Genomic DNA, 142,125 nt, shown 5'->3' with positions numbered 1-142,125 from the left:
GGTATTCTTAGTAGTAGACGTAGGTGTCTAACACCGAACCACCCGTAAAGTTTTTTGTGTTCATTTTCTATCTCCATTCATATTTCCGCTAAAATTTCAACACCATCAAAATTACAAACCAAAACATCTCTCCTCTTGTGATTACTCATTAATTCTCCATGGCACTGTCGACTAAAGCTTTCTTTGCTTCCTCCATTCCTCCAATTGCTCCAAAAAGAATACCACAAAATCCCAATTCAAACTCCTTCAGCCTCACCTCTTTGCCTAGTGCTCACAAAGATTGGAGCATTGCCCATCAAGATAACACTATTTTGTGGTCTACTCCCATAGAACGTCAACGTGATAGGGTAAGTAATTTTGTGCTTCTTAATTAATTGCGTACCTCGCTAAAACTTGAAGTACTCAATTCCAATTTCCAAACCTCACTCTCTTAATTGGTGATCTCATCTGCAGGACGGTTTTAGCCTCCAACATGAACAGAAAATGGAAGAATGCGGGCATGTACTAAGGAAAGTACGAAATGATGATCCATTTGAAAGTTTAAACATGATTAATGCTGTTCAACGCCTGGGAATTGATTACTACTTCCAGCAAGAGATTGAAGCAATTTTACATAGCCAATATCTAAAATACATCTCTCATGGTGACTGCGGCCATGAGCTTCATGATGTTGCTCTACGCTTCCGACTCTTGAGACAACAAGGCTACTATGTGCCTGCCGGTCGGTATTAATCAATAACCTTTCTTTACCTCTTAAACCTTATTCTATACTAGAATTGATTATATCTATATGTTAATTAACGCCTTAATTATATATGGTTTGGAACAGATATATTTAATAACTTTAAGGACAAAGAGGGAAAGTTTAACAAAGAACTGGCTGAAGACATTAACGGATTGATGGCTTTGTATGAAGCTTCACAGCTAGGTATAGAAGGTGAAGACATACTTGAAGAAGCTGGAAACTTTAGCGAGCGGCTCCTGAATGCACGGGTGAGCCAACTTGATGATAACCAAGTCAGAGTTGTTGGGAGTACTTTGAGGCATCCTTATCACAAAAGCTTGGCGAGGTTCATGGTTAAAAACTTTATTGGAAATTTCCAAGACAGAAATGGATGGTTAAATGATTTACAGCAACTAGCAAAAATGGATTTCAATATGGTCCAATCCATGCACCAAAAGGAAATTGTTCAAATTTCCAAGTAAGTTTAATTAATTATTAATGATCACTTGTTTTAATTACTTAACTATATTTCATTGCCAAGATAATTTATTCTCACCTCTAACGTCAATTTTTGTCGTCATATATAGATGGTGGACAGATGTTGGTTTGTCTAAGGAGCTAAAGTTTGCCAGAGACCAACCACTCAAATGGTACACTGTTTCCATGGCCTGTCTTACAGATCCAGATATGTCAGACGAAAGGGTTGAGCTCACAAAACCCATTTCTCTTATCTACATAATAGACGACATTTTCGATGTTTATGGATCGCTTGAGGAACTCACTCTCTTCACAGAAGCTGTCAACAAGTATATATATATATATCACTGTAGTTAATTTTCTCTTCTCTTCCCCTATCAACCATTACTAATTAATAAGCTGCACACAGATGGGATTTTGCTGCTCTTGAGCAACTCCCCGAGTACATGAAGATATGCTTCAAGGCTCTTTACGACGTCACCAACGAAATTAGCTACAAGATATATCGGAAGCATGGATGGAACCCCATAGACTCTCTAAGAAAAACGGTATATATAATATTTCTTGTTTATATATATATATTTCTTCCAAATTAATTACCAACATCAAATTAATCTAGCAACTTTGTTTTTTGCAGTGGGCGGTTTTGTTCAATGCCTTTCTAGTGGAGGTAAAATGGTTTGCTACAGGGCGGTCGCCGAAGTCGGAAGAGTATTTGACGAATGCAGTTGTTAGTTCAGGGGTTCATGTGGTTCTAGTTCATATTTTCTTCCTTTTGAGTCACCATTAAAATAAGGAAACTGTACAACTTGTTGATAACATTCCGGGGATTATATCTTCTCCGGGCACGATTCTTCGGCTTTGGGATGACTTGGGAAGTGCCATGGTAAGTATAGGAAACATAAAGTTCGATCACATCCTGTTGATTAACTAAACCCTCAAACGAAACAGTTTTGGATTATTCAAAGACCAATTCGGAAGTCAACCTAGTTAATGTAACGAGTTCTTGCACATGTTTCTCATTAAATAATTTAATTAATATTTTAACATGTGTAATTGAAGGATGAGAGTCAAGACGGCCATGACGGATCATACATAGATTACTACATGCAGGAAAACGAAGGCTGCTCTATCAAAGAGTCACGAGAGAAAGTTGTGGGTATGATTTCAGATGCGTGGAAGCAACTTAACAAAGAGTGCTTCTCTCCAAATCCATTTCCAGCAACATTCACTAACGCTTCTCTTAGTCTTGCAAGATTGGTTCCATTGTTGTATAGTTATGACAATAACCATTGCCTTCCAAGCCTCGAGGAGCACATGAAATCCATGCTTTATGAAAGTTTCACTATGTAATGAGCTAATATCATGTAAAATTACTCAATAAACTTTGTGTTCAGAAGAAGCCTATAGATATCTTCTCAATTGCAATCAACATTCTTAGTCATGAATTTAAGATAACTAAAATAAATAACAAGAATTCATAGGTACGTGAATCACGTGTTGTAATTTTAATTAATGATTCAAATTGTAAAGGTTTTGAAATTATTATACGTATTATACGTAGTTGAAATTTTAAGATCTAATTAATTGTAAATTAAAATCAAGCGTCAAGATTAATTATACAAAATTTAGGGATTAATGCAAAATTGGTCCCTATAGTTGGCCTAATTTACAAATCACTCTATGTGGTTTAAAAAATAATTTATAGGTCCCAAAGGTAGGCCAAAATAACATTTTACTCCCTGAACTTATTTTCCGTTAAATGACTTAACAAAAACTGTTACATTGCCACATCACACCCAATAAAAATAAGACACGTATTCTTTTTTATTTATGCTTTTAAAAAATGACAAATAAGCTTTTACACGTCATTTTGAGGCTCCAACTCACACTCCACGTCAAATTAAATAAACATAATCATCTATATCTTATGTGCGGTTGTCATCTTCATCTTCCCCTATGATTCTTGTCGTTGTCTTCATCTTTTCTAATGATTCTTGCCGTCGTATTCAACTTCGTCTTCATGCCATCGTCTTCATCTTCCCCACCAATTCGTGCCGCCGTTTTCTTCATCTTCCCCAAAAACAACGACATAGAGAGAGAGGAATAGATTGTTTCCGATGCCAGGAAACAATTTTTCAAGATGCTTCAATGCTCAAAAACAAATCATAATTTTCATAGAAAGACTGCCCAAAATTGCACTAATCCAAAAACACAGATGCCCAAAAGTCTCAGAGTAACTCACAGATTGAAGATCACACCCATTAGAAGATGAAGACAACGGTAAGAATCATTGGGAAAGATGAAGACGACGGTGGCACAGGGGATATAGAGGGATTATGTTTATTTAATTTGACGTGGAGTGTGTGTTGGAGCCTCAAAATGACGTAAAAAAGCTAATTTGTCATTTTTTAAAAGTATAAATAAAAAGAACACGTATCTTATTTTTATTGGGTGTAATGTTGCAATGTAATGATTTCCATTAAGTCATTTAACGAAAAATGAGTTTAGAGAGTAAAATATTATTTTGGCCTACCCTAAGAATTTATAAATTATTTTTTAAATCACATAAAGTGATTTACAAACGGAAAATGTTAAAGGCACAACACTAACCCAACTTAGGACCAACTTTTCTCCTACGTGTCATTTAACAACAAAAGAAATTGAGAGAGAGGATTTTGGGATTCCGAAAATTTGGGAAAGAAGACAATTTGTTTGGTTTAAAATTCAAATTTTTGTACACGTAGGAGAGAAGTTGGCCATGAGTTGAATTTGTGTTGTGTCCGTATCAAACCTCTAAATAAATTAGGTCAATCACAAAGATCAATTTTACATTTATCCCCAAAATCTATTCCTAAGCTAATTATAACGTATACATGTTTGACGAGGTAGCGTTTGTCATCAACGTGTTCCTCAGACGTACGTGGGACAGGGGCCAGGGCCTAATTGACGACCTCTTGCCTGACTGAAGCCGACTTTCACGTGATCGATCGGGACCATCCATACGTGTAACCGTGTTTTACGTTGCACCGATTATGCATGCGTTGAAAGTTTCCTCCACTAATATTTATTGTGGAGTTCGTTACTGTAGACAAAGCTAAAGATTCCCATTGGTACCTACATGAAAGTACGAACAAACCTTAACCACATCTTCCTTAACTATCATACCTGCCCCCACCAGATTCATTTGGATTTTTTTTTTTTTTTTTTTTTTTTTTTTTTTTTTTTTTTTTTAACTTCGTTGAAAATCTTTGAATTTTTAGCTGATTTGATAAATTTTCTTAAACTTTAAAATCTTTCAATTTAGTCTCTTAACTTTTTAATTGCTTTCAATTTGGACCCCTCCATCCGATTTTAAACGATACATGACGTTTATACTCCTGATTTTTGTATAAAATTTCAACTTGCAAAACGTTTTTTTATTTTTTATTTTTTTTAAAAAATCAAGAATATTTTGGTCTTTTTTTTTTTGTATTTTTAACGGCTAAAATTGACGGAGGAGTCCAAATTGAGAGCAATTGAAAATTTAAGGGACTAAATTGAGAAATTTTGAAGTTTAGAGGGATATTTCAAAACGGGTAAAAGTTTATGGATCTTTAGTGAAGTTTCCCATTTAATTTTTTTTTACCAATTTTAGAAATCATTTTTTTTTTACCAGTTTTAAAAAGTTAAAGCATGAAATGAAAGAGGAGCCATTATATGGCAATGCTTGCACATATTTATGAATTTTGATAGATTTACCTTTTGTGATATATATATCATCATCATCAGAAATGCTACACATCTCAATTTTTTTTTTTTTTAAAGTTGGTTCTCAAATGATATGTCACCATCTCATGAGTTGATGACACACTTTTTAAAATAATAAATCTCATGAGATGGTGACATATCATTTATGAACTAATTTTTTGAAAAAAAATTTGAGATGTGTAACACTCCTCCATGATCATTCTATTTTGAATTGTTAGGAAGATTGGTGAGCCATAATATTGTATATTGAGACTCTACACAACTTAGAGCTTAATCCTATGAGTTTGGACTTAATAATATTATATTAACCACTCACACTTTTTACATATTTTTAATATGGGACTCTATCCTTTACACTACACATATAATACCTAACAATATTTAATGATAGATCTGAATAGAAATAGAAATATATATATATACACACGAGGACTCAACAAACACTCTATTATAGAAGAGAGAGAAACTAAAAGACAGCTATCTTTACACTAGTTGATTAAAGGACTAGCCTACAAGACTAAGGCTAGCTTGTAGCATTTTAACTTTTTTAGTTTTTTAACTATAAGGGCTAGGTTTTCGATCTTTGTTTAGCTGGTAGTATGCTTCCATCATGCTTTCTTGTAGGCTTTATCTATATAATTATTGCTAGCCGACAAATCTTTTGTTTGCTTTTTGACAATAGAATGCAAGCCGCCAAATTTTCTTTTATTTTTCTCAAACTTGCTTTTCACATTGGTTTACCAAGTCTTTTTTTGCATGATCTTCATCCTTTCATCATGTGATAAGGTTATTGTACTCTTCTTCCTCTAGTAAAAGTGAAGAGATAGGGCTTTCTTGTTATCATATTTTCAAGCAATTTTTCAGTTTGCTCGATGTAATATGAAATTCGGGTGCAATTAAGTGAGACTTCAATAACATATAATCTTTTATCATTAGTTATCATGAATCTATTGATGGGAGTGTCTAACTTCCTTTGCTTTGCCAAAGAGAAAAAGCTTTAAGCCCAATAATTCACTTCTTCAACATAAGCAAAGTTTAGAGAATTAATCATTCTTTCTTCAACAAATTTTTCTTCATCTTTGGCTTTTAAGTACCATATCTGATTAGGCTAGAAAAAAATTTTCTTTTATTCTCCAACCAAGTGAACTTCCCATTTAGAAGGTAAAGTATTTTTCCCATTTTAGATTCCTCGCTAAATAAGAAAGTAATGTTCTTATCATAGAAGGAAACTGTCACCATTGATATGCTGTCAATGCTTAGAAAATTACTTGATTAGCAATTTTCCATTCAATATCTTCAATAAAGCACTCTTCATTATTGATGAGAGTTGTCAACTTGGGAATTCCTTCGTGAAGATTAATGTTTGAATGGCTGCGAATTAAGATCGGTTAATCTCAACTCCGTTAATATTTGAAGGGATTAAGTAGACTTTACCCATAATTTAATTTAGGAAAATTTTGTTTTTCATCCCATCTTAGCTGTTTGAGAAGATTGATGGAATGATAAATTTCTCCACTTTTGCTGTTTGGCAGCTATTTTTTCTGCCAAACAACTCGTATGTTGTTTGAACTTCCCTTTTTGGTTTAAAATTTGGGATTTCCAAACAACACATATCTTGGAGGATTCTAGAATTGTCCAAATCTTTAATATCTGAATAGTCTTGTTTAGACGGTTCAAGAGCTGAATAACCATGGTTAGGTTTTCCTTGGGAGGATTTCGTCAATTCCATAGAGTTAAAGAAAACTTGTTTAGCTTCCTCCCACGTATTATATGCCTTGTAACAATCATCTTTTAAAACCACTAATTTGAGAATTGCATTGTCTTTATGATGTAAAGATTCCTAGTTAAAAACCTTCTATTAGGAGAATTCATGGAAATCTGCATAAAGATTAATATCTCTTAGCTGCTTGTTTAGCAGTTCTTCTCAATGATTTTTGCTCTTCTATAATATTTCTTTTATTGGTAAAAAAAAAATTAACTGCTTTACTATCTGTTATGATAATAAAGTTTTCAGAGGCTACGTACATAAATATGAAAACTTTTTATTGTTATTTTAATAGCTAAAAGTTGTTTTTCAAATATGATGTAATTAAGTTCTTTTGATTTAATTTTCAAAAATTATAACCACAAATTAATTTGTCATTTTGAAGCTTTTTAGGAATATACTCTTAAATGATTTTCTCAAAAAAGAGTTCCTACCCAAAAGACTCCCCCTTCTTTGGACGGAGAAGGGAGTTGGACTTCCAATTAAAACTTTTGACGAATTCAATTAGAGCTGTCTATAAATATTCTCACAAAGCATGATAACAGAAACACACTTTCGTATGAAAGTTCTCAATAACTATCAAACACAATAAATCAGAAGCAGAGCATAATTTGGGTCCACTATACTTACAAACTCCTGACTCCAAGTCTCATTTTCCAACGGTTCAAACAACTACATAAATGCTGAAACCTCTAAATTCTAACAAGGCTCTGAGAATTCACTACGAAGACCAGCTGAGCATCTCAACTCGAGTGACCATCTACTAATTCTGACAAAAAACAAAAAGCCAAGAATGAGCTAATGTAACAATGTGAGCCGAACAAATCTCCACAAAAGAATATTTTTTACAAAGAATTTATTCAAGGTCACATGACGGGGTGGTAATCACGGTTATGCCGCTAAGACATCAATTATGCTACGAAGATACATCAATTATGCCACAAAGACATCAAATATATGTCACAAAGATGTCAAATATACCATGAAGGCATCAATTATGCCAGGATGACATCAACTATCATAGGATTCCTCCAGGTAGTAATTTTGGTGTGGTGCATTTGATACCAAATTTAAGTAGTAGTGTGTTATATAATAAGCTTCTTGTGTTATTATTTGTTTTGCCTTATGTCAATACCACTATGACGACCTAGTAGTGGGGTAGATGAATTGGTCGACTTCTTGGACCTCCTTTCTTCTGTGTAGGCTTATTGAATCTCGGTCAGATGTTGCAATGAATCCATTCCTGCAGCCTTATAAATTTCTTTTATTTGCCACATTATGAAAACTCATATCGCTATCAAGAAGAAAACGGATGTGCTAACGTGCAACAGCTTTCTAAGGGAGAAATACTACTTGGTGAAATAGGTCTTTTTAGAATCAATTTCAAACCATCTGCTAGAGGTTGTAACAATCCGAACAATCCCATTACATCAGGACCTTTTCTTTTCCTCAATCACACAGTTGCTGTAGGACATTACTTACTATTCATCGATCCCAACTATCTTGACAAGATTCGGTATCATTTTTCTCTCTCTTTTTGGTTTCAAAATGCTGCACGTCTGGACAGTTTGACTGATTATTCTGGCTCCAAAACCCTTGAGAGGTCGTATCTTTTTGAAGTCAATGGGAATGTTTTGCAAAGGCTGCAGCACCTGCTACTGAGGCTTGCTGTTGGTATCCACAAAGATAAGACTGACTCTGTTCTTAAGATATACCATTTGATGTTTTACCGTTGGTTCATTCATGCCACCCCTATCCTTTTTAGTGCACGAACTCCACAGCCCAAGTACTATTGCGTAGTTTCAGTTTTCCTCAACCATTCGAAATTCGAATTGTGATGCTCATCTTTGCTGACTACATACTCGTGTCGTATCCTATCTTACTTTCAGGGTTTTTTTTTCTGCCTCTCTCTCCTAATATGTTCAGATTTAACTACATTTAAGATAGAGCATTCAGCTTCACTTGATAAACCTTTGTAGCAGAAAAGATAGTGCTTTGATCTCTACACAATAGAAACATGGAAAGAAAATTCTTTCTTCTAATTACATCTCATAAACACTAATACCCACAATCTAAAACTAATTCCCCTCTTAAGCAAACCCAATGAAAACAAGAACACCCACAAACCAAAAACCAAAAACACAAAATCCACATAAAAATCCAATCGTTTTTTTGGATGAATGAGTAAGTTTCATTACCAAAACATAACAGCACTATACACATAAAAATCCAATCTTTAAAGCAAAAGAAAAGAATACCGGAAAACAAGTCATGTTCAACACAACAAATCTATGCTCACAAAGAACATTACAGAAAATAGGGGAATTTGAAGCTTTTACCTTGAATTACGTTGGGTATGACTAGATTTGTGGGAGAAAAGTTTGATGGGAATGTCGCCAGAGGAAAGTAACTTGTTGCGTGATAGCTGCTGTTTATAACTTGAGTGAGAGCCTAAACGTAGGAAAAAGAGTAAAAGGAGTGAGCTTCAGTTAAAAGGCAGGGGATAGCTTACATAATGTCATTTGAGACACTAAGACTCTATAATTTTATATGAAGAAACTTTATGTCTCGGGTTGTGGCCATGAAGACTTATGACATCTTGATCATAAAAATAGACATAACATTATCACACGGTCACAACCAAAAAGGCTACGATAATACTATCACATGGTAAGCACTAAATTGAAGCCGATATTAATATCTTGTAATCCCACCTCAGCAATGTCATTGCCATCGGCTAAGATAAGACATTTGCAAAATTTCATAAGAAATAAATAGAAGAGTGAAAATGCAAGAGCAAAAGAGCAACTTAATTACTTGTCCAGAGGTAATTTTAGCCTGTACTGGAAATGCTTTCTCGAATTTCCCAGTTCTACAAGCTCCTTAGCTTCCTCAATCTTTGCCTTCTTGACCAACACATCCACTGCACGCTGTATTACCGCTGTGTCAATAATAAACTGGTGATTGATAACCTCCACACATAGCTCAATTGCCATATCGAAATCACCCTCTTCGCACAGACGTGGAATAAGGGCCGCATAAGTGACCCAATCAGGACTACATCCATTTTTTCTTAGCTCCCTATACCACCATTTCGCTTCCTCCAACTTTCCATCATTACAAAACCCTTTAATCAAAGCATTATAACTCATCACATCTGGGTTAATTGCTTTGCTCTGCATTTCATCAATCAAGTTAACTGCTTCTGATATTCTGCTGTCATGAACCATACCGCGCAACCTTGAATTATAACTTCTAATATCAGGAATAACATTCTTGCTCTCCATCATACACCATATCTTCTCTCCCTCCGAAAACCGACCATTGTTATAAAACCCATTGAGAAGCGTATTAAATGTTACCGAATCAGGCTCCAACCCATTCTTCTCCAACTCATCAAGCATCAAAAGCCCAGTATCCAACGAACCCATCTCACAAAATGCATTGATAACAGTATTATAAGAGACCAAATCAACTTCTATCGACACCCTTTGCGGTAGTCCCCGGAAAAGCTCCTCAACTTTATCGAATTTCTTGGAGTTCACACAAGCGGCCAAAAGGGCGTTGAAGGACTTCGATGTACGCGGACAATTCAGCTCAGGCATTTCTTCGAACACCTTGTGAGCATGGTCAAACATGCCCGCTTTACCAAACAAGGCGATAAGACGGATTGCAAATCCCTCGGAGGAGATGTCCGGGTATTTCTTCTGGGCTTCGAGGATTTCTTCTATCATAGAGAATTACTTGGCAGAAGCAAGGCGGCGAACCGTGGACTCGTAGATGCCGTGCGAGGCGCGGAAGCGGTGGGACGCGGAGGATTTCTTGAACTTCTCGACCACTTTTTCGAGTCTGCCTTCTTTGGAGCGAGCGCTTCGGGCCGAGGCTTTGACGGTGTTGGTTTGGGTTGTTGCACGGACAGAAGTACTGTTGAAGATGCCATGGAGACGACGGTGGAGAGAAGACATGGTTGTAGAGAAGGGTTTTACGACTAGGGTTTTAACATTCCAAACTTGAATGGAACGGTTGGCTTTAAGACAGGAAATGGAATACATTTGGGGATGGGGTAGGTTGAGTCCCCTATTGGGCGAGGTCATGCACATTATTGTTGCCACTTCTATTTCGATGGTGCTTGCAACCTGGCTTGTTTGGGAAAGCTACCCAACTCAATTTATTTTTTTTTATGTTTGGTAAAACACCTACTTTTTCCAACTCAACCCAACTAAAAAATATCATTAATAAAAATTTTAAAATTTATATATTTTTAGAGTTGGTAACCGAACTACCTTTGGAGTATAGGGGTGGCCGATGGACAAATTTTCAACCCAATTTGAAAAAAAATTTTGTCCGATGGCCGATCCACCCCCAAGCAATTTTCGCAAGTGGTTGAGCCACACCCAAATAGTTGTGGCTAATCCACCCCAAATATATATATATATTGTAATTATTTTCATTTTAGCTTATATTTTTTATAATTTTATTTTATATTATTCTTCGATAATATAAGAATACAAAAATCACACATCCAAACAGTATCCAAATACATTCGATAATAAATTTTCTTTATCTTTCTTTTTATCATTTAAATATTATTTATTTACATGTTCTTAATTATTTATTGTTTTAATTATTATTTATTCTCTTCCAAACCACTCTCAAATCTCAATCCCAGCTCTTCCTTTGTACTGGTCAGATCCATGGAGGAATCCATATCCCAAATACTTGTAGAGCTCGAAGAGATCTGCCACTCCGCTGTACCGGCCGGCATGGAGTATTTGCTGCATTTGACCTTTTGTGTTTTTATTTTTTATTTTTTATTTATTTTTTATTATTATTAAAAAGGGCAAGCGGGAAAGATTAACTATGATTATTCTACTTAAACTCAACCATCGTAACACTTATCGATTAGGAGCTGCAAAAGAGAGGCTTAGATTATAACACTCTAGTCTCATATTGAAAAGATGAAAAGTAGCCCACATAAAGTATGTGGTTTATAAAGATAATTATGAGTATTAAGTCACACATTACCTAATTACTAGATGGAATTGGACTTTCTAAAAAATTTTAAGAAAGCTTCAAATTAACTAATCATTTTAGACTGATAACGTAGATGTAATTAGCGCTTTCTCTTGTGTCGTTACATAGATGATGTGAATCATAAGCACTCTCTTAACTCCGTGTCCTTAGCTTAGCCATATTAGAGCATCAATGCGTACTAAGGTGACTTACATTAATTTTCGTTATGAGATCCCATACCATAATGTGCACCTGACCACTTAGAGGGTTTGTTTCGGCAATTGAGCCGCCATCCCCTTTTTTTTCTTTTTGTCTTTTTTTTTTTTTTTTTTTTTTTTTTCAATATATATAGGAAAGGAAAGGTTCTCTAGGCTGCTCATGCTTAAGTATTCGGATGAAAACACTCTTTCTAATTAAAGAGTTTTGTATCAATGTCGAAGAGGATAAAAAATTGGATGTAGAATTCATCCCATCTCCAAGTAAGTCTGGTAAATTCTATGCATTTATTTCGTAATAGAATTGAGTCTATTGAGATTGTCTCCATACCAAAAAAAATATTTAAGAAAAGAGGCTTTAAAGTATTCATTGCTAGTGCTCTAAATTCTAGGACGAAAACACTCTTTTTTTTAAAGAGTTTTGTATTAGCGTCGAAGAGGATAAAAAAATTGGAAGTAGAATTCATCTCATATCCAAGTATTCTGGGAAATTCTATGCATTTATTTATTAATTGAATCGAGATTCTCTCGATGCCTAACCATCTCTAGCTTCTATGGGCTAGAAGGTGCAGACAGGGGCGGTGTCACATAGTCAAAAACCCACATTGTTGGTGTTGTGCAAAAAATACACGATCACAATTACGGTTAAATAAGGCGAGAACAATCACACATAAGATAACACCAAAATTTAAGTGGTTCCCTCAATGTGAGGTACATTCACTGGCGGAAGCGATCATGAAGAAATTCACTATGAAAGATGAAGTACAAAAATATAGTGTAAAGAGAAAATCACTCAGACCTAAAACCCCAATACACTCAAATCTCACTATCACACAATAAAGATTATTTCCTAAAGAGAATACAAAAGACAGGAATACAAACTGTTCTTCTTTTGCTGAGATATGATGGTTATTGGTCTCTATTTCTTTTTCTCTCTCGCAGTAGCACCCTTTCTTTTTCTCTCTTATTTTGACTCCTCCAAAATCAAGAAGAAAACAGTCACGCTCTTTGTCTTCTCTCCTTTATTTTCTCTCATCTCTAACTCATGAAACCAAGAAGAAAATACAAGAGGTGCGGTGCACTAATCTGCTGCCCTTCAAACAGCAGCCCACAAATTCACTTGTGCGGCTCTATTGGTGTTTTTTGCACACCCTATTCACGTACAAAACTTTGGCTTTATACATGGGAAAAGTCGGTGCACTCCAATTCTCCTAATACAAGTCATTCTTGGATTCCATATAAGACAAAAACTATAAAGCCTTTTACAAGAAAGACTTGTACACCACGTGAGCCCCACACACCCTAACTAAGAGCATTCCCAGCAGACTCCCTATAAGAGAGTATGTTTCCTAAGTTTTAGGGAATATGTTCAAAAAATCACAAAAAATTTTTACAGCAGACCCCCTAAATGAACCCTAAACATTAGGATTGCTACAATGGAACCCAATATTTTGGGTTCCACAATTGCAATCCTTATGATTATTAAAATATAAAAAAATGATTCTCTCTCTTCTCTCGTCCACAATTCTCTCTCATCTTTCATCGCTCCTCTCATCTATATATACATATAATTAAAAAAACAAAAACAAATACTTTAATGATATAGGGAATGATTAAGAGAAACTATTGGGGTGTATTTTGACATAGAGAAGCAAAAAGTAGTTTGGATCCTTCAATGTAGGAAAAATGACGAAGAAGCTGCTGGTGTTAAAATGCTTTGATAGCATGTTGGAATAATGGAGAGATATAGAAGAGCGGAAGAATAATAGGAAAAGCAGAAGCACACAATGGACTACATTGTATTAAGTCTGATAATAATAATGAATATAGAGGCCTCTATTTATAAAGAGGCAAGTAACCTAATAGACTAATAAAAGGTAAATCTAGTAGACTAAGGAAAGGTAAACCTAGTAGACTAATAATATTTAAGGAAGTAAATAACAAGTAAATAACTTTAACATAATATTCTTAACATCCCCCCTCAAACTCACTGTGTAAACTTGAGTTTGGATAAATGAAAAAAGGAAAGAAAAATGAATTCGCCGAAAAAAGCTGCTTGTGCTAAAAGATTTACTGGAGTAACGCCATAAAAGTTGCTAGAGACCGATGGATTTTGCCTGAATTGAGCAATGCATTTAAGCTGGAACTTGATTCACTTGGTTGTAATTTGATTTGAAAACCATATACTAGTAATGAAGAAGCTCGCTTGGTCGGCTGAGAAAAGTAGGGCCGGTTAAAAGGGGCTTGTTTGGCCCGTAACCCTTGGACCGTCTCGCTTAGTCGGCTGAGCTAAACAAGGTTGGTTGAAGAGGCTAATCATGCTTGAAACCCTTGGATCGTTGAAAGGTCTGACCCAAAAAATAATAATAAAAAAAAAATTTCACTAGTAATGGATCGATGGCCTAGGAAAGGTTGCAGTGACCAGTGATGGCGGCATTTGACAAGACATAAGTGGGCCTATTGAAAGGGGCTTCTTTGGCCCAAAAACCCATGGAGCTAAGGAAATATTGGTCTGACCCGAGAGTGCCTACCCCAAAAAGAATGAATTGGATTGAACTATGCCAAAGAAAAATGCTATGGAACCGAATTAAACAATGCATGAACCAACTTGAATCGCATAAAACAAACGCCTAAATTTGGAGAAGAATCTTGTTTTCTGCCATACAGATATGCCAAAAGCAAAAATAGACCACAAATTTGAAATCAGGACGAAAAATTGAGTAGGAAACACTTGGTCAACTCTTTTCAGTGGTCAAAGTCAAAGTCAAAGGTCAAGGTCAACTCTAGCAAGTTGCTGATGTGGCAGGGTCCCTGACGTGGACGCTGTGATGACATGGCAGCGAGCTGACGTGGCAGATGGGTTGACATGGCAATGCTGATGACATGGCAGAGACTGATGACGTGGATGTAGGGCTGACGTGTCACTAGGGTAGATAGTGAAGCAGCGCCTGGCGCGTGTGGTGCACGCGCCTAACAGCGGCGGTACTGTAGTGCGTGAATCCCACGCGCAAAGGATTCCACCAGCGCGTGGGGGTGCGTCCGTGGTGGTATGACTGCGTTCTTGGTGGCGATGTGACCGTCGGTGCCGCATCTATGGAGCAGTTCAGAAATCGGATTGATCCACCTGACCTGGCGGCGCGTGGAGGCACTGCATCGGCGCGTGGACTGGGAGGCAGCACTTTATGGTGGCGCGTGTAGGCGCGTCAAAGTGTCTTTGGTGAAGATCTCGATAGATTTGGACTCGTCTGACCCTGATCTGTTGATTGGCGGTACCGTTGTTGTGATCAGAGCTTTGTAGAGGCCCGTAAAGGAACGAACAAATTCTTAGGCAAGTCTTGCCGGCGTAAAATTGACAGACTGAAGAAAGAATTGAGTAAGTCCTTTGCTATGAAGGACTTGGGACCCGCAAAGCAGATCCTTGGTATGAAGATTTCTCGTGATAGGAAGAAAGGAAAATTGTGGCTATCACAAGAGAGTTATATCGAGAAGGTATTGGACAGGTTCAACATGAGCAAGGCAAAACCGGTGAGCTCTAAACTTGCAGGGCATTTGAAGTTGAGTTCAAAGCAAAGTCCTACAAGTGAGAAAGAAAAAGATGAAATGAAGAAAGTGCCTTACGCATCAGCCGTGGGTAGCTTGATGTACGCCATAGTGTGTACGAGGCTTGACATCGTTTATGCAGTTGGAGTTGTCAGTCAGTTCCTTTCTAATCCTGGCAAAGAACATTGGGCAGCTGTGAAATGGATTATCAAGTATCTCAGAGGTACTTTGAGAGTATGTTTATGCTTTAGCAGTGGTCAACAGGTGCTTGATGGGTTTACAGATGCAGATATGGCTGGAGATATTAATTCTAGAAAATCTACTTCAGGGTACCTGATTACTTATTCAGGGGGAGCAGTGTCATGGTAGTCCAAATTGCAGAAGTGTATTGCTTTGTCTACCACAGAGGCAGAATACATAGCTATCACTGAAGCGGCCAAAGAATTGTTATGGATGAAAAAGTTCTTACAAGAATTGGGTCTACAGCAAGAGAGGTATGTGCTTTATTGTGACAGTCAGAGTGCCATCCATTTCAGTAAGAATTCAACTTTTTATTCAAGATCGAAACATATAGATGTTAAGTGTCATTGAATTCGTGATGCACTGGAGGATAAGCTGTTACAGCTTGAGAAAATTCATACTGATGATAATGCGTCAGATATGATGACAAAATCGTTACCTATACAAAAGCTTGAAATTTGCAGAAGCGCGGCAGGTTTGGTGGAGCCCCCCACATAATCGGGAGGGGGAGATTTGTTGGGAGTGGTCCCTCTTTATATGGGGACCATCCCACGTGGCAGCAACAAAGGGTTTTAAACCCTTTTGTGTGCTCTATATATATAACGTGAGACAAAAGAAAAAAAAAAAAAAAAGAGAGAGAAGAAAGAAAGAAGCGGTGCAGGAAACAGTGCGGCACAAGGAGAGAAAGAAAAAGAAGAAAAAAAAAGGTTAGGCCTTTTTTCACATCCGTCAGAGTTGGAAGGTCGTTTGTGGTTCGATCTTGATGCAATTTAATTTAGAGTGTTACTCCTGACGACGAGTGCTACATATTGACTGGTGTCGATCTTAGAATTCCTCTCCAATCGCTTGATTGCTAATACCTACTTGGTGAGATCTTTCTTTATTCTTGTTGGAATTCACTTTAGGGTGATGAATTTATGTTTAATCCAAGAATGCATGTATTATTGATGTAGTGATAACCTTTAGATATTTCTCTAGGGAAGACAATTGTAAACTCATTATTGTTGATAGTGGAAGATTTAACTGGACTAGGTCCCGTGATTTTTACCTACGCATTAGAGGGTTTTTCACGTAAAAATCTTGGTGTCTTGCTTGTGGGTTTGCTTGATTATTATTTTGCTATTGTGTTACTATTTAATTTGCATAAAGAGTGGTAAATTAATTTCGTTGAGCATCTAAAATTGGTGTTCACCCCTAACAAAGTACCTTCCTCCCTCCAAGGAAGATAAATTCTGAAACATAAAAATGTGGCAATAATTATGTTGAACATTTTGGAAGAAAAGAAACATGCCAAAGACTAAGCTCCATGTACTGGAATATAATTTCAATCTCAGATTATTATTGTACATAACGTACCACGCAAAAATAAAAATAATTTATTATTGAGCTACTCCCATCGATCATAACCAGATTTTAGTACTCTATCATTCATACCACTTAATCATGTAGTACTCTATAATCGATATCAATAATGAAGAAGAAATGAGAATCAATATATAAGAGATGTTGAATAAAAAAAAAAAAAAGAATCAAGATTGACAACAAACAGGGAAAAAACACTGTTCTCTCTCTTTATAAAACCTCTATCTCTAAAATACAGCGTATAGAGGTTGAATTATTTATAGCCTTGGGGCTAGGCTCTGGGCTCCTCTTTTAAAAAAAAAAATAATAATAAATAATAATAATAATAAATTGCGAAATTTTGAAAAATTGTTATGAATTTTAGGTATTTCTAAGAAATGGACCACTCTAAATTAATTTATACCTCTAAAATTTTTAATTTTTAGTTTTATCCCTCATCTAAAATTTTAATTCCGCCCTAACAGGGTATATATCTTAAAATAATACAAGATTTTTTTTTTTTTTTTGGTACATTCATTTAAAGGAAATTACGACATCCACAACCACGACTACAAAAAGAAAATAAAAGAAAGCCCTAAGTAGACCAAGTGGAGGGAGGTAAGTCCTTTTCACTAACAATCGGAGGGATATAGGTGAGAATGCTGCTAGAAAAAGATTTATGGAAGAATTTTAATTCTTAAAACTATTAGCAAGGTTTCCAAACACGTGTTGTTTGCTCGTGCATGTTTCACCATGCAAACGATTGAAGACCTTCCAACCAGTCAAAGATTGAAAAGATTAACACCTAATAAAATAGCGTGTTTAAGGTGTTGTATCATTTTCATTTAGGTGGGGCATGTCCGGCCAGGTACGACGTCGGCGAGTCAACAGGTTAATGACGTAACGTAATAGTACTATATAAACGTGGCCGAAGAGGCCGTAGGCCCATGGCAACCAATAATTCAAGCACCAGCTTTGACAGGTTGCTTCAATTATAGAGATTCATCGTCTGTAAAAGTCTTCGTCGCTTTTTGGGATGCTAGCTACAGACAATCTGAGATATGTTTGTGATTCACGCATGGGATTCTCTACGATTTGTTGAAATATGGAATTCATGTTGAATTTAAGCATCAAAATCTTTATAAAATATCACTTAAAATTGGCATGTCACATGTTATTGAAATAGACACAAAAAAAAAAAAAAAAAAAAAAAAAAACTTTTCTTTCAAAAAGATTCTCTTTATTTTTATAAAGACGTTTATTCTTCTAAAAATTAAAAGATAATTCTTTTTGCTAAAAAAATTAAAAAGGTAAAACTAGATCTTTAAGAAAAATAAAATGAGAGGTCATTAATTTGACATACTATAAGAGTTTATATATATATATATATATATATATATATATATATATATATATAACCTTAGGAGGTGGAATGTGGAACATGTTAAAAGGGATTTGAATGAAGCGGCGCATGGGTTGGCGAAGATAGCAGGGAATGTGGGTGTTTCTAATATCTGGATAGAGAAGATCTCCCAATGTATTTATGATGTCGTTATTTTAGAGCAATTTGCTCTTACTGTTTAGAGTTTTTTCGACTCTAGGCTTTTTCTGTTTAGAGAAGATCCCACTTCTTTTTGTATTTTTTCTTATTATTTTCTTTCACCGCATCTATTTATTATTATTATTTTTTTGTTATATTATTTCTTATTTCTTTGATATTTTATATGTTATACTTACTAATAGTAACGGACCAAAGTTGATTGATTTTAATTTGTTGTTGTTATGAGTTCTGTCGATTTTATTACACAACTAATTAAATTATATTTATAATTGTTTATCTTACCAGAAAAATAAAAAAATTTAGTTATATTATATATCTATTGAGAATAATATATTAACAAAATTTTAACATGAAAAATTGATTAGTAATCTAACATCTCAAATAATTAAAAGAATGATTTCTAAATTAATGTGTTTTAACATTTTAAAATTAAAAATACCTCATATTAATGAACTTTTTGCCTTATGTCTCGATTTTTATTGAGCCCCACCACCTGATTCACGCTGAAGATGCATGGCCAGTACTATTTGAATTATACGTGTTGCAAGTATTGACCAGATCCCCACCTCATCAATACTCTTCGGTAGGCCACTGTACGTACGTAGTATTATTTATGAACAGAATATTTGTTCAACTTTACTCCTTTGTCGTTGTTTTCATTTCTCTTTGAAAAAAAAGAAAGAGAAAACGATGAGATGGATAGAAAATTAAGCTGTTACCTGCGGCCATTCTTTTGGATTGTAAGTTAGTAACGTGTTTCTCAGACGTTGAACATTCCGACTTTCCTCACGACTACCAGTCCTTGATTTCCTCAAACCCTAATATGAAAGGAGGCCAGGACATATTTTACACATAGAATTAATGCTGCAATAAGGACATTTAAATGGTCGTAATTAAGGGACGGTTAGCTTGTTTCTATCTTTAGTGTTTTCTGTTCTGTTGTGCTTGTATTCTCTCTCAGTAGGTACTGCTTTTGGAGGTTTTTACTCAAACTCTCCCCCTCCATGTTTGTTTGTGTGTGCCGCTGATCTCCTCCGTGCTCGCTTCGCTGCTCATCGCTGGCTGTCGGGTCTTTTCACGCACCCCTCCCGCGCCAAGCTTTTTGTGCCACCTTCCACGGCGGTTTCCGGCCAGCTCGCAATCGGCCTCCTCCGGCTGCCGTGACCTGCTTTGAGTGTTTTTCGCGTTTATTTCCCTATATTGTTGTTTTTCTGTTTTGTATTTCCTTTGAGTTCCCCTGTATTTGGTTTTCTTTGCTGTAATTTCTTTTCCTGCATTAGTTTTATTGTTCCCTTTATTTCCCTGTATGGTTTTAATTATGCTTGTAATAAGGCTCTCTCCTCTTGCTTTGTTGCGCCCGGTTGCTGCCCATTTTTACTGGTCCAAACTCTTGGATTGTAGAAGTGAACTTTATCCTGGCTTTCGAGTCGAGGATGATGAGTATCGGCTTGGGAGTTTTGCTCTCAAGGCAGAGGAATAAGTATCGGCTTGGGGGTTTTGCTCTCAAGGCCGAGGAATAAGCGCTACCTATGCATTAGATGATGTTTGTTTGATGCAGATCTGAGTTTTAAACTTGATATTTAGTCATAGGTTAGCGGATGCTGTGTTTTGGTTGATTTGGTCTATTGTTGACGACTGTATCTTTAACTTCAGCTATGATTTACTTCAGAACTTTTTACTCTGTTTGTAAGAGCTTTAGGCTCGCAACTTTTATCAATTAATGAGTATGATATGTTTCAAAAAAAATAAAAAATAAATTAAGGGACGATTAATGTAGCTACAAAGTAATCAAAGGAGCTACAAAATTAGGGAATATGATCATCTCCAGTTCATTTTGGACTGGAGAATATTCAGTTCATGGTTAAGATTTATTCTTAAAAATCCTAAAGCCACAAATAGGACACATGTCTACTAACTAAAAATAATAATAAAATATTATTTTATATTTAAATAAAAATAAATAATAAAATATTAAGGCCACCCTCAATGGGGTGGCTGGACCACCCCAGTTTGGGGCTGGTTTGGCTTCGGCCACCCCCAAACCGCCAATCTGGGGTGGCTTCGGCCACCCCATGGCCCTTGGGGGTGGTTTGGCCACCCTCAAGGGCCAAATCTTAAAAAAAAAAAAAAAAAAAAATCGTTCGGCCCTTGGGGGGTTTGGGGTGGCCGAAGCCACCCCATGGCTCTTGAGGGTGGCCGGACCACCCCCAATGGCCAAATCTAAAAAAGAGATAATAATTTGTTTGGCCCTTTGGGGTGGTTAGACCGCCCCCGTTGGGCCTGGGGGTGGCTTCGGCCACCCCAAACCAGGCCAGCCGTCTGGGGTGGCTGAAGCCACCCCAGCCCCAAACTGGGGTGGTCCGGCCACCTCTTAATATTTTATTATTATTTTTAGTTAGTGAACAGATGTCTTATTTGTGACTTTAGGATTTTTAAGAATAAATTTTAGCTATGAACTGAATATTCTCCCGTTCATTTTGGATCGGAGAGAATCTTATTCCCAAAATTAGGCAAGCTATTAATGGCTATTGCTACACGTGGATGTCTATATATAACTCTCATACACAATCTTGTAGCCTTTTATTTCTTTAAGAAAGTGGGTTCAAGAACAGAATCAACGTGTTGACTAAGTAAGTCAACCTACCCACATTTGATAAGAAAAAAAAAATGTTTAAATTCAAAACAGGAGGATGACAACAACTTCATCTGTAAGTTATGTTTGGCAAGGGGAAGCCCCGCACTGTAGCTGGAACGGTAATGTTCCAGCTACAGTGCAATCTGATACCAACAGACGCTAATTTTGACTTTGTAATTTTTTTTTTTTTAAAAAAAAATTTGTTAAAGCAAAATATTAAAAAAAAAAAAAAAAAAGGAGGGCGGAGAACGATGGGGTGGCTCCAGCCACCCCCTTGGCCAAAATGGGGTGGCCGGACCACCCCATTTTTGGCCAAGGGGGTGGCTGGAGCCACCCCCAAGCCTATCTGGGGGTGGTTCGACCACCCCGGCCACCCCATTTTGGCCAAGGGGGTGGCTGGAGCCACCCCCAGACCGATCTGGGGGTGGTTCGACCACCCCCATGGCCAAGGGGGTGGTCCGGCCACCCCCTTGGCCAAAAAAAAAAAAAAAAAAAAAAAAGGGAAGGGGTGTATTTCGGGGTGGCTGGACCACCCCCAAAGGGCTGGGGTAGTTTCGGCCACCCCATACCGGTGGTCCGGCCACCCCCAAATACACCCCTTCCCTTTTCTTTTTTTTTTTTGGCCAAGGGGGTGGCCGGACCACCCCCTTGGCCATGGGGGTGGTCGAACCACCCCCAGATTGGGCTGGGGGTGGCTGGAGCCACCCCATCGTTCTCCTCCCTCCTTTTTTTTTTTTTTTTTTTTTTTTTTTTTTTTAATATTTTGCTTTAACAAAAAATTAAAAAAAAAAAAAATTACAAAGTCAAAATTAGCGTCTGTTGGTGTCAGATTGCACTGTAGTTGGAACAGTACCGTTCCAGCTACAGTGCGGGGCTTCTCCTTGCCAAACATAGCTATAGTGTTTATCAAGAGGCCCGGGTCACTGCCGGCACTGTAGTATTTTTTAAGAATATGTGTTTGATTAGTTTTAGTGAAAATATTTTATGGAAAAAAGTGAAAAAATATATTTTATATAAAAAAAATGTAAAAATTTTGTTTTGTAGTGATTTTTTATTCAAATAATAATAAAAAAAATTTTGATGTTGTATAAAAAGTAGGAATATTAGAATTAATTTTAGGGTGAAGATTTTTTTTTTTTTTTTGGAATTGAGGAAGAGGCCCGGTACAGTAGCAATCTGTTGCATTGGCACAAGGTTGGCTTAATGTCACGTGGTATTAAGTATATTCTGTCACAGGGGCGCTGGAATTTATTGCTAGGCCAATTATGCTAGCTACTGCTTAAGGTCCCTAATTAATAAAGAGTCCTCATTTTTTTATATATTAAATTTGTCAAAAAAAAAATAATAAAAGGTCTCAATAAAAATAAAATAAAATTAAGGATGTCTTATTTTTTATTTTTTATTTTTTATAACAATGATTTTTCTCTATTCATTTCATAAAAATAAAGCATTTTGTTCTAATAAAACAATATCATAATTACAATAAGAAATTTCTCCCATCCAAATTTGATCTATGTTTTGTTTAACTCTTTGAATGTTACAGTTCCAATCAATTTCTATATCTATAGCATATTCCGGCAAATCATGGCTCTAGCCAGTGCTCGTCCATCACAACTTTCTCAATTAGACAGTGATTTTTTTGGCTTTTTCATCTCCACTATAAGTGCATTGAGTTATTCCCATCAATCATAACCAGATTTTAGTACTTTATCATTGAAACTCCTTAATCATGTAGTACTAAAAAGATTTATCGAAGAATTTTAATTCTTAAAACTATTAGCTAGGTTTCACACACATGTTGTTTGCTCGTGCATGTTTCTCCATGAAAACGATTGAAGACCTTCCAACCAGTCAAAGATTGAAAAGATTAACGCCTAATAAAATAGCGTGTTTAAGGTGTTGTATCATTTTCCTTTGGGTGGGGCATGTCCAGGTGCTACGCCGGCGAGTCAACAGGTTGATGACGTAACGTAATAGTACTATATAAACGTGGCCGAAGAGGCCGTAGGCCCATGGCAACAAATAATTCAAGCTCCAGCTTTGACAGGTTGGTTTAATTATACAGATTCATCGTCCGTAAAAGTCTTCGTCGCTTTTTGAAATCTGAGATATGTTTGTGATTCACGCATGGGATGCTCTACGATTGTTGACATATGGAATTTAAGTGATGTACCATATTTAAAATTTAGAAAAATTATAAACTAGAGCATGACCCACTTCTTTTTGTATTTTTTCTTCTTATTTTCTTTAACGGCATCTTTTTTTTTTTGTTATATTATTCCTTATTTCTTTGATATTTTATATGTTATACTTACTAATAGTCACGGACCAAAGTTGATTAATTTTAATTTGTTGTTATTATGAGTTCAGCCGATTTTATTACACAACTAATTAAATTATATTTATAATTGTTTATCTTACCAGAAAAATAAAAAAAAATTAGTTATATTATATATCTATTGAGAATAATATATTAACAAAATTTTAACATGAAAAATTGATTAGTAATCTAACATCTCAAATAATTAAAAGAATGATTTCTAAATTAATGTGTTTTAATATTTTAAAATTAAAAATACCTCATATTAATGAACTTTTTGCCTTATGTCTCGATTTTTATTGAGCCCCACCACCTGATTCACGCTGAAGATGCATGGCCAGTACTAATTTGAATTATACGTGTTGCAAGTATTGGCCAGATCCCCACCTCATCTATACTCTTCCGTATGCCACTGTACGTACGTAGTATTATTGATGAACAGAATATTTGTTCAACTTTACTCCTTTGTCGTTGTTTTCATTTCTCTTTGAAAAAAAAAAGGGAAGAAAGCGATGAGATGGATAGAAAATTAAGCTGTTACCTGCGGCCATTCTTTTGGATTGTAAGTTTGTAACGTGTTTCTCAGACGTTGAACATTCCTACTTTCCTCACGACCACCAATCCTTAATTTCCTCAAACCCTAATATGAAAGGAGGTCAGGACATATTTTACACATAGAATTAATGCTGCAATAAGGACATTTAAATGGTCGTAATTAAGGGACGATTAATGTAGCTACAAAGTAATCAAAGGAGCTACAAAATTAGGGAATAGGATCATCTCCAATTCATTTTAGACTGGAGAATATTCAGTTCATGGTTAGGATTTATTCTTAGAAATCCTAAAGCCACAAATAGGACATATGTCTACTAACTAAAAATAATAATAAAATATTATTTTATATTTAAATAAAAATAAATAATAAAATATTAAGGCCACCCTCAATGGGGTGGCCGGACCACCCCAGTTTGGGGTTGGTTTGGCTTCGAATTCGTTTGGCCCTTGGGGGGTCTGGGGTGGCCGAAGCCACCCCATGGCCCTTGGGGGTGGCCGGGCCACCCCCAAGGGCCAAATCTCAAAAAAAAAAAAAATTCGTTTGGCCCTTGGGGGTGGCCGGACCACCACCCCCAATGGCCAAATCTAAAAAAAAAAAGATAATAATTTGTTTGGCGCTTTCGGGTGATCGGACCACCCCCGTTGGGCTTAGGGGTGGCTTCTGCCACCCCAGACCGGCCATCTGGGGTGACCGAAGCCACCCCAGCCCCAAACTGTGGTGGTCTGGCCACCTCCAACGGGGTGCCCAGCCACCTCTTAATATTTTATTATTTTTTGTATTTTTATTTAAATTTAAAATAATATTTTATTATTATTTTTAGTTAGGGGGCAGATGTCCTATTTATGGTTTTAGAATTTTTAAGAATAAATTTTAATCATGAACCGAATATTTTCTAGTTCAGACCGGAGAGAATATTATTCCCAAAATTAGGCAAGCTATTAGTGGCTATTGCTACGCGTGGATGTCTACATATAACTCTCATACACAATCTTGTCGCCTTTTATTTCTTTAAGAAAGTGGGTTCAAGAACAGAATCAACGTGTCGACAAGTAAGTCAACCTACCAACATTTGAAAAGAAAAAAAAAATGTTTAAATTCAAAACAGGAGGATGACAACAACTTGCCAAAAGGCCCGGGCCACTGCCGACACTGTAGTGTCTTTTTAGGAATATGTGTTTGATTAGTTTTAGTGAAAATATTTTGTGGAGAAAAGCAAAAAAAATATATTTTATATGAAAAAGTATAAAAAATTTGTTTTGTAGTGATTTTTTTATTTAAATAATAATAATTAAAAAAAAAATTGATATAGTATAAAAAGTAAAAATATTGAAATTAATTTTAAGGTAAAGATTTTTTTTTTTTTTTTGAAATTGAGGAAAAGGCCCGGTACAGTACCGGTCAGTTTCATTGGCACAAGGTTGGCTTAATGTCACATGGTAATAAGTATATTCTGTCACAGGGGCGCTGGAATTTATTTCTAGGCCAATTATGCTAGCTACTGCTTAAGGTCCCTAATTAATAAAGAGTCCTCATTTTTTTATATATTAAATTTGTCAAAAAAATAATAATAAAATTAAGGATGTCTTATTTTATTTATTTATTTATTTTTATAACAATGATTCTTCTCTATTCATTTCATAAAAATAAAGCATTTTGCTCTAATAAAACAATATCATAACTACAATAAGAAATTTCTCTCATCCAAATTTGATCTATGCTTTGTTTAACTCTTTGGATGTTACAGTTCCAATCAATTTCTATATCTATAGCATATTCCGGCAAACCACGGCTCTAGCCAGTGCCCGTCCATCACAACTTTCTCAATTAGACAGTGATTTTTTGGCTTTTCCATCTCCACTATAAGTGCATTACCAAACGCAATCCCCTTTGAGGTCTTTACCATCGGTAACAATTCTTTCATATGCATGATAATTTCTCCACTATCGGTCAATGATTTGCTCATAGGAAAGAACCAGAGAGAAAATAAAAGACAGATCAGAGATCTAATTAGATTGTTACTCTTAAAGTTTCGTACAAACAAATCCTTAGAAAACAACTAAAGGAAATTGAAAAAAAAAAAAAAAAAAAAAATTCCACTCTGTAGATCGCTGTTGAAATCAACCTTAGAGAGAGGACAAACAGGAACTGCTGCAAAGCCTGAGCATCAATAAACTCACCATTGTGTTATTCAAAAAATAAAAATAAAAAATTGGGGAAGAAGGTTCATTTTTATATGTTATATATGCTTGCTATGATCACGCATTGATTTTAGTTTGTGGTTATTACGATCGAGTTCCGATTACGCACGTGTCGTCAATTTTATAACACAACTAATTAAATCCCTACTTTACAAAAGTTTACCTTACCCTAAAGATAAAATAGATTATCATATTAACTTTTGCCTGCTAATTATGCCTCAATTTTTATTGAGGCACCACCTGATTCACGCTGAAAATGACCAGCACTAGCTAGTCTGAATGATAGGCGTTGGAATTATATATTATGGAAAAAGATAGATGAGAAATGAATGAGCAGGACTGTAACGTGTTTAATTTCTTCAGACGTCGTTGAATATTCCCACTATCAATGGTGGTCCTACGACCGTCCTTCATTTCCTCAAACCCTAATTCAAAGAAGGACATAATAATTTTCCACATGGGAGGCTGCAAATTAACATCTCTAGAGAAGGTGCAAAAGTTCTAATTAGTTTCTTTGAGATCAGGAGTTGTGGAAATTGAGTGGATGAGACCAACTGTACTACTGGCGAGGAAATTAACAAGGGGGGTATTAGTGGAGGACCAGTCTATTGGAAACTTGCAAGCAAGAAAAAAATGGTGGCCCATGGGATCGACGTTAGTCTGAGTACTATTGTCTACAATAATTGAATCAAGCACTCGATCGAGTGGCCGTCGATCGTCTTGAGTGCTTCACATCAGCTTGTGAAGTACGCCGGCCACAAGTGCTCTGAAAGTGACTAGGGCTTATCTAACGACCAAGTAATTTATTTATTTATTTATTTTTTTTCTTTAAGGGTTTCTTATAATAGACTTATTGAATTTTCGAAAAAAAAAAAAAAAAAAAAAAAAAAAAAATTTACTCTTTGAACTTTTAGTTTTATGCAATCTATCCCCTCCATTAGTTTTTGGCATTAACTCCTACCCGAACCTATGAAAAATACCAAAAAAAATTTAATTTGAAATTAAGTGTAAATTTAGAATTTTATAAAAGTTTTAAGGGTAGAAATGTCATTTCATCTCTTTTACTATTTGTTTTACTGCCTGAGGGGGTAGATTGCATCAAATTAGAAGTTTGATGAATAAAATTGAGAGTTTTACAACTTTGGGGAGGTATTCTCAAAACAAGTGAAAGTTCCAAGAGTCTTTGCATGTGAAGTTTTCCCTATAATTTATAAGTGAAACACTAAATCCGATCCTACTCAAAGTTATTAGGAAAAATTTTCACTAACTTTAGAAGTACGTATCACCGTTTTTGTAATCATATTCTTAAACTTTAATTTTTACAAAGTTTGTATCTCAAAAGAAATTTCTTTTAAAATTGGCCCTAATTCAGGAGCCCTTTTATAACCTAGCATAAACTCTTCTAAATCTATGATATTATCTAGGGAAAATTATACATAACTTTTTCAAACTAGCATCTCATTGTCAAAGTCCCCTTCAAACAATCAATTGTGTCAAGGTCACACTTAAACTACTAGAAAAATGTCAATGCCTTCCAAGGACAGACAAAAAAGACCATAAATTTATTTAATAAGACAAACATATTTCAATAAATTTGAAAAAAAAAAAGAACAAAAAAGTAAAAATAATAAAGAATAAAGAAGTGATAGTTCGAAAACCAACTCCCAAAAAAGGCTCGAGGGACCACCCCCAGGTGTTGGAGATATTGGTTCAGCCACCTCCTTGGGTGTTTTTTTTTTTTTTTTTTTTTTTTTTCTAACAATTTTTAATTTTTTAGATTTTTCTTTTACTAATGGTATTTTTGTCATTCGGGTGGGCATTACTTTTTATTTATTTATTTTGTAGTTTAGGGAAATATTGACCAAATTAATAGTTTATGAGGGACATTAATAATAAAGTGATACTTTGACGAGGGTATGCCTACTTTTTCCTATTATTTATAATACAATATCTTATGGCTAAAAGTTCATTCTCGCAGTGACCATCGACTTGTTACTGAACCCATTTGGACCGAAATTGGGTGGTTTTCGAATTTTGACCCAAGGGGCCGGTATTGGAAATGGAATGTGAATTTGAGCCAAGCCAAATTGAATCGAATTTCATGCATAGACAGAAAAATTCAGGTTTAGCATCAAAAATCTCTTTTGCAGCGAATTTGAGAACGACAATGAAAGGGGCTACCTTTAAAACCCGAGATTTTGAGAAAAACATGGAGAGTGTGAAAATACATGCTAAAGGAAGAAAATTTGGAAAGAGAAGAAGAAATAGAAGAAGAAGATAATACAAATGATTACATCTTTATTTAGTAATTTGAATATTACAAGAAAGAACAATATATAGGCATATGAAGGGAGCACATCCCATATATTATGACGTAAATCATGAGTTGTGATGGAAAGTAATATGCAATCTCATAAAACATAGATGAGTAAATTATAAGATTGTTGCCTTGCTTGGATATACTTGACTTAATCAGATTTTATCTTCTAATAGAGAGAACTGACGAATTAGAATTAGCAATCACAATTTGAAGAAGAGCTTGGTCTGGTTTGATTTTGCGTAAAACTGTACATGGAGATGCGAATACGGTTTAGATATGTGATTATTAACTGTTAATCGGCTGCGGTTGATAACATAGGTCCGGCTGGGTCAATACCGATCGAGCGGGTTTTGCCCATTCCTACTCGCAATGGGAGCACGCTTTGAAACCGGTCTACCGGGACAAACGCATTTAATGTTGTCTACATGTGGTAATCAGGACAGGCTCTCGGTAGGTCATAGGTGCTGAAAAAAGACAAGCACGAAGTAAGTTCTCAGAATTTGTGCTCGGTCGGGCATGTTTCACATCAATAATAACTTTTACTGTGTCACGTCAAAAAAAAAAAAAAAATTGAAAAACACGTGACATTTTCTCTTTAGTTTCTATAATTTGAATTACATACCTGAGTTCACAAAAAATACAGCTTTATCTCCCAACGTGTTACACGTGATCCGTAACAGCGGACGTACGTATATAGTGATGATATGTATGAAACTTTTGATAAGTGGGCGCACGTGAAAAAAACTATAAATAGGATCAAGACCATCTTCTTAATTACGTACCATAAAACTTTCCGAAAGAAAAATCTCTCGGCTCCCTCCCTCCCTCTCTCAATCACTAGCTCTGAGATATACTCATTTCTCCTCCTCCATGGCATCGACGACTGAATCCTTCTTTGCTCCCTCTAATGCCCCAAATTCACATACTGACAATCCAAACCCCTACAGCCTGAGCTCCATGACTAGTGCTCAACACTATTGGAGCATTGCTCATGATCTCACATCGGCTTCTCCTCCCTTAGAACCACACAACTATGGAATTAAACATGATATGGTATGTTTTGTGCCGTATTTTGTCTTTATCACCTTATTATTCAATTTTCTAAAACTGACACGGTCGGTCGATATGCAGGGTAGTGTTGGTGTCCAACATAAACAAAAAATGGAAGTATGCAGGCATGTGCTAAGGAAAATAGGAGAAGATCATACATTTGAAAGTTTATACATGATTGATGCTATCCAACGTCTGGGAATTGACAACTACTTTCAAGAAGAGATTGGAGCAATTTTACATGGGCATTATGTAAAATACGTGGCTCATGGCGGTGACTGCGGTCATGAGCTTCATAAGGTTGCTCTACGCTTTCGACTGTTGAGGCAACAAGGCTACTATGTGCCTGCCGGTCGGTATTAATTAATAACCTTTCTTTACCCCTTAAACCTAGCTTATTCTATATCTATATGTTAACGCCATTAATTATGGTTTGGAATAGATATATTTAACAACTTTAAGGGCAAAGAGGGAAAGTTCAACAAAGAACTGGCTGAAGATATTAACGGATTGATGGCTTTGTATGAAGCTTCACAACTAAATATAGAAGATGAAGACATACTTGATGAAGCTGGAAAGTTTAGCGAGCAGCAGCTGAATGCACGGGTGAGACATCTTGATGAGAGCCAAGTCAGAGTTGTTGGGAATACTTTGAGGCATCCTTACCACAAAAGCTTGGCAAGGTTCATGGCCAAAAGCTTTTTTGGTAATTTTCAGCAGATAAATGGATGGCCGAATGATTTAGAACTACTAGCAAAAATGGATTTCAATATGGTCCAATCCATGCACCAAAAGGAAATTGCTCAAATTTCCAAGTAAGTTTAATATATATTGATCCACAACTTGATCTCATGCATAATTGCCAAGATAATTATTCACCTCTAATTAACGTAAATCTTTTTCATCATATATAGATGGTGGGCAGATCTTGGTTTGTCTAAGGAGCTAAAGTTTGCAAGGAACCAACCACTCAAATGGTACATTTGTTCAATGGTGTGTCTTACAGATCCAGACATGTCAGACGAAAGGGTTGAGCTCACAAAACCCATTTCTCTTATTTACATAATAGACGACATTTTCGATGTTTATGGAACGATTGAGGAACTCACTCTCTTCACAAAAGCTGTCAACAAGTATGCATCTATATATCACAGGAATTAATTTTCTCTTCTCTTGCCCTATCAACCAATATTACTGATTAATAAATTGCACACAGATGGGATTTTGCTGCTCTTGAGCAACTACCCGAGTACATGAAGATATGCTTCAAGGCTCTTTACGACATCACCAATGAAATTAGTAACAAGATACATCAAAAGCATGGATGGAACCCAATAGACGCTCTAAGAAAGACGGTATATATATATGTCAATAATTAATCATACCATCTGAAAAGAAAAATATTTATTGTCAATAAAAATAAAGCATATATATATCTTCATGAAAATTATAAATATGACGCACATCTCCATGATTGTTGCAACTGCAGTGGGCGAGTTTGTGCAATGCCTTTCTAGTAGAGGCTAAATGGTTTGCTTCTGGGCACTCACCCAAGTCAGAAGAGTATTTGGAAAATGCAGTTATTAGTTCAGGGGTTCATGTCGTACTTGTTCACACTTTCTTTCTTTTGGGCCAACGTGTAACCAAGGAAACTGAAGATCTTGTGGATAACCTACCGGGCATTATTTCTTCGCCGGCCACAATTCTTCGGCTTTGGGATGACTTGGGAAGTGCCATGGTAAGCTGCCAATTATTAAGATATTCTTCTGTTTTAAAAATTCACCAAAATAGAACTAAAATTTGCCATATATCGTCTCCTTTATTGGTTTGGGTTTTTTGTTTGGCCAGTAAAATATCAGGTGATATTTTATGAATCTCTGTTGCTATACTTTTAATTTCGACCGTTCAATCATATGAAGAACTAAAAACACGATACCACATAAATAAAAAAAAAAGAAAAAAGAAAAAAGATAAAGTACAAGGAATATAAATGAATGGAATGGTCATTAAAGTGACGTCCATGTCATTTCTAGTCATTTGGCCAACATTTTTGTGGTGCAAGCTGCGGTCCTATCTGTACCTGCCACAGGTAACTTGTGTCGACTTGTGAGGCATTGCGACAATATTTGTTGGGGACCCTCGGCCAAGATTTTTAGACCAAAAAAAAATTTATTACAGAAATCACAAGGAAATATTTCCTGAAATCAAAATATGTTTAAGAATATTTTCAAAGAGAAATTGAAAATTCTTTACACAAAATGGTTGATGTGAGTGCAGGATGAGAGTCAAGAAGGGCGCGATGGATCATACATAGACTACTACGTGAAGGAACACCAAGGTTGCTCCATCAAAGAGGCACGAGAGAAGGTTGTGAGTATGATTGCAGATGCATGGAAGCGGCTAAACAAAGAGTGCCTCTCTCCAAATCCATTTCCAGCAGTATTCACTAAGGCTTCTCTTAATATTGCAAGAATGGTTCCATTGTTGTATAATTATGACGACAACCATTGCCTTCCAAGCTTCCAGGAGCATTTGAAATCCGTGCTTTATGAAAGCGTCTCACTTTAAGGGAAATATATATATATATATATATATATATATATATATCAAGCCTTTGCGTAATTTCTATATTGTAAACAGCTTTATTGGATGTATTAAAAACTATGCCAATGAGCTGCCAGCCATCAAGTAAAATTACTCCTTCAACTTGATGTTCTGAAAAAGCCTTTATCTTCAATTCCCAAGCTCTTACTGTGTTAAGATTATGTATGTATTAGATATGTTTTTTTAATGGTTACATTTATATAAATCTATAATTTGGCCATAATTTATATTTAAACTGTTAAGTATGACCGGTTGAGAAGGATGAATTAAATCCCTCCCATTGGGTATTCCTCGGGTTTCTTCGGAGCCAAAGCTTCCTTGCCATAACCACCATCAACTCAAATTCATCAGCTTCCAATCTGTGGTTTCCATATGAAAAAGAAAAAGAAAAAAAACAGACGTGCGCAATTTTTTTCTCTTTACAGTCTTTCATTCTCATTCTCATTCCACGTCCCTTTCTCCCAACTCTCTCCACTATCCAACATTAGCCTCTCTCGTCTTTTTTCTCTCCACGATCGACTCTCTCCACCTCTCTCTTTCTCTTTTTCAACTCACTAACATTAACAAAAACAGGATCTATTAGCCTAAAAATTCAAATAGGAGGTAACCTTTTCACACTGACAATATTTTGTTTAAATTTTAAATTTTTTTACTCATAATTTTTAATAGTTGAACCGTGCAAATTGCAAATATTGAAAGGGTTTTTCACTTTTCTATTTTATTTTAATGAATTAAGTGTCTTAATGCATTAAGATCTCTCCCTTTATTAAAACATGATTTTTCCTTAATCAATGCCTTTTGACCCTTCTTTTTATTAACTAGCGTTTATCGCTCTCCCTCTCACCCTAAGTCACTCTAAACGCACGTCTAGCTCCTTCCATCGCAACGACAACGTTTCTGTTGAGAATAAAGTTGTATATTGAATCACACGATATAATGTACAGAAGAGGCCTATATATAGGTGAATAATACAGACCTAGTAGAATAAGAAAAGGTAAACCTAGTAAACTTAGAATACCAAAGAAAGTAAATAGCAATAACATAATATTATCTAACAGCTCCTCACAAGCTTAAGGTGGAGTGCGAGAGACCAACTTGAGGTTGGATACAAGATCACGAAAACGCCCTGGAGGATGTGACTTTGTAAAGATGTCTGCGAGCTGATTACGGGACGTGACAGAATGAAGCTGTAGTGAGCCCTGAAGAAGATGATGACGAACAAAATGACAATCAATCTCAATATGTTTTGTCCGTTCATGAAAAACATCATTATGAGCAATTTGAATAGCACTCTTGTTGTCACAGTGTACAGGAGTAGCAGAAGAAAGAGAGACACCCGTATCTTGTAACAACCATCGCAACCAAAGAAGCTCTGCAATAGTGTCAGCTAGAGCACGATATTCTGCCTCAGTACTAGATCAAGCAACAACAGTCTGTTTCTTACTTCACCAAGAGATAAGCGAGGTGCCAAGTAGAAAACAATAACCAGTGGTAGAGCGACGATCTGTTGGATCACCCGCCCAATCAGCATCAGTATAAGCATGCAGCTGTAGAGGAGACTGAGAGGAGAAATAAAGCCCATGAAATAATGTTCCCTTCAGGTACCGAAGAATGCGTAGAACAGCTGAGAAATGAGTGGACCGAGGAGCAGCATAAATTGACTCACCTGATGGACAGCATACGAGATATCAGGTCGAGTGACAGTAAGGTAGACAAGACTGCCAACTAAATGCCAATATAAGGTAAAATCATGAAGTGGCTCGCCATCATGAGGAGTGAGACGAGTATTAAGCTCAGTCGGTGTGTCGACAATCTTACTGTCTGTGAGATTGGCCCGAGAAAGTAGATCAGATATATACTTGACCTGTGTTAAATAATAACCATCTGAAGAAGAGGAGATCTCAAGATCAAGAAAATAGCTAAGAGGGCCAAGATCTTTCATCTCAAAGTGTTGACTGAGAAACTGTTTAAGTTTCTGAATACCAGTCATATCATCTCCAATGATAATCATGTCATCAACATATAGTAGAAGAAGTATGGTACCCCGGTCTGTGCGGCAAATAAACAAGGCTGAATCATAAGAACTGATGGAGGTAGTGGCCTTAAACTTAGCAAACCATGCTCGAGGTGCTTGCTTAAGGCCGTATAGAGCTCGACGAAGACGACAAACCTTGTTTGTAGGATGAGATAATCCAGGAGGTGGCTGCATATAGACTTATTCACTTAAATCACCACTAAGGAAGGCATTTTTGACATCCATTTGACAAAGTGACCAATGTCAAGAGGCTGCAACAGCCAACAGAGCACGCACAGAAGAGAGGCGAGCAACTGGAGCAAAAGTCTCCTCAAAATCCATACCATATTCTTGAGTAAAGCCTCTAGCCACAAGTCGAGCCTTGTGCCTGTCAACAGTACCATCAGAACAAGTTTTGATTTTGTAAACCCACTTACACCCAACCACAGATTTTTCAAGAGGTAAGTCAACCAGATCCCATGTATTGTTCTTGTGTAAAGCATCAAGTTCCTCTTTCATCGCAGCCTGCCAAAGAGGGTTAGTGGAGGCCTCACGAAAAGAGTGAGGCTCATGCAAGGTAGCTAAGGTATGAAAGCAATGAAAATCCTGTAAATGGGATGGGAGAGATCTTACTCGGGTGGATCGACGAAGGTCAAGTGGTGGAGTGCAGACTAGATCATCGGATGGAACAGAACCTGGGGATAGGGCTGTTAAGTGAGCGAAGCGTCTCGCGAGCAAGCTCGGGCTCGGCTTGCATAAGCTCGGCTCGTGCTCGACTCGAATATTAAATGAAACACTTCGTGAACACAAATCCTAGCTCAAATATTAAATGAAGCAAGCTCGGCTCGACTCGGCTAACTCGTGAGCTCGGCTCGTATAAGACTCGCCTCGCTTATTAAGCTCGGCTCGTATATTTTTTATTAAGTAACAAATAACAATATATAATCTACATTACTCATTTACTCAATAATAACAAATATATTATATACCTTTGTTTTTTTTTTGTTATTTATGTATATGTGTGTATATATATTATATATATAATATATGCATATATTAATATAAAAACATATAAGAAATATATATATATATATATGATATTATCATTAATCATTTTATCATATGATATAATCATATAGTACAACCGCACAAGTTATTGTGTCATTTAATACAAATATTATAATTAGATAGTTTATACTTTGGAAATTGGAATCGTATATATCACATAATCATTAATCATTATATAATCATATGGTATATCTGAATAAGTTATTGTGTTATTTAATCAATACATTATAATTATATACTTTATTCTTATAAAACATATATGATGTATCACATGATCTTAGATCTAAGATAATATTAATATTAATTGTAAGATAATATGATCATAAAATTTAAGTATGAATATACGACCATTAGATCATATGAATTTATTACTTAGAGTTTGAGTATTACTATTAGATTAAATGATTAATAATTAAGTAACTAATATGTTTCTTATAATTTATACATTATAATCACAATTTACGGTAAGTAAAAACTTAACAATTTGAATTTAAATCATATGATCATATTCATATAAATAATGATAATGATCTAAAAAATAATTATTACGTTTATTGTTGTTCTTCATAATATCAAGTAACTACAATTATATATTCTATACAATTGTTTTTGAAGGAAAACAAGAAAGACACAAAAATACTTCTAGAATTATTCTTAGTTTATATGAGATGAATGACAAATTTTTCTAAGCTCTAATTTGTCAAACAACAAGAGGAGGAACCAAAAAAAAAAAAAAAAAAAAAGACTTTGTGGCCTCTGTTTGGTAAAAAAAACTTGTGGGCTCTCATTATAAAACAATGTTTTTTTTAAAAAAATCTTTTTCATACCAAACATTCTGATTTTTTTCACATTAATTCATTTTTGCTACAAGAAAAAAAGAAGAAGAAAAGCCCCAAGGCTCAATTTTTTGTTTTGTTTTTTTTTTTTTTTTCACATTACACACTTCCCATTTTCCTTCTTGAATCAAATTCATATCTAGATATTCTTTGAGATATATTCTTTTGTTTGATTTGCTGCAGATTAGAACACTTGGGATGGATGGAATAGAGGAAATAAGTAAAAGAAATAAGCAATCTACAATTGCCATGGTCCAATGGGTCCACGGAGGGAGAGAGAGTTGTGATTCTTGTGAAGTAGAATTTATGAGAAGGGAAAAAAGGTGAAAGAATTGAAGCTCATCCGTCTCACATCGAAAAGGAAGCAAAAAATCCCACCTTCAGTTATCTATAAAAGGGCATCCCCTCACAAGAAGATAATTATTAAAACAAAAGCATTGGCTCACGTGAAGCATTGCTTGTGAGGGGTCCCATCTTCACACTTTACAATACTTGTTGAGCCTTTTTGGCTCACTTAGTTGGAGCTTGCCTAAGCTAGTAGCTTGGGCAAGGTGGCTTAAAATATAAATTTTATAATAGAAAAATAAAGGTTTAAATTTTGCTCGACTTGCTGAATAAGTGAGCTGGCGAGCCGAGCTCGAGCAAGGGTAGCTCCTTGGCGAGCCGAGCTCGAACACAATTGTTAGGCTCGTGCTTGAGCTCGGCTCGAGCTCGAGCTCGTCTTAAACTTATATGAGCCTAGCTTGGACAGGCAAAGCTCGCCCAAGCTTGGCTCGTTTACACCCCTACCTGGGGAGGCAGGCGAAGAACTTGGGGATGCAGGCGAAGCGGCGTCTAGGGCATCAGAACCTCGTGACGCAGGCGAAGCAACGTCGAGGGCATCAAGTGACTGTAGTTCTAGCGAGAGAGACTCTGGCAAGACATTGGTGGTGGGAGTACACTACAAAAAAAAGGGGGTTTTCTGACGTGTGCTACAGTGTAAATTTTTTGCCACCTCAGCAATTTTCTGTCGTGTTATATATAAAACGTCAGGAAAATTTTTCCTGACATGTGAATAGTAACACGTCAGAAAATTCTGACGTGTTACTATTCACACGTCAGGAAAAATTTTCACGTGGCAAACACCACAACGACGGGAGGTTCATTAATTTTCTTAAAAATAAAAATTGAGAAAATTGCTGACATGTGAGAACTTACCACGTCAGAAAAATTCTGACGTGGTGATATGCCACGTCAGAATTTTCTGACGTGGTAATATGCCACGCCAGCAATTTTCTGACGTGGTGCTATGCCACGTCAGCAATTTTCTGACGTGGTATATCGCCACGTCAGAATTTTCTGACGTGGTAATATGCCACGTCAGAAAATTGTTGACGTGGCATATTACCACGTCAGAAAATTCTGACGTGGCGATATACCACGTCAGAAAAATTGCTGACGTGGCATAGCACCACGTCAGAAAATTGCTGGCGTGGCATATCGCCACGTCAGCATACTCATATTTCTAAAATCAGATAATTATAATTGGTTTTCTTCTAAAATCAGAATATCTAAAATCATAATATCTAAAATCATTATATATATCAGATATTTATATTAAAATTATATAAAATTATCAGATATTAAAATTATTTACTTATAAATTATATTAAAATTATCAGATATTTTAATATATATATTTATCAGATATATATATATAGCTATAATTATACCTATATATGATATTATAGGTATAGTAGGTATAATTATAAATATATATATATATATATAAGGCATTCCTGGCGTTAGGAAGGGACGCGTGCGCTCCGAACCGCGCGCCGCACGTCCCATCCTGAAGGCCAGCGCGCCATGCCTCTTAATTAAGAGGCTGGCGCGCGATTTTTGAGTTCGAATTTTTTTTTTTTTTCTTTCCCCCCAGCTGGCACTTCCGGAAGCGCCCAGTACGTGTTCTCTCTCTCGATTCGATTGCCTCTCTCTGTTCTGCAGCCTTGTATCCCCCTGTTTTTCTTTCTTTCCCTCTTTTTATTTTCCCCCTCAACTTTTTCCCACTTATTATTTTTTACCTCTTCATTTTTTTTTCCCAGCACATTCTCTCTCCTGTCTCAATCTCCCTGCAGCACATTTTTTTTTCCCAGCTGCTTCTCTGCAGTCTGCACGGCACCTCTAGAGGATGAAGAGAAACAAAAGGTGAAGGGGAAAAATTGAGAAGCATGCAGCAGATCGAAGAAAAAGAAAAGGAGAAGAGAAGAAGAAGAAAAAAAAAGAAAAAAAAAAAAAAAGGAGAAGAGAAGAAGAAGAAGAAGAAGAGGAGAAGATCGATTTTGAAGATTTTCTGGGTTTTTCAGATTGATTTTTTGAAGAGAGAGAGAGAGAAAAATGAGAGCTGGAGAAAATGTGCTGGTGCGTGAGGGAGCTGGTGCATGGAGAAAAGAGGAGAAAATGAGAGCTGGTGCAGATCAGATCGATCTGTGTTTCTCGAGAAACACAGATCTGCACGTACGGCAGCGTGAGGGAGCTGCCGTGCGTGCAGAGGAATTCAAAAGAAAAAAAAAATAATAATTTAATTAATTAATAATTAAAAATTCCAGAAAAAAAATAAAAAAAATAAATTAATTTTTATTTAATTTTTTAATTTTCTGACGTGTGTCAGAACTACCACGTCAGAATTTTTCTGACGTGGTAGAAATGACACGTCAGAAAATTTTCTGACGTGTCATATTTGACACGTTAGAAAATTTTCTGACGTGTCATATTTGACACGTCAGAAAAATTCTGACGTGGCAAAAATGCAACGTCAGAAAAATTTTCTGACGTGTTGCCTAGTCACACGTCAGGAAATTTTTTTTCCTGACACTTACGTTTCTGACACTCGACACGCGTCAGAAACGACCCGTCAGAAAAATTTTCTGACGTGTCGGACACTAGAACACGTCAGAAAACTCCTGTCAGTAAAAAATGGTTTTTTTGTAGTGGTAGGAGAAAGAGGAAACTCAAAAAGGGTAATAAAGGGAGGGGATGATGGCATGTTGAATTTTCCGACTTCGTGGAATAGTCGATGCTCCCAAAAAAATTACATGATGGGAGATGTGAAGACGACGAGACACAGGATTATAACACCGGTAGCCCTTTTGTTCTACTCCATATCCAAGAAAACAACAAAACCGAGAACGAGGCTCAAGTTTGGTGCACTCATGAGGCTGGAGTAAAACAAAACAGGCAGAACCAAAGACACTGAGATGGTGATATGAAGGGATAGAGCCAAACAACCACTCATGAGGAGTGTAATTATCAAGAATAGGAGTAGGCAACCTATTGATCGTGTAGACAGCCGTGAGAGTGGCTTCACCTGAAAACGGGGCAGGAACAGATGTAGAAATGAGAAGAGCACGGACAGTGTCTAAAATGTGCCTAAGTTTACGTTCAGCTCGACCATTTTGTTGTGAGGTACCTGGACATGACAAGTGAGGAATAGTGCCATAATGTTTGAGAATGCCTTGAAAATCATGTTGAGTATATTCTAAAGCATTATCAGAACGAAAAGCCTTGATGGATTTTGAAAATTGGGTTTCAACCATTTTGGCAAAAGTACGATAAATGTCCAATAATTCATCAACAAAAATAACAAAATAACGTGAGCCACTCATACTAGCAACATGAGAAGGTCCTCAAACATCAGAATGAATTAAATCAAAAGAAGCAGTAGCATGAGAGTCACTATTATTAAATGGCAAAGTCGGTTGTTTACCAAGTTGACATGAACTACAATCAAAAGAATTATTGGAAACTGAACCTAACAAACCTTTTGAAGCTAAAAATTGAACGCGAGAGGCAGATGCATGACCAAGACGCGAATGCCAAAGTGCAAGAGATGGTGATGATGAAGAGGCAGCAGCAGAGACGCTTGTGGCGAGGAGATGTAAGGATGAGAGTTCGAACATACGCCTAATTCTACGCCCGGTCCCAATGGTTTGACTCGTACGAGGATCCTGTACATGCACACCAGAAAAGTAAAAAACAAGTCTATATCCAAGTTCACACAGTTGGCCAATAGAAAGAAGATTGAAAGACAATTCAAGCACATGAAAAACTTCAGAAATACAAAGGGAATGTGTATTGATAGTGCCTATATTTTTAACAGTCATGGAGCCATCAGCTGTGCGAATTAATGAAGAATGAGGTGAAGGTATAGATGTGGTAGAGGAAGTAGGGTGAGGTGTCATGTGATTGCAACAAGCAGAGTCAAAGAGCCAAGGGGAAGAGGTACCTGGCAAACCTGAGAGGACAGAGGAAGATGCATTACTAGAACGAGACATGACGACCTGGTTGACTATTGTCTCGAAGTCAGCTGCAGATAAGGTGACATTGGATCTTGATGTGTGGCCAGAGGAAGCAACTGAAGAGGGAGCGGCTTGAGATGAACCACTCTCAGTATGAGCAACTGCTGCTGTAGGTGCATTAGATCTTCCCTTACGCCAACACTTGTCAATCGTGTGCCCTCGACGTCGACAATAACGACAGTAATTATTATCGTGAGACTTAGGAGGGAGTCGAGGAGTACCTGATCTGTCATAATACTCTTGTTGGAATGACGAGGAGCCAGAGGATGGTGTAGCCAATACTGTATGACTAGGCAGAGAGCGCATAGTTTGCGATCTAGTCTCGGCACGGACAAGTTCGAAGATGGCAATGTCCAAAGTGGGAAGAGGAGAACGATGTAAAAGTTGCATACGAACAGGCTCAAAATCATCACGCAAGGCCATCAAAAATTGGTGAAGGCGATGTTGATCTCTACGGGTAACATACATCTCAGCATCTGTGGGATCCTTCCAAATAGGATCAGAAACATCAATTTGGTTCCACAAGAATTGCAAGCGAGCAAGAAAATCATTTATACTCTGATCGGATTCCTGCCTCAGATGGAAAAGCTCAAACAGAAGCTGATACTCGTGAGCACCATCTACAGAAGAATACCGAGAAGCAAGCATATTCCAAGCACCCTTTGCTTCATCAAAGCTGCCAAAAAGCGCAGAAATAGATGGAATAATGGTATTACAGAAACATGTAAGAATCTGATGATGCTTGCTATCCCAATCAATAAGACGAGTGGTGAAAACCTCATCTAAGTCAGAGGCCCCCTTAACTGGCTTTTTGATCTCCCCAGTCACATAAAGCCAAAGCTTACGGCCTTTAAGAAAGCTACGCATAGATTGGGACCACACCATATAGTTTGTGCCATCCAATACAGTATGAACATGATGAATAATCTCGTTTTGTGCCATCTAGAGAGCTCAAAACCAAAAACAGACCACAAATATGAAATAAGGACGAAAAAATAGGTAAGAAAGCACCTGGTCAACTCTGGAAGCCAACAAAAAGTCAACGGTCAACAAGTCAAAGTCAACGCTGACGTGGCAAGGCAACTTGATGCTCCTGACGTGGCACCTAGGGCTGACGTGGCACTGGTGGCTTGACGCTCAGTGATGACGTGGCGCAAAGGGCTGACGTGTCCTCAATGACGTGGCAACAGGCTGACGTGGCAGTTGGAGCGTCTGGCACGTGCAGACACGCGCGACTGGAGGCGGCGCGTGGATCTCACACGCAGAATTATGAGTGGCGCGTGAGAACGCATAAGGTACTATATCTGGATTTTGGTTACAGTTCTGGAGTCACCGAGAGTAGATCTATTGATCGGTGGGCTAAGAGAATCAATAGGACCATCGTGGCGGCCGGTGGCAGAACGGCAGTGGCGTAATTGCCGAATCTTTTGGCGGCGCATGAAGAGTCCGATGGGACTGTTTGTGGCAGCTCTGTGACGGTTGGCTTCCGGGCTTTCAAGCGGTATAGTGTTCCGCTGAAAGCTTCGTGGAGAAGATAGAGAACCGTAAGGGACAGAGGGAAGGATGCGCCGGATAACAGTGGCGGAGTCGGAAAAAATATATATATTATATGCGAAAAAAATTTGAAGTGATTCAAAACCTGTGCTCTGATATCATGTTGAGAATAAAGTTGTATATTGAATCACACGATATAATGTACAGAAGAGGCCTATATATAGGCGAATAATACAGACCTAGTAGAATAAGCAAAGGTAAACCTAGTAAACTTAGAATACCAAAGAAAGTAAATAACAATAACATAATATTATCTAACAGTTTCAAAACCCTTTCCTATAAAAGTTAACGGTTGCACAAAATTTATTTGATTAGTTTCATGGAAAGATATGTGATTGCAATTTACTTATGTATAACTTTAATTTTTTTTTTTTTTTTTTTTAACCTATAATTTTAAATGAGACGTTTAAAATTAAATTATAATGAAGAATCTCGCGCATAGCACGGGTTATGAGCTACTTTATATAAACTCTAAATCATCATAATTAAGAGGCTTTTTGGAGATTCCTATTGCATATGATCTATGGAAGAAGATTTGGCAGATGTAAGTTCCTAATGAAGTCAAATTGTTCGTGTAAAAGGCTTGCAATAATTTGTTGTCGGCAAAAATTGAATTTATTTAAAAGACAAATAGTTCTTGATCTTTATGCACCATTTGTGGATTAGAAGATGAGACTAGCTACTAGCCACACATGTAAATTATGGAGGTGTCCTGTAGTGAAAGATACATAGAGAATATGTGCCTTATATATGTTATTGGATTTCTGTGAGAAAAAACAACAAATATGTTGCTAATATTACTCTTTCTGTAATTCCCTAGCAATTTCCACTTCTAATCTATCTTAATACAATTTTCTTTTTAGTGGATATAGTCATAGTTCCATATAAATACGCACTTGAATTTTTGAATTTAGAAAAAAAAAAACATAAATTTATTTAGTTGCATAAAACTTGACATATTTAGTTGCCTTAATATAATAATATCTACATCCTAGTCAAAAGTATATTAATGAGATATAGGAATTGCTCTTGCAAGTCTTAAATTAAGTTCTAACATTCACTCATGTCATTGTTAAATTCGATCCATTTGTTCTACTGTATTAATATTGATATGGCACTCGAGTTGCTTGAAAATTTTGTAAGAAGGACAACAATTATGTTGATATTAATCATTTCTTTCCTAATAGGCAAGTAATATATATTCAGTTTCAACCTAATTCATGAGCCTTCAAAAAACCTGAGATAAACCTAATATGATATGATTGTATAATACACAAAATAACGATACCCCCCAAAAAAAAAAAAAAAAAACCTCAATTGTTAACCTAATAGTTGATTTTTCTTGTCATATCATCTACTTGTATGGACAGTTCTAAGGTCAGATTGTATATATATCTTTGATTGTTTTGGTTTCATGAAGGGATCGATACAGATTAAGAAAGATTGAATCACATTGTAATTTAGGAAACAAAATATGAAATTAAATGAAGATATATGATAAAGAAAAGTATCTAGAAATTGGGTCAAACATGCATGTATATAGCATAGCATTAAATGAAAATTAATATAAGATTAAGGCATCTAATCTTAATTAGGCAATGTGTGGTAGAAAATGTTGTCGTCCTTGAATAAACTCTATGTACAACAACCACCAATTTGGAGATATTGGAGATACATTCACGTGTAGCCACAGTAATTTGTATGGTGGAGGAGAGTGGCCGGCAGTACTACCACTGTATGTTACTTGTGCGTTCCAAAAAGGCAGCCACTGTGATAAACAAGTACGAGAATGACGCATCACTCTTTCAACAACAACGATATTTCTGAGTTGGTTGGTTCACACGTCTTAATTTCTTCCGTTAAAAAAAAAAAAAAAAAAAAAAACAGATTCGCTGAACTTTTTTGATTTTAAAAAGGTGTGTCTGTCTAATGTCTCTGACTTTTTTGGTCTACGTGTGTCACGTTTAAGACATTATATGTCGCGTATCAGTCACCACTCACGTTCCCCGTCTCTCATCCACAAGCTGGTAAAAACAAGAAAAGCAAAGACAAAAACCCTAGCCATATAGAGATGCTGAAGATCACAGACAACCTATATATGCCTGACGACAGACTACGGGACTAGGTTGGATCATATTCTCGGAATCATGGGTACTGTTAAAGGAGTGAAATTATATATATATATATATATATATATATATATATGCTGGTAAAAACAATAAAAGCAAAGACAAAATTCCTAGCCATATATTCCATTGCCGGCGGCCCTACAATGTTTGAAACAACCGAAGAGACGCTGAAGATCACAGACAACCTATATATGACTGACGTCGGACTACGGGACTAGGTTGGATCATATTCACGGAATCATGGGTACTGTTAAAACCCTATATATATAATTTCACTCCTTTAACAGTACCCATGATTCCGTGAATATGATCCAACCTAGTCCCGTAGTCCGACGTCAAGCATATATAGGTTGTCTGTGATCTTCAGCGTCTCTTCCATTGTTTTAGACATTGTAGGGCAGTCGGCAATGGCATATATGGCTAGGGTTTTTGTCTTTTCTTTTCTTGTTTTTACCAGCTTTTTTTTATATATATATATATATATATATATATATATATATATATAATTCCACTCCTTTAACAGTACCCATGATTCTGTGAATATGATCCAACCTAGTCCCGTAGTTCGACATCAGACATATATAGGTTGTCTGTGATCTTCAGCGTCTCTTCCGTTGTTTTAGACATTGTAGGGCCGCCGGCAATGGCATATATGGCTAGGGTTTTTGTCTTTGCTTTTCTTGTTTTTACCAGTTTATATATATATATATATATATATATATATATATATATATATATATATATATCCTTCAAACTAACACTCAATTTGCAATATGTCAGCTTCTAACTAAAAATTACAACAGTATCTTCATCAAATCCTCTGTTTTTTTTTTTTTTTTTTTTTTTCAAAATTTCTATAATTACGTATTTATTGAAAAAACTGTAAGGGCATTTTTATCTCATTGACAACATGCATGAGCAAATTACAAATTTTTTTTGTTGTTTGGTGGACGATGTAATCTTTAGTTCGAGAGAGGGTATTACAAATTGGGAGTTAATTAATTTTTAGAAAATATGTGTATTTTCTAAGTCAAAGACATTAGGGTATTACTAATGTCTTTGACTTTTTTGGTATACGTGTGTCACGTTTAAGACATTATTTGTCGCAAATCAGTCACCACTCACGTTCCCCGTCTCATTCACAAGCTGGTAAAAACAAGAAAAGCAAAAAAAGCAAAGACAAAAACCTAGGCATATATGTCATTGCCGGCAGCCCTACAATGTTTGAAACAACGGAAGAGACGCTGAAGATCACAAACAACCTATATATTCCTGACGTCAGACTGTGGGACTAGGTTGGATCATATTCACAGAATCATGCATGGGTACTGTTAAAGGAGTGAAATTATATATATAGGGTTTTAATAGTACCCATGCATGATTCCGTGAATATGATCCAACCTAGTCCCGTAGTCCGACGTCAGGCATATATAGGTTGTCTGTGATCTTCAGCGTCTCTTCCGTTGTTTTAGACATTTTAGGGCCGCCGGCAATGGCATATATGGCTAGGATTTTTGTCTATGCTTTTCTTGTTTTTACCAGCTTATACCCGTAGTCCGACGTCAGGCATATGTAGGTTGTCTGTGATCTTCAGCGTCTCTTCCGTTGTTTCAGACATTGTAGGGCCGCCAGCAATGGCATATATGGCTAGGGTTTTTGTCTTTGCTTTTCTTGTTTTTACCAGCTTATATATATATATATCCTTCAAACTAACACTCAATTTGCAATATGCCAGCTTCTAACTAAAAATTACAACAATATCTTCATCAAATCCTCTGTTTTTTTTTTTTCTCTTTTTTTTTTTAATTTTTAATTTTCAAAATTTCTATAGTTACGTATTTATTGAAAAAACTATAAGGGCATTTTTATCTCATTGACAACATGCATGCGCAAATTACAAATTTTTGTTGTTTGGTGGAAGATGTAATCTTTAGTTCGAGAGAGGGTATTACAAATTGGGAGTTAATTAATTTTTAGAAAATATGTGTATTTTTTCCTTTTTTTAATTTTTAATTTTTATTTACTTTTAGTGTTGATGAGAGAGGCACTGATATGAATATGTGACACATGTGACGATAGAAAATTATTAATTTTGACTGTAAAATAATAAAGAGACCTATTTAAAATTTAAACAGAGATTAAAAATTTAGAGATTAATTTTTTTTTTAAAAAAAAAAAGGCAAAATTTTAAGTGCTAAATATGCTTTTTCCCCCAACCTTTTTTAAGCATTAATCCTGGGCTTTTATAAAATGATTTTTATCTAGTTCTCTTAGTAAGATTTAAATTAAAAGAAATGCTAAATATTACATTTCTATCTCGTTCTCATCTAATTAATTGGGTTGATGTGGCCGGCAATGTTCATTAGTATTTTTTCTTTCTTTTTTTTTAACAGTGACTGATAAACCAATGGCTATTAGTGGACACTAGCTGCCACATTAACCCTCACTAGATTGGAATAGAACTGTAGAATATAACTCTCTGACCATTCGCAACTTATACTTGATTTTACCATATTGAATTAAACTTTATTTTGCAAAGAATTTGTTTTCTAGAACTTTTGACAGTCTTTCTTTACTTGATACTAAACGGTAATTGAGCTTTAATTAACAAATGAATCAAGCACAAGAGGCTGTTAATTAAGAAGCCCAAAGAAACAGAAGACAAATTTTGCAATTTAAGCAGAACTGCTTCCCTAGCTACCAACAAATTAATGAACAATCTTATACGTACCGAAATATATATATATATATATATATATATATATATATATATACTAAAGTTATTAAGTTCTAGGTTAGTACAATAGTGATAATGGAGACGCAGGTGTGAGTGAACAGTCACTCACACCGGTTTATTATAATATAAAATATTATTAAAAAAATCTATAAAGAATAATATTAAAAAAAATTATATTATAAAATAAACCGGCGTGAGAGACTGTTCACCACGCCGATGACTCCATTATCACTACTCAGGTTAGTATTTTGGTTTTTAATTTTTACAATTAGCCATATAGGTTTTATCCAACTTTTAAATAGACTGTCCATTTTTTTCGTTTATTTTTCAATACAAATCTTGTAAAATTTCAATTATCCTCCTAATAAAAAATATCCACAAAATTTTTTTATTTTCCAAAAAAATAGAAGTGCCAAAACAGATCATGTACATGAAAAAATAATGTAAAAATAAGCGTGGGTGGTAAGGAAGTAGACGGGTGGGGCACGCCACACGCAGCACACGCTAGTACTAGTTAAAATGGATGTGATGGGTGAAGGGGAGTAGGAAGATGGTTACTTTTTAATTTGTATGATTTAATTAAAAACTAACTTGATCGAAGATCGATGCTGACAAAAAAGTCAAGACAAAGAGAGAGCAGAGTTTCAACTTTCAAATAGATATTCGAAGATTAAAAACGAGAAACATGTGTCTTAGAGGATTAAAAACGTTTCCGAAAGCATCTTTCGAATCCTATAAATACGTTGCCAACAAGCTACTCGTACCATCAAAATTACAAACCAAACCTTCTCTCCCTGTGATTACTCATTAATTCTCCATGGCACTGTCTACTAAAGCTTTCTTTGCTTCCTCCATTCCTCCAATTGCTCCAAAAAGAATTCCACAAACTCCCAATTCAAACCCCTTCAGCCTCACCTCTTTGCCTAGTGCTCACAAAGATTGGAGCATTGCCCATCAAGATAACGCTATTTTGTGGTCTACTCCCTTAGAACGTCAACGTGGTAGGGTAAGTAATTTTGTGCTTCTTAATTAATTACGTACCTCGCTAAAACTTGATGTGCTCAATTCCAATTTCCAAACCTCACTCTCTTCGTGATCTCATCAGCAGGACGATTTTAGCCTCCAACATGAACAGAAAATGGAAGAATGCGGGCATGTACTAAGGAAAGTAGGAAAAGATGATCCATTTGAAAGTTTAAACATGATTAATGCTGTTCAACGCCTGGGAATTGATTACTACTTCCAACAAGAGATTGAAGCAATTTTACATAGCCAATATCTAAAATACATCTCTCACGGTGACTGCGGCCATGAGCTTCATGAGGTTGCTCTACGCTTTCGACTCTTGAGACAACAAGGCTACTATGTGCCTGCTGGTCGGTATTAATTAATAACCTTTCTTTGCCTCTAAAACCTTATTCTATACTAGAATTGATTATATCTATATGTTAATTAACGCCATTAATTATATATGGTTTGGAACAGATATATTTAACAACTTTAAGGACAAAGAAGGAAAGTTTAACAAAGAACTGGCTGAAGACATTGACGGATTGATGGCTTTGTATGAAGCTTCACAGCTAGGTATAGAAGGTGAAGACATACTTGAAGAAGCTGGAAACTTTAGCGAGCGGCTCCTGAATGCACGGGTGAGACATCTTGATGATAACCAAGTCAGAGTTGTTGGGAGTACTTTGAGGCATCCTTATCACAAAAGCTTGGCGAGGTTCATGGTTAAAAACTTTATTGGAAATTTCCAAGACAAAAATGGATGGTTAAAGGATTTACAGCAACTAGCAAAAATGGATTTCAATATGGTCCAATCCATGCACCAAAAGGAAATTGTTCAAATTTCCAAGTAAGTTTAATTAATTATTAATGATCACTTGTTTTTAATTACTTGATATATATATATCATTGCCAAGATAATTTATTCTCACCTCTAACGTCAATTTTTGTCGTCATATATAGATGGTGGACAGATGTTGGTTTGTCTAAGGAGCTAAAGTTTGCCAGAGACCAACCACTCAAATGGTATACTGTTTCCATGGCCTGTCTTACAGATCCAGATATGTCAGACGAAAGGGTTGAGCTCACAAAACCCATTTCTCTTATTTACATAATAGACGACATTTTCGATGTTTATGGATCGCTTGAGGAACTCACTCTCTTCACAGAAGCTGTCAACATGTACGGATATATATATATCTATCACTCGAGTTAATTTTCTCTTCTCTTCCCCTATCAACCATTACTGATTAATAAGCTGCACACAGATGGGATTTTGCTGCTCTTGAGCAACTCCCCGAGTACATGAAGATTTGCTTCAAGGCTCTTTACGACATCACCAACGAAATTAGCTACAAGATATATCGGAAGCATGGATGGAACCCCATAGACTCTCTAAGAAAAACGGTATATATAATATTTCTTGTTTATATATATATATTTCATCCAAATTAATTACCAACATGAAATTAACCTAGCTACTTTGTTTTTTGCAGTGGGCGGTTTTGTTCAATGCCTTTCTAGTGGAGGCAAAATGGTTTGCTACAGGGCGGTCGCCGAAGTCCGAAGAGTATTTGACGAACGCAGTTGTTAGTTCAGGGGTTCATGTGGTTCTAGTTCACATTTTCTTCCTTTTGGGTCACCGTTTAAATAAGGAAACTGTACAACTTGTTGATAACATTCCGGGGATTATATCTTCTCCGGGCACGATTCTTCGGCTTTGGGATGACTTGGGAAGTGCCATGGTAAGTTTATATAGGAAATATAAAGTCCGATCACATCCTGTTGATTAACTAAGGGTGCGTTTGGGAGTGCGTTTTTAAAACAATAATCTGCGATTTTAAACCAAATCGCAACTTTAGGGTGTTTGAGATTGCGATTTTAAAAACACAAATTGTAAAGTCGCAAAAAAATCTACGATTTCCATAAGCTGATTAGAGGGTGCTTATTTGAAAAAGTGCGAATTTAAAACAAAATCACGAGTTCTATTAAAAAGATATTTGGCGCAATAGTTACCTTTTTTAGAACGGGAATGAAAAAAATACAAAGAATATCCACCTAAAATATATTAAAACCCTTCTTTTTTTTTTTTTTTTTTTTCTTCATCCTCTCTGTCTTGTTCATCCTCATTGGTAATTTGGTCATGAAACCGCAATTATATGCTAATGTTATCCAAACACTCAATTGATAAAAAAAAGTAATTTTTAGTATGTTTTACCAAACGCCTGTGCGATTTTAAAAAGTAGCGATTTGAAAAACGCAATTTTTAAAATCGCACTTATTGAAATCGCACTCCCAAACGGGCCCTAAACCCTCAAACAAAAAAGTTTTGGATTATTCAAAGACCAATTCGAAAGTCAACCTAGTTAATATAACTAGTTCTTGCATGTGTTTCTTATTGAATAATTTAATTAATATTTTAAACGTGTAATTGAAGGATGAGAGTCAAGACGGCCACGACGGATCATACATAGACTACTACATGCAGGAAAATGAAGGCTGCTCTATCAAAGAGTCACGAGAGAAAGTTGTTGGTATGATTTCATACGCGTGGAAGCAGCTAAACAAAGAGTGCCTCTCTCCAAATCCATTTCCTGCAACATTCACTAAGGCTTCTCTTAATCTTGCAAGATTGGTTCCATTGTTGTATAGTTATGACAACAACCATTGCCTTCCAAGCCTCGAGGAGCACATGAAATCCATGCTTTATGAAAGTTTCACTATGTAATGAGCTAATTAATATCATGTAAAATTACTCAATAATCTTTGTGTTCAGAAGAAGCCTATATATATCTTCTTAATTGCAATCAACATTCTTAGTCGTGAATTTAAGATAACTAAAATAAATAACAAGAATTCATAGGTTTGTGAATCACGTGTTGTAATTTTAAGGAAAATTACAGTTTACCTTCCCAAAGTTGACAGCGTTTTTCAATTCGAACACCAAAGTTTCAATTTTTGCAGTTCATCCCCCCAAAGTTCCGAATTTTTGCAATTTGACCAATTGTATCCAAAACTTCCTATATTGCCCATAATTTTTATTTTTTTATTTTTTATAAAAAAAAAAAAAAAAAATTTAAAATCTGGGGTGGCTCTTTGCCCATCTGACCATTTTTGCAACCCCAATTTTTTTTTTCATAAAAATTAAAAAATTAAAAAAAATCAGGGGCAATATGAAAATTTTGGAATAATATTGGTCGAATTGAAAAAAAAAATGAAACTTTGTGGGGGTGGATTGCAAAAATTGAAACTTTGATGTTCGAATTGAAAAACGCTGTCAACTTTGAGAGGGTAAACTGTAATTTTCTATAATTTTAATTAATGATTCAAATTGTAAAGATTTAGAAATTATCTAATACGTATTATACGTAGTTGAAATTTTAAGATCTAATTAATTGGAAATTAAAATCAGGCGTTAAGATTAATTATACAAAATTTATTCCTAAGTTAGTTATAACGTATACATGTTTGACGAGGTGGCGTTTGTCATCAACGTTTTCCTCAGACGTACGTGGGACAGGGGCCAGGGCCTAATTGACGACCTCTTACCTGACTGAAGCCGACTTTCACGTGATCGATCGGGACCATCCGTACGTGTAACCGTGTTTTGCTTTAAAAGTTTGTGCATAACTGTAGACAAAGCTAAAGATTCCCATTGGTTCCTACATGAAAGTACGAACAAACCTTAACCACATCTTCCTTAACTACCATATCTGCCCCAACAGGAATAGAGATACTCTGCTGCTTCATGTGTCACATTTGGCTTTTTATTTTTTTTAAATTGATAAAAAGAGATATTAAAAGAAAATTTAAATTCAAAGTATTAGTATTAAATTTATAAAAAAAAATTTTAGGTGATACCATCTCTAAATGGTTAACCTTTCACCTCTAGATTTTAGTTTTAAATCCAAAAATAAGTTTTGAGACATTAAAAACTAAATATTAACTCATAAAAACTTAACAAAAAAAAATAATAACAATTTTTTTATTATTATTATTTTTTTAATATTTGTCCTATGCCCCACATAGTAGGACTCGCCCCACTAGATTCATTTGGATTTCTTCTTTTTATTTTACCAATTTTAGAAATCATTTTTGTTTTAAAACCAGTTTTAAAAAGTTGGAGCATGAAATGAAAGAGGAGCCATTATATGACAACGTTTGCACATATTTATGAATTTTTATAGATTTACCTTTTGCGATATATATATCGTGATCATCAGAAATGCTACACATTTTAAATTTTTTTCTTAAAAGTTGGTTTCTAAATGATGTGTTACCATTCCATAAGTTTGTGACATACTTTCCAAAATAATAAATCTAATGAGATGATGACACATCATTTGAAAACTAATTTTTTAAAAGAAAATTTGGGATGTGTAACACTCCTGCATAATCGTTTTATTTTGAATTGTTAGGAAGACTGATGAGCCATAATATAGTATATTGAGATTCCACACAACCTAGAGCTTAATCCTATAAGTTTGGACTCAATAGTATTATATTAATCACTCATACTTCTTGCATACTTTCAATATGAGACTGTATCCCTTTACACTACACATATAATACCTAACAATGTTTAATGATAGATCTACGAGGACTCAACAAACACTATTTATAGAAGAGAGAGAAACTAAAAGACAGAGCTATCTTTACACTAGTTGATTAAAGGACTAGCCTACAAGACTAAGGCTAGCTTGTAGCATTTTAACTTTTTTAGTTTTTTAACTATAAGGGCTAGGTTCTCGATCTTGGTTTAGCAGGTATTATGGTTTCATCATACTTTTGTAAGCTTTATCCATATAATTATTGTTTAGTAGGTATTATGGTCCCATCATGCTTCTTGTAGGCTTTATCTATATAATTATTGCTAGCTGACAAATCTTTTGTTTGCTTTTTGACAATAGAATGCAAGTGGCCAAATTTTCTTTTATTTTTCTCAAACCTACTTTTCACATTGGTTTACCAAGCTTTTTGCAGGATCTTCATCCTTTCATCTTGTGATAAGGTTATTGCACTCTTCTTCCTCTAGTGAAAGTGAAGAGATAGGGCTTTATTGTTATCGAGCGCGCATAGGTGTTCTATGTCATCTGTTAGTAATTCCTATAAATCAAGATTTTTTCTTGTTACCATATTTTCAAGCAATTTTTCAGTTTGCTCGATGTAATATGAACTTCAGGTGCAATAAAGTGAGACTTCAATAACATATAATCTTTTATCATTAGTGATCATGAATCTATTGATGGGAGTGTCTCTAACTTCCTTTGCTTTGCCAAAGAGAAAAAGTTTTGAGCCCAATAATTCACTTCTTCATCATAAGCAAAGTTTAGAGAATTAATCATTCTTTCTTCAACAAATTTTCTTCACCTTTGGCTTTTAAGTACCATATCTGATTAGTCTAGAAAATTTTTTCTTTTATTCTCCAACCAAGTGAACTTGCCATTTAGAAGGTAAAGTATTTTTCCCATTTTAGATTCTTCGCTAAATAAGAAAGTAATGTTCTTATCATAGAAGGAAACTGTCACCATTGATATGTTGTCAATGCTTGGAAAATTACTTGATTGGCAAGTTTCCATTCAATATCTTCAATAAAGCACTCTTCATTATTGATGAGAGTTGTCAACTTGGGAATTCCTTCTTGAAGATTAGTGTTTGAATGGCTGCGAATTGAGATCTGTTTAATCTCAACTCCATTATCTTTCATTTTTTCTTGAAAAATCTGAAAAGCATCATGTGGAAGCAAATTTTTTGCTTTTTTCAAATAAAAAGATTCTTTTCATTTTTTGAAGTTCATCATCTAAAAGCTTACTTTCTAATACATCAGTCATACAAAGAAAATAATTTAACGGTAAAGTCCACTTAACTCTCTCAAACTAACACTCCAATGACAATCTAACCCTTAAACTATCAATTACGACAATTTACCTCTCAAACTACTAAAACAATGACAATGTACCCCCCAATGCTAGCAAAATAACGAAATTACACCTATAGAATTTTCAATAAGACAAAAATACCCTTAAAATTTTGAAAAAAAAAATTAAATTTTGGTATTTTTGTTTTTATTTTAGTAAGGGTAATTTTGTCATTTTGTTAAAATTGGAGGTACATTGTCATTGTTTTGGTAGTTTGGAGGGTAAATTATCGCAATTGATAGTTTAGGGGGTAGATTGTCATTAGGGTGATAGTTTGAACGAGTTAAGTGGACTTTACCCATAATTTAATTTAGGAAAATTTCGTTTTTCATCCCATCTTATCTGTTTGAGAAGATTGATGGAATGATAAATTTCTCCACTTTTGCTGTTTGGCAGCTATTTTTTCTGCCAAACAACTCGTATGTTGTTTGAAGTTCCCTTTTTGATTTAAAATTTGGGATTTCCAAACAACATTTTGTTGTACATATCTTTGAGGATTCTAGAATTATCAAAATCTTTAATCTCTGAATAGTCTTGTTTAGACGGTTCAAGAGTCGGATAGCCATGGTTAGGTTTTCCTTGGGGGGATTTCTTCAATTCCGTAGAGTTAAAGAAAACTTGTTTAGCTTCCTCCCACGTATTATATGCCTTGTAACAATCACCTTTTAAAGCCACTAATTTGAGAATTGCATTGTCTTTATGATGTAAATATTCCTAGTTAAAAACCTTTAAATTCAATGTACACCTATTTAGGTGCTGGTTTGAAGCTTTTGGAGCATTTTTAGCTACCGTCATCCATTCTCCTAGTTTAGGAGAATTCATGGAAATCTGCATAAACATTAATATCTCTTAGCTGCTTGTTTAGCAGTTCTTCTCATTGATTTTTGCTCTTCGACAATATTTCTTTTATTGGTAAAAATAAAAAAATAAAAAATTAACTGCTTTATTATCTGTTATGATAATAAAGTTTTCAGGGGCTACGTACATAACTATGAAAACTTTTTATTGCTATGTTAAAAGCTAAAAGTTGTTTTTCAAATATGATGTAATTATGTTCATTTGATTTAATTTTCAAAAATTATAACCACAAATTAATTTGTCATTTTGAAGCTTTTCAGGAATATACTCTTAAATGATTCTCACAAAAACGAGTTCCTACCCAAAAGACTCCCCCTTCTTCGGACGGAGAAGGGAGTTGGACTTCCAATTAAAACTTTTGACGAATTCAATTAGAGCTCACTATAAAGATTATAACAAAGCTTAATAACAGAAACACACTTTCGTATGAAAGTTCTCAATAACTATCAAACACAATAAATCAGAAGCAGTGCATAATTTGGGTCCACTATACTTACAAACTCCTGACTCCAAGTCTCATTTTCTAACGGTTCAAACAACTACATAAATGCTGAAACCTCAAAATTCTAACAAGGCTCTGAGAATTCACTACGAAGACCAGCTGAGCATCTCAACTCGAGTGACCATCTACTAATTCTGACAAAAAACAAAAAGCCAAGAATGAGCTAATGTAACAATATGAGCCGAACAAATTTCCACAAAAGAATTTTTTTTTACAAAGAATTTATCCAAGGTCACATGACGGGGTGGTAATCACGGTTATGCCGCTAAGACATCAATTATGCTACGAAGATACATCAATTATGCCACAAAGACATCAAATATATATGTCACAAAGATGTCAAATATACCATGAAGGCATCAATTATGCCAGGATGACATCAACTATCATAGGATTCCTCCAAGTAGTAATTTTGGTGTGGTGCATTTGATACCAAATTTAAGTATTAGTGTGTTATATAATAAGCTTCTTGTGTTATTATTTTTTTTGCCTTATGTCAATACCACTATGACGACCTAGTAGTGGGGTAGATGAATTGGTCGACTTCTTGGACCTCCTTTCTTCTGTGTAGGCTTATTGAATCTCGGTCAGATGTTGCAATGAATCCATTCCTGCAGCCTTATAAATTTCTTTTATTTGCCGCATTATGAAAACTCACATCGCTATCAAGAAGAAAACGGATGTGCTAACGTGCAACAGCTTTCTAAGGGAGAAATACTACTTGGTGAAATAGGTCTTTCTAGAATCAATTTCAAACCATCTGCTAGAGGTTGTAACAATCCGAACAATCCCATTACATCAGGACCTTTTCTTTTCCTCAATCACACAGTTGCTGCATGTAGGACATTACTTACTATTCATTGATCCCAACTATCTTGACTATCATTTCTCTCTCTCTTTTTGATTTCAAAATGCTGCACGTCTGGACAGTTTACTGATTATTCTGGCTCCAAAACCCTTGAGAGGTCGTTTCTTTTAGAAGTCAATGGGAATGTTTTGCAAAGGCTGCAGCACATGCTACTGAGGCTTGCTGCTGGTATCCACAAAGATAAGACTGACTCTGTTCTTAAGATATACCATTCGATGTTTTACCGTTGGTTCATTCATGCCACCCCTATCCTTTTTAGTGCACGAACGCCACAGCCCAAGTACTATTGCGTAGTTTCAGTTTTCCTCAACCTTTCGAAATTCGAATTCTGATGCTCATCTTTTCTGACTACAGACTCGTGTCGTATCCTTTCTTACTTTCAGGTTTTTATTTTTCTGCGTCTCTCTACTAATATGTTCAGATTTAACTACATTTAAGATAGAGCATTCAGCTTCACTTGATAAACCTTTGTAGTTGAAAAGATAGTGCTTTGATCTCTCCACAATAGAAACATGGAAAGAAAATTCTTTCTTCCAATTACATCTCATAAACACTAATACCCACAATCTAAAACTAATTCCCCTCTTAAGCAAACCCAATGAAAACAAAATCCACATAAAAATCCAATCTTTAAAGCAAAAGAAAAGAATACCGGAAAACAAAAGTCATGTTCGACACAACAAATCTATGCTCACAAAGAACATTACAGAAAATAGGGGAATTTGAAGCTTTTACCTTGAATTACGTTGGGTATGACTAGATTTGTGGGAGAAAAGTTTGATGGGAATGTCGCCAGAGGAAAGTAACTTCTTGCGTGATAGCTGCTGTTTATAACTTGAGTGAGAGCCTAAACGTAGGAAAAAGAGTAAAAGGAGTGAGCTTCAGTTAAAAGGCAGGGGAAGGCTTACATAATGTCATTTGAGACAGTAAGACTATAATTTTATATGAAGAAACTTTATGTCTCGGGTTGTGGCCATGAAGACTTATGACATCTTGATCATAAAATAAACATAACATGATCACACGGTCACAACCAATAAGGCTAAGATAATACTATCACATGGTAAGCACTAAATTGAAGCCGATATTATTATCTTGTAATAGTAAAATATTATCAAGAGAGGAGATATTTGGCCAAGATGCATTCTGCAACTTTATCATTGAACTTAAATAGAAAAGAGTTACACTTGTATTTGATCACATCAAGCTAACAAGATAAGCTTTGATGTGATAAAAGATTTAAACAAAGAATAAAAAATAAAGAGATAATATAAAAGATTACAAACAATCAAAAGAAAAGTGATACAAATAAATAACTCTTACAAGAGATAAGTAAGAGTTGTAAAGTGATACAAATAAATAACTCTTTCAAGAGATAAGTAAGAGTCCTAGCGCACTTCTCCTAAGTAACAGCAGACTCCTTAACAGGCCCCCTCAAACTCATGAGAGGAGGAAGAATCATGAGTTTGTCACGCAATTCCAGAAACCGAGAAGAAGTTAATCCCTGAGTAAAGATGTCAGCACATTGATCAATGGTGGAGATAAACTAAATCACAATATCCTTGTGCATAACCTTTTCTCTAATAAAGTAATAGTCTATAGCTATATGCTTTGTCCGAGCATGATAGATAGGATTAGATGCCAATGCAATGGCTCCAAGATTGTCACACCAGAACTTTAGTTGAGAGAAAAGGAAGATCCTCAACTCCTTTAGAAGCATGCATAACCAATATAGCTTAGCAGTGACAATGGCCATAGATCTATACTCCGCCTCTGTGCTTGAACGAGATACAATTGGTTGCTTTTTTGATTGCCAAGAGATTAAGCAATTGCCAACAAAGACACCATAACCACTTGTGGATCTTCGGTCAATTGGATCACCAGCCCAATCAGAGTCACAAAATGCTTCTAGATGAAGAGGTCCCTTAGTGAAAGACAAGCCATAATCTGGAGTTCCCTTGACATACCTTAATACTCTCTTAGCTGCAGTAAAATGAGCTGTAGTAGGACAATGTAAAAACTAACAAAGATGATTCACTGAGAAGGATATATTTGGTCTTGTGAGAGTACAATATTGAAGTGCACCAACAATATGTCTATACAGGGACTGATCTTCCAATGGTTCACCATCAAATTTAGTCAATCTTTTGCCCGAAGTGCATAGAGCAGAATAAGGTTTAACTCCTATCATGTGAACTCGATGTAGAAGATCAATAATATATTTGGATTGATTAAGATACAAACCAGTAGAAGTACGATGTACATGTATGCCCAAGAAATATGACAAATTACCCAAATCCTTCAACTTGAATTCAATTTGCAGTTTTGAGATGAGATCATTAATGCTGGATAGATTATTTCCAGTTATGATGATATCATCTACATATATAAGCACAAAGATGATAAGATAATCTCTATGAAGTGAAAATAAGGAAGTATCCATCAATGATCCTGTGAAACCGAGTTCAAGTAGAGCTTGAGTAAATCTATGGAACTAGGCTCTTGGTGCCTGTTTTAAGCCATACAAGGCTTTGTGAAGCTTACAAACTGAATCAGGATATTGAGGATCAACAAATCCTCTTGGTTGTTCCATAAAAACTTCTTCATCAAGTTGTCCATGGAGAAAAGCATTTGATATATCAATTTGTTTCAAAGACCAATTATAATGAACAGCTAATGCTAGAATCAATCTCACAGTTGCAAGTTTTATCACAGGACTAAATGTTTCTGTGTAATCTATACCGTCTCTTTGTTCAAACCCTTTGGCCACTAGCCATACTTTATACCTCTCAATGGTTCCATCTGGTTTTTGTTTGAATTTATACACCCATTTGATTCTGATGACATTTCTGTTGTGTGATCTTGGACAAAGAGACCAAGTGTGATTTTTCTGCAAAGCTTGGAACTCACTTTCCATGGCAGCCAGCCAATGGGGATTTGAGGCTGCTTGAGTAAAGGTGCTCGGCTCACTAAAGGTAGAGATAGACGTATGCATGGCTTTTAGGGGGATGTTTGGTAGAATAGTATAGCTTGAAATCAGTAAATGTTTTAGGTTTTAGGCTGCCTGTTTGGGATCTAGTAACAATATGAGGTGAGTTTGGTGGATTAATCAAGGTAGGTAGTGAAGAGATGGAAGGAATACAATTTTCTAAGATTGGAAGAGATATGTCACAGGTAGGTGTTGATTCTGCAGGAGAATCAATGGTTGTAGGTGAGGTTAGTGTGGTTGTAGGTGAAATAGGTGGAGAAGGTGTAACAGAATCTGTTATCACAATTGGATTGGATTCTGTAGGTAAAGAGCTTGAAGTTGGTATTATTGCAATGGGAACAATTGGAGGGGATAATGGTTCAACAGAAATTGGTTCATTTGTGATCAAATCAGGTGAAATATTGTTAACTTCAATGAACTGAGAGAGTAAGGGAACAATATCTTGATTCAAAGAAGAGTCACTTGCTGAAGCCATGTGGGAGGCAGTACCTAGTGCCGGAAACAACTTCTCATCAAAAATCACATGCCTTGAGATAAAGACTCATTTGGTGGAGGTATCTAGGCACATATATCCCTTTTGATTTAAACAATATCCTAGAAAGATGCATTGTCTACTTCTGAATTCAAGTTTGTGTCTATTATAAGGACGAAGAAGAGGATAACAAGCACAACCAAATACCTTTAAATTACTATAATCTGGTTCCTTATTGTGAAGTTTAAAATAAGGAGTAGACCATTTTATAGTTTGAGTAGGCAATCGATTAATCAAATAGACAGCAGTATGGCAAGCCTCAATCTAGAATTTAGAAGATAAATGAGATTGAGCAAGAAGTGTAAGGCCAGTTTCTATGATATGTCTGTGTTTTCTTTCTGCTATCCCATTTTGTTGGGAAGTGTGAGGACATGTTATTCTATGAAAAATACCATGAGAAGAAAGAAAGTTTTTGAATTGATGAGATGTATATTCACCCCTACCATCAGTTTGAAGCTGTTTGATCTTTGTTAAGAGAAGATTTTCAAGTAAACTTTTAAATTTGACAAAACAATCAAATACTTTAGACTTTAATTTTAAAGGAAAAATCCATGTATGTCTTGAAAAGTCATCTACAAATATAACATAGAATTTATAACCACTAACAGACACAACTGGAGATGTCCAGACATCACTATGAACTAATTCTAATGGAGAATTGGTAACATGAGTTGAATCCTGAAAAGGTAGTTGTTTGCTTTTGGCTAATTGACATGACTCACATAAAGAGAAACTAGACTCTAAATGACTGACAGGTAGATGTTGAGACTTAAGAAGACGCTTGAGAACTTGAGAATTGGGATGTCCAAGTCTATTGTGCCAAGTGACTTCACTAGCTTTGACTCCAAGAAAGGTAGCATGATTGCTGTGTTTATTGACTCCAAGAAAGGCAGTAGGCTTGTTGTGTTTATTGATGAGAAATTGTTTCAGCTGAATTGGGTATAGACCATCCTCACTTGGCCCCTGCAATATTATCTCCCCCGAGAGGTTGTCCTCTACAAGAAAATAAGAATCTGTGAGTTTGAAGTGGCAATTATTATCATGACATAAACGATTTATTGAAAGGAGATTAGCTGAAACATCAAGACAATAGTGTCTTGGAGTTTGAAAGAAGAAGAACCCGTATGAGTGATGGGAAGAGAGCTACCATTACCTACAACAACCTGTTCTTCCTCATTGTATGGCTGTTGGATTGTGAGATTTTTCAAGTCAGCAGACTATCAGCTAACCAATCATCATCTTCACGGAGAGCATTAGATTGAGCAGTCATGGCTGTATGCTCACTTGGAGGGTGTCTTCCTTGGTAGGCATAGTCCACGCGATGATAGCAGTCAAGTGCTTGATGGCTTGTCTTACCACAAATTTGACAAGGAACCCTATTAGTGCTATTGGAAAAGGTAGAATTTGTTCTACCTGAAATTGAAGCACGATTTGTTTGCTGAGGAGAATAGCGCTGACTAGCACTATTTGTTTGCTGAGAAGAATAGCGCTGCCCACCAGGAGGCTTATGTGGTTGATTGCGTGCATTGTTCTTGCTGAATTTGGGCCTGTGAGTATTTGTCTTTTGAGAATAAAGCACAAATGAGGTGGTCTCATACTGGTTATTCTACTGCAGTAGAAGACATTCATGGTTGAGCAAGGCAGACTTAAACTGGTCTAGAGGCATAGCATTGTTATTTGTGACAAGAGAGAAGGTAATGATAAAGGCATTAAACTGAGGATTCAAGCCTCCAACAAGGTAAGAGATAAGGTCTTCCTCTTCAACTTTCTTTCTAACAAGAGTTAGCTCATCGACAAGGGACTTAGCTTCTTGTAGATACTCAGAGCAAGTCTTAGTTCCTTGATGAAGAGTTTGTAATTGGTGCTGTAGCTGTAATTGACTGATGTGTGTCCTAGAAGGGCATGCAAAACGGGTAGCCAATGCAGTCCACACCTCATGGGAGGTATTCAAGCTGTAGACTGTTAGAACCACTTTCTCAGAGAGACAAGTGATAAGCCAGCTAAGATCATACTGGTCTTTTCTTTCCTATATAGCAGCTTCAGGATTGATAACATCATCCTCTCCAGCAGTTTTGGGAAGGAATTTAGGTGGGCATGGTTCTGAGCCATCAACGATGTTCATAAGACCATGAGTACGAAGAATGGGACGAATCTGAAGGCTCCAGGCCAGGTAATTACGTTCACCCAATTTGCTAGGTGTAAAGCTAGTAAGATTGGGTATGGAGAAAGTGTTTGCGGAAGAAGCCATTAGGTTGGAGGTGTTAACCTACAAATGGCTCTGATACCAAGTAAAATATTATTAAGAGATGAGATATTTAGCCAAGATGCATTCTGCAGCTTTATTATTGAACTTAAATAGAAAAGAGTTACACTTGTATTTGATCACATCAAACAAACAAGATAAGCTTTGATGTGATAAGAAGATTTAAACAAAGAATAAAAAATAAAGAGATAATATAAAAGATTACAAACAATCAAAAGAAAAGTGATACAAATAAATAATTCTAACAAGAGATAAGTAAGAGTCCTAAAGTGATACAAATAAATAACTCTTACAAGAGATAAGTAAGAATCCTAGAGCACTTCTCTTGAGTAGCAACAGACTCCTTATCAATAATCCCACCTCAGCAATGTCATTGCCATCGGCTAAGATAAGACACTTGCAAAATTTCATAAGAAATAAATAGAAGAGTGAAAATGCAAGAGCAAAAGAGCAACTTAATTACTTGTCCCGAGGTAATTTTAGCCTGTAGGCCCTGTACTGGAAATGCCTTCTCGAATTTCCCAGTTCTACAAGCTCCTTAGCTTCCTCAATCTTTGCCTCCTTGACCAACACATCCACTGCACGCTGTATTACCGCTGTGTCAATAATAAAGTGGTGATTGATAACCTCCACACATAGCTCAATTGCCATATGGAAATCACCCTCTCGCAAAGACGTGGAATAAGGGCCACATAAGTGACCCAATCAGGACTACATCCATTTCTTCAGATATTTTCTTCTAAACAAGCTAGGACTCTGATTTTTTGGAGGAGTACCCTTCCGCCTGTAAAGTGATGATGTGGAATCTCTTCTATATGCCAAAATTAGCCAGGAGCTTCGTCCACCCCTCATCTCTGATATTTTATGGTTCATGATGTGTACACCTTACGTGGGCTAGGATGGATGACGACTCTTTATGTAATTTTTTCTTAATCATATTTTTCTTAATTTTAATTTCATTAATCCTTCATTCAAATCTTTTTTTATTAGACTTATCATATATATATATATATATATATATATATATATAAAAGTCGAATCACTCTTTAGATGTAATATAGATTGCAACATATGGTGTGAACCTATTTTTTTTAAAGACTAAACTAATTTTTTAAGGCATAATTTTTAAAAGATTTTTTAAGAGTGAACCGGTCATTAAATTAGCTTAATTAAGAGCATTTAATTATATTTCAATGATTTTTCTTGGTTAAATATTTTTTTGCTCCCTAGGGTTTGAAGACTTTATTTTTTCTCTTTAGGGTTTTATTTTTATCACAGGAGATACATGTGGTTTTCATAAAAATCAAGATATGGTACTTCCGTTAAAATTCCGTCCAAAATTTAACGAACACAACGTCAACATCAATCAAATATCGTCATGTGTCATATAATTAATTTTTTAAACAAATATTTTTTAATAAAATTAAAGAGATTAAAAAATTATATTTAAAAAATCAAGGAGCCCAAGCTTTGCTCCTACCTGTCACTTCGATCTTTGATTGTTTGCTTCTCCTTCTTCATCTTCCTACTGTTCCGATCCTGTACGTCGAATGGCTCTCGATTGGTTCGGCGTCGTTTCGGCCTGTTCTCAGAGCCTCCACCACCTTTTCACTTTTGTCCTCGTCGACGAGCAGTTCAATTCTTGATTCTTTCGGCAAGAAATCACTGCCTCTGAGAGTTGACAATCGGGTTGTCTTCCCTGACCATGTGCTCCTCATGGTGTACGTCTAGCAGAATCACTGAGGGCCAAGACTTGCAGTGCGTCTACTATGATTTCTCCAACACCCCAATTTTTTTAAAAAAATTAATTATATAATTATATGATACGTACGTAACAACATTTGATTGGTGCTGACATGGTATTCCATAAAAGATTTGGACGGAATTTTAACGGAAGTACTATCTTGGTCTTTATGAAAACCGCAAGTACCTCATGTAATAAAAATGAAACCATAAGGGAGAACAAATAAAGTGTTGAAACCTTAAGAGCCAAAAGAGTATTTAACCATTTTCTTATATGTGATTTCATTAAGTTCAAAGATTAATGTATGATATTATTTTCTAAGAGTTTATCACTTTCCAAAACCATATAACTACAACATTTAGAATTTAAAAACATACTATATTAATTAACTACTTATAATCGACCATATAAGTAGTTAATTAATATTTTATCATGGTTCATGATGTTTACAGACACTACAAAATAACTATTTTTTCTTGATTAGCGGTTTTTAATGTGTCATGATGTCTGACTCGTCAGAAAACTTTTCTAACGTGGCTTTTCTAACGTGTGTTGAAGGTTAAAACATAAGAGTTAGTAAATTTTTTTTACTGACGTATTATTGCTTAGCACGTCAAAATTTACTGACGTGCTACTGTTTGCTACATCAAAAACGTTTTTGACGTAAAAGTACCACATCAAAAAAATTTCTTACATGGGAGAAGTGCCACGTCAGAAATTTTCTGACGTGGTAAACATTGCCATGTCAGAAAATTGTCTGACGTGAGAATGTTTATCACGTCAGAAAATTAAGTCATCAGTGATTTTAAAATCCTAAAAAATTTATTGACGTGGCAATATCTAACATGTCAGAATTTATTGACGTGTTGGTATTGCCACGTCACTAATTACTGACATGCCAAATTTTCTACGTCAGGAAAATATTTACTGGCGTGGCATTTTATGCCACGTCAGTAATTAGTGACGTGGCAAAAAATCGAATACTATAACTACGTCAGAAAATAATAATTTTTTTGTAGTGAGACTACAGTAGTACAGTGTACGTGCATGGATGACGACTAGTCTTTGTGATTATGTACAATTTTTATGGGACATATTTTGAGTTTTTATATTTTTCATAATTTTAATTTCCCTAATCCTTTATTCAAATCTATTTTTTAATTTGTTATACTTATTGATAACAATTATCAACTACGTACAGGTTAAATAAGTAAACTAAGTTGAGTCGTTTTGATTTTTTGTTTATTTTTTGAAACAAGTTGAGTCGTTTTGATGGACGTACAGCAAGATGACCGGTTTATAAAAATTTGAGTGAACTTCACTTACCCATCCCAAATGTCACGGGTTTTACAATATTAATCTCAAATTATCAAAATTCGTAATGTCAGTACGTATCTCATATTTTAGCCCTTTTTAATTTCATCCCACTATTATGATTTTACGTATAGATGAAATATCTCTTAGACTTTTATAAAATTTATAAAAATACAAATTTGCCTTTAATTTAAAAATCATTAAAAATAAATAATAAAAAAAATTGTTGCGGGCAGAGACGGGTCCCAGAGGGGACCGGCATGGGCTACCGGCCTCACACCACTATTGCAAGATTCCTTTAAAAAAAAAAAAAAAAAAAAAATTGTTTCGCTCCTAATTAGATTGAGACGATTTGACACGCAATATGTTTTAGACCATAAATCATAGGAACCGATATATAAATATAGAACTAATAGAAGGAAAAGAAAACACAAATGTCTTATATATCTGAAGAAATGGTTTTCTGTCAAATACAACAGAAAACCATTTCTTCAGAAATTTTCTTCTAAACAAGGACTCTGATTTTTTGGAGGGGTACCCTTCCGCCTATAAAGTGATGATGTGAAATCTCTTCTATATGCCAAAATTAGCCAGGAGCTTCGTCCAGTACTCCTCATCTCTGATATTTTATGATTCATGATGTGTACAACACCTTACGTGGGCTAGGATGGTCCTAGAGGGCCTCCCACCACTATTGCAAGATTCCATAAAAATTTGTCCTACGTTATATTCTTGGGCAAAAGAATTTTTGTTTGGCCCTGGACCACCAAAGAGTCTGAAACATACCAATCATCAACAAAGAGTCTGAAAATGTGGTCTATGTTGATGATTGGTCCGTGTTGAATTGTTGATGATTGGAAAATGTTAACACAGACCACATTTTCTAAATTACATTATTGAATACTAAATGTGGTCTGTGTTAACATTTTCCAATCATCAACAAAGACCCATCATCGACACAGACCACATTTTCAGACTCTTTGTTGATGATTGGTATGTTTCAGACTCTTTGTGTAATTTTTTCTTAATCATATTTTTCTTAATTTTAATTTCATTAATCCTTCATTCAAATCTTTTTTTATTAGACTTATCATATATATATATATATATATATATATATATATATATATGATTTTACGTAAAAGACATTTGTTGAAACATATTGCGTTTCAGATATTTTCTTGTTCTTTCAGATATATAAGACATTTGTGTTGTCTTTTCCTTCTATGTATATCGGTTCGTATGATATATGGTCTAAAACATATTGCGTACGTGTCAAATCGTCTCAATCTAAGAGTGAAACTTTTTTTTTTTTTTTTTGTTCTTTTTAAAGGAATCTTGCAATGGTGGTGTGAGGCCGGTAGCCCATGCCGGTCCCCTCTGGGTAGGGGTGCAAAGGCGGGCGGTTTTTAACCGCCCGCTAACCGCTAACCGCTATAACCGCCAACCGCCTAACCGCCTAACCGTTTAACCGCATTAACCGCTAACCGCCATAACCGCCTAGCGGTTAGCGGTTAGCGGTTATTGGGTCTACTAACCGTAACCGCTAACCGCTAACCGCTTTTTTATATAATATATTTTTATAATTATACATATAACATAATCACTTGATCATTAAATCACAATTTTTTTTAAAAATAATTAAATCACAATTTGAGTATTAATATATTATCACTATAATTTATATGATTATATCATATAATCACTTGATCATTAAATCACAATTTTTTTAAAAAAATAATTAAATCACAATTTGAGTATTAATATATTATCACTATAATTTATATGATTATATCACATGAAATTGATTATTAAATCATTTGATTATATAATAACAAATTATACATATATAATATGACATAACTCATAAGTATACTAATTCATACTAATACAACAATTAAATATCTAGAGACTTATTTTCAATGTATGTTATAAACCTATAAGTCTATATAAGTCTACATATGTATATGAATAATATAAATGTATAATATCAATAGTTAAGCATATGATTCAATGACAATTCAAATACTTTATTCAAGACTTCAAGTGAATCATATTATTAATGTACAATGATGATATGATTCGTATAATATCAAATTAAGTAATTGACATTGGATTAAACAATGACCAATGTGTTACTTATAAACATAATTTAAGTATTAATGTATTATCATTATAATTTTAGTAATTTATATATTATCACTATAATTGATATGATTATATCACATGATGACTTGATCATTAAATCATATGATTATATAATAATAAATAATATATATATAATATGACATAACTCATAAGTCATAAGTCTACAAGTTAATCATATGATTCATGTACAATGATAATCACAATTGATTCAATTGAATTAAACAATATGTTACTTATAACTACAAGTCTACAATTTAATTAAAGCATTATTAGATACTTTAGGAATTTAGGATTTAGGAGTTTGAACATTACCATTTACCATTAGATATTAAGTTCAATTCAAAGAAAAAAGATTATAAGTAAATATGATAAGAATTTAAATAATTAATCATATGAATCATATGATATAATTTAATGAGACTATATGATTATATAATATCAAATTAAGTAATTGACATTAGATTCAACAATGTGTTACTTATAATCACAATTGAAGTATTAATGTATTTTTTGAACATTTTTTAGAAAAAGAAATTTAACCATTTTTTGAAAGAAAAAAAAAAAGAAAATTAACAATTTTGAACAATTTTGAATTATATATATATATATATATATATATATATATATATATATATAGTTATATTATATGCATATTGAATAATATAAATGTATAAGATAAATATTTAACTATATGATCCAATTACAATTCCAATACTTAATCAATTATTCATGTACAATGACAATGACAATGTGATTCATATAATATCAAATTAAGTAATTGACATTGGATTAAACAATGTGTTACTTATAACTACAATTGAAGTATTTTTGTTTGTTTGTAAGTTTATAAGATCAACACTTAATCATATAATCCAATGACAATTCAAATATTTATAGCAATTGGGCCCAAGAAGATATTAAAAATACAAGAAAAAAAAATGAGGGTAAAAAAAAGCCCAATTTTAAAAAAGCGGTTAGCGGGCGGTTATCTATTTCACTAACCGCTAACCGGCCACTAACCGCTAACCGTTAACCGCTAGGCGGTTAGCGGTTGCGGTTAGTGAAATTTACTAACCGCTAGGGCGGTTACGGTTAGCGGTTATTGCCACTAACCGCTAACCGTAACCGCCTTTGCACCCCTACCTCTGGGACCCGTCTCTGCCCGCAACAATTTTTTTTATTATTATTTTTTAATAATTTTTAAATTAAAGGCAAATTTAAATTTTTATAAATTTTATAAAAGTCTATGAGATATTTCGTCCGTACGTAAAATCATAATAATGGGATAAAATTACAAAGGGCTAAAATATGATTAAGAAAAATCATGTACGTAAAATTATATATATATATATAGTCTAATAAAAAAAGATTTGAATGAAGGATTAATGAAATTAAAATTAAGAAAAATATGCTTAAGAAAAAATTACACAAAGAGTCGTCAGTCTACACTATCGTTTCACTCCCTTTTTCTATTCCATTGCCAAACACAGCAATCAATAATAATTTTTATTGTGTCTTACAGATCCAGACATGTCAGACGAAAGGATTGAGCTCACAAAACCCATTTCTCTTATCTACATAATAGACGACATTTTCGATGTTTATGGAACGATTGAGGAACTCACTCTCTTCACAGAAGCTGTCAACAAGTATGCATCTATATATCACAGGAATTAATTTTCTCTTCTCTTGCCCTATCAACCAATATTACTGATTAATAAATTGCACACAGATGGGATTTTGCTGCTCTTGAGCAACTACCCGAGTACATGAAGATATGCTTCAAGGCTCTTTACGACATCACCAATGAAATTAGTAACAAGATACATCAAAAGCATGGATGGAACCCAATAGACGCTCTAAGAAAGACGGTATATATATATGTCAATAATTAATCATACCATCTGAAAAGAAAAATATTTATTGTCAATAAAAATAAAGCATATATATATCTTCATGAAAATTATAAATATGACGCACATCTCCATGATTGTTGCAACTGCAGTGGGCGAGTTTGTGCAATGCCTTTCTAGTAGAGGCTAAATGGTTTGCTTCTGGGCACTCACCCAAGTCAGAAGAGTATTTGGAAAATGCAGTTATTAGTTCAGGGGTTCATGTCGTACTTGTTCACACTTTCTTTCTTTTGGGCCAACGTGTAACCAAGGAAACTGAAGATCTTGTGGATAACCTACCGGGCATTATTTCTTCTCCGGCCACAATTCTTCGGCTTTGGGATGACTTGGGAAGTGCCATGGTAAGCTGCCAATTATTAAGATATTCTTCTGTTTTAAAAATTCACCAAAATAGAACTAAAATTTGCCATATATCGTCTCCTTTATTGGTTTGGGTTTTTTGTTTGGCCAGTAAAATATCAGGTGATATTTTATGAATCTCTGTTGCTGTACTTTTAATTTCGACCGTTCAATTATATGAAGAACTAAAAACACGATACCACATAAATAAAATTAAAAAAAAAAAAAAAAAAGATAAAGAAAAAGATAAAGTACAAGGAATATAAATGAATGGAATGGTCATTAAAGTGACATCCAGGCCATTTCTAGTCATTTGGCCAACATTTTTGTGGTGCCAGCTGCAGCCCTATCTGTACCTGCCACGTACAGGTAACTTGTGTTGACTTGTGAGGCATTGCGACAATATTGTTGGGGACCTCGGACAAGATTTTTAGACCAAAAAAAAAAATTTATTACAGAAATCACAAGGAAATATTTCCTGAAATCAAAATATGTTTAAGAATATTTTCAAAGAGAAATTGAAAATTCTTTACACCAAATGGTTGATGTGAGTACAGGATGAGAGTCAAGAAGGGCGTGATGGATCATACATAGACTACTACGTGAAGGAACACCAAGGTTGCTCCATCAAAGAGGCACGAGAGAAGGTTGTGAGTATGATTGCAGCCGCGTGGAAGCTGCTAAACAAGGAGTGCCTCTCTCCAAATCCATTTCCAGCAGCATTCACTAGGGCTTCTCTTAATATTGCAAGAATGGTTCCATTGTTGTATAATTATGACGACAACCATTGCCTTCCAAGCTTCCAGGAGCATTTGAAATCCGTGCTTTATGAAAGCGTCTCACTTTAAGGGAAAAAAAAATTATATATATATATATATCAAGCCTTTGCTTAATTTCTATATTGTAAACACCTTTATTGGATGTATTAGAAACTAAGCCAATGAGCTGCCAGCCATGAAGTAAAATTACTCCTTCAGCTTGATGTTCTGAAAAGGCCTTTATCTTCAATTCCCAAGCTCTTACTGTGTTAAGATTATGTATGTATTAGATATGTTTTTTTGATGGTTACATTTATATAAATCTATAATTTGTCCATAATTTATATTTAAACTGTTAAGTATGACCCGTTGAGAAGGATGAATTAAATCCCTCCCATTGGATATTCCTCGAGTTTCTTCGGAGCCAAAGCTTCCTTGCCATAACCGCCATCAACTCAAATTCATCAGCTTCCAATCTGTGGTTTCCATATAAAAAAGAAAAAGAAAAAAAAAAGACGTGCACAATTTTTTTCTCTTTACAAGTCTTTCACTCTCATCCCACGTCCCTCTCTCTCCACTATCCAAAATTAGCCTCTCTCTTCTTTTTTCTCTCCACGATCGACTCTCTCTCCACCTCTCTCTTTCTCTTTTTCAACTCACTAACATTAACAAAAATATGATTTATTGGCCTAAACATTCAAATAGGAGGTAACCTTTTCACACCGACAATATTTTGTTTAAATTTTAAATTTTTTTACTCATAATTTTTAATAATTGAACCATGCAAACTGCAAATATTGAAAGGGTTTTTCATTTTTCTATTTTTTTTTTAATAAATTAAGTGTCATAATGCATTAAGATCTCTCCCTTTATTAAAACACGATTTTTCCTTAATTAATGCATTTTGACAGTTCTTTTTATTATCTCGCGTTTATCTCTCTCCCTCTCACCCTAAATCACGTATGTCTCCATTACTCTAAACGCACGTCTCTAGCTCCTTCCACGGGAACGACAACATTTCAAAACCCTTTCCTATAGAAGTTGGTGGTTGCACAAAGTTTATTTAATCAGTTTCATGGAAAGATATGTGATTGCAATTTACTTATGTATAACTTTAATTTTTTTCTTTATTTAAATGATTTTTTTTTTTTTTTTTTAACCTATAAATTTAAATGAAACTTCAAAATTAAATTATAATGAAGAATCTCGTGCATAGCGCGAGTTATGAGCTAGTTTGTATAAACTCTAAATCATCATAATTAAGAGCCTTTTTGGAGCTTCCTATTGCATATGATCTATGGAAGAAGATTTGGCAGATGTAAGTTCCTAATGAAGTCAAATTGTTCGTGTAGAAGGCTTGTAATAATTTGTTGTCGGCAAAAATTGAATTTATTTAAAAGACAAATAGTTCTTGATCTTTATGCACCATTTGTGGATTAGAAGATGAGACTAGCTACTAGCCACACATGTACATTGTGGAGGTGTCCAGTAGTGAAAGATACATAGAGAATATGTGCCCTATATAAGTTATTGGATTTCTGTGAGAAAAAACAACAAATATGTTGCTAATATTACTCTTTCTGTAATTCTCCAGCAATTTCCACTTCTAATCTATCTTAATACAATTTTCTTTTTAGTGGATATAGTCATAGTTCCATATAAAAACGCACTTGAATTTTTGAATTTAGAAAAAAACATAAATTTATTTAGTTGCATAAAACTTGACATATTTAGTTGCCTTAATATGATAATATCTACATCCTAGTCAAAAGTATATTAATGATATATAGGAATTGCTCTTGCAAGTGCTACATTATGTTCTAACATTCACTCATGTCATTGATAAATTCGATCCATTTGTTCTACTGTATTAATATTGATATGGCACTCGAGTTGCTTGAAAATTTTGTAAGAAGGACCACAATTATGTTGATATTAATCATTTCTTTCCTAATAAGCAAGTAATATATATTCAGTTTCAACCTAATTCATGAGCCTTCGTAAAACCTGAGATAAACCTCACATGCTATGATTGTATAATACACAAAATAACGATACCCACCAAAAAAAAAAAGGCCTCAATTGTTAATTTAATGGTTGGTTTTTCCTGTCATATCATCTACTTGTATGGCAGTTTTAAGGTCAAATAATTAATTATCGTATATAAGGTCAGATTATATATATATATATATATATATATATATATATATATATCTTTGATTGTTTTGGTTTTCATGAAGAGATCGATGCAGATTAAGAAAGATCGAATCACAATTTAAGAAACAAAATTTGAAATTAAATGAAGATATATGATAAAGAAAAGTATCTAGAAATTGGGTCAAACATGCATGTATATAGCATAGCATTAAATGAAAATTAAGATAAGATTAAGGCATCTAATCTGAATTAGGCAATGTGTGGTAGAAAATGTTGTCGTCCTTGAATAAACTCTATGTACAACAACCACCAATTTGGAGATATTGGAGATACATTCACCTGTAGCCACAGTAATTTGTGTGGTGGCCGGCAGTACTGCCAGTATGTTACTTGTGCATTCCAATAAGGCAGCCACTGTGATGAACGAGTACGAGAATGACGCATCTCTCTTTCCACAACAACGATATTTCTGAGTTGGTTGGTTCACACGTCTTAATTTCTTCCGTTAAAAAAAAAAAAAAAAATTCGCTGAACTTTTTTGATTTTAAAAAGGTGTCGGTCTAATGTCTTTGACTTTTTTGGACTAAATCAGCTTTTTCCCTTAACTACGTGTGTCACGTTTAAAACATTATATGTCGTATATAAGGCACCACTCACGTTCTCCGTCTCTCATCCACAAGCTGGTGAAAACAAGAAAAGCAAAAACAAAAACCCTAGCATATATGCCATTGCCGGCTACCCTACATTGGCTTCGTTTGGTAAACGGTTTTGTCATAATTTTAGTCATAATTTTAGCACTACATTATTTATCTCACTTTTTCATTTTTTTAATATTCTTACTTTTATATCACATAAATTATTTTTTATTATTATTCAAATAAAAAAATTACTATAAAATAAATTTTTTTCATTTTTTCATAGCAAACATTCTTACTTTTTTCATTTTTTAAAAAAAATATATTTTTACTTTTTTTTCACATCAATCATTTTTTGCTACAGTATCGAACCAAAATCAAAACAAAATCGTTTATCAAACAAATCCAATGTCTGAAACAACAAATTAAAGAGATGTATATATAATTTTACCCATGATTACATGAATATGATCCAACCTAGTCCCATAGTCCGACATCAGGCATATATAGGTTGTCTGTGATCTTTAGCATCTCTTTAATTTGTTGTTTCAGACATTGGGTTTGTTTGATAAACGATTTTATTTTGGTTTTGGTTCGATACTGTAACAAGTGATTGATGTGATATATATATCCTTCAAACTAACACTCAATTTGCAATATATCGGCTTCTAACTACTAACTAAAAATTGAACAATATCTTCATCAAATCCTCTGCTTTTTTTATTTTTCAAAATTTCCATAGGTACGTATTTATTGAAAAAAAAACTGTAAGGGCATTTTAATCTCATTGACAAAATGGGCAAATTACAATTTTTTTGTTGTTTGGAGTACATTAATGCAATCTTTAGTTCAAGAGAGGGTATTACAAATTGGGAGTTAATTAATTTTTAGAAAATATGTGTATTTTTTCCTTTTTTTTTAATTTTTAGTGTTGATTAGGGAGGCACTGATATGACTTATATGTGACACATGTAACCATAGAAAATTGTTAATTTTGACAGTAAAATAATAAAAAGACCTATTGAAAATTTGAACAGGAGATTAAACTTTTTTTTAAAAAAAAAAGGCAAAATTTTAAGTGCTAAATATGTTTTTTCCCCAACCTTTTTTAAGCATTAATCTTAGGCTTTTATGTCCCCAAGATGTAGTTCAATTGGCTGGGACCATGCTTAATGAAGCGGAGGTCACTAGTTCGAATCCCCCTCCCCTTCTCTTATGCGGACATGTAAAAAAAAAAAAAAAAAACTGGGCTTTTATAAAATGATTTTTATCTAGTTCTCTTAGTAAAATTTAAATTAAAAGAAATGCTAAATATTACATTTCTATCTCGTTCTCATCTAATTGAGTTGATGTGGCTGGCAATGCCCATTAGTATTTATTTATTTATTTATTTTTTAAAACAATGACCGATCAACCAATGGCTATTAATGGACACCGCCACATTGATCCACCCAGTGACATGGACTAGATTGGAATAGAAATGTAGAATGTAACTCTGTCTCTCTGACCATTCATTCGCATCTTATACGTGATTTTACCATATTGAATTAAACTTTACTTTGCAAAAAATTTGTTTTCTAGAACTTTTGACAGTCTTTCTTTACTTAATACTAAACGGTAATTGAGCTTTAATTAACAAATGAATCAAACACAAGAGGCTGTTAATTAAGAAGCCCAAAGAAACAGAAGACAAATTTTGCAAATTAAGCAGAACTGCTTCCCTAGCTACCAATAAATTAATGAACAATCTTATACGTACCGAAATATATATATATATATATATATATATATATATATATATATATATATATATATATAGGTTAATTAGTATTTGGTTTTTAATTTTTACAATTAGCTTTACAGGTTTTATCCAACTTCTAAATAGACTGTCATTTTTTCATTTATTTTTTGAAAAACTTCACTGAAGACCCCTGAACTTCTATCCGTTTTGAAATACCCTCTTAAACTTCGAAATCTCTCAATTTAGTTTTCTGAATTTTCAATTGCTCTCAATTTGGACCCCTTCGTCGGATTTAAAACGTTAAAAGTAAGACAATGACGTTTATATCCCTGACTTTTAAAAAAAATTTCACATTTACCCTTACTTCCAAATTAAAAATAATAATAATAATAAAAAAGAAATAAAAATAAAAATTCTGGCCAGTGACTCGCGTGGGTCTCTGGCCCCAGCACTGGGTCACTGACTCACTGGCCAGAGACCCAGCGCGGGCCTCAGCGCGCCAGAGACCCAGCGTGGGTCTCAGGCCAGAGACCCACGCTGGGTCTCTGAGACTCGCGTGGGTCTGCTGGAGACCCACCGTGGGTCATGGCAGACTCGCATGGTCTTTTTTTTTTTTTTTTTTTTTTGCATTATTTTTTTTTAAAAAAAAAAGGAAAATTAGGGGTATTTTAGTCTTTTTAAGGCTTAACGTTAAACGTTAACAGTTAAATCTGACAGATGGGTCCAAATTAAGAGCAATTAAAAGTTCAGGAAACTAAATTGAGACATTTTGAAGTTTAAGAAGAGTTTCAAAACAAATGGAAGTTCAGGGACCATCAGTGAATTAGTTTTCCCTTTATTTTTCAATACAAATCTTGTACAATTTCAATTATCCTCCTAATAAAAAATATACACAAAATTTTTTTTATTTTCCAAAAAAATAGAAGTGCCAAAACAGATCATGTACATGAAAAAATAATGTAAAAATAAACATGGGTGGTAAGGAAGTAGACGGGTGGGGCACGCCACACGCAGCACACGCTAGTACTAGTTAAAATGGATGTGACGGATAAAGGGAAGTAGGAAGATGGTTACTTTAATTTGTATGATTTAACTAAAAACTAACTTGACCGAAGACGAAGCTGACAAAAAAGTCTAGACAAAAAGATAGCAGAGTTTCAACTTTCAGACATATAGGATATTCGAGGATGAAAAACGAAAAACATGTGTCTTAGAGGATTAAAAACGTTTCCAAAAGCATCTTTCGAATCCTATAAATAGGTTGCCAACAAGCTACTCGTACCATCAAAATTACAAACCAAAACATCTCTCCTCTTGTGATTACTCATTAATTCTCCATGGCACTGTCTACTAAAGCTTTCTTTGCTTCCTCCATTCCTCCAATTGCTCCAAAAAGAATTCCACAAACTCCCAATTCAAACCCCTTCAGCCTCACCTCTTTGCCTAGTGCTCACAAAGATTGGAGCATTGCCCATCAAGATAACGCTATTTTGTGGTCTACTCCCTTAGAACGTCAACGTGGTAGGGTAAGTAATTTTGTGCTTCTTAATTAATTACGTACCTCGCTAAAACTTGAAGTGCTCAATTCCAATTTCCAAACCTCACTCTCTTAATTGGTGATCTCATCTGCAGGACGGTTTTAGCCTCCAACATGAACAGAAAATGGAAGAATGCGGGCATGTACTAAGGAAAGTACGAAAAGATGATCCATTTGAAAGTTTAAACATGATTAATGCTGTTCAACGCCTGGGAATTGATTACTACTTCCAACAAGAGATTGAAGCAATTTTACATAGCCAATATCTAAAATACATCGCTCATGGTGACTGCGGCCATGAGCTTCATGAGGTTGCTTTACGCTTTCGACTCTTGAGACAACAAGGCTACCATGTGCCTGCTGGTCGGTATTAATTAATAACCTTTCTTTGCCTCTAAAACCTTATTCTATACTAGAATTGATTATATCTATATGTTAATTAACTCCATTAATTATATATGGTTTGGAACAGATATATTTAACAACTTTAAGGACAAAGAGGGAAAGTTTAACAAAGAACTGGCTGAAGACATTGACGGATTGATGGCTTTGTATGAAGCTTCACAGCTAGGTATAGAAGGTGAAGACATACTTGAAGAAGCTGGAAACTTTAGCGAGCGGCTCCTGAATGCACGGGTGAGACAACTTGATGATAACCAAGTCAGAGTTGTTGGGAGTACTTTGAGGCATCCTTATCACAAAAGCTTGGCGAGGTTCATGGTTAAAAACTTTATTGGAAATTTCCAAGACAGAAATGGATGGTTAAACGATTTACAGCAGCTAGCAAAAATGGATTTCAATATGGTCCAATCCATGCACCAAAAGGAAATTGTTCAAATTTCCAAGTAAGTTTAATTAATTATTAATGATCACTTGTTTTAATTACTTAACTATATTTCATTGCCAAGATAATTTGTTCTCACCTCTAACGTCAATTTTTGTCGTCATATATAGATGGTGGACAGATGTTGGTTTGTCTGAGGAGCTAAAGTTTGCCAGAGACCAACCACTCAAATGGTACACTGTTTCCATGGCCTGTCTTACAGATCCAGACATGTCAGACGAAAGGGTTGAGCTAACAAAACCCATTTCTCTTATTTACATAATAGACGACATTTTCGATGTTTATGGATCGCTTGAGGAACTCACTCTCTTCACAGAAGCTGTCAACAAGTAAGCATATATATATATATATATATATATATATATATATATATCTATCACTGGAGTTAATTTTCTCTTCTCTTCCCCTATCAACTACTGATTAATAAGCTGCACACAGATGGGATTTTGCTGCTCTTGAGCAACTCCCCGAGTACATGAAGATATGCTTCAAGGCTCTTTACGACATCACCAACGAAATTAGCTACAAGATATATCGGAAGCATGGATGGAACCCCATAGACTCTCTAAGAAAAACGGTATATATAATATTTCTTGCTTATATATATATATATATATTTCATCCAAATTAATTTCCAACATCAAATTAATCTAGCTACTTTGTTTGTTGCAGTGGGCGATTTTGTTCAATGTCTTTCTAGTGGAGGCAAAATGGTTTGCTACAGGGCGGTCGCCGAAGTCGGAAGAGTATTTGACGAACGCAGTTGTTAGTTCAGGGGTTCATGTGGTTCTAGTTCACATTTTCTTCCTTTTGGGTCACCGTTTAAATAAGGAAACTGTACAACTTGTTGATAACATTCCGGGGATTATATCTTTCCCGGGCACGATTCTTCGGCTTTGGGATGACTTGGGAAGTGCCATGGTAAGTATAGGAAACATAAAGTTCGATCACATCCTGTTGATTAACTAAACCCTCAAACAAAACAGTTTTGGATTATTCAAAGACCAATTCAGAAGTCAACCTAGTTAATCTATCTAGTTCTTGCACATGTTTCTCATTGAATAATTTAATTAACATTTTAAACGTGTAATTGAAGGATGAGAGTCAAGACGGTCATGACGGATCATATATAGACTACTACATGCAAGAAAACGAAGGCTGCTCTATTAAAGAGTCACGAGAGAAAGTTGTGGGTATGATTTCAGACGCGTGGAAGCAGCTAAACAAAGAGTGCCTCTCTCCAAATCCATATCCAACAACATTCACTAAGGCTTCTCTTAATCTTGCAAGATTGGTTCCATTGTTGTATAGTTATGACAACAACCATTGCCTTCCAAGCCTCGAGGAGCACATGAAATCCATGCTTTATGAAAGTTTCACTATGTAATTAGCTAATTAATATCATGTAAAATTACTCAATAATCTTTGTGTTCAGAAGAAGCCTATATATATCTTCTCAATTGCAATCAACATTCTTAGTCGTGAATTTAAGATAACTAAAATAAATAACAAGAATTCATAGGTTTGTGAATCACATGTTGTAATTTTAAGGGAAATTACAGTTTACTCCCCCAAAGTTGACAGCGTTTTTCAATTCGAACATCAAAGTTTTAATTTTTGCAGTTCAACCCCCCAAAATTTCAAATTTTTACAATTTGACCAATTATATCCAAAACTTCCCATATTGCCCCTAATTTTTATTTTTTTATTTTTTATAAAAAAAAATCCGGGGTGGCTCTTTGCCCATCTGGCCATTTTTGCACCCACAATTTTTTTTTTTCATAAAAATAAAAAAATTTAAAAAAAAATCATGGGCAATATGGAAATTTTGGAATAATATTGGTCGAATTGAAAAAAATTGAAACTTTGTGGGGGTGGATTCTAAAAATTGAAACTTTGATATTCGAATTGAAAAACGCTGTCAACTTTGAAGGGGTAAACTATAATTTTCTCTAATTTTAATTAATGATTCAAATTGTAAAGATTTTGAAATTATTTAATACGTATTATACGTAGTTGAAATTTTAAGATCTAATTAATTGGAAATTAAAATCAAGCGTTAAGATTAATTATACAAAATTTATTCCCTAAGTTAGTTATAACGTATACATGTTTGACGAGGTGGCGTTTGTCATCAACGTTTTCCTCAGACGTACGTGGGACAGGGGCCAGGGCCTAATTGACGACCTCTAACCTGACTGAAGCCGACTTTCACGTGATCAATCGGGACCATCCGTACGTGTAACCGTGTTTTGCGTTAAAAGTTTGTGCATAACTGTAGACAAAGCTAAAGATGCCCATTGGTTCCTACATGAAAGTACGAACAAACCTTAACCACATCTTCCTTCACTATCATATCTGCCCCAACAGGAATAGAGATACTCTGCTGCTTCATGTGTCAGAAATTTGGTTTTGTATTTTTTTAAATTGAAAAAAAAATATATTAAAAGAAATTTTAAATTCAAAGTATTAGCATTAAATTTATAAATTTTTTTTTTTAAGTGATACCATTCCTAAATGATTAATCTTTCACCTCTAAATTTTAGTTTTAAATTCAAAAATAAGTTTTGAGGCATTAAAAACTAAATATTAACTCATAAAAACTTAACCAAAAAAAATAATAATAACAAATTTTTTTTTTATTATTATTATTTTAATATTTGTCCTACGCCCCACTAGATTCATTGGATTTCTTCTTTCTATTTTACCAATTTTAGAAATCATTTTTTTTTTAAAACGAGTTTTAAAAAGTTGGAGCATGGAATGAAAGAGGAGCCATTATATGGCAATGTTTGCACATATTTATGAATTTTCATAGATTTATCTTTTGTGATATATATATATATCATGATCTTCAGAAATGCTACACATTTTAAATTTTTTTCTTAAAAGTTAGTTTTTAAATGATGTGTTATCATTCCATAAGTTTGTGACATACTTCCCAAAATAATAAATCTCATGAGATTATGACACATCATTTGAAAATTAATTTTTTAGAAGAAAATTTAAGATGTGTAACTCTCCTCCATGATCATTTTATTTCGAATTGTTAGGAAGACTGATGAGCCATAATATAGTATACCGAGACTCCATACAACCCAAAGCTTAATCCTATAAGTTTGGACTCAATAATATTATATTAACCCCTCACACTTCTTGCATACTTTCAATATGAGATTGTATCCCTTTAAATTACACATATAATACCTAACAATATTTAATGATAGATCTACGAGGACTCAACAAACACTCTATTATAGAAGAGAGAGAAACTAAAAGACAGAGCTATCTTTACACTAGTTGATTAAAGGACTAGCCTACAAGTCTAAGGCTAGCTTGTAGCATTTTAACTTTTTTAGTTTTTTAACTATAAGGGTTAGGTTCTCGATCTTGGTTTAGCAGGTATGATGGTTTCATCATACTTCTTGTAAGCTTTATCTATATAATTATTGTTTAGCAGGTATTATGGCTCCATCATGCTTCTTGTAGGCTTTATTATTGCTAGCGGACAAATCTTTTGTTTGCTTTTTGGCAATAAAATGCAAGCAGCCAAATTTTCTTTTATTTTTGGCAAACTTACTTTTTACATTGGTTTACCAAGCTTTTTGCACGATCTTCATCCTTTCATCATGTGATAAGGTTATTGTACTTTTCTTCCTCTAGTGAAAGTGAAGAGATAGGGCTCTATTGTTATCGAGCACACATAAGTGTTCTATGTCATCTGTTAGTAATTCCCATAAATCAAGATTTTTTCTTATTACCATATTTTCAAGCAATTTTTCAGTTTGCTCGATGTAATATGAACTTCGGGTGCAATTAAGTGAGACTTCAATAACATATAATCTTTTATCATTAGTTATCTTGAATCTATTGATGGGAGTTCTCTAACTTCCTTTGCTTTGCCAAAGAGAAAAAGTTTTGAGCCCAATAATTCACTTCTTCAACATAAGCAAAGTTTAGAGAATTAATCATTCTTTCTTCAACAAATTTTTCTTCATCTTTGGCTTTTAAGTACCATATCTGATTAGGCTAGAAAAATTTTCTTTTATTCTCCAATCAAGTGAACTTGCCATTTAGAAGGTAAAGTATTTTTCCCATTTTACATTCCTCGCTAAATAAGAAAGTAAAGTTCTTATCATAGAAGGAAACTGCCACCATTGATATACTGTCAATGCTTGGAAAATTACTTGACTAGCAATTTTCCATTCAATATCTTCAATAAAGCACTCTTCATTATTGATGAGAGTTGTCAACTTGGGAATTCCTTCATGAAGATTAATGTTTGAATGGCTGCGAATTAAGATCTGTTTAATCTTAACTCCATTATCTTTTATTTTTTCTTGAAAAATCTGAAAAGCATTATGTGGAAGCAATTTTTTTGCTTTTTTCAAATAAAAAGATTCTTTTCATTTTTTGAAGTTCATCATCTAAAAGCTTACTTTCTAATAGATCAATCATACAATGAAAATAATTTAAGGGTAAAGTCCACTTAATCCCCTCAAACTACCACTCCAATGACAATCTACCATTCAAACTATCAATTACGACAATTTATCCCTCAAACTACTAAAACAATGACAATGTACCCCCTAATGCTAGCAAAATAACGAAATCACCCCTATAAAATTTTCAATAAGACAAAAATACCCTTAAAATTTTGAAAATAAATAAATAAATTTTAGCATTTTTGTTTTTATTTTAGTAAGGGTAATTTTGTCATTTTGTTAAAATTGAGGGTACATTGTCATTGTTTTGGTAGTTTGGGAGATAAATTGTCGCAATTGATAGTTTAGAGGATAGATTGTCATTGTGATGGTAGTTTGAAGGAGTTAAGTGGACTTTACCCATAATTTAATTTAGGAAAATTTCATTTTTCATCCCATCTTATCTGTTTGAGGAGATTGATGGAATGATAAATTTCTCCACTTTTGCTGTTTGGCAGCTATTTTTTCTGCCAAACAACTCATATGTTCGGCAAAAAACAAAAAAACAAACTCATATTATGTTTGAACTTCCCTTTTTGGTTTAAAATTTGGGATTTCCAAACACCATTTTGTTGTACATATCTTTGAGAATTCTAGAATTGTCAAAAATTTTAATCTCTGAATAGTCTTGTTTAGACGGTTCAAGAGTAGGATCACCATGGTTAGGTTTTCCTTGGGAGGATTTTGGCAATTCCATAGAGTTAAAGAAAACTTGTCTAGCTTCCTCCCATGTATTATATGCCTTGTAACAATCACCTTTTAAAGCCACTAATTTGAGAATTGCATTGTCTTTATGATGTAAAGATTCCTAGTGAAAAACCTTTAAATACAATGTACACCTATTTAGGTGCTCGTTTGAAGCTTTTGGAGCATTTTTAGCTACCGTCATCCATTCTCCTAGTTTAGGAGAATTCATGGAAATCTGCATAAAGATCAAAATCTCTTAGCTGCTTGTTTAGCAGTTCTTCTCAATGATTTTTGCTCTTCGATAATATTTCTTTTATTGGTAAAAAAATAAAAATTATGTGCTTTATTATCTGTTATGATAATAAAGCTTTCAGGGGCTACGTACATAACTATGAAAACTTTTTATTGCTATCTTAATAGAAAAAAGTTGTTTTTCAAATATGATGTAATTATGTTCATTTGATTTAATTTTCAAAAATTATAACCACAAATTAATTTGTCATTTTGAAGCTTTTTAGGAATATACTCTTAAATGATTCTCTCAAAAAAGAGTTCCTACCCAAAAGACTCCCCCTTCTTTGGACGGAGAAGGGAGTTGGACTTCCAATTAAAACTTCTGACGAATTCAATTAGAGCTCTCGATAAATATTCTAACAAAGCTTAATAACAAAAACACACTTTCGTATAAAAGTTCTCAATAACTATCAAACCCAATAAATCAGAAGCAGAGCATAATTTGGGTCCACTATATGTTGGAAGTCCCACATTGCCTGGGTATTAAGGAGATTGGCCATTTATAAGGTGAGGGGAAACCTCAACTCTTGAGCTAGCTTTTGGGTTGAGTTAGGCCCAAGACCCATTTCTAACATGGTATCAGAGCCTAACCCAATTAATTGGCTGTGGCCCACCGTCACCCATTGTCGCACGTGTTGGCTTGGATGTCCTCCCGCCACACGTGAGGGGGCGTGTTGGAAGTCCCACATTGCCTGGGTATTAAGGAGATTGGCCATTTATAAGGTGAGGGGAAACCTCAACTCTTGAGCTAGCTTTTGGGTTGAGTTAGGCCCAAGACCCATTTCTAACACTATACTTACAAACTCCTGACTCCAAGTCTCATTTTCCAACGGTTCAAACAACTACATAAATGCTGAAACCTCAAAATTCTAACAAGGCTCTGAGAATTCACTACGAAGACCAGCTGAGCATCTCAACTCGAGTGACCATCTACTAATTCTGACAAAAAACAAAAAGCCAAGAATGAGCTAATGTAACAATATGAGCCGAACAAATTTCCACAAAAGAATTTTTTTTTTACAAAGAATTTATCCAAGGTCACATGACGGGGTGGTAATGACGGTTATGCCGCTAAGACATCAATTATGCTACGAAGATACATCAATTAGCCACAAAGACATCAAATATATATGTCACAAAGATGTCAAATATCATGAAGGCATCAATTATGCCAGGATGACATCAACTATCATAGGATTCCTCCAGGTAGTAATTTTGGTGTGGTGCATTTGATACCAAATTTAAGTATTAGTGTGTTATATAATAAGCTTCTTGTGTTATTATTTTTTTTGCCATATGTCAATACCACCATGACGACCTAGTAGTGGGGTAGATGAATTGGTCGACTTCTTGGACCTCCTTTCTTCTGTGTAGGCTTATTGAATCTCGGTCAGATGTTGCAATGAATCCATTCCTGCAGCCTCATAAATTTCTTTTATTTGCCACATTATGAAAACTCATATCGCTATCAAGAAGAAAACGGATGTGCTAACGTGCAACAGCTTTCTAAGGGAGAAATACTACTCGGTGAAATAGGTCTTTTTAGAATCAATTTCAAACCATCTGCTAGAGGTTGTAACAATCCGAACAATCCCATTACATCAGGACCTTTTCTTTTCCTCAATCACACAGTTGCTGCATGTAGGACATTACTTACTATTCATCAATCCCAACTATCTTGACTATCATTTTTCTCTCTCTTTTTGATTTCAAAATGCTGCACGTCTGGACAGTTTGACTGATTATTCTGGCTCCAAAACCCTTGAGAGGTCGTTTCTTTTAGAAGTCAATGGGAATGTTTTGCAAAGGCTGCAGCACACGCTACTGAGGCTTGCTGTTGGTATCCACAAAGATAAGACTGACTCTGTTCTTAAGATATACCATTCGATGTTTTACCGTTGGTTCATTCATGCCACCCCTATCCTTTTTAGTGCACGAACTCCACAGCCCAAGTACTATTGCGTAGTTTCAGTTTTCCTCAACCTTTCGAAATTCGAATTCTGATGCTCATCTTTTCTGACTACATACTCGTGTCGTATCCTTTCTTACTTTCAGGGTTTTTTTTTTCTGCCTCTCTCTCCTAATATGTTCAGATTTAACTACATTTAAGATAGAGCATTCAGCTTCACTTGATAAACCTTTGTAGCAGAAAAGATAGTGCTTTGATCTCTACACAATAGAAACATAGAAAGAAAATTCTTTCTTCCAATTACATCTCATAAACACTAATACCCACAATCTAAAACTAATTCCCCTCTTAAGCAAACCCAATGAAAACAAGAACACCCACAAACCAAAAACCAAAAACACAAAATCCACATAAAAATCCAATCTTTTTTTTTTTGGATGAATGAGTAAGTTTCATTACCAAAACAAAACAGCACTATACACATAAAAATCCAATCTTTAAAGCAAAAGAAAAGAATACCGGAAAACAAAAGTCATGTTCAACACAACAAATCTATGCTCACAAAGAACATTACAGAAAATAGGGGAATTAGAAGCTTTTACCTTGAATTACGTTGGGTATGACTAGATTTGTGGGAGAAAAGTTTGATGGGAATGTCGCCAGAGGAAAGTAACTTGTTGCGTGATAGCTGCTGTTTATAACTTGAGTGAGAGCCTAAACGTAGGAAAAAGAGTAAAAGGAGTGAGCTTCAGTTAAAAGGCAGGGGAAGGCTTACATAATGTCATTTGAGACAGTAAGACTCTATAATTTTATATGAAGAAACTTTATGTCTCGGGTTGTGGCCATGAAGACTTATGACATCTTGATCATAAAAATAGACATAACATTATCACACGGTCACAACCAATAAGGCTAAGATAATACTATCACATGGTAAGCACTAAATTGAAGCTGATATTAATATCTTGTAATCCCACCTCAGCAATGTCATTGCCATCGGCTAAGATAAGACATTTGCAAAATTTCATAAGAAATAAATAGAAGAGTGAAAATGCAAGAGCAAAAGAGCAACTTAATTACTTGTCCAGAGGTAATTTTAGCCTGTACTGGAAATGCTTTCTCGAATTTCCCAGTTCTACAAGCTCCTTAGCTTCCTCAATCTTTGCCTTCTTGACCAACACATCCACTGCACGCTGTATTACCGCTGTGTCAATAATAAACTGGTGATTGATAACCTCCACACATAGCTCAATTGCCATATCGAAATCACCCTCTTCGCACAGACGTGGAATAAGGGCCACATAAGTGACCCAATCAGGACTACATCCATTTTTTCTTAGCTCCCTATACCACCATTTCGCTTCCTCCAACTTTCCATCATTACAAAACCCTTTAATCAAAGCATTATAACTCATCACATCTGGGTTAATTGCTTTGCTCTGCATTTCATCAATCAAGTTAACTGCTTCTGATATTCTGCTGTCATGAACCATACCGCGCAACCTTGAATTATAACTTCTAATATCAGGAATAACAGTCTTGCTCTCCATCATACACCATATCTTCTCTCCGTCCGAAAACCGACCATTGTTATAAAACCCATTGAGAAGCGTATTAAATGTTACCGAATCAGGCTCCAACCCATTCTTCTCCAACTCATCAAGCATCAAAAGCCCAGTATCCAACGAACCCATCTCACAAAATGCATTGATAACAGTATTATAAGAGACCAAATCAACTTCTATCGACACCTTTTGCGGTAGTCCCCGGAAAAGCTCCTCAACTTTATCGAATTTCTTGGCGTTCACACAAGCAGCCAAAAGGGCGTTGAATGACTTCGATGTACGCGGACAATTCAGCTCAGGCATTTCTTCGAACACCTTGTGAGCATGGTCAAACATACCCGCTTTACCATACAAGGCGATAAGACGGATTGCAAATCCCTCGGAGGAGATGTCCGGGTACTTCTTCTGGGCTTCGAGGATTTCTTCTATCATAGAGAATTGCTTGGCAGAAGCGAGGCGGCGAACCGTGGACTCGTAGATGCCGTGCGAGGCGCGGAAGCGGTGGGACGCGGAGGATTTCTTGAACTTCTCGACCACTTTTTCGAGTCTGCCTTCTTTGGAGCGAGCGCTTCGGGCCGAGGCTTTGACGGTGTTGGTTTGGGTTGTTGCACGGACAGAAGTACTGTTGAAGATGCCATGGAGACGACGGTGGAGAGAAGACATGGTTGTAGAGAAGGGTTTTACGACTAGGGTTTTAACATTCCAAACTTGAATGGAACGGTTGGCTTTAAGACAGGAAATGGAATACATTTGGGGATGGGGCAGGTTGAGTCCCCTATTGGGCGAGGTCATGCACAGTATTGTTGCCACTTCTATTTCGATGGTGCTTGCAACCTGGCTTGTTTGGGAAAGCTACCCAACTCAATTTTTTCAGTTTTTTTTTTTTTTTTTTTTTTTTTTTTTTTTTTAATGTATGTTTGGTAAAACACTTACTTTTTCCAACTCAACTCAAATTTTTTCAACCCAACTAAAAAATATCATTAATAAAAATTTTAAAATTTATATACTTTTAGAGTTGGTGACTGAACTACCTTAGGAGTATATGGGTGGCTGATGAACAAAGTTTTTCTCCAAATTGGGTTGGAGGAATTTCCTTCAACCTAATATATAAAAATGACATATGTTCCTTAATATGTGAAATGCATATATTTTTTTTAATAGCGTGATAAAGTTTGAATAAATTTTATTAAAAATTCATATACATCTCACATGTTATTAAAAAAAAAAGGACACGTATCACTTTTATATACTAGGTTGAAGAAAATTTCTCCAATCCAGTTTAAAGGAAAACTTTATCTGATGGCCAATCCACTCCCGAGCAATTTTCACAAGTGGTCGAGCCACACCCAAATAGTTGCGGCTGATCCAACCCAAATATAAATTGTAATTTTTTTTTCATTTTAGATTATATTTTTTATAATTTTATTTCATATTATTCTTCGATAATATAAGAATACAAAAATCACACATCCAAACAGTATCCAAATACATTCGATAATAAATTTTCTTTATCTTTCTTTTTATCATTTAAATATTATTTATTTACATGTTCTTAATTATTTATTGTTTTAATTTATTATTTATTCTCTTCCAAACCACTCTCAAATCTCAATCCCAGCTCTTCCTTTGCATTGGTCAGATCCATGGAGCAATCCATATCCCAAATACTTGTAGAGCTCGAAGAGATCTGCCACTCCGCTGTACCGGCCGGCATGGAGTCTTTGCTGCATTTGACCTTTTGTGTTTTTATTTTTTATTTTATTATTATTAAATAGGGCAAGCAGGAAAGATTAATTATGATTATTCTACTTAAACTCAACTATCGTAACACTTATCGATTAGAAGCTGCAAAAGAGAGGCTTAGCTTGTAATACTTCAGTCCCATATTAAAAAGATAAAGAATAGCCCATATAAAATATGTGGTTTATAAAGATAATTATGAGTATTAAGTCACACATTACCTAATTACTAGATGCAATTGGGCTTTCTAAAAAATTTTAGGAAAGCTTCAAATTAACTAGTCATTTTAGACTGATAACGTAGATGTGATTAGCACTTTTTTCTATGTCGTTACATAGACGATGTGAATCATAAGCACTCTTTCAAGTCCGAGTCCCTGCCTAGCCACACTAGAGCATCAAAGGGTACTAAGGTGACTTACATTAATTTTCGTTACGAAATCCCATACCATAATGTGCACCTAACCACTTAGAGGGTTTGTTTGGGCAATTGAACCACCATCCTTATTTTTTTTTCTTTTTCTTTTTTATTTTTTTTATTTTTATTTTTTTAATTTTCCCAATATATATAGGAAAGGAAAGGTTCTCTAGGCTGCTAATGCTTAAGTATTCGGATGAAAACACTCTTTCTAATTAAAGAGTTTTGTATCAATGTCGAAGAGGATAAAAAATTGGATGAAGAATTCATCCCATCTCCAAGTAAGTCTGGTAAATTCTATGCATTTATTTAGTAATGGAATTGAGACTCATTGGCGGAGCCACAACACTCTTTGGGGGTGCGTTGGATTTTTAAAAAATAAAAAAAATTTCCACCCCAAAATAAAAAAATAATAAAATCTTTTCATCTACCCATTACCTAAGACACTGCACCTCCAATATTACTAGTATTGACATTACTTCTCAACACAGTTTCTACCTTGTTGTCTTCAATAAGGTTGTCAAGCAATCTTTTATCCCATATCGTGTCTAAGCGCCACCATCATTGTAACGCCCCAAGTTCTAGAGGTAGAGCGATTGGGAGCAATTGTAACATATTCATATTTAAACAAAATAAAAATCATTCTCCTAATATAAGATCATAACGTCACCAGAGTACTACAATTTTTCATTTATAGAATCACAAACACATAATGTGCTAGTATTCAATAATCTCATAAGCAATAAAATTACACCGTCTATGCTTAGCCCAAGCCGTCTATAGATTGAAGTCCCAGACACTTCTACTGCTACTACTCCTGCTAGACCATAAAGCAGCGATAGGATTTTTTTTTAATAACTAAGAGGCTCACTGGTACCCATGTCTTCAATATTACGATATATATATATATATATATATATATATATATATATATATAGAGAGAGAGAGAGAGCAATCTGAAAAAGATGTATAGAGAGAAGGGGTGAGTTCGACAACTCAGTAAGTAGCCACAAAACCAAGATACTATAAAACATGCTATACAGATTTCTATGTCAGAATCTCAGTTATGCACAATAACAATTTAGGCAGAATAACATAATTAACAAAATAAGCATGATAGTTGCAAAATGAGTAATTGACAATTAATACAAGAATCGCAAGTAAGTTATGAGATATGCAAACACTTCATTTTGCTTTTCTTTTAAAATTATTGTTTTACCCTTTGACCCGACGCCACAATTTTACCGTGAACAGCGCACGTTGGCGTGTCCCAAAGGACCTATATGCTCATCCTGTCGTCACAGGGGAGAGCTACCAGGTTGGGAACTTCCCTAGGTGAAGGCCACCTGGCCGGTAGCACACACCTTCTCGTAACCGTCATTCGGTGTGCTTGCCATGCTACCCTATATGGTACCGATCGTCACTATAATCGTGCCTCGGGTTAAACATTTTTAATCATGAATGCACATATAACATTTTATATGATCTGTAAACTCATCCGTGCCATGAACTTTGAGAACTCTTTTCATTCATAATTGCAGTCATGTATAAATCATGAAATATGGTAACTGTATCAAAATTCTTAAACAATGACATATGAATAAATAAAACTTGTCATTAAAATATGGAAGGAAGTGCAATTGAAAATCATGTAAGTGGATTCTTTATAAAATCCCCAACATTTTTCAAAAGATTTATAATAAAAATTTGTTGGGGTTTTTGGTGTTGTGTCCCCTTACCTGGCATTGCATGCCCTTATTTTGAATCTGCATCCAACTCACAATTCCTACAACGGAGGTAAAAATTAACTTAGTCATTAATTCGTTTTCAAGTCTCAATCATGCATCACTTTAGTTGCTAAGGATCTTAACTCTAATCTTTATCCTACCATCGTCTATCCTTAGCCAAAAACATTATAGTGACATCAACCCTACCATGCTTGATTTATATGCCTCACATAGAATTCTAATAACCAACTCCACTAAGGCCTTAATTTAACCAATTGCTTTACACTAAAATACCAAGGTTATAACATTCTTATTACTTTAAAATCATCCGACTACAATTAATAGCTTAAGAAGTCTATCTAGCCATAATACCGCTATCTTCCTAAGTCATTTAATTTAGCAACTTACTCCCAATATCAAAAGCTTAGAAACATTTACAACAATTTCTCTAATTATCATAAGACGTACTAGCATCTAAACCCAATAAGCATCAACTTAATATTAAGAATTTAGCTACATACTAAAAATACTATAAAAGATATGAAAATATTACCTTAGAGAATTCTCATATTTTTTTTTTTTTTTTTTTCCTTCTTCCTCCTCTTTCTTTCTCTTCTTCCTCTTTCTTTCTTCTCTCTTTCCTCTCTTTTCTTTTCTCTTTCTCCTCTCTTTCCTTTCTTTTCTTCCTCTTTCTTTCTTCTCTTCTTCCGGTTCTCTCCCTCATCTCACGCTCACTTGAGCTGTGAGCAATTGAGAGGGTTTGCTCTCCTTAAATACCCACCGTATGTGGGACATGTTCCCTTGAGAGCTTCCCACATGTTTGTCCCACATGCATCCAATTCCTTCTTAACCACAAGACAAGTGTCCACCAAGTGTCCACCAAGAAAGCCATAGAAGCACATGTTACTTTAAGTGTCAACCAAGGAAACGATACAGACATGCTGTATAACACCTGTAGCTATAGGTGTCAACAAAGTAACTAAAGTTGGTCTCCATGCAACTTATCATGTAAGGCATGTGTCATCTTGAGCTTTGATGACTTGTCAAACAAACTCCTCGAGCATTTACATTAAAACTGATCATAAAAAATCTACAATTAATCCTCAATAAACCTAAACCTTTTGACTAACATATACCAAAAAAATCGTGGCTTACAGACATCATTAACCCATCCAATTAATTTCCCAAATCGCAGGTATTTCAACTATTTTGCAGCTTGACCTATTAAACTTGGAAAAATCATAACTCTTTCAATTTAACTCCAAATGACACAAACTTTGGCTTGAAATTTTCCTCATTCAAAGATGCACAACATATCCAAAAATCATAGTAACCCATAACTGTTTGGTACCTCAAAAGTCCCACGAAATTCGGTGCCTCTGTTTGACTGAAATTCCTGTTTTGACACTAGCATCTTCTAAAAATCATAACTCCTTCTACAAGCATCCAAAAATCATGAAACCACTTTTAAAATCTTCATTTCCCATCATTCTATAAGAACTTAAAACAGTTTTATTTAAGGTCACTCATTGAAATTTCGGAGTCCAAAACAATGTGACTTTTCTTTCAATAACCCACTAAAATTATAACTAGCAATTTTCCATCATCTTTCACATTAAGTCTATTCACCTAACTCTTAATAAAATTGCAAATCCTTCTTATCCTTGATATTAAGATCACCTCTATTCTATGTATAAATTTCGGGGTATTACAATCATCATCACCAAGCAAAGTAACTCCTCCTCTCTAACTCCCAGTCGCTTTTGTGTTAGATTTTTGTTTTAGTTTCTTTCTTTTAATTAGTTTTAATTTTGAATTTTTCGATTTATTTTATCAGTTTCTTGAGCTTGTATGGTGCATTGGGCGTGGGGTGGGAACGATCCAACTTGATGATGCAGCTGCCAAATTAGGTCTTGATCTGATCTCTCTGATTATTAATTCTCACATATTTATCTTTTCTATTTGTAATTTTTTTTTTCATTTAATTATCTTCTGTTTGGTTGCCTAAAAAATTGAATAAAAGTTAGTAAACCTATATGTATGTATCTATGGAGTTTGGTTATCTAGAAATGGAAAAACCCATAGGGATCTAAATCGAAATGGATTTTTCAATTTAGATTTGATACTCAATAATTTGTACTTTCTAAGAGACCGTAAAGTGCATTTCTAGACACTTTTTTATTTTTTATTTTATGTATTTCTGTCTTTTTGATATAATGCTGACATGTTACATTTATAATAGATCAATTTGAGCACATATTTATGAACTTTTATAGATATTTTTTTTATGATGCATATATTGTGTGAATTACCAAATTTTTAGGGTGGAGAAAATTTTTTGGACGCCAAATTTTTTTTTTGTATTTCTGTCTTTTTGATATAGTGCTGACATGTTACATTTCTAATATATCAATTTGAGCACATATTTATGAACTTTTATATATATTTTTTGTGATGTATATATATATTGTGTGAATTACCAAATTTTTGGGATGGAGAAAATTTTTAGGATGCAAAAAAAATTTTAGTGGCACCCCCAATATAAAATGTCTGGCTCCACCACTAAATTGAGATTGTCTCCATACCAATAAAATATTTAAGAAATGAGGCTTTAAAGTATTTGTTGCTGGTGCTCTAAATTCTTGGACGTAAACGCTTTTTTTTTTTTTTTGAAGAGTTTTGTATCAACGTCGAAGAGGATAAAAAAATTGGAAGTAGAATTCATCCCATCTCCAAGTATTCTGGGAAATTCTATGTATTTATTTATTAATGGAAGTATGTGTTGTGCAAAAAACACACGATCACAATTACGGTTAAATAAGGCGAGAATAATCACACACAAGATAACACAAAGATTTAAATTGTTCTCTCAATGTGAGGTACGTCCACTAGCGGAGGCTATCATGCATGAAGAAATTCACTATGAAAGATGGAGTATAAAAATATAGTCTAGAGAGAAAATCATTTAGACCCAAAACCCTAATACACTCGAATCTCACAATCACACAATAAAAATTATTCCCCAAAGAAAATACAAAAGACAGGAATACAAACTCTTCTTCTTTTGCTAGGATACAATAGCGGTTGGTCTCGATTTATTTTTCTCTCCCACAGTAGCACCCTTTCTTTTTCTCTCTCATTTTGGCTCCTCCAAAATCAAGAAAAAAACAGTCTGCCCTGTTTGTCTTCTCTCCTTTATTTTCTCTCTTGTCTCTAACTCATGAAACCAAGAAGAAAATACAAGAGGTGCGGTGCACTAAGCAGCAGCCCACAAATTCAATTGTGCGGCTCTATTGGTGTTTTTGGGGGCAAAGTCGGTGCACTCCAATTCTCCTAATACAAGTCATTCTTGGATTCCATATAAGACAAAAACTATAAAGCCTTTTACAAGAAAGACTTGTACACCACGTGAGCCCCACACACTCCAACTTGGAGAAGGATTTGGAGAGCTAGTCTCCCACGGAAGTACCCATAAACCAATAAAGCAAGACACGTGCCCATGACTAAATTGAGGGTTGAAAAGTCACATAGTCAATAGTTGGCATTCATATACGGACAGAAGTGAGAATTGTGTACGGTCTTTTTTTTTTTTTTTTTTTTTATTTGAATGTTTGTAGGTGTTCTCCGACCAAATCAGCAACTTCAGCTTCCATATAAGGCAAAAACTATAAAGCCTTTTACAAGAAAGACTTGTACACCACGTGAGTCCCACACGCTCCAACTTGGAGAAGGATTTGGAGAGCTAGTGTCCCACGGCAGTACCCATAAACCAATAAAGCAAGACACGTGCCCATGACTAAATTGAGGGTTGAAAAGTCACATAGTCAATAGTTGGCATTCATATACGGACAGAAGTGAGAATTGTGTACGGTCTTTTTTTTTTTTTTTTTTATTTGAATGTTTATAGGTGTTCTCTGACCAAATCAGCAACTTCAGCTTCCATATAAGGCAAAAACTATAAAGCCTTTTACAAGAAAGACTTGTACACAACGTGAGTCCCACATGCTCCAACTTGGAGAAGGATTTGGAGAGCTAGTGTCCCACGGCAGTACCCATAAACCAATAAAGCAAGACACGTGCTCATGACTAAATTGAGGGTTGAAAAGTCACATAGTCAATAGTTGGCATTCATATATGGACAGAAGTGAGAATTGTGTACGGTCCTTCTCCTCATTACCCACTTTTTTTTTTTTTTTTTTTTTTTTTTTGTTTTAATGTTTGTAGGTGTTCTCCGACCAAATCAGCAATTTCAGCCTCTCCATTATGGGTCCGTCTAACTTTTACCATATTGTGCCATTAATCTCTTCTTTTGCCGCTACAACTACTTGATAGTTGTTTATTTGTTTTTGAATAAGAAGTTTATTCTCTCTAGATTTACCTTCGATCATGAGTGGAGAGAAATAATTAGGTGTGATGGGTTATTTCTCACAGCCTGAATAGCTTCAGTGTGAAAAGTTATTTCTTACGGCTAGTTTAAATAAATTTTATTAGGAAATTTGGATACTCATATCTTAGATCTAGTTTGCTCTTTAATTGTATTTATACATGAGTTAGAGAAAGATATAAGTCATAAATAGCACTTGATTGTAAGAATTTTTAATCTATAACTTTGTAACCTCATAGCATGTGACTATGATTTTGTAGAGCTTTATGCTTTGTGTTGTAAGAATTTTTTGTTCTGCTTTGTAAGAGTTTTATAATCGTGATCTTTAATCAATAAAATCTTTATATTAAAAAAAAAAAAAAAAAAAAAGAAAAAAGAAGAAGAAGAAGAAGAAGTTAGAACCGTGTAAGTGGGAGGTGCACATTTGCTTTGAGAAAACTGAAATAATAATAATAATAATAATAATAATAATAAAATTAAGCTATTTTATATTTTGGGGGACAATCGCGTCTCCCCACACACGGTACCCAAAAGTCGCCTCCCCCTCCCCCTCCCACGTGTTTTTTTTTTTTTTTTTAAAGAAACATACCGGAAACAAAGAAAGAGAAAAACAGTAAGAGGAAAATGGGTGTCGCCCCCCCCCCCCGCCCCCACACGTTAGCCAAAAGTAAATAGCCTCCCCTCCCAAACCCTTTTCATGTTCGACTACTCACGCTCCGCTCAACAAATATTTAATTAAATTTTAATAAAACAACCATTTTTTTTTCTTTTTTTGTTATTTACCTTTTCAAAGTATTGACATTTGACTAACATTTTAGTTATCAACATTCATTTTTTTATTTAAAATATTATTTACTTATTTATTTTTCCTATTCCCAAAAAGGAAAGAGAACAATATTAAATTTTATTATTATTATTATTATTATTATTATTATATATGTATTTTTGAGCTAGGGTGCTCAACAATTTTGTTGAGCATGGTAGTTACTCATCAAACTTTTGATTACTTTGTTGAATGTAAAGTATTTTTAACTGTGTAGCTTAACAAAATAACTAAAGATATTATTTTATTGAACCAAATGTAATTGTTCTTAGCCAAAATTATCTGTTCTTCATGTACTACAACATGGCTTTCGAGAAGGCTCGATCATCTACTTAGCCTCCTTTTTCTTTCTATTCTTCATTTACTACAACATGGCTTTTGAGAAGGCTCGATCATCTACTTTACCTCCTTTTCTTTCTTTATTATTATTTTTTTCTCTTCTGATTTTTGATTATTTGGGAGGGGATTCACAATAATATCGTAATTTAAGGAGAGTATATAAACTTTTTTCTTTATTTTAACTGGGCTAACTTAAAATATTTATCCATAATTAATTTATAAAATAAAATAAAAAATATTTGCAATTGTCTCTCGTATAGATTTCAAGTGCTTTAAATATTGCTTTGTGGTGGGTGCGTGTGGGGTTGGGAATTTTGCAGTAGTCAAGCATGTCATTAATAGGAAGGACATTAGACAGTAACATGTCCGTGGTCCGTGGACGACGGGGCAAGCAAATTTCCTTTAGAGCATTCTCAGTAGATACCCGGTCATCTTCCCTAAGTTTAAGGATCAAAACTACTTTTTGCTTCCCTATGTCAATTTGCACTCCAATAGCTTCCCTTAATGCTTCCCTATATCATTAAAATATTATTATTTTTATTTTACCTTTTTTATATTTTATTCCTTTAATTTAACCATTCTTTCTCTCTCTCATCTCATCTCATCTCCGTCGTCATTCTTTCCTTTCTTTCCCTTCCAGCAGCAGCCCATTTCTTCTTCCTATGATTTCTTCCTTTTCTTCTCCTCCCAGCAAGGAAGCTGATCTTCACTCCCGTCCCTGTGAATCTGTGATCCTCTTGCATCCAACCACCTCAAATTTCTTCAATTTACAACACCCCCTCACGATGGCTATCAACCTCATGTCGTCCAAGTCCGCCGAGTTCTTTATTGACAGCGACTCCAGCCCTTCACACAACACGACCCCATCCAACTACGACCCAATCGGCATGCACATGCCTTGATGCCTTGTATCTTTGATTTGATTTCTGGGTTTCTTTGGTTTGATTTGATTTATGGGTTTCCAATTTTCGCTAGTTTTTAAGCACAACTTTATGAGATTTTTGGGTTTCTTTGGTTTAATCAGTTGAAAGTTGAAACAAATCTCTGATTCGGTCTGAAATCTCTGGTTTGATCGGTCTGGATTTCTTTGGTTTGAATGCCTTGCTGCTGGTTTGGTGGTGCGAGCGAGAGAGAAAGACAGGTGAGAGAGAGTCGTGAGACGAGAGGAGAGAGGAGAGAGAATATTTTTTCTAATTTAATAAGCCTTTGGATCGCTACAGTTGAACCCAAAACATTGGGTTCAACTGTAGCATCTGATGATTTAAGGAACCATATAGGGAATCTGTTGTGGGACGTTTTTTGCGATTTTTTTGACATATTCCCTAAACTTAGGGAACAGACTCCCTTATAGGGAGTCTGCTGGGAATGTTCTTAGGCATTCAAAGTATCAGAAGCCCCGGCCCGGCCCCACCCAGTAATGGTACGTAGAAATAATTTAAATCAGAAGACTTTTCTTATTATATATCTTTTTGAGCATTTACATTAGTTTATGCAGATTTATATGCTAAATAATTAATCTAAATTTACTTTATTTAATTTAGTTAATAAATTTTAAAAGACATTATACATTCTATTAATTTTTTTTTTTATAAGGATTGTATTTTTTTTTACGAATCTTATTTTTCAACGTTTGAGAAAAGAGAGATGCTGAGAAAAAATAGTAAGAGAAAATTTTGAAAAAAGAGAAATGTGGAGAAAGAAATAATAGGAAAAAATTTTAGAAAAAAAAAAATGTGAAAAAAGAAATAGTATATTAATGAGATGGATGTGTGAACAGTGCAAGCTACACGTGCATTGTTCACAAATGTGACAAGAATATATTTTGCATTTGAGATGCATAATCTGATGTAAAAATTTTTTTTAATATTTTCCTTATCTATTTTAGATTATAAAAGTAAGAAATTGCTAAGCGAATCTACATTTGTTTCAATTCAACATTAGAATTTTCAAAGACGGTGGACTTTAGACTTTAGACTTTAGAGGCTTCAAAAATGGCACCAAGACAACTACGTCAACCTACCTCACCCTTGTCAATAAAAAGGCATGTTATGATCTTCAAGGCCTAAAGCTTGCCAGTAAACGGAACAAATTAAAGGCAATAATGGTTTCCTCTAGGTTTGTTTTCTTCCTCTCTGCCATTTTCATATTCACTGCTCATCAAGCAGTACTCGCGCAGACATGTAAATACGACCAGGGTAAATACGCCGCTAACAGTACATATGAGGCAAACCTGAATCACCTCCTCTACTCCCTCTACTCCAACACCGAAATAGACTATGGCTTCTACAATTCCTCGTATGGCCAAAACTCTGACAAAGTATATGCAATTGCACTTTGTAGAGGAGATGTTAGCCCAGGTATTTGCCGTGCTTGCCTCAATGACGCTAGGTCTCTTTTCAAGCAACGATGTCCCTATCAGAAGGAGGCAATTCAATGGCAGAACGAAAATTGTATGTTACACTACTCAAATCGCTTCATTTGTGGCGTCGTGGATACTGCTCATGTTCTCCCATTGCCGAACGCGATCAACGTATCCGCCAATTATGTGGATCAATTCAATGAAGTTCTTACGACCTTGTTGGAAAGGTTAAGAAGACAAGCTGTAGCAGGTGGTCCTCTTCGTAAGTTTGCAGTAGGAAACGCAACGGCACCAAACTCTCAAACATTATATGGACTTGTGCAGTGCACACCTGATTTGTCCGAGCTAGATTGCAACCGTTGCTTAGCTTGGGCTATTCAAAGTATTCCACAATATTGTGGTGGTAAGGAAGGTGGGAGAATTATTACACCCAGCTGTAATATCAGGTTTGAGATTTACCTGTTTTATGACTCCACAGTGGCTGCGTCAACCTCACCACCATTAACCAACACCAATACAACAAAAGGTACGTACCAATGCATTTATGCCATTATGCTTTTAACATAACAAAACAAATTATTTTAGGGTCAGAAGATGTTCACACTTGAACCGTTATTAGAATATTTGATATTATTTTAAGTTGATTTATATATGTATTATATATAGGATTTAGTCTAGAGTTGAACAATTAGAATAAATGACATTTGATCTTATATATGTATTAGTCTTTGTTTAATTACTCCAATTACTTATAAAGTTATTTATGCTGCTAAGATTATATATTAATTTCTCCATATCCAAACTCAAGTACCCTCAGAATCTTGTAATGACAAGAGATTTATGGTTTTTACAGGGACTCTCATGATCATTATAATTGTGCCGACGGTTGCTTTTGTGGTACTAATCATCATCTCCTTCTGCGTATATTTCAGAGTACGAAGGAGGCCAAGAGAGAAACTTGAAAGTAAGTAAAAAACATTTTGGTACGGGAAAACAATTCTTAAATTAGTCATTTATTTATTTTTTCTTAAATTAGTCATTCGGTATTTGAAAAACTTTATATCAATCATTGGTATGGGAAAGCCCATTGCTGTTGTATGTAATATTTAAATCGCAGAACTCTTATTACATAATGAACATATATATATAATTGATTCATTGAAGTGTTAACTTGTAATTCCTTGTGTTAAGCTGTTGAACATGATGAGATTAGAAGCGTCGAACCCTTACAATTCGACTTTGACACTATCAAAGTTGCCACAGATAACTTTTCCGAAGCAAATAAGCTCGGACAAGGTGGATTTGGTGCTGTATACAAGGTGATTTAACGTATTCTCAAGCAAAAGGGTACCATTTATCAGTAAAAACCATGTTAATATTCAGTAACATATGTTCTTTGTTTTTATATATTTACAGGGTAGGCTTTCTGATGGACAAATTATAGCTATCAAAAGATTATCGAAAAACTCTGGACAAGGAGATTTAGAATTTAAAAATGAGGTCCTATTAGTTGCCAAGCTTCAACACCGTAATCTAGTTAGGCTCTTAGGCTTTTGTTTGGAAAGAAATGAAAGGCTTTTGATATACGAGTTTATGCCAAATACAAGTCTTGATCACTTCCTTTTCGGTACGTTTGCTCTTTTACTTTCACCTTAGATTATATTTGTTATATTTCTTGAACCACGTACTTGCTTTGAGATGTAGATCCAGTCAAGCGTGCACGTCTGGATTGGAAAATGCGCTACAAGATCATAGGAGGAATTGCTCGGGGGATTCTTTATCTTCATGAAGATTCCCGTCTTCGTATTATTCATCGTGATCTTAAAGCTAGTAACATTCTTCTAGATGCAGAAATGAACCCAAAAATTTCAGATTTTGGCATGGCAAGATTGTTTCTGTTGGATCAAACTCATGAGAATACAAATAGAATTGTTGGAACCTAGTAAGTATCCCAGGAGGGAAGAGGGAAGAGTTTATAATTATTTTGTGCCATAGAAATAGCATTCAAATTAATCATTAATCCTAACTAAGATTTGACACATTTCCAAATGTAAGAGGAAACTAAAAGAGCTTTGTTACCATTCAAATTAAATTGATATTATTGATGTTAATGTGCAGTGGATATATGGCTCCAGAGTATGTGAACTATGGACAGTTCTCACCGAAATCTGATGTCTTTAGTTTCGGAATATTAGTGTTAGAGATAGTGAGTGGACATAGAAACAATTGCTTCCGAAATGAGGAGAATGTGGTTTATCTTCTAGAATATGTAAGTGCGTAGGAAATTGATAGACTAAAAGAATTTTTTGTCCGATACTATATGTGCTCATCCAAATTATGTACTGCAGGCATGGGCAAACTGGAAGGAGGGGACTGCTTTAAATATTGTGGATCCCACGGTACTAAGGCCAGGCTCAACTACTGAAATTATGAGATGGATTCATATTGCGTTACTATGTGTTCAAAAAAATGTAGCTGACAGGCCGACTATGGCTTCAGTGGTTCTTATGCTCAATAGCTATTCCATCACTCTTCTAGCACCCTCAAAACCTGCATTTTTGATGCATAGTAGTACTATTCACTCAGATATGCCATCCCAAGGGATTATAGAGCCAAGTGAGAGACCTCAGGGCATCTCAATCCAAGCCTCAGCAAATGTGGCTTCAATTTCGGAGCTCTACCCTCGCTAGTACTTTATGAAAGCTACAATTAAGAATGTATATTTTGAAATGTTAATTTTTCAAGGAATGGCTTTTTATGAGTAATTAGAAGAACTCTCAACTCCTACGTACACAACGTTTGATAAATTACTTGACTGGTGATTTTTATTCCATAGCAATGAGGTATTTAAGAACCAATTACAACCAAAAGAGTCCAACGTAATGAGGACTTAGAAATAAAACATAACTAGCTCGATCCCATATGCTGCTGTAAACAACTCCTACCCAAATACAAATACCAAACACCTAGCCACAACTAAAGTAACGAAGGAGATAACTAGAAATTCCAACAACATAAAAACTCACAAAAAAAATACAACAATATAACATAAAAGACTCACTGACCTACGTAACAACATAAACCCAACAGATAACAATAAATCAACAAATAACAATCAAACAAATAAAGAGTACCCCCTACGGAATAACAATAACCCTAAACCCTATGGAATAACAATAAAAAAGGAAAACTTTATTTGCGCTCTAATGTATTATTGTTTTTGCAATCACACTCCCCAAAATTTATAAATTCTTAGTTTTGTGTATTCAAGTTTTAATCTTTTACAATATCACCCTTCCATTAAGAATGATTATAGGTTGAAATTACAAAAATGCCACATTTATTAAAACAAAACAATTGATGATCCACAGTTTGGTTTGGCCACCCATGTCCAAGGCCAGGCCAAGTCTGGCCAGACCCGGCCAAGGGTGGGTCATGCAACCCACGGCAGACCAAAGCCATGCGCACGGTCTTGCGATCCACGGCCAGGAACTGTGGGTCGCATGACCCATAGCACTACTCACCTGAAGGCAATTTCAGATCATAACGGCAATAACTATGTCTCTTCCCAAGCTGCACAAGCTTCTTTGCTTCCTCCATTTTAGACTCCTTAACCAGTGTATCCACCACAAGCTGAAATAACGAAACATCAACAAGGAACTTCCTATTGAAAATTTCCTGGCACAGCTCAAAGGCAAGCTCCAACTCACCCTTCTCACAAACGAAGTGGATCGGACAACTATCTCGAAAGTCTTTTTACCAGGGGCACTCCCGCCCTCCCCCATGAGATCGAACCACCACTTGGCTTCCTCCAAGTTCCCCTCAATAACAAGGTTTGAAGTGCCTATCAAGCTAAACAGTGCGCATGAAAGTTGGCATTCTAGAGTTAGTACGTTATATTAGCATTTGATGTCATGTCTTTATTTTTTATTTTTTATTTTTAAATCTAGTTGTGAGGAAAAGACAAAAAGCTGGAAGGTTGCTGGGTTTTCATCCAAAAAGTACACCTTGGGGAACAATTGTGCATCACGTAGGTGTTTGGCAAATGGGTCGGTCTAGACACCATAGTTGATGTATATTGATGTAAAAAAAGTAAAAATATTTGGTATAAAAAAATAAAAAAGTGGTATGAAAAAGTGAAAAAATTTTGTTTTATAGTGTTTTTTTTATTTAAATAATAATAAAAAGTAAATAATGTGATATAAAAAGTGAAAAAATTAGAATATATTGATGTTAATTTTTTTGAAAAATGGTGATTAATAGTTACAAGGGAAACTCCAACTCATTTACCAAACAAACCCAATGAGTTTGAAAACAAAGAAAACAAGAGAAAAACAGAAAGCTACATGAGTGGCTCTTTTCCGTTTGTGGTGGAATAAGAGGAAAGATGGGGTAGGGTAGGCGAGTCGCCTCTCCCCCCCCTCCACACGTTAGCCAAAAAGTTATAATATTTTGATGTTGATTTTTTTGAAAAATTGTGATGAATAATGAGGGAAACCCCAACTCATTTACCAAACAAACCCAACGGGTTTGAAAACAAAGAAAACAAGAGAAAAACAGAAAGCGACATGAGTGGCTCTTTTCGATTTGTGGTGGAATAAGAGGGAAGATGGGGTAGGGTAGGCGAGTCGCCTTCCCCACCCCCCCAACACGTTAGCCAAAAAGTAATAGCTTTCCCTCCCACACCCTTTCCATGTTAGAGTATTTTCAGTTCAATAAATACTTAGCTAAATTTTAGTTACATGACCACTTTTTTTTTACAAAAATTTTATTTTAGCTATCTACTTTTTGAAAGTTCCTACATTCGACTCAACATTTTAACTATCAACATTAACTTTTTCATTTAAGAGAATAATACTATTTTTTATTATTATTATCAAATATGCATTGTTGAGCACCGTTGTTACTCAACAAATATTTGGTTACTTTGTTGAGCCGAATGTAAAGTGTTTTTAACCGAATTTTTTTTTTTTTTTTTTTTTTATTGAGACAGCTGATGTAAGTGCTCTTAGCCAAGATTATCTATTCTTCATGTACTACAACATGGCCCTCATTCCTCAAGAAGGCCTGACCATCTACTGTACCTCCTTTTTCTTTGATTTTTTTTTTTTTTTTTTTTTGTATTTATAACGACATTTTGCCTCCCTTTCCGATTTTTGATTATTTGGAAGGCATTGACAATAAAATCGTAATTTAAGATAAAATTTATTTCTTTATTTTATCGGGGCTAACTTAAAATATTTATCCACAATTAATTTATAAGATAAAATAAAAAATATATTCTCATATATATAGATTTCAAGTTACTTTCTTGACATATATGTTTTAAATATTTGCTTTGTGGTGGGTGCATTTGGGAATTTTGCACTAGTCAAGCATGTCATTAATAGGAATTAAGGACATTAGACAGTAACATGTCCGTGGACGACGGGGCGAGCATTTAAAGCATTAGAAACCCCGGTTCTCAAAAGTCAGTCAACTTACGTATATACGTAGAAATAATTTAAATCAGAAGACTCTTCTTATTATTTTTTTGAGCATTCACATTAGTTTATTCAAAGTAATTTATTTTATTTTATTTTATTTAGTTTAATTAATGACTTTTAAAATACATTTGTACATTCAATTATTTTTTAATATTTTACTAATCGATCTGTTTTAGACTTTAAAGGCTTCAAAAATGTACCTACTCCATCACTCTTCCAGCACCCTCAAAACCTGCATTTTTTAAGCATAGTAGTATTCACTCAGATATGCCATCTCGAGGGAATATAGAGCCAAGTGAGAGACCTCAAGGCAACTCAATCCAAGCCTCAGCAAATATGGCTTCAATTTCGGAGCTCTACTCTCGCTAGGTACTTTATGAAAGCTACAATTAACAACTCTTAATTTTGTGTATTCAAGTTTTAATCTTTTATAATGTTGCCCTTTCATTAGGAATGATTATAGGTCAAAATTACAAAAATGTCATATTTATTAAAACAAAACAATTGACGATCCACAGCTTGGCTGTGGTTTGGCCACCCATGGCCAAGGCCAGGCCAAGTCTAGCCAGACCCGGCCAAGGGTGGGTCATACAACCCAGGGCAGACCAAAGCCATTAGCATAATGGACATTTTAATTATGTCACGTGTGGGTCACATAATGCACTTTTCGTCCAAGTTAATAAAAAATACTGATGGATGGTAAAAATATTCGGTAGTTTGAGAAGGTAAATTTGAGGAACATTGTAAATCGAGTAGAGATTAGGAAGGATAAGCAAGCAAGTTCCCCAAAAGAGAATTGATAACAGATTTCAATAGGATTAACTAAGCACAAAAGTGCAACGAAAATAATTATTCAGCCTTCACCAGCTCCACCAAATTAAGATCTTTGCAACGAAATAATGACACGAAACCATATCACTACGGCAATTTCAGATCATATCGGCAATAACTATATCTCTTCCCAAGCTGCACAAGCTTCTTTGCTTCCTCCATTTTAGACTCCTTAACCAGTGTATTCACCACAAGCTGCAATAACGAAACATCAACAAGGAACTTCCTCTTGAAAATTTCCTTGCACAGATCAAAGGCAAGCTCCAACTCACCCTTCTCACAAACGAAGGGGACAACTATCTCGAATGTCTTTTTACCAGGGGCACTCTCGCCCTCCCCCACGTGATCGAACCACCACTTGGCTTCCTCCAAGTTTCCCTCGATAACATATCCTTTAATCAGAGCATTGAAACTAAATGCGTTTGGTTTGACTCCCCTAGTCTTCATTTCTTCAACCAACTCCATCGCCTCTTTGGTTTTCTTGTCCAACGCCAATCCAAGCAACTTTGCATTGTAACTCCTGATGTCAGGGACAACATTCTTCTTCTGCATTAGCTCCCATATCTTTTCACCATCCAAGACCCGACCCTTCGCATATAATCCATTCAAAAGGGTATTGAATGTAAACAAATCTGGCTCCAAACCCTTCTTTTCCATCTCATCAAGCAACAAAACCGCTGAATCAAAAGAACCCATCAGACAAAATGCCTTAATAACAGTATTGTACGAAATCAAATCCGGTTCAATAGACAACTTCTTAGGTAACGCCTTAAAAAGCCCTTCAACAAAAACAAACTTCTTCGAGTTTACACAACTTCTTAGGAGCTGCAAAAGAGAGGCTTAGATTGTAACACTCTGGTCTCATATTAAAAAGATGAAGAGTAGCCCACATAAAGTATGTGGTTTATAAAGATAATTATGAGTATTAAGTCACACATTACCTAATTACTAGATGAAATTGGGCTTTCTAAAAAATTTTAGGAAAGCTTCAAATTAACTAGTCATTTTAGACTGATAACGTAGATGTGATTAGCGCTTTCTCTTGTGTCGTTACATAGACGATGTGAATCATAAGCACTATCTTAACTCCATGTCCCTAGCCTAGCCATATTAGAGCATCAATGGGTACTAAGGTGACTTACATTAATTTTCATTATGAGATCCCATACCATAATGTGCACCTAACCACTTAGAGGGTTTGTTTCGCAATTGAGCCACCATCCCTTTTTTTTTTTTTTTTTCTTTTTTTTTTTTTTCTTCAATATATATAGGAAAGGAAAGGTTCTCTAGGCTGCTAATGCTTAAGTATTCGGATGAAAACACTCTTTCTAATTAAAGAGTTTTGTGTCAATGTCGAAGAGGATAAAAAATTGGATGTAGAATTCATCCCATCTCCAAGTAAGTCTGGTAAATTCTATGCATTTATTTAGTAATGGAATTGAGTCTATTGAGATTGTCTCCATACCAAAAAAATATTTAAGAAAAGAGGCTTTAAAGTATTCATTTCTAGTGCTCTAAATTCTTGGACGAAAACACTCTTTTTTTTAAAGAGTTTTGTATTAGCGTCGAAGAGGATAAAAAAATTGGAAGTAGAATTCATCCCATCTCCAAGTAAGTCTGGTAAATTCTATGCATTTATTTATTAATGGAATTGAGATTCTCTCGATGCCAAACCATCTCTAGCTTCTATGGGCTAGAAGGTGCAGACAGGGGCGGTGTCACATAGTCAAAAACTCACGTTGTTGGTGTTGTGCAAAAAATACACGATCATAATTACGGTTAAATAAAGCGAGAACAATCACACACAAGATAACACTAAAATTTAAATGGTTCCCTCAATATGAAGTACATTTACTGGCGGAAGAGATCATGAAGAAATTCACTATGAAAGATGGAGTACAAAAATATAGTGTAGAGAAAAAATCACTCAGACCCAAAACCCCAATACACCCAAATCTCATTATCATACAATAAAAATTATTTCCCAAAGAGAATACAAAAGACAGGAATACAAACTGTTCTTCTTTTGCTGGGATACGATGACGGTTGGTCTCTATTTCTTTTTCTCTCCCGCAGCAGCACCCTTTCTTTTTTCTCTTATTTTGGCTCCTCCAAAATCAAGAGGAAAACAATCACGCTCTGTCCTCTCTCCTTTATTTTCTCTCTTGTCTCTAACTCATGAAACCAAGAAGAAAATACAAGAGGTGCGGTGCACTACTCTGCTGCCCTTCAAACAGCAGCCCACAAATTCACTTGTGCGGCTCTATTGGTGTTTTACGCACCCCCTATTCACGTACAAAACTTTGGCTTTATACATGGGCAAAGTCGGTGCACTCCAATTCTCCTAATACAAGTCATTCTTGGATTCCATATAAGACAAAAACTATAAAGCCTTTTACAAGAAAGACTTGTACACGTGAGCTCCACACACTCTAACTAAGAGCATTTTCAGTAGACTCCCTATAAGGGAGTATGTTTCCTAAGTTTTAGGGAATATGTTCAAAAAATCACAAAAAAATTCTACAGCAGACTTCCTAAATGAACCCTAAACATTAGGATTGTTACAATGGAACCCAATATTTTGGGTTCCACTATTGCAATCCTTATGATTATTAAAATATAAAAAAAAATGATTCTCTCTCTTCTCTCCACCACAATTCTCACTCATCTCTCATCACTCCTCTCATCTATATATAGATATAATAATAATAAAAAAAAAAAACAAAAAAAACAAATACTTTAATGATATAGGGAATGATCAAGGGAAATTATTGGAGTGTATTTTGACATAGAGAAGCAAAAAGTAGTTTGGATCCTTCAATGTAGGAAAAATGACGAAGAAGCTGCTGGTGTTAAAATGCTTTGATAGCATGTTGGAATAATGGAGAAATATACAAGAGCGGAAGAATAATAGGAAAAGCGGAAGCACACAATGGACTACATTGTATTAAGTCTGTTAATAATAATGAATATAGATGCCTCTATTTATAGAGAGGCAAGTAACCTAATAGACTAATGGAAGGTAAACCTAGTAGACTAATAATATCTAAGGAAGTAAATAACCCTAACATAATATTCTTAACATCCCCCCTCAAACTCAATGTGTAAACTTGAGTTTGGATAAATGAAAAGGGAAAGAAAAATGAATTCGCCGAAAAAAGCTGCTTGTGCCGAAAGAGTTGCTGGAGTAACGCCATAAAAGTTGCTAGAGACCGATGGATTTTGTCTGAATTGAGCAATGCATTTAAGCTGGAACTTGATTCACTTGGTTGTAATTTGATTTGAAAACTATATACTAGTAATCAAGAAGCTCGCTTGGTCGGCTGAGAAAAGTAGGGCCGGTTAAAAGGGGCTTGTTTGGCCCGTAACCCTTGAACCGTCTCGCCTGGTCGGCTGAGCTAAACAGGGTTGGTTGAAGAAGCTAATCATGCCTGAAACCCTTGGATCGTTGAAAGGTCTGACCCAAAAAATAATTAAAAAAAAAAAATTCTCACTAGTAATGGATCAATGGCCTAAGAAAGGCTACAGTGACTGGTGATGGCGGCATTTGACAAGGCATAAGTCGGCCGGTTGAAAGGGGCTTTTTTGGCCCAAAAACCCATGGACCTAAGGAAATATTGGTCTGACCCGAGAGTGCCTACCCCAAAAAGAATGAATCGGATTGAACTGCGCCAAAGAAAAAGGCTATGGAACCGAATTGAACAATGCATGAACCAACTTGAACCGCATAAAACAAACGCCTAAATTTAGAGAAGAATCTTGTTTTTTGCCATATAGAGATGCCAAAAGCAAATACAGACCACAAATTTGAAATCATGACGAAAAATTGAGTAGGAAACACCTGGTCAACTTTCTTCAGTGGTCAAAGTCAAAATCAAAGGTCAAGGTCAACTCTAGCAAGTTGTTGACGTGGCAGGGTCCCTAACGGGGATGCTGTGATGACATGGCAGTGAGCTGATGTGGCAGATGGGTTGACATGGCAGTGCTAATGACATGGCAGAGTCTGATGACGTGGATGTAGGGCCGACGTGTCACTAGGGCAGATAGTGAAGCAGTGCCTGGAGTGTGTGGTACACACGCCTAACAGTGGCGGTACTGTGGTGCATGAATCCCACGTGCGAAGGATTCCACCGGCTCGTGGGGGCGCATCCGTGGTGGTATGACTGCGTTCTTGGTGGCGATGTGACCGTGCCGAATCTATGGAGCAGTGCGGAAACCGGATTGATCCACCTGACTTGGCGACGCGTGGAGGCACTGCAGCAGCGCGTGGACTGAGAGGCAGCACTTTATGGTGGCGCGTGTAGGTGCGTCAAAGTGTCTTTGGCGGAGATCTCGACAGATTTGGACTCATCTGACCCAGATCTGTTGATTGGCGGTACCATTGTTGTGATTGGAGCTTTGTAGAGGCCTGTAAAGGAACGAACAAATTCTTAGGCGAGTCTTGCCAGCGTGCCGAGGAACCCTTAGGACGTGTATGGAGGCGCATTTACTGATGTACAACACTTTATGGAGGTGCGTGTGAGCGCTCGGAAGCCTGGACGCTTCAGATCTCTTTGGATCTGTACTTGGCGGCGTCTGAACTGTTGTCAGGGGCAGAAGGGCTGCGGCGATTTTGACACTATGGACAGCAGAAATTTGGAGCGGTGCATGATGTAGGGCGACTAGACTGAAATTCGTCAAAAAGAAAACGCCATAAAAGACAATTATTGAAGGCGACAGAAAAGTGGCTCTGATACCATGTTAGAATGCTTTGATAGCATGTTGGAATAATAGAGAGATATAGAAGAGGGGAAGAATAATAGGGAAAGCAGAAGCACACAATGGACTACATTGTATTAAGTCTGATAATAATAATGAATACAGGGCCTCTATTTATAGAGAGACAAATAATCTAATAGACTAATGAAAGGTAAACCTAGTAGACTAAAGAAAGGTAAACCTAGTAGACTAATAATACCTAAGGAAGTAAATAACCCTAACATAATATTCTTAACACTGAGAATGCTCTTAGAAAAGGATTTGGAGAGCTAGTCTCCCACGGCAGTACCCATAAACCAATAAAGCAAGACATGGGCCAATGACTAAATTGAGGGTTGAAAAGTCACATAGTCAACTGTTGGCATTCATATACGGACAGAAGTTAGAATTGTGTATGGTCCATCTCCTCATTACCTTTTTTTTTTTTTTTTTTTATTTTTTTATTTTATTATTTTATTTTATATGTTTGTAGGTGTTCTCCGACCAGATCAACAACTTCGGCCTCTCCATTATGGGTCCATCTATCTTCTACCATGTTGTACCATTCATGTCCTCTTCGGCCGCTACTACTGCTTGATGGTTGTTTATTTGTGTTTTTTGTTTTGAATAAGAGGTTTCTTCTCTCTAGATCTGCTCTCGATCATGAGCGCGGAGGAATAATTAGGTGTGATGAGTTATTTCTCACAGCCTGGATAGTTTCGGTGTGAAAGGTTATCTCCCACGGCCGGTTTAAATAAATTTTGTTAGAAAATTTGGATACACATGTCTTAAATCTAGTCTACTCGGAGCAGATCTGCTTTTTAATTATATTTGCACATGAGTTAGGAAAAAATATAAGTCATAAATAGCACTTGATTGTAAGAATTTTTGATTTATAACTTTGTAACCTCATACTATGTGACTATGATTTTGTAGAACTTTATGCTTTGTACTGTAAGAGCTTTTATTCTGCGCTGTAAGAATTTTATACGCGTGATCTTTAATCAAAAAAATCCTCATATTAAAAATAAAAAATAAAAAATAAAAAATAAAAGTTAGAACCGTGTAGGTGGAAGGTGCACATTTGCTTTGAGAAAACTGAAAATAATAATAATAATAAAATTAAGCTATTGTGTTTTGGGGACAATCGCCTCTCCCACACCCCACACACGTTAGCCGCCTCCCCCCTCCCCCAACCCCACACGTTTTTTTTTAAAGAAAGATACAGGAAACAAAGAAAGAGAAAAAAAAAAAAACGTTACACCCAACCCCACACGTTTTTTTTCTTTTTAAAGAAACGTACCGGAAACAAAGAAAGAGAAAAGCATAACTTTTCCACTACAAATGGGTAAGATGAACATAGGTAGGGTAGGCGAGTCGCCCCCCGCCCCCACACGTTAGCCAAAAGTAAATAGCCTCCCCTCCCAAATCCTTTTCATGTTTAGAGTATTCACGTTTTGCTTAACAAATATTTAGTTAAATTTTAGTTAAACCATTACTTTTTTCTATTTTTTTTAGTTATCAAAGTACCTACATTCCACTAACATTTTAGTTATCAATATTTACTTTTTTATTTAAAATATTATTTATTTATCTATTTTTTCTATTCTCAAAAAAGAGAGAGAACAATATTAAATTTTTATTATTATTATTATTATCTTATTATTATATATGTATTTTGTTGAGCATGGTAGTTACTCAACAAACTTTTGGTTACTTTGTTGAATGTAAAGTATTTTTAACCGTACGTATAATTCAACAAAATAACTAAAGATTTATTTTATTGAACCAAATGTAAGTGTTCTTAGCCAAAATTATCTATTCTTCATGTACTACAACATGGCTTTCGAGAAGGCTCGATCATCTACTTTACCTCCTTTTTCTTTCTTTCTTTATTTTTTTCTCTTTTGATTTTTGATTATTTGGGAGAGCATCAACAATAAAATCGTAATTTAAGGAGAGTATATAAACTTTTTTCTTTATTTTAACTGGGCTAACTTAAAATATTTATCCATAATTAATTTATAAAATAAAATAAAAAATATTTACAATTGTCTCTCGTATAGATTTCAAGTGCTGTAAATATTGCTTTGTGGTGGCTGCGTGTGGGGTTGGGAATTTTGCAGTAGTCAAGCATGTCATTAATAGGAAGGACATTAGACAGTAACATGTCCGTGGTCCGTGGACGACGGGGCGAGCAAATTTCCTTCAGGCATTCAAAGTATCAAAAACCCCGGCCCGGCCCCACTCAGTAATGGTACGTAGAAATAATTTAAATCAAAAGACTTTCCTTATTATAGATCTTTTTGAGCATTCACATTAGTTTATGCATATTTATATGCTAAATAATTAATCTAAATTTACTTTATTTAATTTAGTTAATAAATTTTAAAAGACATTATACATTCTATTAATTTTATTTTATTTTTATAAGGATTGTATTTTTTTTTACGGATCTTATTTTTCAACATTTGAGAAAAGAGAGATGCCGAGAAAAAATAGTAAGAAAATTTTGGAAAAAGAAAAATGTGGAGAGAAATAGTAGGAAAAAATTCTAGAAAAAAAAAAAGTGAAAAAAGAAATAGTATATTAATGAGATGGTTGTGTGAACAGTGCAAGCTACACGTGCTCTGTTCACAAATGCGACAAGAATGTATTTTACATTTGAGATGCATAATCTGATGTAAAGAATTTTTTTAATATTTTCCTTATCTATTTTAGATTATAAAATTAAGAAATTGCTAAGCGAAACTACATTTGTTTCAATTCAACATTAGAATTTTCAAAGATGGTGAACTTTAGACTTTTGACTTTAGAGGCTTCAAAAATGGCACCAAGACAACTACGTCAACCTACCTCACCCTTGTCAATAAAAAGGCATGTTATGATCTTCAAGGCCTAAAGCTTGCCAGTAAACGGAACAAATTAAAGGCAATAATGGTTTCCTCTAGGTTTGTTTTCTTCCTCTCTGCCATTTTCATATTCACTGCTCATCAAGCAGTACTCGCGCAGACATGTAAATACGACCAGGGTAAATACGCCGCTAACAGTACATATGAGGCAAACCTGAATCACCTCCTCTACTCCCTCTACTCCAACACCGAAATAGACTATGGCTTCTACAATTCCTCGTATGGCCAAAACTCTGACAAAGTATATGCAATTGCACTTTGTAGAGGAGATGTTAGCCCAGGTATTTGCCGTGCTTGCCTCAATGACGCTAGGTCTCTTTTCAAGCAACGATGTCCCTATCAGAAGGAGGCAATTCAATGGCAGACCGAAAATTGTATGTTACACTACTCAAATCGCTTCATTTTTGGCGTCGTGGATACTGCTCATGTTCTCTCATTGCCGAACTCGATCAACGTATCCGCCAATTATGTGGATCAATTCAATGATGTTCTTACGACCTTGTTGGAAAGGTTAAGAACACAAGCTGTAGCAGGTGGTCCTCTTCGTAAGTTTGCAGTAGGAAACGCAACGGCACCAAACTCTCAAACATTATATGGACTTGTGCAGTGCACACCTGATTTGTCCGAGCTAAATTGCAACCGTTGCTTAGCTTGGGCTATTTCAAGTATTCCACAATATTGTGGTGGTAAGGAAGGTGGGAGAATTATTACACCCAGCTGTAATATCAGGTTTGAGATTTACCTGTTTTATGACTCCACAGTGGCTGCGTCAACCTCACCACCATTAACCAACACCAATACAACAAAAGGTACGTACCAATGCATTTATGCCATTATGCTTTTAACATAACAAAACAAATTATTTTAGGGTCATAAGATATTCACACTTGAACCGTTATTAGAATATTTGATATTATTTTAAGTTGATTTATATATGTATTATATATAGGATTTAGTCTAGATCGAGTTGAACAATTAGAATAAATGACATTTGATCTTATATATGTATTAGTCTTTGTTTAATTACTCCAATTACTTATAAAGTTATTTATGCTGCTAAGATTATATATTAATTTCTCCATATCCAAACTCAAGTACCCTCAGAATCTTGTAATGACAAGAGATTTATGGTTTTTACAGGGACTCTCATGATCATTATAATTGTGCAGACGGTTGCTTTTGTGGTACTAATCATCATCTCCTTCTGCGTATATTTCAGAGTACGAAGGAGGCCAAGAGAGAAACTTGAAAGTAAGTAAAAAACATTTTGGTACGGGAAAACAATTCTTAAATTAGTCATTTATTTATTTTTTCTTAAATTAGTCATTTGGTATTTGAAAAACTTTATATCAATCATTGGTATGGGAAAGCCCATTGCTGTTGTATGTAATATTTAAATCGCAGAACTCTTATTACATAATGAACATATATATATAATTGATTCATTGAAGTGTTGACTTGTAATTCCTTGTGTTAAGCTGTTGAACATGATGAGATCAGTAGCGTCGAATCCTTACAATTCGACTTTGACACTATCAAAGTTGCCACAGATAACTTTTCCGAAGCAAATAAGCTTGGACAAGGTGGATTTGGTGCTGTATACAAGGTGATTTAACGTATTCTCAAGCAAAAAGGTACCATTTATCAGTAAAAACCATGTTAATATTCAGTAACATATGTTCTTTGTTTTTATATATTTACAGGGTAGGCTTTCTGATGGACAAATTATAGCTATCAAAAGATTATCGAAAAACTCTGGACAAGGAGATTTAGAATTTAAAAATGAGGTCCTACTAGTTGCCAAGCTTCAACACCGTAATCTAGTTAGGCTCTTAGGCTTTTGTTTGGAAAGAAATGAAAGGCTTTTGATATACGAGTTTATGCCAAATACAAGTCTTGATCACTTCCTTTTCGGTACGTTTGCTCTTTTACTTTCACCTTAGATTATATTTGTTATATTTCTTGAACCACGTACTTGCTTTGAGATGTAGATCCAGTCAAGCGTGCACGTTTGGATTGGAGAATGCGCTACAAGATCATAGGAGGAATTGCTCGGGGGATTCTTTATCTTCATGAAGATTCCCGACTTCGTATTATTCATCGTGATCTTAAAGCTAGTAACATTCTTCTAGATGCAGAAATCAACCCAAAAATTTCAGATTTTGGCATGGCAAGATTGTTTCTGTTGGATCAAACTCATGAGAATACAAATAGAATTGTCGGAACCTAGTAAGTATCCCAGGAGGGAAGAGGGAAGAGTTTATAATTACTTTGTGCCATAGAAATAGCATTCAAATTAATCATTAATCCTAACTAAGATTTGACACATTTCCAAATGTAAGAGGAAACTAAAAGAGCTTTGTTACCATTCAAATTAAATTGATATTATTGATGTTAATGTGCAGTGGATATATGGCTCCAGAGTATGTGAACTATGGACAGTTCTCACCGAAATCTGATGTGTTTAGTTTCGGAATATTAGTATTAGAGATAGTGAGTGGACAGAGAAACAATTGCTTCCAAAATGAGGAGAATGTGGGTTGTCTTCTAGAATATGTAAGTGCATAGGAAATTGATAGACTAAAAGAATTTTTTGTCCGATACTATATGTGCTCATCCAAATTATATATTGCAGGCATGGGCAAACTGGAAGGAGGGGACTGCTTTAAATATTGTGGATCCCACAATAAGGCCAGGCTCAACTACTGAAATTATGAGATGGATTCGTATTGCGTTACTATGTGTTCAAAAAAATGTAGCTGACAGGCCGACTATGGCTTCAGTAGTTCTCATGCTCAATAGCTATTCCATCACTCTTCCAGTACCCTCAAAACCTGCATTTTTGTTGCATAGTAGTACTATTCACTCAGTTATGCCACCCCAAGGGATTGTAGAGCCAAGTGAGAGACCTCAAGGCAACTCAATCCAAGCCTCAGCAAATGTGGCTTCAGTTTCGGAGCTCTACCCTCGCTAGTACTTTATGAAAGCTACAATTAAGAATGTATATTTTGAAATGTTAATGTTTCAAGGAATGGCTTTTTATGAGTAATTAGAATAACTCTTAACTCCTACGTACACAACGTTTGATAAATTACTTGACTGGTGATTTTTATTCCATAGCAATGAGGTGTTTAAGAACCAATTACAACCAAAAGAGTCCAACGTACGTAATGAGGACTTAGAAATAAAACATAACTCGATCCCATACGCTGCTGTAAACAACCCCTACCCAAACACAAATACCAAACACCCACCCACAACTAAAGTAACAAAGGAGATAACTAGAAATTCCAACAACATAACATAGAAAATCACAACAAAAAAATACAACAATATAACATAAAAGACTCACTGACCTACGTAACAACATAAACCCAACAGATAACAATACATCAACAAATAACAATCAAACAAATAAAGAGTACCCCCTACGGAATAACAATAACCCTAAACCCTATGGAATAACAATAAAAAAGGAAAACTTTACTTGCGCTCTAATGTATTATTGTTTTTGCAATCACATTCCCCAAAATTTATAAATTCTTAATTTTGTGTATTCAAGTTTTAATCTTTTACAATGTCACCCTTCCAGTTTGATTATAGGTCGAAATTACAGAAATGCCACATTTATTAAAACAAAACAATTGGTGATCCACAGTTTGGTTTGGCCACTCATGTCCAAGGCCAGGCCAGGTCTGGCCTGGCCCGGCCAAGGGTGGGTCATGCAACCCACGGCAGACCAAAGCCATGCGCACGGTCTTGCGATCCACGGCCAGGCACTGTGGGTCGCATGACCCATAGCACTACTCACCTGAAGGCAATTTCAGATCATAACGGCAATAACTATGTCTCTTCCCAAGCTGCGCAAGCTTCTTTGCTTCCTCCATTTTAGACTCCTTAACCAGTGTATCCACCACAAGCTGAAATAACGAAACATCAACAACGAACTTCCTATTGAAAATTTCCTGGCACAGCTCAAAGGCAAGCTCCAACTCACCCTTCTCACAAACGAAGTGGATCGGACAACTATCTCGAAAGTCTTTTTACCAGGGGCACTCCCGCCCTCCCCCATGTGATCGAACCACCACTTGGCTTCCTCCAAGTTCCCCTCAATAACAAGGTTTGAAGTGCCTATCAAGCTAAACAGTGCGCATGAAAGTTGGCATTCTAGAGTTAGTACGTTATATTAGCATTTGATGTCATGTCTTTATTTTTTATTTATTTTTTTTTAAATCTAGTTGTGAGGAAAATACAAAAAGGTAGAAGATTGCTGGGTTTTCATCCAAAAAGTACACCTTGGGGAACAATTGTGCATCACGTAGGTGTTTGGTAAATGGGTCGGTCTAGACACCATAGTTGATGTATATTGATGTAAAAAAAAGTAAAAATATTTGGTATAAAAAAGTAAAAAAGTAGTATAAAAAAGTGAAAAGATTTTGTTTTGTAGTGTTTTTTTTATTTAAATAATAATAAAAAGTAAATAATGTGATATAAAAAGTGAAAAATTTAGAATGCTTTGATGTTAATATGATATAAAAAGTGAAAAAATTAGAATATTTTGATGTAAATTTTTTTGAAAAATGGTGATTAATAGTTACGAGGGAAACCCCAACTCATTTACCAAACAAACCCAATGAATTTGAAAACAAAGAAAACAAGAGAAAAACAGAAAGCTACATGAGTGGCTCTTTTCCATTTGTGGTGGAATAAGAGGAAAGATGGGGTAGGGTAGGCGAGTCGCCTCTCCCCCCCCCCCCCCCCCCCCCCCACACGTTAGCCAAAAAGTTATAATATTTTGATGTTGATTTTTTTGAAAAATTGTGATGAATAATGAGGGAAACCCCAACTCATTTACCAAACAAACCCAACGGGTTTGAAAACAAAGAAAACAAGAGAAAAACAGAAAGCGACATGAGTGGCTCTTTTCGATTTGTGGTGGAATAAGAGGGAAGATGGGGTAGGGTAGGCGAGTCGCCTTCCCCAACCCCCCCCCCCCCCCCCCCCCCAACACGTTAGCCAAAAAGTAATAGCTTTCCCTCCCACACCCTTTCCATGTTAGAGTATTTTCAGTTCAACAAATACTTAGCTAAATTTTAGTTACATGACCACTTTTTTTTTACAAAAATTTTATTTTAGCTATCTACTTTTTGAAAGTTCCTACATTCAACTCAACATTTTAACTATCAACATTCACTTTTTTCATTTAAGAGAATAATATTCTTTTTTATTATTATTATCAAATATGCATTGTTGAGCACCGTTGTTACTCAACAAATATTTGGTTACTTTGTTGAGCCGAATGTAAAGTGTTTTTAACCGAATTTTTTTTTTTTTTATTGAGACAGCTGATGTAAGTGCTCTTAGCCAAGATTATCTATTCTTCATGTACTACAACATGGCCATCATTCCTCAAGAAGGCCTGACCATCTACTGTACCTCCTTTTTCTTTGATTTTTTTTTTTTTTTTGTATTTATAACGACATTTTGCCTCCCTTTCCGATTTTTGATTATTTGGAAGGCATTGACAATAAAATCGTAATTTAAGATAAAATTTATTTCTTTATTTTATCGGGGCTAACTTAAAATATTTATCCACAATTAATTTATAAGATAAAATAAAAAAATATATTCTCATATATATAGATTTCAAGTTACTTTCTTGACATATATGTTTTAAATATTTGCTTTGTGGTGGGTGCATTTGGGAATTTTGCACTAGTCAAGCATGTCATTAATAGGAATTAAGGACATTAGACAGTAACATGTCCGTGGACGACGGGGCGAGCATTTAAAGCATTAGAAACCCCGGTTCTCAAAAGTCAGTCAACTTACGTATATACGTAGAAATAATTTAAATCAGAAGACTCTTCTTATTATTTTTTTGAGCATTCACATTAGTTTATTCAAAGTAATTTATTTTATTTTATTTTATTTAGTTTAATTAATGACTTTTAAAATACATTTGTACATTCAATTATTTTTTAATATTTTACTAATCGATCTGTTTTAGACTTTAAAGGCTTCAAAAATGTACCTACTCCATCACTCTTCCAGCACCCTCAAAACCTGCATTTTTTAAGCATAGTAGTATTCACTCAGATATGCCATCTCGAGGGAATATAGAGCCAAGTGAGAGACCTCAAGGCAACTCAATCCAAGCCTCAGCAAATATGGCTTCAATTTCGGAGCTCTACTCTCGCTAGGTACTTTATGAAAGCTACAATTAACAACTCTTAATTTTGTGTATTCAAGTTTTAATCTTTTATAATGTTACCCTTTCATTAGGAATGATTATAGGTCAAAATTACAAAAATGTCATATTTATTAAAACAAAACAATTGACGATCCACAGCTTGGCTGTGGTTTGGCCACCCATGGCCAAGGCCAGGCCAAGTCTAGCCAGACCCGGCCAAGGGTGGGTCATACAACCCAGGGCAGACCAAAGCCATTAGCATAATGGACATTTTAATTATGTCACGTGTGGGTCACATAATGCACTTTTCGTCCAAGTTAATAAAAAATACTGATGGATGGTATAAGTATTTGGTAGCTTGAGAAGGTAAATTTGAGGAACATTGTAAATCGAGCAAAGGTTAGGAAGGATAAGCAAGCAAGTTCCCCAAAAGAGAATTGATAACAGATTTCAATAGGATTAACTAAGCACAAAAGTGCAACGGAAATAATTATTCAGCCTTCACCAGCTCCACCAAAGATCTTTGCAACGAAATAATGACAGGAAACCATAGCACTACGGCAATTTCAGATCATATCGGCAATAACTATATCTCTTCCCAAGTTGCACAAGCTTCTTTGCTTCTTCCATTTTAGACTCCTTAACCAGTGCATTCACCACAAGCTGCAATAACGAAACATCAACAAGGAACTTCCTCTTGAAAATTTCCTTGCACAGATCAAAGGCAAGCTCCAACTCACCCTTCTCACAAACGAAGGGGACAACTATCTCGAATGTCTTTTTACCAGGGGCACTCTCGCCCTCCCCCATGTGATCGAACCACCACTTGGCTTCCTCCAAGTTCCCCTCAATAACATATCCTTTAATCAGAGCATTGAAACTAAATGCGTTTGGTTTGACTCCCCTAGTCTTCATTTCTTCAACCAACTCCATCGCCTCTTTGGTTTTCTTGTCCAACGCCAATCCAAGCAACTTTGCATTGTAACTCCTGATGTCAGGGACAACATTCTTCTTCTGCATTAGCTCCCATATCTTTTCACCATCCGAGACCCGACCCTTCGCATATAATCCATTCAAAAGGGTATTGAATGTAAACAAATCTGGCTCCAAACCCTTCTTTTCCATCTCTTCAAGCAACAAAACCGCTGAATCAAAGGAACCCATCAGACAAAATGCCTTAATAACTGTATTGTACGAAATCAAATCCGGTTCAATAGACAACTTCTTAGGTAACGCCTTAAAAAGCCCTTCAACAAAATCAAACTTCTTCGAGTTTACACAAGCCCCCAAAAGCGCATTGAGGGATAAGACTGTGCACCTGCAATTCCTGTCAGACATTTCATCGAACACTTTATGGGCATGCTCAAACATGCCTGCTTTTCCATATAAAGACATGAGTCGGATCGAGAAGCCTTCTTTGGAGATATCCTCATACTTCTTTTGGTCTTCAAGGATCTCTTCAATCCATCTGAAGCATTTTGCCTTAGCGAGCTTGCGGACTGTGTCTTCGTATATTCCAGCTCGGGTGCGGAACCGTTTAAGCTCGGAGTACTTCTTGAACTTCTGTACAAGGCATTCAAGGCTGCGTTCTTTGTAGAGATCGTTGGCAATAGATTTGATGCTAGTTGTGGAATTCGGTTGAGGGAAAGTAGAGAAAGAGCGGTAGAGAATGCGAGAGAACGACATCATTTGCTTGTTGGGAGGTTTGGGGTTGGAAGAGAACTGAAGGAGTGAAAATGAGGGGGAGTCTTTGGGTTTTTAAGAGGGTTTAACGGGTTTTTGGCAAAATATACCCAGCGAAATTCTTGGAAATCTGCACATCTGGTAAATGCAGGTAAAGATCATTAATGGCATATAGAGGGATTGGAGTATTTTGCCTTATAAAGATCATTAATGGCACATCTTGAGTACTTAACTTGAGTACTTAAGTACTCAAGATGGCTTAAGTACTTATCATCCTTCCTTCTCAACAATGTTGAGACCGTACTTTTGAGATGTCCACACAAGAGGGGGTAGGGGGATTTGAACGAGAGACCTCCGCTTTATAAGGCGTGGTCTCCAGCCGATTGAACTACCTCTTAGAGACTATTGAGATTGTACTTGGTTACACTTTGAATGACCTAGCTATTCTATTTCCCAAATTAAATCACAAACAGGGTTTTTTCATATGATATTAAAAACCACGTACAAAGTAATCTCTCAAACTTCCGTCTTCAGGAATCCATTCATTAGTCATGATCACTTGCCCAAAAAAAACAAGAAATCAAAAAAGAAGTTCAAGACCGGTAGAGGAGGAGGCACAAGTTCAGAAATACTTTCAGCAAGAAAAGACAGTAGATAAATTATCAGAATAAATAGCTTAAACAAGATTAACTAAGAATAGAATTGCCGTTGCACTACTTGTCCAATTGCATTTTCAGACTAAAACAAGAAAAGCTCGACCTTTCAAGCTCCCACAAAACCCCTGCATTTTTGAAATTTGTTGTAGTACCATAAAACATTTGACCTACGGGACAAAAGACCAACAAAAAGCGATTGCACTACTCATCTGAGGGCAATTTCAGACTATAACGAGCGTACTTATTAAACTTCCCCAGCTCCACAAGCTTCTTCGCTTCCTCCATTTTAGACTCCTTAACCAGTCCATCCACCACAAGTTGCAATAGCAAAACATCAACAAGGAACTTCCTTTTGAGGATTTCCTTGCACAGCTCGAAGGCAAGGTCCACCTCACCCTTCGCACAAAAAAAGGGAATAAGAATATTGAAAATCACTCTATCCGGGGCAAGGTTGCTCTGCCCTATCTTATTGTACCACAGCTTAGCTTCCTCCAAGTTCCCTTCATTAACAAATCCTTTAATCACAGCAGTGAAACTAAACAGGCTTGGTTCGACTTCCTTACTCTTCATTTCTTCGACTAACTCAACAGCCTCTTTGGTTTTCTTCTCCAACGCCAATCCAAGCAACTTTGCATTGTAACTCCTATCATCCAGAACAACATTTTTCTTCTTCATTCGATCCCATATCTTTTCACCATGCAAAAACTGACCCTTCCCATATAACCCATGCAAAAGGGTATTGAATGTAATCAAATCTGGCTCCACACCCTTCTTCTCCATCTCATCAAGCATTGAAATTGCCAAATCAAATGAACCCATCTCGCAAAACGCCTTGATAACCGTATTATACGAAATCAAATCTGGTTCAATGGACAACTTCTTTGGCAACTCCTTAAAAAGCCCACCAACCAAGTCAAACTTCTTCGAGTTCAAAGCCGCCCCCAAGAGCGCATTGAGGGATAACACAGTGCGCGCAGGCTTCCGGTCATGCATTTCATCAAACACTTTCTGGGCATGCTCGAACATGTCTGATCTCCCGTATAGACTTATAAGTCGGGCAGAGAAGCCTTCTTTGGAGATATCCTCGTACTTCTTTTGGTGTTCGAGGATCTCTTCGATCAAGTTGAAGCATTTCGCCGAAGCAAGCCGATGGACAGTGTCTCTGTATATGTTAGTTTTGGCGCGGAACAGTTTGATCTCGGAGGACTTCTTGAACTTCTGGACGAGTTGTTTGAGGCTGCGCTCCCGGTAGAGATCGCGGGAAATGGATTTCAAGGTAGGTGTGAAGTCGGATTCGACGGAGGTGGAGAAAGCGCGGCGGAAGATGCGAGACAACGACATCGTTTGGGTTACGGTGAGAAAACGCAATGGGTTGGTAGGCTCAGGCCCTTCGGATGAGTTCTCGTCTAAGGGTTTTTACTCTTTGAGAGGGTTTTATAAGGTTAAAAAATGTACGGTGCAGATTAAATCTAATAGATTTTAAAAAGACGACGTCGTCTCTTAATATTTTGGATTTGCCAAGCTCAACCATGGAGATCGTGTGGTTTGATATACCAATCAATGCTACACTAATGGAGGAATACACGAGGACCAGAGAGAGAATGTATAGAGCAGATTAAAAGAAACTAGGAAGCCAAGCTCAAGTGCTCAACCATGGACCCCATATGGAAATACAGGAGTGCAAATCTTCATAGCCAATGAATGACAAATCTCTAACCTAAGGGAAGTGTGATAATAAGGAAAAATTGAGTCTGATTGTTACCGCAAGGTTGAATATTGTAGAGGTTGTGGGCTGTCCATTTTCCTTTGATGAGGCTCAATTCCCACAATTTTCTACGGATGGTGCTTCGGTGAGAGCGAGTTTTTAAAAACATAGTTTTAAAGGCCATATTGACATTTAATTAAATGCTTAATTACGTTTTGAAATTGCTATTTTTTTAAAATTGTATGTTTTGAAACCGCAAATCTAAATCTGTATAATTTATTCTGTACCATCGTCTAATCTCTAAATGAAATGGATAGATCCTCATCGAGAAAATTCTAACCCATTAAAAAAAATAATTCAATTCAACCATAAATTTGTCATTTTAAGGAGCACCGTAGAGGAACCAAACTACCCTATCTTCGTAGACTGTTTGGTTTACAGACAAATAAAGGGTACGAGTTCACCCTTCACCTTCTCAAACAACCCACCACATGGTACTTATTAAACTTCCCTTTCATGTATAAACCTTTGGGGTTTTGAGAGGGTTTTATTGAGGGTTTTATTAGGGTTTTTATGTGGCAACTGAGTGTAGAAGTGTTGGGTGGAACCTCAATGGCAATGGCATGTAAACTCAAATTTTCATTGTATTAGAATAATGGAGTAGTATAACGAGCATGCATATTAAATTTCCCCAGCTCCACAAGCTTCTTGGCTTCTTCCATTTTAGACTCCTTAACCAGTCCATCCACCACAAGCTGCAATAATGAAACATCAACAACGAACTTCCTTTTGAGGATTTCCCTGCACAGGTTGAAGGCAAGGTCCACCTCACCCTTCTCACAAAAAAAGGGAATAAGCATATTGAAAATCATTCTATCCGGGGCAAGGCTGCTCTGCCCTATCTTATTGTACCACAGCTTTGCTTCCTCCAAGTTCCCTTCATTAACAAATCCTTTAATCACAGCATTGAAACTAAACAGGTTTGGTTTGACTCCCTTACTCTTCATTTCTTCAACTAACTCAACAGCCTCTTTGGTTTTCTTCTCCAACGCCAATCCAAGCAACTTTGCATTGTAACTCCTATCATCCAGAACAACATTCTTCTTTGTCATTCGATCCCATATCTTTTCACCATCCGAAAATTGACACTTCCCACATAACCCATGCAAAAGGGTCTTGAATGTAATCAAGTCTGGCTCCAGGCCCTTCTTCTCCATCTCATCAAGCATTGAAATTGCCAAATCAAACGAACCCATCTCGCAAAACGCCTTGATAACCATATTATACGAAATCAAATCTGGTTCAATGGACAACTTCTTTGGCAACTCCTTAAAAAGCCCACCAACCAAGTCAAATTTCTTCGACTTCAAACCCGCCCCCAAGAGCGCATTGAGGGATAATACAGTGTACGCACACTTCCGCTCACGCATTTCATCAAACACTTTCTGGGCATGCTCGAACATGCCTGATCTCCCATATAGATTTATGAGTCGGGCCGAGAAGCCTTCTTTGGACATATCCTCGTACTTCTTTTGGTGTTCGAGGATCTCTTCGATCCAGTTGAAGCATTTCGCCGAAGCAAGCCGATGGACCGTGCGTTTGTATATCTTGATTTTGGTGCGGAACAGTTTGAACTCTGAGGACTTCTTGAACTTCTGGACGAGTTGCTTCAGGCTGCGGTCCTTGTAGAGATGGCCGGAAATGGATCTCATGGTAGGTGTGGAGTCGGATTCGACGGAGGTGGAGAAAACGCGGACGAAGATGCGAGACAACGACATCGTTTTGGGTGTAAGAAGAGAAATGACGGTGTGAAAACGGAGGCAATGGGTTGTTAGGCTCGGATCTGCTTACATGCAGTTGTTAAAATAACCGCACTGCTGCCGTTAAATTTTGAACAGTCCAGATTTAATACTAGTAGTTAGGAGACATGTCACTTTATATGATTGAAAGTTGAAACCAAAGAAAGAGAGGGTTTTATAAGGGTAAGAAAGGAATACGAAAAATGCGACACAAACTTTCTTTATTATCTCAAATGCTTATTCCTTAATTTGACCCTAAAAATTATTCCATGGTAATTTTCACCGTTATGTTAGAAAATAGCATTTGAAGGTGTAAAATTAAGGGACGGAAATTAGCTACAAACCAATCTAATAAATTGACAAGTGTCTCTAAAGTATGTGAGAAGCGCCTGTTTTCTTATTAATACTATTAAAAAAAACATGTGAGAAGTACGTGCTATTAAAAATTAATATGTGAGAACCACATGTTAAGGGACACTTGCAATTTATTAGACTGATTTGTTGCAACTTTCTTATTACAAATTGGTTTGTAACAAATTGCAACAAACTAATTTGTAGCTAATTTTTATCCAAAAATTAAGAGTTTGTGTAATATTTATCAAAATGCATATAAGTGGAATGGAGAGAATCCAAATTTGGTTTTGTTGTATTTAGAGTCTGCTGTGCGATTTTGCAAGTAAAAAATGACATTCTAAATAAAATTGCGGAAAATATAGCGTTTAGAAGTGCTTTTAAAAAATTGTAATTTGAAAATATATATATATATATATATATATAGGCAAATTAGCGCATTTTTTAAAAAATGTGATTGTAAGGGCCAAAATTGATATTTAATTAAATGCTTAACTACATTTTAAAATTGCTATTTTTTAAATTATACGTTTTGAAACTGCAAATCTAAACGATCCTTCAATCTAAATCTGTAAAATTTATTCTAGACCATCATTACATCTCTAAATGAAATGGAGAAATCTTCATCGAGAAAATTCTAATCCATTAAAAAAAAAAAAAAAATCAAACGACCCTATCTTCGTAGATTGTGTTTGGTTTATTTTTTATTATTATTTTTTTTGGTGCATTGTGTTTGGTTAACGGTACTCAAATTTATTGGAAACAAAAGTGAGGAGTTTACCCTTCACCCTTCTCCCTTCTCAAACAACCCACATGGTACTCATGCAGTGATACAAACCACATTCTTTCGCCTTGTCATGGTTGGCTTAGGAATAGGATTGTAACTAGAAAAATAAAAATAAAAGCTTAGGAAATAGAATTGTAATTTAATAGAGGAGATTATCTACTCCAAATCACCCACCCATTTATACTATCTAGTTCAACAAAACCATTGTCCAGACCAGACCAAAAGAAGAGTTATTTGTCTTTTAGGTTGCGAAAAGGAGACATTACAATTCTAATGGTAGATTGAGGGGATAGTGCAAAAATTGGAACATTGAGAAGAGAGGGGAGACATTACAAAAATGAGAGTAAAAAAGGGGGTAAATGTTGTTAACCCAAAAACATAGAACCCAAAAAAGAAGAAGTTAAGGGATAATCAACCACCCCAAGGACACAATTTAGATGGTTGAGAGAATGGTCGGTCACTCTAAGAGATTGTTTGACCACCTCTCTCATCTCCAAGGAGAGGGGACTATCACCTACCATTTATTGATTTTTTTTTGCTTTCTAATGCTTATATGGCCTAATTTTGGTTGTACAATTTGAATGAACCATCTGGATTAAAATGAGTAATGCTACAAGTCTCTCTTGTGTCTCTCCAAGAGTGATATAGCTCTTAAAATCATTATTGGGCTTATAATTGATTGTTATTAAATTTTGATCAAATGATGATTTTAAAAATCACCTCATTTTTTAAGGAACACAAGAGGAACTTTTAGAATTACTCGGATTGAATGAATCACATAACTCTATAATTCTATAAGGGACCTTAATCCAAAAATATTTTAGTGGGCGAGAGATTTCTTTCCTTATCAAATATATCTACACTTCAAATATATACACACACTTCAAGCATCAAATAATAGCCTCATCGCCATTCTAAATGGACCATCAATAAATTCATTCGTATCCATAAATATGATGCTATCTGGACAAGGATCAAATCTTTCAAGGTTTCTCACAGACAAACAACAACAAAATGCAGGTTAAGGCCAAAAAAAAAACACTACATTATAAAATCATAACCCACGAAAAAGAGTTCCAAAAAAAAAAAAAAAAAAAAAAAAAAAAAAAAGGAAAAAGAAAGAAAGGATGGATGGATTGGACTACTCATCTGAGGGCAGTTTCAGACTATAACGACGGTACTTATTGAACTTCCCCAGCTGCTCAAGCTTCTTTGCTTCCTCCATTTTAGACTCCTTAACCAGTCCATCCACCACAAGCTGCAATAACGAAACATCAACAAGGAACTTCCTTTCGAAGATTTCCTTGCACAGCTCAAAGGCAAGCTCCACCTCACCCTTCTCACAAACAAAGGGAATAAGCATCTCGAAAGTCTTTCTATCCGGGGCAAGCGCGCTCTTCTCTATCTCATTGTACCAACGCTTAACTTCCTCCAAGTTCCCTTCATTCATATATCCCTTAATCACGGCATTGAAGCTGAGCGTGTCTGGTTTGACTCCCTTGCTCTTCATTTCTTCAAATAACTGAACCGACTCTTTGCTTTTCTTCTCCAACGCCAATCCACGCAACTTTGCATTGTAACTCATAACATCAGGAACCACATTCTTCTTCTCCATTCGCTCCCATATCTTTTCACCATCAGGAAACTTACCCTTCCTATATAACCCATTCAAAAGGGTGTTGAATGTAATCAAATTTGGCTCCACGCCCTTCTTCTCCATCTTTTCAAGCACGGAAACTGCGGAATCAAACGAACCCATCTCGCAAAATGCCTTAATAACCGTATTATACGAAACCAAATCCGGTTCAATGGACAACTTCTTCGGCAACTCCTCAAAAAGCTCACCAACCAAGCCAAACTTCTTCGAGCTTACACACGCCCCCAAGAGAGCACCAAGCGATAACCCCGTGCGCTCGCAGTTCCGGTCAGGCATTTCATCGAACACTTTCTGAGCATGCTCGAACATGCCCGCTCTTCCATATAGATGCATGAGTCGAACTGAGAAGCCTTCTTTGGAGATATCCTTGTAATTCTTTTGATCTTCGAGGATCTCTTCGATCCAGTTGTAACATTTTGCCGAAGCGAGCCGGTGGACAGTGTTTTTGTATATCCCAGTTTTGGTGCGGAACCGTTCGAGCTCGGAGAACTTCTTGAACTTCTGGACGAGGCGTTTGAGGCTGTGCTCCTCGTAGAGATCGCGGGCAATGGATTTCATGTTAGGCCTGGAGTTGGATTCGACGGAGGTGGAGAAAGCGCGGCGGAGGATGCGAGAAAACGACATCGTTTTGGATGACCTTAGAAGAGAAATGACTCTGTTATAGGGAGCAACGTGTTTAGTGGGTGCCTTCGGGGTTTTGGGAGGGTTTTATTTGAAGTGTTGGGTTGCACCTCAATGGCATGTAAACTCAAATTTTCAGTGTATTAGAATAATGGTTTAAGTTATTAAATTTATTAATTACTCCTACACATCACATTAAGGACAACCATATCTTTTTTCTTTTTTTTCTTTTTTTTTTAAAAAAAAGGAGAAATTTCAATATTTCAATTAAGAAAATCAAATCATACAACTTTAAGCAATTACAATATCCCATAGGAACACCGTGTAATTCTCTATCCAAATTTCTTTTGCACGAGTTTGGAGCACCGCCTTCGCCAACAGATGTGCAGTTATATTTGCTTCATTTCTAATATGCCCCACCAATCATAACTGGAGACTGTACAGTATAATATTTGAATATTCAATCAAATTAACATACCTCTACCATATCATCTACATGTGACATTTGTGAAAATGTCCCCTTTTTGTGTCTTGAAACCTAGCCAAAGTCCGTAATTTTAGCATGATTTTCTTTGTTTTATGTGGCAATAAATAGAAAAAGGACTTGAGTGTACCATTAGGAGCAAAGCCCCACCCACCACCACCCCCCCCCTCCCCCCCAAAAAAAAAAAAAAAAAAAAGCATGTACCACTACAAATATGAATGGTACTCAAACTATGTAGTGGATACAAAAGTGAGAGAGCCTACCATTCTTAAGGTACCCACTTGGTACACTACATGACATAACCAACATCTTCTGGCATTTTCATGGCTGGCTTAGGGAATTTAATTTTTTTTTTTTTTTTAAAAAAAAAAAGGTACTTTACTGGAGGAAAATATCTGCGGTAACCACCCAAATTCGATTGTACTTATAATACCAGTACTCAACAAAACCACTGATTGATACAAGCAAAGAAACATCAAGGATATTTTGTTTAGCAGAGATATCTGTGCTGCTTATTGAATATATACATGCTCTTCAAGCATCCAATTATAGTCTGATAAGTACTTCCACTCTAAAACGAACGATCTATTAACTCATACTAGTCCATTAGTATGAGCCTATATGTGATTAGATCCATGAATCAACATTGTAGCTTAATTTAGAGACAAATGCGGGACATTATTACGTATTTAGTTTAGATTCATGAACGATCTTTTAACTCATATTTAACATGGCATTAAAATGAAAGTTTGAGTTTGAACTTTTGTCTTTAGGCTTTCGGGATAAGCGACAATTTAACATATTCCAATAACCTTCTCTCTCACACACTCCCACTTTCACTCCCGTGCCAAAAACTCCCCCGAGTCTCTTAGCAAAACAAGAATCGTGCTTATTAATATAAGCATTGTGTTAGAATATAAATCAAATTATTAAAAACAACTCTTCTTATAAACTTAAGCTTTTAAGATAAATTATGATTTAACAAATTGTACCAGCGCACAAAAATTTGCAACAGCACATAGAATCTCTCTCTCTCTCTCTCTCTCTCTCTCTATCTCTATCTCTTACACATGTTAACCTTGTGAGGGGCAGTTATATAATCTCACACAATATCAAACGAGTGCAAGAGCTCTCTCTCTAACTAAATTAACCCAACAACCAATTTCTGCACAAAATGAAATATGAAATAGAGTCTGCCTTGACTGAATTACACATATCAGAAGAAGGTAGCAGAAGGGGAAGAATGGGCAGAAGGAGGTACAGCAATGACGACCAGACAGAGTTCAAGTCTAAGAACTTGTTTGCTGAAAGGAGGAGGAGGCAGAAGCTCAGTGACAGGCTGCTGGAACTACGTGCATTAGTCCCTTTCATCACAAATGTAACATCCCAACCTCATTCTTATTTCTCCTTATGCTTAATTCACAAAAGTTTTGTGTTTTTTCCAACAAGCATTTATACAGGTTCTGAAATTATGTCTTTTGTTTGGTTGTAGATGAACAAAGCAACTATTATCGAGGATGCAATTACATACATCCAGGACCTGCAGATGAATGTGGAGGTTCTTCAGGAACAGATTTTCGAAATGGAAGCATCATCTGAGGAGGAAGCAAAGCCAGGAACAGAAGAAACTTATGCTGCAGACGAGATGAAGAAAAGCGGGATTCAGGTTTATCAACTGGTTGCTGATAAGTTGTACGTTTGTATATATATATTGAGCTCTTTGACTCAAAACTTTAATGGTGACTTTCATTTTGCTGTCATTAGGCTGAGGTTGAAGCCGCCCAAATTGATGAGAACAAACTTTGGGTAAAGATAGTCCTCGAGAAGAAAAGGGGTGGATTCAGTAGACTGATGGAGGCCATGGGTGCTCTTGGATTTGAACTCTTTGATACAACTGTTACTTCCTCCAAAGGAGCAATGCTTGTTTCATCTTGTGTTAAGGTTAGTAAGAACAAAACATTTTCTTTTTTTAAAAAAATATTATATGCCTCTGTCGGATAAATTCCGGATATCAGAGGACTCGAACAACCAATCTCGTGATATTCACCAAGCTAGTGGAGCATTTGAGATAATTCGATCTAGTGGACAAGAACAAGCATTTTTTTGTGGCACCTTTCCAATATTACTCATAAACAGAAAAAGAAAAAACCATGTTCTCTTCTGTACCTAAATCGTAACAAAACAAACTCATAACAAACTACAACGTCTCAGTAGGACATCCAATGCTATGATAACAGACAGAACCAAAAACCAAATCTGTTTCTACATGAACTTTCATAAGTTTTAACAGATAATGTTTATTTATTGTACATTTTTTTTTATAACTTCAGGGAAAATATGGTGAAAGGATTCAAGTTCAGCACACCAGGGAGTTGCTGTTAGAGATCATTAACGGCATATAGAGCAATTCAGAGTATAACTGTTGATCTTCATCTATACAATTAAAATGGGAATTTTTTTTTTTTTAATATATATATAGCTGCCGTAGCATTTGGAGGTTTGAAATTAATGGTGATTATATATGTTTGGTGCAATTAATGTATTGATCAGCCAAGACTTTTTTATAAACTGGTTCAAGATTCATGAATTAAGACAAACATAAACATAATCTCAGGAAGTATTTGATTAGCTTCTTTGTACATTTTGGAAAAATCCCCCTTTCCCTTTTCTTTTTTAGTTCTTTTTGAAATTCTGAAGTCACTTTTGGGTACCTTTTATTATGGTTGTCTCAGCAAGTGTGTTACTTTAGGAAATATAATGTTTATTTATGAATAGTTTATGAAAAATTGACAGGGACATTAGGGTTAGTGTTTCTTTTGGATTTTTATTCTAGTTGAAAAATGCATGTGGTGGAATTCCAGTGTTCTGGTGTGCGAAAGGTTTTCATTCTTTTTCCACTAAAAAAAAAAAAAGGAAAAAAAGTTTCTACCAAAAGGCATAATAAATCGGGCATGTTTGGTAAGGTTTTAAACTACAAAACTCTTCTCAAAAAATAAAACGAAAGAACATTTTTCAAAAAAATAACTTAATATTATGGAAAAATTACATTTTATCTCCTCAAAATTTGAAGTGATTTTTAATTTTACTTCCAATGTTTTAATTTTTGCAATGCACGCTCCAAATTTTTAAATTTTTGCAATTCGACCAATTTTATCTTAAAATTCCCATATTGCCCCTAATTATTATTATTTTTTATTTTTTATAAAACAAATTTTTTTAAAAAAATCGGGGTGGCCGTAGCCACCCCTTTAGCCATATGGCCATTTTTGCACCCCTCAAATTTTTTTATATATAAAATATTTTTTTTAAAAAAAAAAAATTATGGGCAATATGAGAATTTTGAGATAAAATTGGTCGAATTGCAAAAATTTAAAAGTTTGGAAGGTACATTACAAAAATTGAAATATTAGAAGTCAAATTAAAAATTGTCCCAAACTTTTGGAGAGTAAAATGTACTTTTTCCTAATATTTTATTTTTCTAAGGGTCTAGATTATCCACGTACAAATTTTATTTATTTATTTATTTATTATTATTATTATTATTATTTAAGGAACTGCGCAATACATTTATGAGAAAAAGGTTAAAATTAAAAATTAAAAAGACTGGGGCAATCATGTAGCAGACATTGTGTGGTGGCTGCTAGCCACATTCAACGAGCATGTAGTGGCCGCCATATATATCATCACCACATTGTCAGCGGAGGGTGGCTGCCACCACTGTACTTTGAGCATAGTACATAAGAGTGGTCTTGGGCACCGACAGTCTTGATTTTTTTTTGGAAATTTTAAAAAAAATAATAATAATGTGAGCTGTTTTTTTAAACCCGTGATATATTCTTATAGGAATAACTATTCCTCTATTTTTTTTTTTTTTTTTTTTTTTAAGAGAAATATGTATTGCCCTTCAAAGAGAATAGTTATTCATATGAATGATACCATTGATGTGCAACCAAACAAAAGAATAACCATTCTTATGAAATAATCATTTTATTTTGGACACCTAGCTATTATGTGAATCAAAGGGGTCTTAACTGTTTTAGGTTGTTTGTTAATGTTTTTGTGTTGATAAGAAAAGAATTAAAAACAAAAAACAAAACAAAAAACAAATGATCCCTCCTACTTACACTTTGATTAACATTATTTCTTCCAAATATATATAATACGACTCAAAACTCCCAAAAAAAAAAAAAAAATCTCATATTATTTGGGGAAAAGACAATATCTTATTATATCATTGTAAGCTAAATTCATGAAGAAAAATAGACTTTATTTGTTTTGAGAAATATTTTTTATTTGAAAATTTGTTATGATGTTTCATAAATGTGAAAATTATTTTTGTGTTTATGGAGTGTTTGTTAAGAGTACTATATTAAGGGGAATAATCACCCCATCATACACATCTCCAATGCGTATATGACGTGGTCCCCAACAAAAAAATTAATCTCCAAGCATCAAATGCTACAGGAGACCATGCGTCTTTAGGATTGTTGTCAAAGGGATGATGTATTACTTGTTTCTTGGTGTCTTTGTTCATATTTTTTCGATATCATTTTACAAATTCAATAGATCAATTATTATTGTTAAAAAAAAAAAAAAAAAAAAAAATTCAACCATTAGATTTGTGAAGTCTACCATTGATTTTGTGTATGGTCCACATAAGTTCACAAATCTAATAGTTGATTTGTAAGATGAGATGAAAAAAGGGAAACGCGATGAAAAAAAGGAAATGCTATGTGTTTTCCTAGTGTCCTCTTTTTCTTTTTTTTTTTTTGAATATAATAGATTGCATTAATCAATAATAGAGAGAGTAAATTCTCCGTTAAAATAACATCACAAATACATTCAAGAGTTTCCTTCAATCAACTTTTATCTATGACTTGCTTTAACAAAGCAAGTGAATGAGCAGCCATATTATATTTCTGCTAACAGAAACACACTGCCATTCCTCAAAAGTCTCAAGAATCTTCCTAGTGTCGACCACAATATGCCCATCCCGGTGTTCTCTTAGTCTTAGGTGGATATTAATTTTTAAAAACCAAGAAATAAATAAGTATTATTTTCTTTTTAGCTTTTGTAGAAAATAATATCCATGACTAGAGGATACAAAGAGAGCACATAACATTCCTCGATGAGAAAAATATTATAGTGAATCATTTTCTTATATTTAAGCTTTGATTAAGATTATTTCATCCAAACACAAACTCCACCAAACTGGGAAAAATGATCAAAAAATATCTCAAGTAAGATCTCATCTCATATCATTGTTAGCTAGATTGAAGGAGAAAATAGATTCGGTTTGTTTTGAGAGATTTTATTTTTTGATGAGACCTACTATTCCTCTTTTTTTTTTTAAAAAAAAAAAATTACTATTGAATTTGTAAGACTCATATTTGGATCTTACAAATCAAATGGTGTATAAAAAATATGGACGAATAATATTTCTCTTTTATTATTTAAAAAATTGTGCTGATGTAGTATAAACGTTAAAAAAAAAAAAAATTATAGTGTTTAGTGTTTTAATTATTTAGTAATGTTTTTGTTTTGAAAAGAAAAAGAATTCAACCAAAAAAAATTATTTCATACATATATAACACGAACCAAAATTATGACAAAATGCGGAAAAAACATCTCCAAGCGAAAAAATCATATCACTGTCATCCAAATTGATGGAGACAAATAGACAATTTATTTTAATAGATATTTTTTAGGAAAATGCTAGGTGTTCTTTTAGTGTTTTTTTGGTGTCCTCTCAATTGTGATGTGATTTTTTAAAAGCTACATCATAGTGAAAGAACACCAGGAAAACACTAGAAGAACCTTTAGCATTTCCCTATTTTTTATTTTTTAAAAAAATTATGAAAAGAAATGTGAAAACTATATTTGTATTTTTTGGAAATTTTGTTGTTTTAAATTGTTTGTTAATATTAAGATCTTCAAATCAAATCTCTGTCAGCTAAATTAACGGAGCAAAATAAGTTGTGTATGTTAAAATATTTTGAGATTATTTTTATTATTTTATTTAAAAGAAATATTTTGATAGTGATATAAAAGTGTAAATTATTTTTTATTTTAAAAAATATTGTATCTTGAGTTATTTATTAATGTTTTTGTTTTTTTTTTTTAAAAAAAAATGTTCCTCATTTTGCCAAAAAAAAAAAAAAAATGCAGCTGACTTCATTATTTCCAAATTTTGTAAATTTTGATGCACATTCATTATAATGATCAACCAAAATTAGTTTTGATGACAAAAATTCCTTTTTAATTAAGTATATATAACTTTATATATAAATAAGGTGATAAGTGACAAAAATGATCAGAGTTTTGTTTAAATGCCAATCAGTTTCTGAAATTTTTGCAATTTGATTTCCAAATATACTCAATTTTCCATCCATCTTTACAGCCTTGACATCATCTATGAACTTAGCTCTCACATTTTTTTCCCCAAAAAAAAAAAAATGACAAACAAAAAGAAGAGGACATGATCTCATATGAAAAAGTTTTCAACCTATCTATCATCTCTGAAATTGAAATCCCATCTTCTTCCTGCCACCCTTCTCCAACAATACACCTGCACTCCATATTTATAATGTTAATTACAGAACTCTACAATATAATTGAATAATCAGTACTCTGTTTGGCTGCCAAAGAACAAAAAAAAAAAAAAAAAAAAAAAAGGAACTTGTAAACATTTTAAAGCAAAATTGAGAAAATGTGTAACAAATGATTTCACAAAATCTAATGAGGCTGTTTAATCAATAGTACAAGCCAGAATTTTCTAATTTTTGCCAACCAAACAGAGTAAACGTAACAGAGGAAAGAACAAATTAACAAACCAAGAAAAAGTTTGCCCAGAAATCAACAACCCAGACCCAGAATCAAACCAAAAATTGGAAACCCAATCAAAATCAGAGAGCAATTGGGTACCTTGAGGTTTACAAACAGGAGGGTCTTCAAACAGAGAAAGGGAGAGCTGCTTATGAGCAACACCAATATCAAACAGAATGAGCCCTGAAGATGGATCGTTCACAATGATGTCCTTCACCGGCAGCCATAGAAAAAGCTCTTCTTGAGTGAGACCCTCCAACCCTTTAAGCCCACCGAAGCTGAGGTTAGCCCTGACGACGCTGTCGAAGTACACTCTGGTCTCAAACTTTGCCAAGCATGGCTGGTCGAGGTGAACCTCAAGAAGACCCGTCTGATCAAGACTATACGCTTTAACATTCTCCGGGAAGAGTCCCGCCGGGAGTCCTTGGCTTTGGAGGAGATTGTGGATGGAGGATGTGGCCGTGAGAGGATGGAGAAGGAGAAGAAACAGAGTGAGGAAAGACATGGGTGTCAGAGGCATTGTCACACAATCACAGAGCTGCTGATGTTGTTGGAGTATGTTTTAGGTCTAGGTTTTTTAAGAGTGAATTTAACTTCAGTTTTCTTTTTTTTTTCTTTTTTTTTTTTTGAGGTTAATTTAAGTTAAGTTTTCGAAGGTTATTATGGTAAGTGGGGCCAGAATGGACCGTCTATATTATGGGGGTGGCATGACATATGGACCAAATTACCTTTTTAATTATTATTAATTTTTTTTTGTGTGGTACCTTTTTAATTATTTTGGGTTTTAAAGAGTGTTTAGGAAAATAATAGCCTCCTAATCACATTTGTTTTCTAAGAAGAAGTGATTTGTATATACCCATAACTTTAATCAAACACCTACTAAGCAATAAAAAATTTCATTAATTTCTAGATAAAATCTCCACAACTAGAATGTTCCAAAACTTGAGATGGTACACCACGCTAGCAAAGTGGGCATTAGCTTTTGGATGAATTGCAATTCACAACTCTCTTGCCGGAATATGAATGAGTTATAATGCAATTAACACAGATTTGTCTTCTGAAAACATAATTAGGGGAAGATTTCCGTATTGCGGTTAAGGTTTCGTTTGGGTTTGTAATTTTAAAACATACAATTTTAAAATAATGATTTCAAAACATGCAATTTCAAAACACAATTTGACTTTTAAAATTGCAGTTTAACTTTTAAAATCGTGCATTTTTAAAAACACACATCATTGCGTTAAACACACACTTAGTGTCTGTATATATTTTCTACGGTTTAGTTTCAAATCGCACTTTAAGTATGCAAAATCACAGTATTAAACACACGCTTTGTGTCCGTATGATTTAAAAGTTTCAAAACGTGTAATTTGGAAAAAAAATAATAATAACAATTTTGAAATGAAGTTATAAAAAATGCTATTTTTAAAAACACAGTTAAAAATCTTTTGATAAAATCGTGCATTTTTTAAAACGCTTCTTCTTATTTGTAGTTTGAAAACATGATTTTTTATTTTTATTTTTTTCACGTTTTTAAATACACTCCCCAACAGAACATTTTTTTTTGTACAATTTTGTTTAAATCTAATGAAAATGTCGGGATCAAATAGACTAAAAAAAAATGGTAGTACTATTTTTCGACAAACATATCTCTCACTTCTTTCACTTAAGAGTTTTAAGATTGTTTATCCAAACTAAGCAAAACAATGTGACAATGTCCATTGTGCTCAGAGGCCTCTGCAAACGAGAACTGTCATCTGCAAATTTGTAATAAAGGCTTTTTGGTCGTGTTGGACTAGAGTTGTAAATTAGAATGATAAAAGCAGAGACGAAACTTCTGTATAATTACTCTTGAAGAAAGAAAAACGAGGCACCCAAATAAATCCAAAAAACTTGCTGACTTGGTGTGAGACAATTGGTTTAAGAGCTGACTGTTAGCTGTGCATCAGAAGAGAAAGGCCTGAGAATTGAGAAAGACTCTCTCATGTCATAAGAGCTACTCAGACGACTGCCACAAAAATACAAGAAGGGAAGGTGCTTATCTCAGGGTGAAATTCACAAGGTTTGACACTTCAACCATAATTTTTTTTTTTTTTTTTCAAAAAAACAAAAACAAAAGACAAGAAAAGAGAAAAGGGAGAAGTTTGAGTGACACAAAAATTTGTGTTTTGTGTGTTGAATTTGAGTTGTGTCGAGACATGACTATAAAATTATATAGGTCAATCTTAATTCGATTCATTTAATTAAATGGGCTACACCCATCAACTATAGCATACTAATTTCGTGTTGAGTTTGTAGGATGTATAAAAAGATGTTAGCCTCAAATGTAGTGTGTCGGGTTCGGGTCATGTTGAAGAATGGGTATAAGACAATATAGGTCAACTCAAACCTGACCAATTTAATGAAACATGTTAAATCCCTTAACTGTAACGTATTAATTTTGCGTTAAATTAGTGAGTCGGGTAAAAAATTGTTAGGCCTATACGAGAAATCTCCTAACAACCTTTTCATTTCTGTTGAAATAATTATGAGGCAAAAATAAGCGGAAGCGAGAGAGAGAAAATAACCTAAGGATTTACTGGTGGTTCGGTTTTAGATACCTATATATTTGGCTATTTCCATTTTATATTTTTTTGAAACCCGAATTATTATGTAATATAAATGTAAAAATTGTTTTTATGCTTTGAAAAATGTTTTGTATTTTGAGTTATACGTTAATATATTTGTCCCAACAAAAATAAATAAAGAGAAAGAAAATAAAGATACATACAAACATAGATATTCAAGAAGAACAAAATACTACGCTTCCAAGAAAAACCTTTTTATCATATAAAAGTTATAATTGAGCATGCTGGTACAGTAAGAACCTTGGTACAATTAAAATAAAATAATGGGAAAACAATAAGATTACTTGAAGAACCCAAAATTAAAAAAAGAAAAAAGAAAAAAAGATTACTTGAAGAGAAAAATACTTCCCTTGCCAACTTAGGCTACTCAAGCACCCATGGCCCGGTATTACCTTCCAATTTTCAAATCTGTCGATGGTGATTTTCAGCTAATCCAAGGGTGTTAATTAACATTATAAACTCCTAATTTTGCGGGGATTTGGGCACTCAATGAACCATCAAAGAGATTAAACAATATGTTTTAAAGCTAATGCTTGTATCTTAATCAAATATAAATTAATCCATCCCCATCTCAATAAACAATATAAGTAGACTAATTAAACATATCATCGACAACCACTTTCCATGCCTTTATAACTTTTTCGGCTTCCTTAATGACATTTTCGTACATTAATTGATTGTCATGTTCTGTGCTTGTCTTTGACCTGCCTTTTGGACACCCCCCTTCTCCCCCATCTGAAATCCTTTACTGTATTACTGACACTGCTTTTTTCTTTTCTTTTTTTTTTTTTTTTTTCCAGAGAAAAATGAAAATAATAAAGAGAAAATTGTGTATTAATGAAGCTAAGCAGCTGTATTAACATTCCAGAGTGAATGCCCATGCCAAAGTCTAGGGTCATTCATCATTGGATGCTTTTTGGTTATGAAATTTTCATTGGAATTTGTCTCTTCTTATTCAAAAGACTTAAAAGTATATTTTTAAGGAAATTGCTCTAAAAGTTCTAGTGTGTTTTAGGCCTTGGGATAAGTAAGGACCTTTTTAATTTTGACAATTAAGCATTTGAGTTTTGATCTAGTGACAAATAGGTCTTTTTGTTATATTTTTCATCTATTTTTTAGCGGTGGAAGTATTGGTTATATATATAACTATAAAAAGAAGGGGGAAAAAAAAAGGAAGGGCCCGCTTGGTTCGCGAATTGAGTACTCTGTTAGAGCATTCTCAATGGATGAGCCATATTTTTATGTAAAATAGCTCTACAAAACTCACTTTAATCTAGTTTAGTTAAGCCATTTTTAAACGTCTCTACATCCGATTAGCTATATTTCTATTTATTCTATTAAAATATTATTAAAAGTAAGAAAAGTTTTTAAAAAAGAGAACATGTGAGAGGAAAAATGGAAAAAAATTTGGGAAAAAGAGACCATGCAGAGAAAAAGTAGGAAAAGATTTAAGAAAAAGAGAAAACAGGTGAGAGAAACAATAAAAAATAAAATAGCTCCTTAGAAAAGTGCTGCTACATTTAGCTTTTTTTTTTTAGCTCTTCCAATCAAATATCTATTTTACTTTTTTTTTTTTTTTTTGGGCTAATCCAATGTAGGAGGTTTTTTAAACATTTGAAGAGCTATTTTAGATAAAAGTAGCATTTGACTCTTTCATTGGGAATGCTCTTAGGAAAAAGAATAACTATTATCAGAAATAGAGGAAAGTAGAATGGAATAGTTATTCATATTCTTTAGTTTAGTAACAACATATGTATTCTAATTAGAGTTAAACCAAAATTATCAAAAACTTTATAATTCTTTAAATAAATTAAAAAATTAAAAATTAAAAAAAAAAAAAAAAAAAAGAGAAAAGAAAAAAGAAAGAGCCTAGAATTACAAGGGTGGCCGACAACCCCATTGGAGTGGCCGATCACCCTTGGCATGACCTTGGGGTGGCCACACCACCCTCAGGAGCACCTTGGGGTGGACCCTTGAGGTGCCCCAAGGGTGGCGCGTCCACCCCCGAGGTGCCCCAGGGGTGGCGCGACCACCCCCGAGCCCTGCCAGTGGGTGGCCGGCCACCCCTTAAATTCTAGTTTTTTTTTTTTAATAAAAAAAAGGGTTTTTTGAAAAATTTATTCTATTCCATAAGGAATAGTTATTCCACTCATTTTTTAGAGCAATAGTTATTCCTGTGTGTATGGGATTAGTCATTTTTTTGGGAATAACTATTCACAGGAATAGACCCTTACCAAACAAAAGAATGACTATTCTATAGAAATAACCATTCTATTCCGAAGGTCTATTCCATAAACCAAACGGGCCTGAATTGAATTGAGGAGCGATTGAGGTGGACACTCCATAGAGGTAGGGGGTGCATGGGTGATACGTGAATGGAAAACTAACCCCATAGAGGGGCAGAGTTGGATCTTCACCATTAGATAATTAGCCGACCCACCTATGTGGGGATGGACAATCACCCTCATCCCTTTGAGAGAGTAGTTCACCATCCCTACAAGAGTGGGGGGTGGGGGGGAGTGACTCCACCCTCGCCCTCTCTATGGAAGGGTAGAGGTCCACCCTGCAAAGTAGCAATGGACTCCTGTCCTATTGTCCCTTTTGTTTAGTTTGGTTTTTTTAGTCTCTTTCTTCTATTTTTTTGTTATATAACATGATGACACGTGGCAAATTCTTATTATCAAATCACTCTAATATTAACGTTAACGGCAACATCATTAACTATGCCCCCCAATTTTTTTTTTAAAAAAATACCCTCAAAAATTAATTTCCTCCCCCCTCCCAATTTTTTTTTTAAGCTTTATACCCCCATCTCCGAAAATCACACCAAACCCAAAACACATTAGCTTCCGTAAGTACCCCCATGGACCCTCCCCCTCTTAATACTCATGAGAATTTTACATCGTGGAATTGTTTAAGAAAATGATGATGCTCATGTATTAGGAAGCATCATCAAAGCAATTGCAACCAAATCTAATATGCACTTGGCATTAGATTAGCCCCATTTACATAACAGAAAAAAAAAAAGAAAAGAAAAAAAAAGTGTACCATGAACATACTTATGAGTTACAATTTAGAATTTCAGAATTATTTGGAAAGAAAAAAGAAATACAAATGACCCCCAAATGTTTCTTAAATTAAATTAGCAAATCTTCATTATTCATAAATCATAATCAACCTGCCTGTAAAGAGGGTGCTACTGATCATATTGCATTTGGTAGCCATAATTCGGATCTCCATAGCCTCCTCCAACACCCCTTCTTTCCCCATACGGATATGAACTTCCAAAGAGATAATCTGCAGCACTGCTGCCTCCTTCATCTGCACATTGTTCTTGACCACAATCACTGCATCTCCTTTTCTCTCGAGCCAAGCAAGGCCAATAACCAAACAAGCTTTCACAAAGATCCATGGCTTCCAACCCATACCCACTTGGAGTATATCGGGGCACCAACTTGTCATAATCATCACCACCATGATTTTCCTGGCTTCCGTCACCAAGAACACCGTACACCTGCTTCTCTTCTTCATGACCTCCATTGACGCCGGATTTTGGTGCTTCCCCATCATCAGTTTCCTTTTTCTGATCACCGGGCAATGCGAGAGACGGAGACCCAACAGCAATTTGATCCGCCGGAGCCGTAGAACGATCGCGAGGATAACAGATCTCATCCGAAGGTGGAAGTGGCTTGCCATAGGTTTGAGCAAGATCATACCCACCGCCATAAGGGGTTGGATCGTATTCTTCAAATTCAGAATCATCGAAATCCACAGTAGAGTAAGATATCACAAATTGGGTCTGAGAAGGATTCTGGGTGTACTGCAGAAACCTTGGCTCCATTGGGAAGGAAGAGCAGTACGCCATTGATGAATAACTTTGAGGACTGTAAGAAGCAGGCTCTGCATTGTACTCAAAGAATTGGTTGTTTTTGTTGGATTCATAGCTAGAATATGGCATTAAGGCAAGAGATGGAGATGAATCATAGCTACTGGAATATGGGTTTGGATAGTAGTGATCAACATGATCATCATCCTCGAAATAGGTGGAGCTGTAGTAGGTCATGATCGATGATCAATCAAACTCTGATAATTTCTGCAGCAGCAGCAGCTAACTTATGCATGATTCAATGTTAGCAGAAAGCAACTCCTATTGGAGAAAAAGCAGGACATGATAAGTCCTTATCCTCTTACCAATAAAAAAATAAAAATAAAAATAAAAACAGACTTTCCTGCATAATTGAACATGCATATATAATATGTCATCATAATTCTTAGGTGGCAACCTGCCCATCAAATCCAACCATGCAATTCTTATCTGATATGGGAAGTATAACGGGAAATTCATTTTAGTTAAATATTTTATATGTAATGTTAATTTTTGGTTTAAATAATAATTTAATATAATATTAGAGTAATTTTATTGAAAATTTTTGAACTTTAATTTGATTTGACAAATCTTTTAAATTTCAAAATATCTCAATTTAGTCATTCGAACTTTCAATTGCAATTAATTTGAACCGCTTTGTCAGATTTTAAACGTTAAATGACGTTTATACTCCTGATTTTTTTTATAAAATTCAAACTTTACCATTAATTTCAAAACATTTTTTTTTTATTTTTTTTTAAAAAAGGAAAATCAGTGATATTTTGGTCTTTTTTGGTATTTCTAACGGTTAAATTTGACGAACGAGTTCAAATTAAGAGCAATTGAAAGTTCAGTGGACTAAATTAAGAGATTTTAAAGTTTAAAGAATTTATTAAATCGAGTAAAAATTTAGAGGTCTTCAGTAAAATTACCCATATGATATGAATGTACTAGAAGAAAGTAAGCTTACACACAAAAGAAAGTAATTTTTTTTTTTAAATAAAAAATATTTAAAGGATTAATTGTAAATAAATAGTGACTTGGATAATTTGTTTTTGGTTGAGTAAAAAGTTACCTATGAAGAGTTTGTTGCAATGTGATGACCACAAGAGATAGTTACATAAAA

The 142,125-nt window shown here is 35.1% G+C and overlaps 16 protein-coding genes and 2 pseudogenes across 29 annotated transcripts; 8 read left to right on the top strand and 10 right to left on the bottom strand.

The window, feature by feature from the left end:
• The first annotated feature begins 158 nt into the window (after window positions 1–158).
• Window positions 159–2,554, top strand: LOC148589917 ((3S,6E)-nerolidol synthase 1-like; annotated as a pseudogene). The gene is made up of 7 exons (XR_015911395.1): window positions 159–347; window positions 454–721; window positions 830–1,202; window positions 1,312–1,530; window positions 1,611–1,749; window positions 1,839–2,087; window positions 2,264–2,554. The product of XR_015911395.1 is annotated as a (3S,6E)-nerolidol synthase 1-like (transcript).
• A 6,975-nt stretch (window positions 2,555–9,529) lies between these two features.
• LOC148589916 (uncharacterized) lies at window positions 9,530–10,773 on the bottom strand (annotated as a pseudogene).
• An 18,680-nt stretch (window positions 10,774–29,453) lies between these two features.
• On the top strand, window positions 29,454–32,504 carry LOC132172670 ((3S,6E)-nerolidol synthase 1-like). The gene is made up of 7 exons (XM_059584214.2): window positions 29,454–29,708; window positions 29,787–30,057; window positions 30,148–30,520; window positions 30,620–30,838; window positions 30,922–31,060; window positions 31,195–31,443; window positions 31,983–32,504. The coding sequence occupies exons 1-7, from the start codon at window positions 29,526–29,528 to the stop codon at window positions 32,271–32,273; spliced, it is 1,725 nt and encodes a 574-aa protein (XP_059440197.2). The 5' UTR covers window positions 29,454–29,525; the 3' UTR covers window positions 32,274–32,504.
• Window positions 32,505–34,587: 2,083 nt separating this feature from the next.
• LOC148589915 (uncharacterized) lies at window positions 34,588–41,506 on the bottom strand. The gene is made up of 5 exons (XM_088515743.1): window positions 40,492–41,506; window positions 40,307–40,380; window positions 40,027–40,213; window positions 39,302–39,675; window positions 34,588–34,848 (listed from the first exon to the last, which is right to left on the bottom strand). The coding sequence occupies exons 1-5, from the start codon at window positions 41,504–41,506 to the stop codon at window positions 34,588–34,590; spliced, it is 1,911 nt and encodes a 636-aa protein (XP_088371869.1).
• Window positions 41,507–47,770: 6,264 nt separating this feature from the next.
• LOC132172669 ((3S,6E)-nerolidol synthase 1) lies at window positions 47,771–50,776 on the top strand. Of its 2 annotated transcripts, none has more exons than XM_059584212.2 (7): window positions 47,771–47,990; window positions 48,093–48,360; window positions 48,470–48,842; window positions 48,956–49,174; window positions 49,261–49,399; window positions 49,489–49,737; window positions 50,430–50,776. In XM_059584212.2, the coding sequence occupies exons 1-7, from the start codon at window positions 47,802–47,804 to the stop codon at window positions 50,718–50,720; spliced, it is 1,728 nt and encodes a 575-aa protein (XP_059440195.1). In that variant the 5' UTR covers window positions 47,771–47,801; the 3' UTR covers window positions 50,721–50,776. The 2 variants fall into 2 exon arrangements, with proteins under 2 accessions (XP_059440195.1, XP_059440194.1); XM_059584211.2 differs by having other exon boundaries at window positions 48,090–48,360.
• A 15,014-nt stretch (window positions 50,777–65,790) lies between these two features.
• On the top strand, window positions 65,791–70,260 carry LOC132172463 ((3S,6E)-nerolidol synthase 1-like). Its single transcript, XM_059583973.2, has 5 exons — window positions 65,791–65,812; window positions 68,651–68,777; window positions 68,861–68,999; window positions 69,134–69,382; window positions 69,938–70,260. Exons 1-5 carry the CDS (start codon window positions 65,791–65,793, stop codon window positions 70,226–70,228), a joined length of 828 nt encoding a protein of 275 aa, XP_059439956.2. The 3' UTR covers window positions 70,229–70,260.
• Window positions 70,261–75,978: 5,718 nt separating this feature from the next.
• Window positions 75,979–78,495, top strand: LOC132171923 ((3S,6E)-nerolidol synthase 1-like). Its single transcript, XM_059583338.2, has 7 exons — window positions 75,979–76,197; window positions 76,304–76,571; window positions 76,681–77,053; window positions 77,163–77,381; window positions 77,491–77,629; window positions 77,725–77,973; window positions 78,149–78,495. Exons 1-7 carry the CDS (start codon window positions 76,009–76,011, stop codon window positions 78,437–78,439), a joined length of 1,728 nt encoding a protein of 575 aa, XP_059439321.2. The 5' UTR covers window positions 75,979–76,008; the 3' UTR covers window positions 78,440–78,495.
• Window positions 78,496–83,311: 4,816 nt separating this feature from the next.
• On the bottom strand, window positions 83,312–86,820 carry LOC132171009 (uncharacterized). 2 transcript variants are annotated; one of them, XR_015911328.1, is made up of 3 exons: window positions 85,507–86,817; window positions 85,029–85,140; window positions 83,312–83,456 (listed from the first exon to the last, which is right to left on the bottom strand). XR_015911328.1 is itself a non-coding variant. In XM_059583007.2 (1 exon), exon 1 carries the CDS (start codon window positions 86,781–86,783, stop codon window positions 85,503–85,505), a length of 1,281 nt encoding a protein of 426 aa, XP_059438990.2. In that variant the 5' UTR covers window positions 86,784–86,820. The 2 variants fall into 2 exon arrangements, 1 of the variants encoding a protein (XP_059438990.2); XM_059583007.2 differs by lacking the exons at window positions 83,312–83,456; window positions 85,029–85,140 and having other exon boundaries at window positions 85,503–86,820.
• Window positions 86,821–97,522: 10,702 nt separating this feature from the next.
• On the top strand, window positions 97,523–100,472 carry LOC148589914 (cysteine-rich receptor-like protein kinase 29). 6 transcript variants are annotated; one of them, XM_088512371.1, is made up of 7 exons: window positions 97,523–98,306; window positions 98,634–98,744; window positions 98,972–99,099; window positions 99,197–99,407; window positions 99,485–99,722; window positions 99,899–100,049; window positions 100,129–100,472. In XM_088512371.1, exons 1-7 carry the CDS (start codon window positions 97,523–97,525, stop codon window positions 100,468–100,470), a joined length of 1,965 nt encoding a protein of 654 aa, XP_088368497.1. In that variant the 3' UTR covers window positions 100,471–100,472. The 6 variants fall into 6 exon arrangements, with proteins under 6 accessions (XP_088368497.1, XP_088368495.1, XP_088368494.1 ...); XM_088512369.1 differs by having other exon boundaries at window positions 98,598–98,744; XM_088512368.1 differs by having other exon boundaries at window positions 98,589–98,744.
• Window positions 100,473–104,184: 3,712 nt separating this feature from the next.
• Window positions 104,185–105,269, bottom strand: LOC148589913 (uncharacterized). The gene is made up of 2 exons (XM_088515740.1): window positions 105,240–105,269; window positions 104,185–104,922 (listed from the first exon to the last, which is right to left on the bottom strand). The coding sequence occupies exons 1-2, from the start codon at window positions 105,267–105,269 to the stop codon at window positions 104,185–104,187; spliced, it is 768 nt and encodes a 255-aa protein (XP_088371866.1).
• A 6,502-nt stretch (window positions 105,270–111,771) lies between these two features.
• On the top strand, window positions 111,772–114,727 carry LOC132171473 (cysteine-rich receptor-like protein kinase 29). 6 transcript variants are annotated; one of them, XM_059582793.2, is made up of 7 exons: window positions 111,772–112,555; window positions 112,887–112,997; window positions 113,225–113,352; window positions 113,450–113,660; window positions 113,738–113,975; window positions 114,152–114,302; window positions 114,382–114,727. In XM_059582793.2, the coding sequence occupies exons 1-7, from the start codon at window positions 111,772–111,774 to the stop codon at window positions 114,718–114,720; spliced, it is 1,962 nt and encodes a 653-aa protein (XP_059438776.2). In that variant the 3' UTR covers window positions 114,721–114,727. The 6 variants fall into 6 exon arrangements, with proteins under 6 accessions (XP_059438776.2, XP_088368490.1, XP_088368489.1 ...); XM_088512364.1 differs by having other exon boundaries at window positions 112,851–112,997; XM_088512363.1 differs by having other exon boundaries at window positions 112,842–112,997.
• Window positions 114,728–118,440: 3,713 nt separating this feature from the next.
• Window positions 118,441–119,752, bottom strand: LOC132172772 (small ribosomal subunit protein mS78 (rPPR3a)-like). Its single transcript, XM_059584343.2, has one exon. The coding sequence runs from the start codon at window positions 119,626–119,628 to the stop codon at window positions 118,495–118,497; it is 1,134 nt and encodes a 377-aa protein (XP_059440326.2). The 5' UTR covers window positions 119,629–119,752; the 3' UTR covers window positions 118,441–118,494.
• A 477-nt stretch (window positions 119,753–120,229) lies between these two features.
• Window positions 120,230–121,831, bottom strand: LOC132171261 (small ribosomal subunit protein mS78 (rPPR3a)). The gene has a single exon (XM_059582537.2). It carries the CDS (start codon window positions 121,617–121,619, stop codon window positions 120,480–120,482), a length of 1,140 nt encoding a protein of 379 aa, XP_059438520.2. The 5' UTR covers window positions 121,620–121,831; the 3' UTR covers window positions 120,230–120,479.
• Window positions 121,832–122,531: 700 nt separating this feature from the next.
• LOC132169998 (uncharacterized) lies at window positions 122,532–123,825 on the bottom strand. Its single transcript, XM_059580925.2, has one exon. The coding sequence runs from the start codon at window positions 123,759–123,761 to the stop codon at window positions 122,631–122,633; it is 1,131 nt and encodes a 376-aa protein (XP_059436908.2). The 5' UTR covers window positions 123,762–123,825; the 3' UTR covers window positions 122,532–122,630.
• A 1,984-nt stretch (window positions 123,826–125,809) lies between these two features.
• On the bottom strand, window positions 125,810–127,253 carry LOC132171591 (uncharacterized). Its single transcript, XM_059582955.2, has one exon. It carries the CDS (start codon window positions 127,199–127,201, stop codon window positions 126,062–126,064), a length of 1,140 nt encoding a protein of 379 aa, XP_059438938.1. The 5' UTR covers window positions 127,202–127,253; the 3' UTR covers window positions 125,810–126,061.
• A 1,587-nt stretch (window positions 127,254–128,840) lies between these two features.
• On the top strand, window positions 128,841–130,128 carry LOC132168542 (transcription factor DYT1-like). The gene is made up of 4 exons (XM_059579542.2): window positions 128,841–129,060; window positions 129,175–129,348; window positions 129,447–129,623; window positions 130,013–130,128. Exons 1-4 carry the CDS (start codon window positions 128,857–128,859, stop codon window positions 130,082–130,084), a joined length of 627 nt encoding a protein of 208 aa, XP_059435525.1. The 5' UTR covers window positions 128,841–128,856; the 3' UTR covers window positions 130,085–130,128.
• Window positions 130,129–134,071: 3,943 nt separating this feature from the next.
• Window positions 134,072–135,081, bottom strand: LOC132172376 (uncharacterized). The gene is made up of 2 exons (XM_059583863.2): window positions 134,607–135,081; window positions 134,072–134,250 (listed from the first exon to the last, which is right to left on the bottom strand). Exons 1-2 carry the CDS (start codon window positions 135,025–135,027, stop codon window positions 134,195–134,197), a joined length of 477 nt encoding a protein of 158 aa, XP_059439846.2. The 5' UTR covers window positions 135,028–135,081; the 3' UTR covers window positions 134,072–134,194.
• Window positions 135,082–140,017: 4,936 nt separating this feature from the next.
• LOC132171601 (uncharacterized) lies at window positions 140,018–141,316 on the bottom strand. The gene has a single exon (XM_059582965.2). It carries the CDS (start codon window positions 141,195–141,197, stop codon window positions 140,331–140,333), a length of 867 nt encoding a protein of 288 aa, XP_059438948.2. The 5' UTR covers window positions 141,198–141,316; the 3' UTR covers window positions 140,018–140,330.
• Window positions 141,317–142,125: the final 809 nt, after the last annotated feature.

This window comes from Corylus avellana, chromosome 1 (genome assembly GCF_965113065.1).
Source record: "Corylus avellana chromosome 1, dhCorAvel1.hap1.2, whole genome shotgun sequence".
In the NCBI taxonomy this organism is placed as follows: domain Eukaryota; kingdom Viridiplantae; phylum Streptophyta; class Magnoliopsida; order Fagales; family Betulaceae; genus Corylus; species Corylus avellana.
Note: the sequence above shows the minus strand (reverse complement) of the source record. Positions and strands in the feature narration are given on the sequence as shown.

Coding starts and splice junctions, on each gene's coding strand:
- LOC132171923 (XM_059583338.2), top strand. CDS start 76,009: ATGGCACTGTCTACTAAAGCTTTCTTTGCTTCCTCCATTCCTCCAATT. Junction 77,054..77,162: donor GAAATTGTTCAAATTTCCAA/GTAAGTTTAATT, acceptor CGTCATATATAG/ATGGTGGACAGATGTTGGTT. Junction 77,382..77,490: donor TTCACAGAAGCTGTCAACAA/GTAAGCATATAT, acceptor AGCTGCACACAG/ATGGGATTTTGCTGCTCTTG.
- LOC132172463 (XM_059583973.2), top strand. CDS start 65,791: ATGTGGTCTATGTTGATGATTG. Junction 68,778..68,860: donor TTCACAGAAGCTGTCAACAA/GTATGCATCTAT, acceptor AATTGCACACAG/ATGGGATTTTGCTGCTCTTG. Junction 69,000..69,133: donor TAGACGCTCTAAGAAAGACG/GTATATATATAT, acceptor TTGCAACTGCAG/TGGGCGAGTTTGTGCAATGC.
- LOC132171473 (XM_088512362.1), top strand. CDS start 111,772: ATGGTTTCCTCTAGGTTTGTTTTCTTCCTCTCTGCCATTTTCATATTC. Junction 112,998..113,224: donor GCCAAGAGAGAAACTTGAAA/GTAAGTAAAAAA, acceptor CCTTGTGTTAAG/CTGTTGAACATGATGAGATC. Junction 113,353..113,449: donor GATTTGGTGCTGTATACAAG/GTGATTTAACGT, acceptor ATATATTTACAG/GGTAGGCTTTCTGATGGACA.
- LOC132171009 (XM_059583007.2), bottom strand. CDS start 86,783: ATGACCTCGCCCAATAGGGGACTCAACCTGCCCCATCCCCAAATGTAT.
- LOC132172376 (XM_059583863.2), bottom strand. CDS start 135,027: ATGCCTCTGACACCCATGTCTTTCCTCACTCTGTTTCTTCTCCTTCTC. Junction 134,251..134,606: donor TCCTGTTTGTAAACCTCAAG/GTACCCAATTGC, acceptor TATGGAGTGCAG/GTGTATTGTTGGAGAAGGGT.
- LOC132169998 (XM_059580925.2), bottom strand. CDS start 123,761: ATGTCGTTGTCTCGCATCTTCGTCCGCGTTTTCTCCACCTCCGTCGAA.
- LOC132171601 (XM_059582965.2), bottom strand. CDS start 141,197: ATGACCTACTACAGCTCCACCTATTTCGAGGATGATGATCATGTTGAT.
- LOC148589914 (XM_088512367.1), top strand. CDS start 97,523: ATGGTTTCCTCTAGGTTTGTTTTCTTCCTCTCTGCCATTTTCATATTC. Junction 98,344..98,577: donor TATGCCATTATGCTTTTAAC/ATAACAAAACAA, acceptor ATTTCTCCATAT/CCAAACTCAAGTACCCTCAG. Junction 99,408..99,484: donor TCTTGATCACTTCCTTTTCG/GTACGTTTGCTC, acceptor TTTGAGATGTAG/ATCCAGTCAAGCGTGCACGT.
- LOC132171591 (XM_059582955.2), bottom strand. CDS start 127,201: ATGTCGTTTTCTCGCATCCTCCGCCGCGCTTTCTCCACCTCCGTCGAA.
- LOC132172772 (XM_059584343.2), bottom strand. CDS start 119,628: ATGATGTCGTTCTCTCGCATTCTCTACCGCTCTTTCTCTACTTTCCCT.
- LOC132171261 (XM_059582537.2), bottom strand. CDS start 121,619: ATGTCGTTGTCTCGCATCTTCCGCCGCGCTTTCTCCACCTCCGTCGAA.
- LOC132172669 (XM_059584211.2), top strand. CDS start 47,802: ATGGCACTGTCTACTAAAGCTTTCTTTGCTTCCTCCATTCCTCCAATT. Junction 47,991..48,089: donor TAGAACGTCAACGTGGTAGG/GTAAGTAATTTT, acceptor TGATCTCATCAG/CAGGACGATTTTAGCCTCCA. Junction 48,361..48,469: donor AGGCTACTATGTGCCTGCTG/GTCGGTATTAAT, acceptor GGTTTGGAACAG/ATATATTTAACAACTTTAAG.
- LOC148589915 (XM_088515743.1), bottom strand. CDS start 41,506: ATGGCACAAAACGAGATTATTCATCATGTTCATACTGTATTGGATGGC. Junction 40,214..40,306: donor GTATTTCTGAAGTTTTTCAT/GTGCTTGAATTG, acceptor GTGCATGTACAG/GATCCTCGTACGAGTCAAAC. Junction 39,676..40,026: donor TCAATTTTTAGCTTCAAAAG/GTTTGTTAGGTT, acceptor TGTCATGTCCAG/GTACCTCACAACAAAATGGT.
- LOC132168542 (XM_059579542.2), top strand. CDS start 128,857: ATGAAATATGAAATAGAGTCTGCCTTGACTGAATTACACATATCAGAA. Junction 129,061..129,174: donor TAGTCCCTTTCATCACAAAT/GTAACATCCCAA, acceptor GTTTGGTTGTAG/ATGAACAAAGCAACTATTAT. Junction 129,349..129,446: donor TGAAGAAAAGCGGGATTCAG/GTTTATCAACTG, acceptor TGCTGTCATTAG/GCTGAGGTTGAAGCCGCCCA.
- LOC132172670 (XM_059584214.2), top strand. CDS start 29,526: ATGGCATCGACGACTGAATCCTTCTTTGCTCCCTCTAATGCCCCAAAT. Junction 29,709..29,786: donor ATGGAATTAAACATGATATG/GTATGTTTTGTG, acceptor GTCGATATGCAG/GGTAGTGTTGGTGTCCAACA. Junction 31,444..31,982: donor ATGACTTGGGAAGTGCCATG/GTAAGCTGCCAA, acceptor ATGTGAGTGCAG/GATGAGAGTCAAGAAGGGCG.
- LOC148589913 (XM_088515740.1), bottom strand. CDS start 105,269: ATGGTATGGGATCTCATAATGAAAATTAAT. Junction 104,923..105,239: donor ATCTCATAATGAAAATTAAT/GTAAGTCACCTT, acceptor TCTCTTTTGCAG/CTCCTAAGAAGTTGTGTAAA.